The 144,179-nt window shown below is 35.9% G+C and overlaps 3 protein-coding genes across 3 annotated transcripts; all 3 read left to right on the top strand.

Moving 5' to 3' along the window:
- The first annotated feature begins 44,691 nt into the window (after positions 1-44,691).
- Positions 44,692-54,858, top strand: LOC124991283 (hyaluronidase-1-like). Its single transcript, XM_047562106.1, has 3 exons — positions 44,692-45,612; positions 47,648-47,737; positions 54,403-54,858. Exons 1-3 carry the CDS (start codon positions 44,692-44,694, stop codon positions 54,856-54,858), a joined length of 1,467 nt encoding a protein of 488 aa, XP_047418062.1.
- A 17,247-nt stretch (positions 54,859-72,105) lies between these two features.
- Positions 72,106-80,015, top strand: Hyal4 (hyaluronidase 4). The gene is made up of 3 exons (XM_047559936.1): positions 72,106-73,059; positions 77,959-78,048; positions 79,614-80,015. The coding sequence occupies exons 1-3, from the start codon at positions 72,106-72,108 to the stop codon at positions 80,013-80,015; spliced, it is 1,446 nt and encodes a 481-aa protein (XP_047415892.1).
- Positions 80,016-133,518: 53,503 nt separating this feature from the next.
- Positions 133,519-139,800, top strand: Spam1 (sperm adhesion molecule 1). Its single transcript, XM_047562105.1, is given in 5 exon segments — positions 133,519-134,472; positions 134,934-135,023; positions 139,168-139,548; positions 139,550-139,594; positions 139,681-139,800. Coding segments are annotated over 5 exon segments (1,590 nt in total).
- The last annotated feature ends 4,379 nt before the right edge of the window (positions 139,801-144,179 follow it).

The raw sequence follows: 144,179 nt of genomic DNA, 5'->3' as shown, positions 1-144,179 counted from the left end.
TCCCCTCTTATGTTTCCCCTGGTTTGTCTGTGAGGCAAGCTTCTTTGCAGCTTTGAAGCTTTCCTTCAATAATTAGGTCAAGTATTTACCACTTTTTGACACTTCCTCTGAATTTCCCAGAGGAGGTCACCCTATTTTCCTCTGTGCCCCCTTTTGCAACTTGCATGTGCTTCCATAACAGCTTCAAGTCCATTAAACTTATTCGTGTTGAATTGCTTCCTCATTTTACTGTAAGGAGATGGATACTGTGTGTGTACTTTTGATGAATAGGATCTGCCACTGCCTAGCACAGATTCTCAATAAGAATTTTGACTAATGATTAAAGAAACATAGTAGGAAAGAAGAGAGGGGACAAAGGAAAGATGCTCAGAATTCCAAGAAACTACTCTGATTCTTTGTGGCTTTCTATCTCTTCTGCTAAATAATCTTGAGTCTCCCAATTTTAAATCTTCAAATCATGGCTGAGGCTTCTGTTCTCACCTATTTGGATATAAATATCAGTTATTTTCTGCAGTCAGGTAAGTCCCTTCAAAATTCTCTTCCTGGAAGTTCTTTTGGAAGCTACCATCTTTCTCTACAATCTTGTTGCCTTTTCACTGACTCTCCTGATACGTAATAACGTCATAAGCAAAGAAAACAATATTTTCTTTTGAAAATGTCAATGACTCTTAATGATGGAAATATATTCTATAGTGATGCCATATTGTCCAGGAACAGTAGATATATTTCAATATTCTGTCTAAATATATTTCCATTGCAAAAATGCAATATTAAATACGTAGAAGCTTTTTATTTTGAATATTGTAATCAGTGTTCAAAAAAATGACCAATTTCTTAAGGAAAGATAAATATTTCTGGAGGTTTTCGTATTTTAATTCTTTTGAATTAGCAAAGCTATAAGTGATAAATAAAGAAAATAAATTGTTACTCTGAAGGTGAAGAAAGTAACTGAGAGTAACTTTCTTGTTTTCTAAGCAATTAGAGGCAGGGTAGGTAAGAGGGTTCATGGCAGTGCAAATAAGGAGAAAAATTGACAGTATACAATTAACTGTGTCATAGGGACTTCTGCAAGTGTTTAAAGCATAACTACTCATAAGGTGGAGAATTCACTGTTTTGGGTAGTATTGGATATCTATTGATTCTATTGGAAATGTGGTAGAAAGGGACTTATGATCTGTTATTCTAAGAATTTGCCCTTACTTCCCTTAGTTTTCATGAATTTCTCAGAAATAATCTCTGCTAATGAAGTGGGTTGTCTTTTAAAAATCAACCCTGTAGAAGGCAAATATTTATTTGATAAAAGAAAAAGTAACCTTCAAATATTTCACTTATCAAAAACAATGAGTCAAAGAACAACTGCTTTTGCAATCTACCTTTCATGGTGAGAATTTCTTCAACCAATTCATTCCAGGGCAGGTCTTTATCTTAGTCTTCACATTTATTTAAACCAAGGCTATGACTGAAACTACTTTATACCTAAAAATAGCAAACAATATACTCTTCCTGCTTCCTTAGGAAGGCAAAACATTGTCCCAAGGACATTTATTCTCTACATGTGTTTACTCTCTGAAAATGTTCTATCACTCTCTCCTGCCGTGTAAGCTTCATTTGTTATCGTTTTACTCTTTCTTAAGCGATTTTAGTTTCCTTCCCAGGATTTGCCTTACAAGGCAGACTCCTGATTTTTCTCTCCTTTGCCTCTTCTTCTTCCTTATATTACTTATTATTTTGGTAGAGGCTAGATTCTTATTTTCCCTGTCTTTAATTTTTGTTTCTTTAATTCCAAATTGAAAAAACCAACTGCACTTGGATTTCTAACAACTTATATTCTGGGGATATTGTGTTGATATGGTACCTAATATGAAAAGTTTCTAATTGTTGTTGCTAGAAAACTCTTTGAATTACAATAAAAGCCTTTCCTTTTTGTCATCAATAATGGTTTATTCTTTTGATTTTCAAAGCATCTGAATCTGCCCTCATTTATCAATATAGAACACCAGTATTCTAAGTTCTCTGCAGGCAGCATAAACCCTAATTGTTTTCTATTCAGTTACTTTCAAAACCCAGTAAGAGATGAAGGATTTACAAGCATTTTCAATGAAACACTCTAGATTGAAACCCCTAAGTTATTTTTTATTAAATTAGGTCCCTGAAAAGCTGCATGGTTGTTCTGTATTAAGTCTCTGAAAGGACCAAATACACGAAGGTATATTTTTAAAACTCTTGACTTTAACAGAAGATTGCTACAAGATTTAAAAAAATAAGGAATTCGCTTTCATACCGATTGTTTGATCCGATTATAAAACTATTACTAAGGGTATTTTTCTTAAGCAATGTAAGTTACTAATCTCTCTATAAAATGAGATATTGCTTTTGGAATTTAGTTGCAGAAAATGAGAGGCTTTCCAGAAGCATTGGCATGATCTTTTTTCCCTGATGATAGTTAAAAAGTGCTGTATTTTTCCCTCATTACTTGCCCCACCCTTGGCTGCTAGGATACTCAAAGCAAAATCTGATGCACAATCACATCAATTATGTCAATGCTTTCAAAATGTTGGACATTTTTATATTAACTTCAGAATGCTTACTGTATCTTCATACTTCCAGAAGAAAAATTTATATTCTACTTTTAATCAGATTACTTTTTTCCTTTAACATCTTTTACAAAGATTACTTGGATTTGATGTGCCAGTGTCATTTAAAACTTACATTAAAACAATAAACTATTAAAATAAAAATTGTTATTTGTGTACTATTTATAATGTTTCATATACTTTCAGTGGACCATATAGAACATATGTTAGAAAATATTAAGTTACATTAACCTTCAGGATGAATTTGTTCTATCCCTTTATATTTCGTTTCATTTTTTTATTTGAAAATTCTTTGTGTATGCCTTTTGTTGCCTGAAGGGACTTGTAACTGTAGTTGGCAGAAATCTAAGTGCGACTAGTTTATGTTTAAAAAAAGTAAATTGAAAGTATTGGTTTGCATGTTTGAAAAGTACAAGGAACACCTCTTCAGGATTAGCCAGCTCCAAGCTCAATGACTTCAGAAGGTCTCAACTATTTATTCCTCACCTTTCAGTTTTATCCTATGTAACTGGGATTCTTGGGAAGACTCTCTTCATGTGCTGGCTTCCTGTAGCTCCAGGGTTTATCACCAACTGCTTGGCAATACTTTCATTATGAACAAAGAAAAAACAAAACAAAACTAAACAAAAAAAACTTGCTCTTTTCCCTAATTAGAGCAAAGGGCTTAAGTCTGGCTCTCATTGCCCTGAACAAGGTCACATGACCATTACTGATGCAATCATTGTGGCACGGTATGGGCAATGTTCTGATTGGTAGTGTCTGGGTCACACACCTTGGGAAAATGGGTTAGTTCCACCCACATCATATATATTAATAGTAGGGTGAATAGTTTTCTAAAGAAAAAAGTGGTTGTGGTTACCAGAAGTAGGAAAAATGAGTGCCAGGTAATAAAATTACCAGGTGTATATCACAAAGTCACACTGCCAGATTTAGGGAAAAATAAATAATTAAAGCAGGGCACCCAGATATGATTAAATTTCAAATAAACAATTAGTGATTTTTACTAGAAGTATGTTTTATACACTATTTGGTACAGTTTATATTAAAAATTATTTATTACTTATCTGAAATTCAACTGGATATTCTATAGTTTATCTGATAACCCTACCACAATCATATATAAATAAATTCAATTAAAAAGAATAAAACTTACAAAATTGACTTTAATGTAAGAGGAAAATAAGTAATCTCATATTAGCCACTTAATCCATTCAGAATCATAGGTGATATAAATATCACTACAGTAAAAATAAATAGCATGTTTATGACCAAATTTCCATTAACAACAACAATTTAATCTCAATTAATTCAAGCAACTTGTCTTTATTTTGTTTTCATAAGTTTGGTTGATATGATTATCTATATCTTACACTTTTTGGTTTGTTCATCTGATAAAGACCTAACTTGTTAAGATATTTCCACTGGTTTAGCATTCCTGAATATGTAAAACTAGATTAGGACATTTAGTTACATTTATTGGGCCATGGCTGCCACAGTATTTCCTTGTCTCAGGATGTTTTATACTTACATCACCCGATAGACTCGTGTAAGGCTGGCAGATTCATCACCATGTACTGTGTATCTACACCACCCTCATTTTAATAATAGCACTTCAGTTGACATTTGAGGACTGTCAGTCCAGGAATCTGCCCTCTTTGAACATGTAGGCATGTGACACAGCTCAGGCCAAGCAAACAATTCCTCCCTGAAATTTGAGTTTGAAGAGGAGTTGCTTTGGAAACAAAAAAGGAATTGATTCATTCTGATGTTGACTACCTGAGAAGACTGTCCATGAACTCATTTTGGCAAGATCCTAGGCAAACAAGACAGTCCTCGTATTTATTCTAAGATTTATATAAGCCTCTCTATCCTTTTACTAATTTCCTTTTTACATGCTGCAGTCTGTTTTTGTTCTTAGAAACCCACAAACCTTTCTAGGTAGATGTCATATCATTTTGACATTTTAAATTGTATTTCTCATGTCAACTTAAGCAAATACCAATACTGTAGTAGAATTTCTAGGATAAAGTTACAGTGAGAGAAACACAAATAATGACTTTATTGTCTATATCTATTTAGTCCTTGTTTTCCCCTTTCCTAAGAAGAACAATGCATTCAAGTAAGAGGGTCTTCCTTACTTAACCTCTTTTACATCCTCAGTTATCTATTACGTTCACATACAGTATAAGGCTCTTGGAAGGATATAAGGTTAAGAACATAGTTTGGGATTTTTGAGAGTCAATAAAGCAGGCTGGGTTCCATAGCAAGTCAGCTCTGTGATGGACTTAAGTGGTCAGGCTTTGTACAGGAGCGTTTAGGGAATCTATACCTATGAAAGAGAGGGAAAGGAAGCAGGAAGGAGAAAGAAAAAGGAAAAGTTGAATTGTGGAGCAGACCCAGCAATAGTTTTGGGCCACCCTGGAGAGCCTGGTGCTAAGAGGGTCTTTCACAAGGTGGGGTCAATTGGCCATTGATGAGAGTTGCCAAGACCTTCACCGAGATGGATCTCTACAGAGGGAGCAATCCTGATGGCACCGGAAGTTGAAGGCTGTCTGCCAAACAGTCCTTCAATCAGCTGGGATAACAAGTTCTGCCAGGAGTCAGGTGATGCATCACAACATCCACTACAGTTAACCATCCAGTGCAAAAGATTATGAGATGCAAACATCTGTCTTTATAATTTATACAGTCCATTTACAGATGATCTCATAGAGAAATAATAGCTGTCTCAAACCCACAAGGGAAATAGATTGAAAAAACAAATAAGCAAAAAACCCAGCCACCTGCCTGTATAAGGTAAACTGTGAAATGAAGACTAGGTGTTTAGAAAAAAAAAGAAAACACAGTTATTAAAGAGACAGGGTCTTACAATACTAAAAGTTAGGCAGAACATAATATCAGAACAAAGGATAACTGTTTAAACTGAATAAATATAACTAAAAACAATTCATTGCATTGTTCTTATTTATCTCATTTCATCATGAACAAGAGAAAAGTTTGTCACCAAGAGTTTGTGTCCTAGCATTTGGAAATCATTGCTCTAAGTGGAATGTTAAAAAAAAATAAGATAAAAAGCCACAGTGGATATTCCAGGGACGACTTTGTACAAAGCGTGACATTGAAGCTGGACAGTTCTGGGAGGACAGGTAGCAGCATGAGTCAGGGAGGAGATTTCTGGTTGAATAGAGACCTTGGACAAAGGCATAGAGATTGGGATGAGTGGGGTGTGATCACATGCTGAAGCAGAGTACTTCTGCTCAGGAGGGACTTAGTCATGCATAGGAGAATAATGACTAATTGAGAATTGGAACTAGATACTCTGACATCTAGAGGTGTCAAATCCGAAGACTGAATACTTGTAACGTGAAGGCTGAAGTTTTTATATGTACACCCTTCACACACACAACCATACACCTTCATCTCATCTTAGTGGTGGGAATGAGTAAGCGGAATGTGACTTGCGGAATGGTAAATAAAACAAGTGGTAGGTAAGGTATCCTTGGGACAGATTTATAGAAACTTGGAGTAAAGCCAAGCTCTGCCTAATGAAAGTCGTTTGGTGTTTTCTGCCTCCAGTGAGAAGGAAGTCCAGTAGGGTGGGCAGATCAAGGACACGGAGGGCTGCTTGCCAAGCAAAGGGCAACCAAACTGATAGCTGATGTTGCAGTGAAGGAACTGGATCTGATGGCAGACTAAAGCACACCTGTGACAAAGAACTGTTGGTACCAACTATTGATGACACATCACGAAGTCTCCGAAGACTCACCATAGTCTTGTTTTGGCTGTCTTTATTTCCGATGCCACTGAAACGTGTATTCCCTAAGTAGAATAGTTTTATGATGGTTCAAGTCTATTCTTGCTTAGGAAGCTACTGGCAGTCTTTAAATTTCTTTCCTGATTCCTGATCAGATTTTTTACTCACTTCTTTTCATTTTACTCTCGGTTGAGATGCTTGCTGTTAATGCAAGAAATTGTCCATGTGCCCTTCTTACTTGAGTACCTGTTTGGGCTGGATATATAGCTCATTTGGCAGAGTGCTTCCTAGCAAGCACAAGTCCCTGGGTTCAATCCCCCGCACCATAAAAAAAAAAAAAAAAAAAAAAGAATAAGAAAAACTGATTTATCTGATCTGAGCCTATTTTTTTAGAAATTAGACATTTACTATTTCAGTTAATTCCTATTTACGAATAATAAGTTTGCTCCACTATTCTCTTTAATTCTTTGCCTCTTTTCGATGGAAGAGTAAAACAAGTATATATTGATCACTACTTAAAATCCCATTGTTTTAAAATTTTGTATAAATTTTTACTAATTAAATTTTATACTAGTTGTAGAGAGAACAACTACAATGTACTTAGATACTTTGGGGATAAATATCCCATAGAATGTTTTTATGTAAAGTGCATTTCTTACATAGTATTAGCTTTCAATAATTCAGTTTCACCTTGAGGGGTGTGTGTGTGTGTGTGTGTGTGTGTGTGTGTGTGTGTGTTTTGCATTTGTGGTATGTGTGTGGAATGTGTGTGTGTGGCATGTATGTGTGATGTGTGTGTATCTGCTGTGGTGGAGTGTGTGTGGTATGTGTGGGGGTAATGTTGCATGTGGGATGTGCATGTATGGTATGTGTGATATGTGTGAGTGGTGTGTATGTGTGATATGTGTGGTGTGTATGTAGTGTGTGTATGTGGGATGTGTGGGGTGTGTGTGAGTGGCCTGTATATGTGGTGTGTGTGATGTCCGTGTATGTGTATGTGGTGTGTATGTGTGGTGTGTGTGGTGTGTGGTGTCTCTATGTGTGTGATGTGTATGAGTGGTGTGTGTGTGTGATGTGTGGTGTGTGTGTGGTGCTTTTGTATAATGTGGTGTGTGTGGTGTGTGGAGTGTATGTGTGGTGTGTGTGTATGATGTGGTGTGTGTGTGGTGTGTATGTATGATGTGTGTGTGATGTGTGGTGTGTGTGTGCAATGTGTATGTATGATGTGACTTGTGGTGTCTGTGGAGTGTGTGTGTGGTGTGTATATATGATGTGGTGTGTGTGTGTGTAGTGTGTGTGTGTGTGTGTGTGTGTGTGTTGTGGGTCGGGGGCGTGCATTTTCTTTATAGCAATCAACTCTTCCTTTAAGTCATAGCTTTACTCTTTGCTTTATTGAAATCCCTCAAATTCATGATTCAGAACTCAAAGAATTCTCAACTTAGATGGAATTTTTGGCAGTGTTCATGCTGTTTTATTCTCTCCCCTCAAGTTCCCTACTTCTTTTGAGATAGGGTCTCACCATGTTGCTGAGGCTGTCTCAAACTCATGGGCTTGAGTGATTCTCCCGCCTCTACCTTCCAAATGGTGGGGACTACAGATGTGTGTCACAGTGCTGCCTGCTTTCTGATGAATAGATTCATTCAGTCCAGCAGTTGGTCGGTCAGTCAGTAAATCCATATTCATCCATTCACTCACCAACCATTTGTCTTGCATTCCGCTGTGCCTGGCCATCTCCAAGGCAGGGGGAATCAAGAGTGAATGAGGCTGTCTCACACACCCAGTCTTTGCCCCTGTGTTTCGCTCAGGTGCTTCCATGCCTCCACCTCTCACCAAATCCTGTTAATTTCACCTCTTCTTCCTGCTAAATCTTTCCCTTGCTGCTGTCATCAGTCTTCATTACCATCATTCTAAATCAGATGCCTAACTGGGATAACTACGAATGCTAATTAATGAATCTCTCTTCTTCCTCTGATTCACATTTGAAGCTGCAGTCGAAGGATCTTCCTGAAATGCAAATTGGATTTTGTACAAGCTACAAGTCGCATCTTCCATTCCCCTCTTGATGTGCTCCGGAACACTAACATTCCTCAAGGACCTTCCTGATCTGTTCATACAGATGTAACTTGCCTCATCTCCTGGTACTTCCTCCCTACAATTCTTCAGTTCCTGGAACATGTGCACCCTCTCACCACGGGGTCTTCCGACACCCTTTCCCTCTGACTCTTCACTTCAACATTCTTTATCTCCCACCTCCTTCATCACTTTTCCCCCTAGTTAATTCCAACTCATACTTTATGTCTACCTTAGGTCTCACCTCTTCAGGAGACATTCTCTGGGTTAGGTTTCTCTTCTGGGTATGCCTTTACTGTAGACAGTATTGAAATGAACTCTCCTATTGTTTCTGGGTCTCTCCAGAAGCAAGAAGGAGAGGGCAGGGAAAATGTCTTTTCTGCTCTGTATTCCTATAACCTAGTTTACTGCTTGTTACATTGAAGGTCCTAAATGAGCACTTGAATGAATGAATGATTAAACAAGAGAACAGTTGTTTTAGTTAGATTTTCATTGCTGTGACCAAAATACCTGACAAGAGCAATTTGGAGGAGGAAAAGTTTATTTTGACCCATAGTTTCAGAGGTTCAGTTCATGCTCAGCTGACTCCATAGCTCTGGGAATGAGGTGAGGCAGAACATTACCTTGGAAGGGTGTGGTGGAAGAAAGCAGCTCAGGACATGGCAACCAGGAAGGAGAGAGAGAGAGAGAGAGAGAGAGAGAGAGAGAGAGAGAGAAAGAGAGAGAGAGAGAGAGCGAGAAAGCGCTCCACCAGGGTCAAAATATAAACCCCAAAGTCATGCCCTCAGTGACCTGCTTCCCCAAGTCACACCCTACCTGCCTATAGTTATCAGCCAGTTAATTCATTATCAGTGGACTAATCCATTGATTAGGTTATACTTCCCGTAATTTAATCAATCACCTCCAAAAAATTCTAGCATTGTTTCACATATGAGTTTTTGGAGGGATACCTCATATCTTAAACCATAACAACAATTCATCAATTATTTTAAGAAAATACTTAATAAGTCACTTAAAATGCCACAAGAGTTCAAATTCCGTATCACATACCAAAGCTATACATAAAAAAATGACCGATGATTTTGTTGTTAGTCTTTAACCACATCTAGAATAAGACAAAAATATTGTAAATTAGGTGTTCTCATCATGAATAAAGTGCGGAGTGCAGCTAATTTGTGGCAGGGACTTATTTAACCTCTTTGATTTTTATCTCTGAATTTTGCTTTGTCCTTTTTTACTTTCCCCCCCCCCCTCCTCATTAGATAAATTGCCAAAATAGCCCCCCTACCTTTGGTTCATCATTGTCCTGATGAATCTAAAATAGCAAACTTTCCTAGGCAACTAGTGAAATGGTACATACAGTGAACCAGAAATGGGAAGACCTGCAGTTATATGGAAAAATAGAGACCACATATATCTTAAGTTTGTAGGCTTGTACTGGTCAGGTCATTTTGTTCGTATGGAATTGAGCCTGAAGTGTTCTCCCAGACACAATATTTAGCTGTCTGTAATCTTTTTTAAATAGGATTTAATTTGCAAATTTCCAATTTGTATAAAGTTTCAAGAAAATATCTGTACTACATAAAGTAAGTTATATCTCCATATATCTCTGAGTTATCTTCACTTGTATGTAATTCTTATATGTTGGAGCTCTCTGTTTCAAACTGGACAAGGTCCACTGTCAGGACACAGGCATTATTGTGCATCTTTTAGAAACTGGTGGGACAAGCCTAAGGAGATTCTGATTTCCATGAGTTGATTAGCAGGCAGAGCTTCCTTTTGGGCTACAAGAAGTCTACAGAAGTGTTGTGTGTGAGAGTCTATGAGCTAGAAACAAGTTTTAATCCTTAAGCTGCACATTTGAGATGTCCTGGGAGACATGGTCTCTGTCAGTAATGATGCATTCCTTCAAGTGGTTTCTCAGTCAAAGTTGGTGGAAGGATTGGTTGTGGCCACATAGGCAAGAGGCCCCTGGAGACTGAAAAAATGTTTGTAGTGGATGGATATTGTACAACATGGTATTACCCCATGAAGTACAAAGGAGGATTTAAGCTTGTCAAATTTGAGTAGTTAAGAAGCAAAAGTTCATTTGTATCCCCAAGATGATGAGACAAGGAGAAACTGGGATTAAACTTATAAAAGGACTGTATGAGTTTCTAAGTCAGACACCGTCATTGTGTTATTTTTATGAGAGAAGTTCTCCCACCGTAGTTTATACTTGCTCTGTGCAAATAGTAGTCATTGGCCACATGTGTGTTGAATACTTGAATTGAGATGTGCTTTAAGAGTAAAATGTATGCCAGATTTCTGAGACTTAGAAAAAAAAAGGAAAGTTTTAATAATTTCTAAACTGATTAAACTTTGAAATAATATTTTGAATACATTGGGTTAAATACAACATATTACTAAAATTAACTATACATTTTACTATGTTTCATGTGGCTATTAGAAAATTAAAATTTATACATGTAACATGTACTCTACTTTTTTGTACAGGACTGACTGATACTTAACATTTGGGCATTAAGTCATATGCCACTTGTTTTCCTTTTTAATTTGTGCTTACAAAATTTTTAGTTTAGTTTGATAAAATTATGACCTACTCATGAATAGGTTCTGTGTTTCTATTTTTTATTTTTTCAGGTGCTTAAAGCACTGTTAGTGCTTAATAAATTTCACTGTATACTTGTTGACTTGAATTTATTAAAGAAGTTTTATTTCCATAAAACTCTGAGTCAATTTTAGATTGTGTCCTAGATAAGTGTTTTGACTATAAACAGAACTTTATATTGTTATAAAAAGTATTCAGTTCAGAAAATGTGCTAATGAGTAACAGAATTATATTAATTCTATCATGAGCTCATATTTCTATCTCTTGATTTTACATGTTTAAAATGGGAAATTTTAAGGTATCAGAGAAATTTCTTCATTAATGTTATTGCTATTTCTATAAGTTTTAGTTAATTTTTGTAACTAGGAGAAATATTAGTAGAATTTCCAAACTTTCAAATTATTAGTTTTTATTTTGAACTACTTATTTTGAAATAATTGTTCTAGAGAAGACTGATAAGAACAGCATAAAAACCTCTGTGTACTTTTCAGGGAAATTCATCACCTGTTCTATTATGACCACATTTACTTTATTAATCCATATCTATCAATCTGTGTATCTATCTTCCTATCTACTTATATATCTTCATATTGCTAATTTTTTCATAAAGTACTTAAAAGGTAGTTGCAGACAGTAGACTTCTATGTCCCAAAATATATTAGTGTTTCTTAAGAATGAGGATATTCTCTTACGAAATTATAATGCAATGTTCAAAGTTTATGGCAGAAGAACCTGCTCACTCATGGCAGCAAAGAGAGAGACAGGAAAGAGCTGGCGTCTCAATCTCTGCTTTAAGGGCCCTCTCCTCCTGCATTGACCTAACTTCCACTAGGTTACAACTCCTAAAAGATCCACCTCCTCCCAATAGTGCCATTGACTGGCTATTAAACCTTTAGCATATGGGCCTGTGGGTGACATTTAAGATCCAAACCATAGCAATTTTTTACATTGATTATATGTTGAAATAATAATATTAAGAACATTTTGAATTAGGATATTATTAAAATTTATTCCACTTGCTATTTTAAAAAAAATTTAAGTTGGCTTCTAGACCAAGTTAAATTACATTATGGTTCTCCACTGTGTTTCTATGGACAGAACTAGTTCTAGAACTTTGGTTATTTTATAAGTGGTTATTTCTTTATGAAGCTTCCCCCCAGGCTTGCCTCCAAGCCTGAGATAATTGATGCCTTTCCACAGTTCAAATCACTTACAATGTGGTCAGCAACCATAATATAAAACAAAGAAGAGATTGTCAATCTATGCAGTCTTAGCATTTTGGCTAGAGTGGCTTTCAGGCAAGAAGATAACATTCTTTAACTTTCATCCTAATTGCTAAGTAAGAATTCCATTGTGTATTTTTCTTTCTCAGTGGTATAAACTTATTATTCAAATTATATAGTTTCAGGAAAAGAGCTGCAGAAATGGTGAGGACCCTTGAGTTAGAAAAACAAAAATATGTCATTATGTTTAACAGTTTTGCAATCTTTCTGTTGCTATTATCAACATAAATACTAATATTAAATGTGGAGTAACAAAATAGTTTTATCCCTTGATAATATTAATGCAGTTTTTTTTTTTCTGTCTGTTTCAAAGAAAACTAGTCCCATAAGAGTATGGTTACTTTACCCCTTGTGTGTCTGGCACAATTCCAGTTTATCCCTGACACCCTGGCATAATTATTAACAGGTCTCCCTTTCATTTCCCTAAGTGACACACTTTGGGCCATAAATTACATGGCCACCCTTTCTAAGACACTGCAGGATGACAGAATGCCTTGGTTAAATAAGTTTGGGAAATTAATCATATTCCATTACTCACCTAGAAATTTATAACATATATTAGCATCAAAAATGTCATATAATAGATATATTTAATTTAGTTTAAGTCAATGTTTCCTAAATTTATTTCATGGTGAAACAATTTTTTCCCTTGTAGTACATATCAACACCCCAAAGAACATAGTAGTTAATCTATACACAAAAATTTTCGAGATCAAATTTCTGGCTAATAGGTTTCTACCTTAGGAAGAGGAGGTACAATTATTTTTTTTCCTTCTCATTATATAAGTAAATGTATAACCATTGCTTATTAAACTTGCTAGAGTGTAGTAGTGATGTGAACAGACACCTGATTAAGGAAATGTTTTTCTTTAATTCATGATCAGGAAATCTGAGTTTTTGCTCTGAAATTAAGATTTAATTCAATTAGCATCAATAAATATTCATTCTATGTCTCCTATGCATCACCCCGGAGCTAGTACTGATGATGCAAAAGTCGATTAGATATGATCTTTATCCTCGAGTTGCACATAAATTGGTTTGCCTCCTCTGTGTAGGGATTTTGTTCCTATTTTTGGTTGATTAGTTGTTGTTCATAATTGCGTTCCCAATTCTTGCCACATTACTGACTATCTATAAATGGCAGTGAGTTAATCTATTGGTAGAGGACACCTGACTAGAATAGATATAAACCAACTGCAGTTAAGACTCAAGGCTCAAGAAGCCTTTCCACCTGTGGTGGTGGGAATGCTCAGACTTCAGAAGAGTCTGGCCTTGGGATCTCTGGGTGGCCAGAGGAAAGTTTGCCTGGAGGGCAGGCAGGTGACTTAGGGCAGCTCAAGCGCAGGGCCAATGCCCAGGCTGCAGAAGGTACCCAGTTTGAAGGTGCGGGCTATGCACAGGCCACTCAAGACACTGTGCATCCAAGATCCATTACTTGTGTATCACAGCCCAAACCTAGTTGGAGAGAATCCTGTTAAAAAACAGACGAATTCTGCTGGAAAATAACAACAAGCTGAAGGCAGAAGCAAGAAGTTCCCGGCTGATCAGGCGAGGCCAGCAGGTCTAAGACTCAGGCCAGCGATAAGAACCCGGCCACAACTGCACGACTGTCCAAGGAGAAAGAGATCAAGAAGGAAAGCTCCCCTGTTGGGCCTGTACCTAGTGGTCTCAGTGATTATGTGGGCCAATCAATGAAATACAACAGGCCTTTATCTGCCAAACCAAACCAAGCCAAGACAACAACAGAACACAGAGAGCAGATTGCTGGATTCTCCCCAGGGTCACTGAAAAAGATTTCCCCGAGGAGGTGCTAGATGAGTGGAGCCTTGAAGGAAACGGAAATGCTTGCACAAGGAAGAGATAGCAGACAAGTCCAAGTCAGCCCCTGTTCCGTGCCGCTGGGGGCAGTGAAGTGACAGAGGCAAACAGAAGTTTAAAGGCAATTGGGAATCACATATAAAGGTCCCTTAAATGTTATTTAAGAAGATTGGTAAAATGAGCTATGATTTTAAATACCATGACTTTGTGACCAGGGTCACATGTCATACATTCTTTTCAGTACTGAACAGCTAACTCATTAAGAGCCTAAAGAGAAACTTCCATAGGTGTGTTATACCTGTACCAAAGAAATAAAGCATGCTGAATCACCACACTGCACAATAGCTTTTGGACACTCCCTTTCAATAAAATGATTGTCAGAAACTATTTGAGCAAGAACTTCCGTCAGAAAGTACTCAGCCTCTGTGTGTGTGTGTGTGTGTGTGTGTGTGTGTGTTCAATAGCAACAGAATCTTTTTGTAAATGGGAATTTAATTCTGTGCTACAAATATTCTTTGTTTTAGTATACTAAATAATTTCCCGGGTATTTTAAAGTATGTCCAGTTTTTTTTTTAAACATTTAGATTTCAGGCTATTTATGAAAATAAAATATATGAATGAGTTCGAACTGTTTCTAATTTGCAGAACAGTCAAATTTAGTATGGGCCGGGTGTACAACATAACAGCAACATCATAAACAGTTTTTAAAATTCTTGGAATGCAGATAATCTACATTTTTGCATTTTTCATCAGTGAGAAGCTGCTCAGTTCAACTAGAAAATGTGACATAAACCACAAACTGACCTCACTTAGTGACTAGCCAAAGGAAAACAGAAGCTTAGAGGCTTCACAGCTGCTGACAGAGAGTCCTTGGAAAGAATTATTTTGGAATATTCTTACTGTTGCTAAAGATGGGAATTAGAGAGGTCAGAAATAGGAAACCCAGAAGAAAACAAGCCTGTCAGCATTCAAAACTGATTACTAGGAAACTACTTTGTGGTTAAAAATCCACAGGATTTCAACAACTTTATTTAGTAATGTTTATCTGAAAGGACTTTCATTGTGTGTATTTTGCTACAAATAAATTTGCTTACCTTAAGTCTATAATGAACTTTACAAACCACATGTGCTTCGATTTGCATTTGCCACTTTTCATGATGGCTACTAACTCCATTGAAAGCAAGAAGCCTTCCAGGATGTGGGAAGTCTTGGCAGTCCCATGGTTAGAATATGTACTTTTTGCTCTTGTGAATGTACATATCTTAGAATAAATCAGATACTGAGCTGTGACCTCACCGATTAGCAAATAGAAGCCTGTTAATTGTGCTGAGTTCCAAATATTGAGTATAGCAAAGGAGAAGAGGTATTTTAATATCCTAAACCAATTGGGTAATTTATTTTCATTTGCTTTAGTACTTGCACCATAAACATTTATTGAAAAATTAAATGTTGATTTATTTCAACAAACCAGAAAACTCTCACTGGGATTAGATAACAACTGTACCTGCTATGTGGAATAGAAGGTATATGAGTTGAGATTCAGAGGACATATCCTCACATTTTTACTTATTTATTCCCTAATCAACCTTGTTTAAGGCAGGTTAATTTCTGCAGTCTCAGTTTCATGATCTTTAAATTGGGAATGATGATACCTGTGTTGCAATTGTGTGAGGATCAAGAGAGATTGTACTTGCCAAAGTATTCATTGAAACAGTAATGTACTGTACTGCTTCCTTTCTCATCCCTTCCACAACATCTTTATTTCCCCTTTGCTTCTTGAAGCTCCTTGAATTCAGAGCTGGATGAAGGTGTGGGACACATGGACAGCCTCAGCTGGATTCTAGTCTATGAAAGTGCTACACAGCCCTGGATGCATTGAATATATGTTGCCAGCTAATTCAGACTTTGATCTACTATCCATGGCAAAGTATAAATTTTCAGTTCCATTCCTGTCAAAAGGGGCAAGCCCTTGAGCAAAAATGAAAATATAAAACAATACCCTCTTTGCTAAAATCACCTTTTTGAGCTTTCTTGTGCACAAGCATACAAAAACTTAAGGTCCAACAAAATACAGGCCATAACACTACTGAATGGGAACACGATTCATCTTTATATTTAAAACTTTAATCTCCAAATATGTTTTCAGGGAAGTGGTCACATTTTCTTATTTTCAGAGAACTGACTATGCTTTGGCCCATAGAAATCAATCAGTAATTTGTTCCTATGCAAAATTTTTTATTAATACAATTTTTCATATTCTCTAAGAAAATGCTCAACACATAATTTTGGTTCAGAGAGGTGTGGGATTGTTTGCTTTCCAGTGATGATCAGGTTTTCTTGCACTCGCTGATTTTTCATGCATTTTGTCCTCCACACCATTCTTACTCTACTTTGTCCTTACTCTTCCTTCTGTCCTTACTCTACTTTGTTTAATCTTCATCTTTTGAATCAATTAAAAAAAGCAATTCTTTATCATATCATCTTTTCTCCTTATTTCCAAACAGGGAGTTATACTCTTTTAAGATATCAACTTTTTTTTTTTAAAGCAAAGTAAAACAAATAGAATATTTAAAGTATATATCAGTTTTAAGACAGGTTCCCACTGAAAGACCCTAAGTGACTAATAAATTTTAAAATCAAGAAACTGTGTTGTGGCTGTCTTCTATGTAAAACTCCAGCACAAAGCATCTTCTCTGGTTTAGTATTTATTTTACTAGGTCTTTATTTATGGATTGATACCTATTTGAACTATAAGGGGTTATGAATTTGGTGTATTAGACTTTCATGAGGCAAAAGTTGTATTACTGTATTTTGAAAACTCAGAATATGTCTTGCTCTGAACTCCCTTGTCAACGTGTCTGGTGTTAATTACTAGAGAGCTGATTATTACTTGTTTGGCTTTGTTCAAATTTCCCAGGGGCAATATATAGCTGATACTGTATCATCATGGAGGAAGGGATTATTGATTTTGAGTTTGTTCTAGTTGCCTCATTGTCATACCAGTTGCTCAAGTCCAGGTGACCTATTTGAAGGTAGGCTGTTCCTTGCTTGTGCAGTACTCTTATGCATGCTCAATGCAGCCTGGCATTCTCCAGGACTCACAATGCCAAAACAATAGGGACCAAGTCACTGGCCCCTTAATGCATTTCTGGAGGTCCTGACATCTGTTGGTTTTTTTTTTTTTTTTTTTTTGCAGTGCTAGGGATTGAACCCAGGGCCTTGTGCATGCAAGGCAAGCACTCTACCAACTGAGTTATATCCCCAGCCCACTTGTTGGGTTTTTGAATGAGAATGAGACCTCTGAGTCCCTAACCACCTCAAGAAATCACCAGACCTTCAGCAAGCAGCTATAGTGGGCTCTGGTAAAAACTATGATTTATCACGCCAGTAATCCCAGCAATTTGGTAGGCTAAGGTAGGAGAATCACAAGTTCAAGGCCAGCCTCAGCAGCTTAGTGAGGCCCTAAGCAACTCAGTGAGAACCTGTCTCAAAAATAAAAAAAATTAAAAAAGAGCCATGGATGTGGGTAAGCACCTGTGGGTTCAATCCCTGGTACCAAGAAAAAAAAAATTAAATCTCCTCTAGGACCCTTAGGACCGAGTTACTTCCCTCCTCAATTCCAAATAATAATCTCCATCCACTCTCCTTCTGAGATGAGAAAATATAATCTTCCTCAATGGGCCCAAACCTGAAACAGTCGAGCCTTCTTTTTCTGAAGAGTTTTGTGTTTATTGAGTTGAAGAGGGGTAATTACCTATAAAGAGAGAATAAACTTTACCCTTTCAGGTGCAAGACAGGAAAATAGATCATATATTTTACCACAGTGAGTCAACAGCAGGGCAAACCAAAATAGCATTGACTAACCATCAGGACTTACCAGCTAGCTGGTTTGGTGTGTCTGGCCACTTCCTCCCAATAGACACTGCTCTTCTTGAGAAAGAAGCTATTTCTTTGTAGCTGAGTACCCAGCAGTCAACACAGTATGTCATTTGCCAAAAAATATTAGCTGAATGTACGGAATGTATTGTGGGTTCTTTTTCTTTTTTGTCTTATATAATTATTCTCATCATAGGAACTTGTAGATGAATGAAACTGTAAAACTAGTTGATCTGAACTCAAGAACACCTCTGTTCTCCAACCGTGAGTGACATGTCTATCCATTTTCCCCCAGATGTACAAGAAATATAGGCTATCAAACATACCAAATTGGAATTTTTAAATTCTGGGATGTAAAATTGATCTTGGTTATGCTTTGTACCCCTGAGAAGTTGTTCTGTCTTTTTTTTTTTTTTTTTTGTCAGTATAGCGCTGTGTCTATTCACATATTGTGAAGTTAGTAAACTGTTCTGAATTTAGATGAAGAGTACACACTGTTCATTGAGTGCACAGAAATAACTTTGAAAGTGAAATGTTTGATGGGTACACAGATCCTTGTACTTTGCTTTTGTTACATGTTTAACAGTTGGTTTATATCACTGATAAATATCAAGAACATTTCATGTGAGTACCAGGAAGTTCCTGGGTTACTGTGAAGTTACCAGTGTACATTTCAAAGCCCGTGCTGTTTTATTACCTCTGTTCATAAAATTTCCTCAGTTAAAATATCATTTTAAGCCAATGCTCAACTCGATTTTTGGTTAGCTAAAGCCCTATACTGCTATTTTAATCCCTTTGGTACCTAATCAATATTCACCAGACTACTACCACACAATAGATTATACTCACTCTGATAGAAATTACTTATAGAACTTCTTAAATCACCAATTAAGGTAAAGACCATAAACTTTGGAGACTGAAATGACCCATGAAGTTTATTCATTCAGCACATATTTATCAAGACCTTCAGCAAGCAGCTATAGTGGGCTCTGGTAAAAACTATGATTTATCAGTAAATGCTACCCTCCAAGGGATTATTATTTCTAGAGGTAGAAACAGCACAAAACACAAATAACTATAATTCAGAACAGGAGATGAGGAGCAGCATGAGAGGTGCAGAGCTCAGAAGAGGTAGTGACCAAGTTCAGCCAGAGGAATTGGGCATCGTAGCTTAGAGGGTCCTTGAGCCGTGCCTTAGAGAATGGGTTCTAGCCTTCTTGGACAAAGGATGGTTGGGAGAGCAGGTTTTGTGATACAAGGAACAGCTTGAGTGTAGACCCACACTCAGACCACTACAGGCAAGTCGGCCACCCCAGACAGCAGTGAAGAGCCTTATGTCATCAGATTTCCTACTTAGGTATAGTATTAAATGTGCAAACTTCATTGTAATAATAGAAGGCATTATAATGAAGCACATGTTCTATTATTTGCTACTTCATAAATATTTGAAGATTGACCAACAGAAAATATATTGAGAGTAAAATAATACATTTTGAAGTCCTTTTGATTGTTTTCCACATTTTTCTTATTAATCGAAGTTCTTACTTCAGGACAACTGTTGTACTAGTGTTCTCAGAAGAAATGAATCAAATATATACACATATACACATATGTATATACTCTGTGTGTATGTGTGTGTGTGTGTGTGGTGTGTGTGTGGTGTGTGGTGTGTGTGTGTGTGTTATTGGTCAGAGAGAGAATGAGGAAGAACCAGAGTAAGAGAGGGAGAAGGATTGAAAGACTTTAAGGAACTGGATCCCGTGATTGTGGGGGCTGGTAAATCTGGAATTTGGAGGACTGGTGAGTAGGCTAGAGATTCTGGTAAGGGTTCTGCATCACAGTCTTGATTCTGAAGCAGTCTGGAGACAGAATTCCTTCTTCGGAGGGGAACTCAGTCTTTTTTCTTAGACCTTTGGCTGATTGGATGAAGAGGCATCTACTTTACTCAAAGTCTACTGATTTAAATGTAAATATTATCTAAAAAAACCCTCTCACAACAGCATGTAGACTGATGTTTGACAGAGAGCTGGGAAAAATATTCTAGTTCAATGGACACATGAAATTAATCCTCACAGCTATTATGAATTGTAAAGACATGATACTAATAAAGAGGAGGAAACACTAAAATTTTTCATTTATTCATAGCTCCTTATGTTTTGTAAGCATACATGCATATGCAACATTAAAGAAAGGAGCATATTACTACCACAGGTTTTATTTTATTTTTATTAAATTTTATCAATAGGCTTTAAATGGCATATCAGAGGCACAGAGAAATTAACAGTCTTGAAGTTTTGGAGTCTGAAGGGGGCACAGCTGTTATCAGAATTAAAACTGATATGTTCTGACATGTTATCTCAGGATCTTTTCATTGATCCACCCAAAATTCTGAGAGTATTTATTATTTGCAATTCTGGAAACTTAGTGCAAGGTACCTTTATTTATATATGTTCTATCTATCCAACTAATTTGAATACATACCTGTTTATGAATAGCTGTATTATGTCACACTTTTAATTGAATATCAATGAGTTTTTTTAAAGAGGGAATTTTGTTAGACATCCTGTTTATGCTGGGTAATAATTTGCTTATGTAGCTTGTGGTGACAAACAGTTTGAATAGTTTTCAAGGTACATGAATGAGCTGTGTTGCAGAACTTTTCATGAAGCTGAAAAGTTTGAAGGCCTGAATTATTCATATTTAGAAAAGCTTATGAGCTGTGTGAACATGGACAAGTTGCTCAATTAGGGTCTGAGTTCTTTATCTGTAAAAGGAGAATGATAATAAAACTTGAGTAATGTGTTATGTGAGTAGCAACTGAGTTATCGTCTGTAGAAAGGTATGACTAGCTCCTTGACATTCAAAATGCAACAGATGTCATGTTGCTTTTTCTAAATGAAACTATCTATAAGTTGCAATGCACCAAGGTCAACGATAAATTCCATAGGAGCTGAGGTTATCCTCTTTGAAGCTTACAAAATTCCTGGGTCTTATATACTCCTAAGAAAATGGGAGGGAGCCTGGTTCTTAGTCCATAGGAGTGGCCTTTTCCCTCTTGGCTCCATTTGATGTTATATACCAGGTCACTTTATACACAACCTTCATAAAGGTGAATGGCAGCTCAGTTTTCTAAATGCTTATTAGTAGTTGGTCGCTGCTCCTTTGAAAGACTCCTTGGGAGAAAGGAGAAAGTCTCCTTTGGAGGGCTAACATGATAATCCCTCAAAATGTACCTCTCTGATGACTGCTTAGTCACAAATGTCTTCCACAAAATACCCAAGACACAGCGTTTTATGGCCGGTTAACTCTCACTTGCTCCTAAGCATTTGTTCTCCTATGAGGACTTTCTATCTCCAGAATGTTGCGTCCAAGAACTTGAAGAAATTCAGAATGTCCCCATGTTTCTATCAGTAGAACCAACTCCAGGATTGGACACAGTCCCAGAACCTCCATTTTTATCCTTTTGGGGGAGTTCAGTTTATTTATTCATTGCCTGATGGCTTTGAAATGAGTCTTATTAACTCTCACTGTGGATGAGGGAAATCCAGACATCCAGGGCTTAAAACCCTGGCATTGTTCTCTCACCGAAGAAAGCACAATAGGAAAAAAAAAAATCAAAATACTAACAAATTTCTGAGTAAATCATACTATTGCACAAGGAAATCACAAAGCATATAGCAACTGCTCTATTTACATGCTTTTTATCACTATTATTTGCAACATTTTAAAGGTGTCTTGGTTATACTCTGTGAAATCTTCTATATCTTGAGAAGTTTTAAGGTATGTAAGAAAGATCCTGGCTATTGGCGTCAGATAGATCAGGTTTTGATTCTTGGTAGTGCCTCTTATTATCTCTGTGCACGTAAGTAAATTACCAAAGGTTTTACTCTTTAAAATTAAATGTGAAGATTAATTGTAAATAATCTCTCTAGCCCTAAGACATATAAATATTTCACAAATGTAATAACAGCATAAATCTTAAAACTTTGAGCCCAAATATGCTTGGTTAGTAAAAATTAAGTCCTTTGGTAGAAGTCCCTCTCATTAATTTATTGTGTCTTGGAGGTTCTAAGGGTGAGGTTTAGCCATAGTACTTGTATTCTCACGTGGTATTTAAACCCTGGACTGCTGGTCTCTTGTTTAACTCTCTCTGGCCAGTTAGAAAACTTCTTGAGACTCTCATGGTCAGAGACAATTCTCACTAAAGAACAGTTAGGTCCCTAGAAACATGTCTGTCACTTATATCCTAGCCTTCTCCTTCCATTGCACATAGGTGCTTAGGAAAAAGGGACCTAAATCAGGGAAGGTCAAGTTCAGTCTCCTGCTACCACAATCCACTGTTCCATCTATTATTCAGTCAAGCTTTTCAGCTCAGGCCTACTCTTCCAGATCTTTTCTCATAGTCTCTGAGATCTCTTTCTCCAGACCAGCCTCCTTCAGGGGATCCCACTCTTCAGGAATGGTTTGTGGATGCTTGATAACGACAGGTGGAACGGGTTTGAATTCTCCGCTACTTATATGCTAGGATCCTGCAAACCAAAGTGTGTGTCTGGGTATGTCTTGGTGCTTCAGAACATTCTGTGATGATCCTGAAGCCTGTGGAACAGTCTACTACAGGAAGTTGTGCAACTCAGGACACATAGGACTGTATCCAAACTAGACCCGGTTCAAAATATTCCTTAAAGCAATGCAGCCTGCCACACAGTGAACTCTTAGTAAATGTAATTCCTTTTTGTCTTTTTTGCTTAAGAACATTTCAATGTATTTGCTAACCAGTTGACTCTAAACATGCTTTGTTTTTATATCAACCCAAGTATTTCTATAGTAAGAAAATTTGAGACCCAAAGTCATCTGGGTCATGATGTTACACATAGTATCTCAGAACTTGGGGACTCACTAGCAATGAGTCCTACACAGCTGTAAGTATGATCAGTTAATCAGAATAATTATTAGAGGGATGTTTAATTTATCCAGGAAGAGTCGTGGTAATACATCGTGATGAGAGCCACACAGCTTGAACACAATGAACAAGTGATTCTTACCAAAAATGGATCAGAATGAAACTGGTGCCTCAAGGACTGTGTGAGAGAGACATAACATAGGACACTTAGATTAAAAGTATAAAGCCAAGAAAACAGGTAAGAACCTTCCTCAGGGGTTATGAGAAAGCAGGAAGACAACTATTTACAAATCATATCACGCGGAAACGAAGCCTCTACAACACTTATATTTAGGTGAACTTTGAACTTCTGACAATGCAAAGATAAGGACTATTTATAAATGCCTGTCAGGCCCTCTAGGCAAGAAGCAGTTGAACTACGGGTGAGAGGGGCTCAACATCACTGAAGAACAGAAAACGCTTCGGAGCTGGAAGAGCACAGGAGTGTTGTCCAGACCTGACCAAATCTGAGAGGATTCCTTTTATGCCTCCGGTTTCAGGATTCTTGCAAAATCTTTCAGGAAAAGAATTCAGTAGTTGCTGTCGTTGTTGTTATGTGTGGTGTTTTTTTGTTTGTTTGTTTGTTTGTTGTTAACAAACATTTATATGGTATTTAGAATTATAAAATGAGTTTTCTAAATAATAACTTATTTAACCTTTTTTACAGTCATATGGGATGCTGTTGGTATCATTTTAGATAAAGAAACTTGAGGCATAATTTGACCAAGCATATAGAACAAGGAGCAATAGAACCGGGATTGAAAATTAGGTAGTCTGATGCTGGAGTTTGGTTCTTGAATGTCCCCCAAAGATCAATGTTAAAAACTCGGGGCACAACTGGGAGGTAGAGGAACCTTTAGGAGGTGGGGCCTAGTAGAAGGACACAAGGTCACTGGGGGCGTGCCTCGGGAGGGGATACTGGGACCATGACCCCTTCCTCTCTCCCTTTTCTTCCTGGCTGCCACGGGGTAAACAGCCCTCCTCTGCCACACACGCCTGCCATGATGTGTTATGCCACAAGAGCACCGAGTCACCATCAACTGAAAACTCTCAAATGCAAACCAAAATAAACCTTTCTTCTTTTAAGTTAACTTATCTCAGGTATTTTTCAGAAAGTGGAAAGTTCCCTAACACATAACATCTAGTTACTGTATGACTGAATAATTCTACTCATAGGTTCAACAGAAATGAAAACATCCATGCAAAAACTTGTGTATCAATGTTCATAGTGGCATTATTGATAATGAGACTGGAGTTTCTCAGCTTCTGCTGGCAGCAGGGTTTGCGTAAGCTTAGGTCTCTGCAGCTGAGAAAGCTCGTTTTAGTGTTAGCAGTTCATCGAGGTGGGGAATACCTGCCAGCATTGGCTCTGAGGGTGGCAGCTGGCAAAGCTGGATTCTTCTCCACTACAATGAGTGGCATATTGAGACTCTTACTGGTGGGCTACGCACGTCAGTGTCACAGCAGATTCCAGCAGCTCACTTTCTTCTTTCCAGGTTCTTGTCTAGCAAATTCAAATAATAAAATTCACAAAGAAGGAGAGATGAGTGTAAAAAAGTAGGACTCATTTAAGTGGGAAGAAAAGAGACAGAGTTGCCAAAGGGTGAGAGGGAGCTGGAAGAGCACAGGAGAGTTGGGATGGGATGGGGGCTGTCCCTTGAGTGTGCTAGTCTAAGGGTTTATATAATTTTTGAATAAATGCTATTGGTTCAAATTCATGCTAATCCACATTTTAATAATGTACCAATGCTCTTGGTCCCAACTTATGCTGATCATTTCTTGGAAAGTATCTTTGATATTGGTTAGCCATTGAGTAACTTTTCTGTAATCCCAAGTCTACCCCCACTTCTATTTTCTCAGTGCTCATCTGGTCCAGGCAAGACCCCCAAGGGAGTGACAGGTCAGTTTGCCTTGGCTCCCCTCGGCCGGCTTAGCTGCATCTCAGGCATGTGCTGGCCTGGTGGGCTCCACGCAGTCATGGCCTGTGCTGGCCACCATGCTCCAGACTGTCTGCACTGCTGCTCTGGGACAAGGGCTTGGTTTCAATAATAACCCAAAGTAGTAATAACCCAAATATTCATCCAGATATGAATGGATAAACAAACATAGCATAGATACACACAATGGAATACTATTCAGTCATCAACAGGAATGGAGTACTGATAAGTATGACAACATAGATGAAACTGAAAGACATTATGTTAAATGAAAGCCACCTGTCAAAAAAGACCACAGATTGTATGATTTTATTCATGCAAAATGTCCCACATAGGCAAATCCAAAGATACCAGTAGATTAGTGGTTGCTCAGAGTGGGCGGGATGGCACATGAGATGTGTATGTGATAGCTAAGACAGTAACAAGATCTCAAAACTAAATGAATATGGAAATAATATCAGGAAGTCTGATTCAAGACTCTGGGCTCTCCAGCTCTGGGCCATGCCATCTTTCTTGAGCTCCCAGACCTACTAACTAGAACTTATTGTTTGGATACTATTAGACACACATGGTTTTGGTATTCATGTGGAACAAAGTCAAAAGTACCTTTCAAAGTAAAATGGTAAAAATAAGCCTGCTGAATGAAGTTCAGTGATAAAACAGTGGATAGCACATTATAGGAGGCTCCAGCCTTTACTTGCTGTACCCTTCCCTGCCTGTGGAAAAAGGCCTGTATTCTCTCTTCACTGTTGAACAGCACAGGAGAAGATCAGAGAAGGTGTCAGGGAGAGATTCCAGGGTGGGTCCATTATGTTGCTGCTCTGTTAACCTTTCAGAAATGGCTACATAAAACTCCAAACTTAATTTCTTAAGGAAGTAATGCTAAAATTCTGATAAAAATATCAGTTAAGTGAATAGAACACAGATACGTTAAAAACTGAAAAGTCAAAAAAACTCATTTTTCTTGCCTTTGTTGAAAATCCTTGCCTCTGGTTTCTTTTTTACATCAGTGCCTATGAACTCCATGGGATAGCGGGTTGCACTGTGGCACATTTGCACGTGCATGTAACATTTTGATCATTTCCACCTTTCCATCACTCACCTTTCCCCTCCCTCCCTGTTCTCCGATCCCCTTCTTCTTCCCTAATAGTCTCACTTATACAGTCATGTCATCTTCCCCACCCCCCAGATTCTTCATATGAGAGAAAACATGTGATACTTGTCTTTTTGAACCTAGTTTATTTCAGTTAACGTGATGATCTCTATTTTCATCCATTTTCCTGAAAATGTCATGATTTCAGTATTTTTTTATGATGGAATAATACTCCATTGTGTATATGTACCACATTTTCTTTATTCATTCATCTGTTGATGGGCATCTAGGGTTACTCCATAAATTGGTTATTGAGAATCATTATGTGGTAAATATGGATATACAGGTATCTGTGTAGTTTGCTGACTTTAATTCTTTTGTATAAATACTAAGAGGTATTATAACTGGATCATATAGTCGTTCTATTTGTAGCTTTCTGAGGAACCTCCATACTGATTTCCATAATGGCTGTACTAATTTACATTCCCACCAAAAGTGTATAAAAATTCCTTTTCCCCACATCCTCCCTGGCACTTAGTGTTATTTGTATTCTTAATGACTATTATTCCAAATGGATGAGATGGAAGTTCATTGTATTTTTTTAAGTTTATTTTTTATTATTGATGCATTATAATTATACGAAGTCATGGGATTCATTGTGATATATTTGTGTATGCCCATAACTAATTTGGTCAATTTCCTTGCCTAGTACTTCCCCTTTCTCTCCCTTCCTCCCTACCCCATTCTCATCCTCTATTCTACTGGTCTCTTATTTTTGTGAAAATCCCCCTCTCTTTTTTCTCTCTAACTTCCACATGAGAGAAAACATAGGACTTTTGACTTTCTGAGACTGGCTAATTTCACTTAATATGCTATCCTCCAGTTCCATCCATTTACCTGAAAATGACAATTTCATTCTTTTTAATGGCCATATAAAATTCCATTATATATATATATATATATATGTACATATATATGATATTTTCTTTATTCACCCATTGATGTGTACCTAGTCTGCTTCCACAACTTGGTCGGTTATTGTAAATCACACTGCTATAAACATGGGCATGCATATATTGCTGTAGTATGTTAACTTTAGTTCTTTTGGATAAATGCCCAGGTGTGATATATCTGGCTTATATAGTAGTTCCATTTCTGGTCTTTTGAGGAACCTACCTACTGACCATAGTGGTTGTACTAACAACACTACCAACAGTGTATGCGTTCTTTTATCCCTACATCCTTGCCAGCATTTATTATTTGTATTCTTGATTGCCATTCTATCTGGAGTAAGATTAAATCTCAGTTTTGTTTTGAAATACAAAAGGCCAACAGATATATGAAAAAATTTTCATATTCTTAGCAATCAGAGAAATGCAAATCAAAAGTACATATCCTTGATGTCTTGCTATTTTTGAACTCTGGGCAACAAATAGATGTGAAGGGCCCAAAGTGCTAAGGGCTTTGGTGTAGCATACATAACTTCCTAAAAGTATCAAGGCACTTGTCTCTTTGATGTAAATAGTCTCAGGTTGTAAATCATCATCTCACCATTAATAGAACCTGCTACAGTTTATCTGGGTTTCATCTTTATGGCTATCAATCAGAAGTGGTACTTTGAAAAATGATGCACCTTCATTTATCCTTGTTTTTGAGAAAATGGTTTAATCTCTCAGATTTCAATTCCAACGCTCTCGAAAATCTTTTATTTGGAAACTTAAACTTCATCAATGATAATAACACTAATTTTAAGGAATGCCTAAAATTGCAGTTTCCTCAATCAGCAATTCCTTAAATTCTTCCTTTTTAACCACCAGATGGTGCTACTTCCTTTCATTTCCTAAAGACAGCACTTATTCTTGAAGGGAATTTTTAGAGTGAGTTTTAAGTAACCTTAGTTAATATTCAAAGTCCCAAGATTCTGCTATTCAAGACTCTGTGATGCAATAGGAATTTTGAAATTGGAAACTCGTTACTGGTAGTTGGAGAGCTAGTTGTGACACAGTCAGATGTTTCAGTTCCTTTTGTATATTTAAACAAGAAGTAAGTCCAGGCAATTATAGGCAGGCTGTGGTTATAGAAACTACAATCAACAGATCCTCCAACCTTCTATTGCTTGGTGCCCTATTCTTAAAAGGTGTAGAGGTAGGTATATTTCCTCATCCCATAAATACTGCTTCATTTAAAAAAATAACCCACAAAGATCTTAGAGCCATAATTTGGTCTTTAATAAAGATTTTGCAATATTCTTTTCCAACCATGAAGTGTAAAGAATAATAATATTTATGTTGAACCTAAAAGCAACCTTGGAAAAGAAAGCTGAAATTAGGTGCATGGGTATGTGAATCATATTCATGGGGCTATGACAGAGGAAGGTCAAATCTTCCATTTACTCTCCTACATTCTTGGTCCCTTTGAAATCAGATAGGTCCACACAACAAATTTTGATCAACGAAATACTAGTGCATGTAAGGGTACCATTTTCAGGTTGAAGTAGTGAGAAACTCAGGCAAAATTCTCAAGTTTGATTCTCTGTGCAGAATACTGAGGAGGCTGGATACTCAGGATGGTGCCATGACAAGATGGCAGCTCCATTGGCCTGGGTCTCTGAGAGGCTGCATGGAGCAGAAGGTTCTGTTGATTCTGTGGGAGATGTAATGTGAACAAAAATAAACTTCTGACTTCTACTGTAGTAAGCTACTAACATTTTAGGATTAATGGATAAAGTCAGCTTTCTCTCTGCAAGATTTTGCTGCTCTCTCATGCCATTCCCAATGGATACATTACTTGATTCAGATTATTTGCCTTTGGAGCTTCTGGTAGCATGCAGATTTTAAACCACTCTATATTTATTTGCATCATGCATTGGTTTTAAATCCTTGAGTTTTATTTTCCACTCTTTATAAGGATTAATTGCAAACATTTTAAGAAAAGACATTTTAGCAGGAGTTTTCTAGACAGAGCTGGCAGGAGTCCCAGTAATGTCATTTTATAACATTATATAAATTATATAAGCATCACTTTCCTCATCTCTAAAATGGGAGTGATATTAAATTTGACATGAGGGTTGATTTCATCAGATAATAAATATATTTTGAGTAATATTTGGAAAATTAATAATATCATTTTTGCTGCCTTCCTGAGCTCATGATTTTTATGTTGGTTTTAAGAAGGCTTCTATTTGTACAGGATGAATTTAAAATTTGTTATATGCAGAATGCAAACAGAAAGAATAAATACAATTTCTGCACATATAAATGTGAGTCTATATGTCAAGACAGTAACTCTGTCAGCTTGTAGACATCAGTTCTCCACTGATGGAAGGATGTCACCCCTTCTGCCTGTGACTGTCAGAGCCTTTCTGGGTGGGGCAAAACCTGTTCCTCTTTGCACTAAGGTGAGCTATGGAAACCAGAGGAGAGTGAGAGAGAATGAGGGAAGCAGATCTTTCCCTGCGCAGTTTTCCCTCTCTGTTTTTTTGACTCTGCCAGTGCTGGACATTCTTCAATTAAATGAGAGAATACAGGGAGTGATGAGGTACAATTTTACTCTCTCACTCAATCTTTGAGACTCTGGAAGGAAGCAAATATGCTGACTGAAGTGTGCCAATTTGGAGCACAGTCACATAAAAATGAACTATGTTTGGGCAGAAGAAGGCCTGGAGATTTAGTTTTCCTGGCCTGTGGTATAGACTGACCCCAGGTTACTGAGCACCTAGCTGGAGAGTTTGCTGAAGGGAGTCCCCACAGTGTTGTAGAAGAGATTGGTATTTTAGAAGAAAGTTACCCTACACTGGAGGCACAACTAGACTTAGGACACTTAGCTGGACCAGCAGGAGGTAGTACAAGACCTGAATAACCTGAATACCAGGCCATCACTGAGGTTGGAAAAATAAAATTGCAGTCATACCAGACTTAAATTCAGTCTTAAATATCACCCAGGTAAGTAACAGCATCCAAGTGGCTAAAGGACATTGCATTAAAACCCTAGTCTGAGGACGTGACACTCAAGACCACTTACTTTTTCCTGTTGCCAGAAGGTTTGATCAGCTCCCCCACCTTTCCCCACACTAAAGGACACCATCCTCAGAAATAAGAGATAGAAGAATGGAGGAGACTGTTTTTCTATGAGATTGAGCATTTTTATTATAGAAAAAAGAATGTCATTTTCAAATGTTAGATTGGATTAAATTTAAACATAATTGGACATTTAATTTATTTATTTTTCCTACTCAGTTATGGGGAATTCAAACTGAAGACTGGAGTAGTTGTAAATAAAGTAAAGAAATGACATTTTATATATTCCAGTATGAGTTAGCTTTATAGTTCTGCTACACATACAAAAGAACATAAATGCTTAATAAATGACTTTCACATAAGTTCTTAATAAATATAAATATCAACTTAAAACTTCCAAAATACCAGACATCTCCTTTAGAATATTTAGGAAACATATCAAATTCGTTATGTTCAATAAAGAACTCTTGATTACCCATAATTCCTATTTATTTCTTCACCATATCTTATATTTCAAAAAATGTCCTCACCATTTTGCTGGTTTTATTGGTCTTTAACTCTTCCCTTTTCTTTTATCTCTATTATCTAATGCAGCAGGAAATCGGCTGTATCTCTTACCAAATATGTGTTGAGTGTTCTGTTTTCTGCCTCTCCATTATTTAAATTTAATAAAAAACCAAATGCATTTCTGCAGTTAGCATCCTGTCTCCTGTGTGTTCTATTTTTTTCACCAAGAAGCCAATATGGTCTTTTAAAAGCATAAAATAAATCTTTTCAGTATCCTGCTTAAAACTCTTTAATGACTTTCTATTGTTCTTAAAAACCTAAATCCATTACTTTCCTTCACCAAGCCCTGTGTGGTTTAATCTCTGATTGTCTAACTCCACCTCCCACCACTTTCTTCCCTTCTCCACAGCTGTAGGCAACAGGCCCTCTTGATATTTCCGTTATGCCAGGACTTTTGCATGTGTTCTGTGTCTGAAATTCTCTTCCTCTAGATCTCAGCAAGACTTGCTCCTTTACAGTCTTCAGATCTCAACTCAGACTTCACTATAGAAAGGCTTTCCTGACTATTTTTCTTATTCTTATCAAATACTTGTCTCCCTGATAACATTTATCAAATTCTATTACTTGATTTTTTAAAAATTGTTACCTTTTGTTTACAGGGTTTCCTGGTGGACTGTAAGTTCTGTGGGAGCAGGAATCTTGTCTATTCACTCTTGTATTTCCATTACCTAGAATCTTTAGAGTTCCATAGAAAAAGTCAATAAATGTTTGCTAAAAGAAAAAAGAAAAACAGAAGAAAGGAAGGGAAGGGGTAAGGAATGAGTGAAAGTTGTCAAGCGTAGACCATTAATGAGGTTCATTATGAGAATGTGACAAATCTTAACCATTTTTCCTGTATAAGTCAAGCATTCATAATGAATTAGCATTTATTTACTTTTTTCATAATCACTATTCTGAATTACTTTTCACAAGGAATTTATAAAACTATGTTAAAAATTGTATTACCAAATTTGAAACACAACTGCAGCATGTAGTAGAGCTATTAATCAAGTTTTTGTAACTTTTTGCCTTCAGATAAGATAAGATTATATTTGGGGGTGTCTTTTTTGGTTGTGTGGGGCCATATGGACAAGTTCTAACTAATGAACTGGTGTATTTCTTTCAAGGTGTAATATATAATTACTGGTACAAAACCTTCCGAAGTATTTTTCTTCAGATAAAGTTATCATCATATTGCTTTTTTACCATTATATATATATATATATATACATATTAATATGTATAAATATAAACATATAAATATGAAATACATACCTATGTAAACACTTAAGCATTTTCCCCAATTATTTATTACATAGTGTTAATGTATGTATTGCTTGTTTTATTTTGTAAAGTCATTGCTTCAACATGTTTTGGAAATTTTTAACAACTCTTTTTCATCAACTCTTCCTCATTCACTTGTCCCACAGTGCTGTATATTAGGTACTCTCCCATGTGCTTGGGATACATCAGTGAGCAAGACAGACAATTTACCCTTTGAAACTTGCATTTCCTATCATAATTATAATTGTATAGCCTGTTGGGAGGTAATAAATGTCGCGGAAAAGAGAAAAAGTAGAGCAAGGTGAGGGAGAGTCAAAGTCTGGGATTTGAAGAACTCCCAGGGAGATGCTTTGACTTCATATCTCTTTCTTTCTTCCTTTTCTTTTCTTTCTTTCTTTCTTTCTTTTTTTTTTTTTTAAAAAAAAAGGATAAAGAGGTGTTATTTCTTTGCTAGCAGAGGAGAATACACAGTGTACACCAGACTTACAGGCAGTGATTCTGACCACCTGTGGGAACAGTGTGGTTTGAAAGAGGGAATGCAAAGACTACTTTCCAAGTGCACTTTATCAGTAGTCATAATTCATTTGTGGCCTTGAGAGAGAGAGTCATTTCTCTGACCTGCTGGTGCCAGTCCCAAAGTCTGGATTCCTTCATTTCTGGGGTCCATGAACCAAAGGACAAATAACTCAACCTGTTGCTGTCACTTCTCTCTTCTGGATCTTTTGTCAAAAGGGATGAAGAGGTGATTCCAATCTTGGTGGTGACCTGTTTTTCCAAGATTATGACATATCCAGCTATCTGCTTGTCCATGAAGTTGCTCCCATTAGTAAAGAAGTCTCAGTCCAGATTCATGTTGGATCAGAGAAGTCCGACCTGTTTTTTAGTACACCTCTAGCAGAGCAGGCTTACTTTCCTTTCCTTGTTGGTAAATGAAAGGTTTCAGATGTTCAGTCATTGGTTGGCCAATTACATAGTTCTGGGCCTGATGCGAGGCAGAACATCATGGCAGAAGAGCATGTTGGAGGGAAGCAGCTTGGCGTATGACAAGTAGGAAACAGAGAGCCAGATTTTTCAATTTCATTATGATGGAGCAAAAGTGACATGCACTTAGTAGAAGCCATACTTAGAATTTTGAACTTTGGTCTTTCCCCAGGCTAGCAGTATGCCATTTGAGTCTTTCTTGCCATATTGGGCAGGGCCAACTAGCTTTTGTGCCTGGTCAGTCATGCTGGCACAAGAGTCAGCAACAGACACTCTATAAGTGCTTTGGGATGCTAACCTATGATGTTCTGTAGGTTAGATCCATGCAAATGTAGTTGATGCATTTTCAAATTGGGATATTTCCAATCTACCATGGGTTCACAAGGATGTAACACCATGGTAAGTCAAGGAACACCTGTGCAAGCCAATCTTCAAGAAAGTGTGAAAATAGTCCAACAGACACCTGAGGGCAGAGCCCTCTGAGCTGAGTGAACTTGCTAGAGCAGTGATTCTCAATATTTTGGTCTTAGGACTCTTTTACACTCTTGTAATACAAGAATACAAATAATTCAATCAACAAATGGGCTAAGGAAATGAGCAGACACTTCACAGAAGAAGATGTACAAGCAATCAACAGATATATGAAAAAATGTTCAACATCTCTAGTAATAAGAGAAATGCAAATCAAAACCACCCTAAGATTCCATCTCGCCCCAATTAGAATGGCAATTATCAAGAATACAAGCAACAATAGGTATTGGCGAGGATGTGGAGAAAAAGGTACACTCATGCATTGCTGGTGGGGTTGCAAATTAGTGCAGCTACTCTGGAAAGCAATGTGGAGATTCCTTAGAAAACCTGGAATGGAACCATTTGACCCAGGTATCCCACTCCTTGGCCTATACCCAAAGGACTTAAAATCAGCATACTACAGTGATGCAATCACATCAATGTTCATAGCTGCTCAATTCACAATAGCCAGATTGTGGAACCAATCTAGATGCCCTTCAATTGATGAATGGATAAAGAAACTGTGATATGTATATATATATACACACACACACACAATGGAATATTACTCAGCCATAAAGAATGATAAAATTATGGCATTTGCAGGTAAATAGATGAAATTGGAGAATATCATGCTGAGATAAGCCAAATCTCAAAAAACCAAAGGACAAATGATCTTGCTGATAAGTGGATGATGACAAATAATGAGGGGTGGGAGGGGGCCAAGAATGGAGGAAGGAGGGACTGTATAGAGAGAAAAGAGGGGTGGGAGGGGTGGGAGGGAAAGAAAAAAACCAGAATGAATCAAGCAGCATTACTCTATATAAATGTAGGATTACACAAATGGTATGCCTCTACTTCATGTACAACCAGAGAAACAAGTTGTACCCCATTTGTTTATAGACAAAACAAAACAAACAAAACAAAACAAAAAAACCTTACTGATCTCCTAAAGGGTCCTGGGCCACCTTTGAGAATCTCTGAGCTGGAGCCAAGACTCTGTGGGAGACACATGCTTGGTCATTTGTAGGGACATTAAAGGGAGGGAGATAGGAAGGACATCAGAAAGGTAACCATGTCCTATCATGTGAAACCTTGAGAGAAATGGGAAGCCATATAAGAGCTTTGAGCAGAGAACTTCCATTTTCTGGCTTAAGTTTTCAAGAAGACACAGTGCTAGAAACTAGACTGGAGGGAGCAAGAACACAAACAGGGAGAACTGTAAAAGGCTATACAATAACTCAGGGAAAGACTCCAGACATCAGTGTTAGCCCTAGATATATCAGTAGACTGTTACAGAGTCTGTTAGGGTTAAAGTAATGCTTCTTCCCTTTGACTAAGTTCCATTCAATATACTTTCCTCTTTCTTTTCCTCATTGCTTTACATGAAGACACCATTATTTCTTCATTTAATTTCCTTTTAGTTTTCTCGTTAAATGCAGTCTGTAAAAATTTAAAAGCTAAATAAAAATAATTTTAAAAAAGGCAATACAGAAAAATATTATTTTCATAGATCCCTTTTAGCCAACATTTTCAATTCCCTATCCTTAGTATCCTTTTGATAGAGTTTTAAAAAATATAGTAACTTGAAAGACAACCAAAAATCTTTTTGCTAACATTTTTGTTAATAGTTTTTCATTTAATCATTTCGGCTCCACGTTATTTTTGTTATTTTTGTTCTTTTTATCAGATAATTTTTCTACCAAAGGTATGTCTTGTATTTTAATGTAGGTCTGTCTTTAACTTCTATACCAAGGCAGCTTTGTTTATTCTGAATACATTTTTTTTTGGTACACAAATTCATTATAAAATAAAAATAGAACTTTCCTTTCTTTTGGTACTGGAAAAATCAAATATGCACATCATCTGCTATGATTTAATTAGAATGCAATCACTCTCTTTCTCTGCATGTTTAAAGTTCCTTCTGGCATCAGACCCATTTGAAATCTCAATTTTGTTTTGAAATAAAATGTTTTGTGCAACATCATCCTTTAAGTCTGTTTCATCCAAAGGCCTATAAATTCCTTACAGAGTAGAGTTCATGAATCTGCCTTTACCAACACCCATCTCCTTGTCCCTCCTTGACCCATGAGAATATGATTCATTTAAGCATTTCTATGTTATTTCTCATCTATTTGGTTTCCTTGTTGAAGCATCTAAAGAAATCTTGTTAAATATACTAAAAATGTAAAAAAAAAAAACTATTTTTTGAAACTTTAAGTGGAAAATTTTGGGAGTGAGGGTGGCATTAGGAATTATTAATCCTGAAAAGTATTTTGGTCTATTTGGTATCCGTGTACCTTACTATTCTCTCAAAATGACATTAAATATTTCAGTGTACTCATTAGCTTGAATCAAAGGTTATCTGAAGCTTTTGCTTGCATGAAGAGAAGGAATGGAAAGGGACACATTGGTTTATTGAAGATGATTAACAATTTCACAGTTAAATTTATAATGGGAAAAACCTATTCTTGTTTCTAAGTGGTTCAAACTCTCAGAAAAGACAAATGAAGTTAGTAAATCAATGTATCCTATTTGATGTCACCACTTTTATTCGATGTTTGATTTTGTAATCTTTTTCCCCCTTGGATATCTTATTTCTCTATTTTGTAAGCGAAGTAGAAAGTATTAAGATACTTGTAGTTTTGATATCATACTTCTCCTGAGTCTACACAGGACCATTGCTACATATGTAGGATGCCCATATAATTTATTGCCTAAATTGGGACAGATTTGAGGGTTTCAAGATGCACAATGAATCATCACACTAGAACAACAAATGCAAGTTGTAACTGTCCCTGGTAAAACAGAATGTCTGGCCACTCTGTGGATAGGTGTGAGGGGAAGACATTTTTTATTTTGTGGTTTCTGTATCCTAGAGGGGAGGGAAGAAACACTTTCATCCACTTTTTATCTCTTCTCTGATTCTTTCTCAGGGGAGGAGAAGTGACTTTGTTGATCAATGACTCTGAGAGAAGAAACTGAGCATATAATCTCCAAGTTTATCTCCTGTCAAAGCAACCAGTGCCATGCCCGATGCTTCTGAAAAGAAAGCTTTCTCCAGATGCTTGTTGTAAAAATTTCTGATATTGTACAAAAAATACCTTTTGTTGACTTCAGAATTCTAATTTTATATGTCCACATAGACTTTTAGAAAATTAAATTTAAACAAATCCCTTTCCTCACCACATCCTCCTCTATTGTAAACCTTGTAATAATCTTGGGATAGAATGTTCCTTTTAAAAGATAGCTTTCTTCTCATTTTCATATATGAAAGAATACCTTCTTTGTTCCTGAGAATCTTCTGTTTACTTGTTAATAAGTAATCAGATTTAAATTTAACTCATGACTTTTGGAATGCTTTAACAATGCATTTATTAGAAAATAAATCAAGTTCCACCTACTTTATTTTGTATATTTTTTACTTATGTTTATTATCAATATAAAATTTAAAAACCCAACCCAAATAGGAAATCTTAGTTGGGAGATATTTTTTAAAATAATCCTTTTAAAGACTTCCCTACAAAAGATTACAATGTGAGTTTACGTTACTTTTTAACACCTTCGAATTATTGAATTTTCACTTTAGGGCAGAAACAAAATACACTAAAGGCAAAACCAAATATTAAAAAATATCTACTTTCAATTTCTTGAAAATAATAAGATAGCTTAATAAATAACTGTAAGAGATGCAGCACAATTCCAAATAAGATACGCCTTTTCGATGATGAAACATATGTGATTGCATATCACTGTGTTATTCAGGGTTACTTTATGTCTGGAATCGGTCATAACTGACCTTGCTGGTATTTCCAGCCCCAGGCACCTGGTTATTTACTACGACTAAATCTGGTGTCCCTCTGTCCTGTCATGTCAGTCCTTCAGGGTAAATTCAATTGAGCACCTGAAGTTGAGAGGCCTGTGCCATCCGGGCCTCCATTCTTGGGAAGGAACCCTCCGTCTGCTTCTGCTGCAGGATCTCCGGGGAGAGGGATGGAGAGGCTACAGGGCTGCTCTTGAGTGTGAGGGAGAACGCTGTCCTGGCTGGTGGACTAGCACTACCTTCCATCTTTGCTGTAACCCTACCGAGCTGGAGGTCTTCCTTCTACATCTGCTCCCCTTGGCTAAGTTGCCTCTTCTTGGTCCTCATCTCCACAGTTCACCTTTCTTAAATGCCCCTTATCTTTAGGTTCACTGCGCTGTCCTTCATTTTTTTTGTACTGTTAAGTATTTTCCCTGTTTCTTGAACAAAATGTAGGTGAAACTCAAAATCCTATCGACTGGTCATCTCTTCTCTCCAGATGTCTTCCTTGGGACAACCCTCACCTCAACCCAGAAGATGCTCAACTCTACATTTTAGAAAAATTCCTGACCGTCTGTTCCACATGTCTATCTGAAGATACATCCACCTCAGAAATCAATGTCTGTTACCACTGGTACACGCACTTGTCTTTCTTTTTCTGCATCTTGCCTTTTGTCATTCCCTCCATCTGAAGTACCTTTGAACTGTCAACCTGTTGTGATTTCTGCTTATGTATTGAGCCTTAGGTACCACCTCTGGCTTAAAGTTAGTCTAGATCTTCTTAACCACATCTGACGTCTTCATGTTTTGAACTCATGCAGCATCTTAGGGAACTGATTTTACTCCATAGAACATGTAGGCTATTTCTACGATTGCCTTATCCTTGTACTGCAGCCTGAAGTTGCTTACCACTCTACCATATATATATATATATATATATATATATATATATATATATATATATATATATATACACAAAGAAAATGTCGTTTGTTTTCCCTGCACAATCAAGCTGATTATTCTCACAAACCACCACCCACCTGATGTGAATAAACTTAGTAGCAAATGGCCTTTTACAGTGTGACAACGTTTTTATGCAAAGAAATGTATGCTAAGTGGTTATACACATGTGTTCCTGACTTACTCACCATATAGGATAAATGATTCGCATCTGTAGCAATACTACCAATCCCAGTGTCCATAGGCTTAATCTTTTGCCCTGGTTACCTCTCCAAGTTTTAGCTAGAGGAGTATAAAAGGAAGGGAGAAGAAAGGTTCTCATTTAATTAGCACCTTTGCATCCCTTATGCCCACTCTTTTTACTTTATGACCTATGATCGTAGTTTGCCAAATGATTTTGTCCCATCCCTTTTCTGTGTGACTGCTAACCTACTCCATCCCATGAATATTGATCCCCTTCTCTCTCTCCAGGTAGCTGGAAAACTTGCTGTTTTTCACAATTCCATGGGGGAATTGTTGGCTCTCTTACCCGAGTGCTCAGGCTCTTGAAAGGAGGAGGCAGGGAGTGTCAGGAGATGATCAAACTCAGCCTCTCACTCTACCCGTACCAGTTCCTTCTGATCTTTGAACACTGGAACTCAATCGACTTCTTCTTTTGCGTGGACTGCATACCATTTGTATTACCCTCCTCTACTCTTCAGAAGTCTGAATTTCATGTAACAGATTCTACATACTTGGAAGCCTATCCACAGGCCAGATTCAGTTTTTCTCTCATCATTCTGGTCTCCATACAGATCAGAAGATGCATCTGGACTTCTGTGTTAGTGCTCTGAACATTCTCTGATGTTAAGGGGTTGCTTCTCTGGGAGCTCACAGAAAGCCTGCGTGTCTGGACTGATGGACACTATGCTCTAGAGACTCTGCTGTAACCCAGGAGAATAAGGACTTGCATGCAGAGGAGGGCCTGGAAGGGTGCCCAGGAAAATATTATCTTTTGAGTAATGAAAATATCTTTAATCTTAATTTTGTCCTTTTATTTTCTCTACTTAGTGCAATGATCATATAATATACCAGCTTGTTTTTTTGTTTTTGTTTTTTATTTGAGGGGGGTAGTGGGGATTGAACTCAGGGGCACTCAACCACTGAGCCACATCCCCAGCCCTATTTTGTATTTTATTTAGAGTTGCTTAGTGCCTTGCTTTTGCTGAGGTTGGTTTCAAACTCAAGATCCTTCTTCCTCAGCTTCCCAAGCCACTGCAATTACAGGCATGCACCACTGCACCCAGCTACCAACTAGTTTTTGAAAAGAAAAAACTCACCGCTCATCTCATTCTCCCAGATATCTTAAACACAAAGTGTATTTCCCCTGACTCCCTGTCCCTGTCTCATGCACATGCATGCACCCAATGTGCATATACATTCCCACATCCTCCTCACATATCAGACTGAATTTCTTAGAGGTAAATGGTTTTGTGTCCATCTTTAGCACTAAACAGTGTCATCAATATGGTAAAATCTCAATGTTCACCAAGTTCAATCCAAGTGTCAGGATCTCTAAAAATCTTGGTTACGAATGAGAAATTATGGATCTCTCTCTCTCTCTCTCTCTCTCTCTCTTTTTAATCAGTGAACTCTTACTGGGAATTTAAACTATTTTGTCTTAAACACAACCATTCTACAGTTTTTAATCATAATTGCTTCTCACTTTGCATGGTGGAGGTAGGGTCTCCTAAGTAAGATCTCAGACAAGCTGCTCCTAATCTCCAACCTCCTTTCCTTAAGTGTTTAGGAAATGTGGGAACCTCTTAGGTCAATGCAGGCAGTACAGCTTGGTAATGGCAAGGGTGGAGAAGCAGAAGTCCATCTATTGTGGTCTCCCAAAACATATCCTGATACATATTCATAACTGTCCTCCACAGAGGTCTTGTCCATATTTTGAATCTTCTCATTCTTTGTTCCTCTTTAATCATGTCAGCGACTAGAAACATATCTGACTTTTATACATAATTGCATATCTAGCTCCCAGTTAAACTTGCCTACTATTTCAAATTATTTGTGAATTCTTGAGTTTAATATGTAAGTCGATTTGAGTTTTCTATATAAGTAATAATGCTGTTCAAAAGCTGGGCACAGCAGCAGCATATCTGTAATCCCAGCTATTTGGGAGGCTAAGACAGGAGGATAACCAGTTCAAGGCCAGTCTCAGCAATTTAGCAAAACCCTCGGCAACTAAGCAAGACTCTGTCTCAAATAAATAAATAAATAAATAAATAAATAAATAAATAAAAGTAATAAAACTAATAATGTTTCCAAATCACTGGGGAAATACTAAGGACTATGACTGGTGGATCCAGTGGTAAGAGTATATTCAGTTTTGTAAGAAACTGCCAAATTGTCTTGCCATTTTGTATTCCCATCAGCAATGAATTAGTTTCTGTTGCTCAATTTCCTTGTCAGCATTTGGAGTTGGAGTTGTTTTAAAATTTGGCTATTCTATGGTTATTATCAAGAACACAAGCAACGAATTGGAGTTGCAAATTGGTGCAACCACTCTGGAAAGCAGTATGGAGATTCCTCAGAAAACTTGGAATAGAACCACCATTTGACCCAGCTATCCCACTCCTCAGTTTATACCCAGAGGACTTAAAATCAGTATACTACAGTGACACAGTCACATCAATGTTTATAACAGCTCAAGTCACACTAGCTAAATTGTGGCACCAACCTTGATGCCCTTCAATTGATGAATGGATAGAGAAAATGTGGTATATATACACAATGGAATACTACTCAGCCATAAAGAAGGATAAAATTATGGCATTTGCAGGTAAATGGATGGAGTTGGAGAATATCACACTGAGATAAGTCAACCCCAAAACACCAAGGTCAAATGTTTTCTCTGATAAGTGGATGCTGATACATAATGAGGGGTGTTGGTGGGTAAGGGAAGAATGGAGGAAATTTGGATTGTGTATAGGGAAATGGGGAGTGAGGGGTGGGGGAGGAAAGATAGTGGACCGAGACAGACATTATTACCCTATGTACATGTATGATTACATGAATGGTGTGAATCTCCATTGTGTACAACCATAGAAATGAAAAGTTGTACCCCATTTGTGCATAATGAATCAAAATGCAGTCTGTAAAAATCAATCAATCAATCAATCAATAAATAAATTTGGCTATTCTAATAGGTACATAGTGGTATTTCATTGTTTTTTCTTTTTAGCTTACAGTTCCCTAATGGCATATGATGTTGAACATCTTTTCATATGCTTATCTATTATCAGTATATTCTTTGGAGAGTTGTCTGTTCAAGTCTTCTGCATATTTTAAAATCTTGTTCTTCATTTTCTTATTGTTGACTTTTAAGAATTCCTTTTACATTTTTGATAAAAACTCTGTTGGATGTGCCTTTTGCAAGTATTTTTTCTCCGTCTGTGGCTTGTCTTCTCACACTTTTAAAAACAGACATTTTAAATTTAATTTTAATGAAGTCCAGTTTATCAACTGTTTCTGTCGTGAATCCTCCCTTTGGTATTATAACTGAAGTCACTGCCACGCCAAACATAATTTTAGATTTCTCTTCTATTTTAACTTACAGTAGTTTTATAATTTTGTGTTTTACAATCTATAATGTTTTCAATGTATAGAATCATGTCAGTTTTACTATGGCATTCCTTTACCTGGGTCACTGCCTGAAACATACCAGATAATCAGTAAATTCAAGTGTATGAGTATACATATGTGTTATAAATTGGATAACTTAGATTAGTTTTATACTTTGAATAGCAGAGATGGCTATAAAAAGAATGAAATCTCATTAAACATAATGTGGAAAGAATTCATTATATTGAAAAACTCATAAAATTCATAATTCACAATTTTATTACTGTAATAGAAGTTTGTTATAAAATGCATAATGGGGACCAAGATAGTACTAAAATAATAAGTTTTCCATAAACTAGTGACAAAGACAGATTGTGCATCATTTATTTATTTATTTTTATTATTTGTTCTATTTTGTTTTGTTTGACAGCAGAATGATTTCTATTCATTGCATACAAATGGAGCACAACTTTTCATTTCTCTTGCTGTTCATGATGTAGAGTCACACCATTTGTGCAATCATACATGTATATAGGGTAATGATGTTTGTCTTATTCCATCATCTTTCCCATTCCCTGCCCTCCTCCCCTTCCCTCATTTCTTTCTATACAATCCAAAGTTTCTCCATTCTTCCCTTACCCACCAACACCCCTCATTATGTATCAGCATCCACTTATCAGAGAAAACATTTGACCTTGGTGTTTTGAGGTTGACTTATCTCAGTGTGATACTCTCCAACTCCATCCATTTACCTGCAAATGCCATAATTTAATTCTTCTTTAAGACTGAGTAATATTCCATTGTGTATATATACCACATTTTCTCTATCCATTCATCAATTGAAGGGCATCAAGGTTGGTTCCACAATTTAGCTAGTGTGACTTGAGCTGCTATAAACATTGATGTGGCTGTATCACTGTAAGTATGCTGCTTTTAAGTCCTTTGGGTATAGGTCAAAGACTGGGATAGCTGGGTCAAATGGTGGTTCTATTCCAAGTTTTTTAAGGAATCTCCATACTGTTTTCCAGAGTGGTTGCACCAATCTGCAACCCCACAAACAATGTATGAGTGTACCTTTTCCCCCACATCCTCACCAACATTTAATGTTGCTTATATTCTTGATAATTTATGCATCATTTGTATATACAGAAAACATGATTAAAATCTAGAAAGGAAACTTGAAAATGGATTTTATTAAAGCACATACATTGAACTTTTAGTTACTTTGTCACTGAAAAGTTCAACGTGATATGACATTTAACAAAATTTTCTTTCCAAGGTGTCACAGTATATTAGGTGTCTATAGCCAACATGTGTTCATGAGAAAAGGGGAGTAAAGAGTAGTATACATGGAGAGTAGGCACTGTTCCATTCCCCTGAACAACAAAGATAAAGACGAATGTCTACTCTTTTTTGTGGGGTGGGGGGGTAGTCACACTTAGGTCCCATGTTTGGAGAAGAATGCTGTAAAGACATATCGGGTGAGAGATTAATTTGGTGCCATTATACAAATTCCACACAAAGTCATTGTCTCAGTAAAATCCAACCAATTTAAGAGTAAATTATCAGTCTCATATGTTGATTTAAAAAGTCAATGTATAGCTGGGAACAGTAGCTGTAATACCAGTGACTCAGGAGGCTGAGGCAGGAGGATCACAAGTTCAAAGCCACTTAGTGAAGCCCTAAGCAACTCGGAGAGACTCTTTCTCAAAATAAAAAAATAAAAAGTACTGGGGATGTGGCTCAGTGATTAAGATTCTCTGGGTTAAATTCCCAGTAACTAACTAAATAAATAAATAAAATAAAAAGTCAGTATTCACTCAGATTTCTTTACAAACTTGGAGAGCTAGGTTTTGCAGTTTTGATTGGCATCTTTTCCTGCACTTGATACATCAAATAAAGACAGTAAGAGCTACATGAGAAGTAACATTAGCCTCCTAAAGACAATGATTTTTAGTTATATCAGAAACAAATCTGTGATTCCTGTATTTAAAGACTGTATAGTTCATGATAAAATAAATTGGAAACATAACCTCAGCCACATTGCCTTCCAGGTGAGATCCTATTGATTGGAATGCATCAACTATTAGACAGTCCTTATATTCTGGGAAGATTCTTTGGCAGTTTTTGTCCCAACTGACTTGTTACAGGGGACTAAAGAGCCAAGTTTCATTTGGAATTTAGCTGCTGAAAATAGTCCAATTTCTTCATGGAAAAACAATGAAGTTAAAGAACTAACAGGTTTTTAGACTTATTTATGTCAGAGAAGATGCTGGCACCAAAATCCATAATCAACAACAGACAACTAGCCTCACTGTTTTCTGTTTTGCCTGGCCTGGTTCTAAGGGGTAACTGCTCTCTGTCTTAAAAACAATTGAACGATCCTTTGAGGTCAGTGCATTTCAAATTGCATAAAAGGTATTCTTTGCTTACTGTTTAGTATGGTTTGTTATATGAATCAAAATGCAGTCTGTAAAAAATAAAAAATAAATAAATAATTAAAAAATAATCTGCTAAAATGTAATAGTTGTTAATTATTAATTATTTATTAATAATTATTAGTAAAATGTAATAGTTGTTAATAACTGGGCATGTCTTTGAAGTCACTTTTCCAGACATTCATAAGGTGATGTGGCAATCCATCCAAACTTTCTTTTTCGGTTCCCTAAGAGCAAAAAGCTTGTCAGTACAGGATGGTTTGGGTTAAATACTCAGTGAAAGGAAGTTCAATTCAGAACAAAAAGCAGGTCAAATTTCCTTAGTTGAGGGTTTTAGAAGTCTTTTGGCATTTTTATTCACTGGATCATTCCCCCTCACATTTCAAGACAAAAAAAAAAAATGTTTTCTTTTCCTTCCTTTATTCAAATGAAAGTATAAATGAGGCCCACATTATTACTAAACCTCCTCTTTTAAAATATTCAGTTTATTGTATGCCATCTGACTCCATCATGTATAATTTTCTTCTTCTCATTTTTAAGGGACTTCTGTGATGCTGGGAATGCCAAGCCATGCGTAACGCGTGGGTGGCCAGCTCAGGGGTGATGCTGCTTTGTGTCACGGTCACTCTATCAGCCCTCAAACCAGCACTACCTCCCGTGATCAAAGACCAGCCTTTCAACATCTTCTGGGCAGCCTCCACCATTTATTGTAAGGAATTCTTCAAGGTGAATATGAATCTTCAATTGTTTAACATTATATCAAATCCTTTAGAGACTCACAGTGGATCAACGATTGCCATATTCTATCCAAATGAATTGGGATATTACCCTTATTTCTCCCAAGATGGAAAATCCTTTAATGGAGGAATACCACAGAATATGAGCCTTCCTAAACACGTTAAGAAAACGGCCGAAGATATTGCTGAAACTGTCTCTTGGTGGCAATCCGAAGGACTTGTTATCATTGACTGGGAAGGTTGGAAGCCCCAGTGGGAGAGGAACTGGGGCAGCAGAATAATATATAAAAACCACTCCATAGCCTTCACGAGACAACACCACCCTGAGTGGCCAGAAGCCAAAGTGAACACAGTTGCCCAACAGGAATTCGAAAAGGCTGGAAGGAGTTTTATGAATGTCACTCTCACACTGGCTTCAGAAATGAGACCAAAACATTTATGGGGCTTTTATCTCTATCCAGATTGCTACAATTATGACTACAGGATAAACCCAGAGTTCTACACAGGTAATTGCCCAGCTGATGAGATTGTCCGCAACGACCAGCTCCTTTGGCTGTGGAACAAAAGCACAGCACTCTTTCCTTCCATATATTTGGATAAAATACTCAAGTCAAGTTCAAATGCATTGAAGTTCGTTCATTATCGAATTAGAGAAGCCATGAGAATTGCTGAAAGGGCTAGACAAGATTATGCTTTGCCAGTTTTTATTTTTTCCAGACCATTTTATTTGAAAAGTATTGAAGTTCTGTCAGAGGTAAGAAAAAGTAAGTTTACTCACATAAAAAATTATGAATTTAGTAGAATGATTCAAAGTCTAGAAAGAAATGTTTCAGGATATTTTCCCCTTGATAAAGGAATGCTATTCTATTATTAGAGAAAGATATTTCTTCAAATGTCAACCCACTGAGACAGAATGATAGCAACTAGATGTGTGCTTGGAGATTTTGGATAATGATTCTTATCAGCTTAGAATTCACAATGCTTTCTTGCAGAACAGTTTTAAACCTGGAGTTAAATAATGTAACAGATTAATATAAATCAGGGATACATTTTGGAATCAGCTTCTTAGTATGAGAGCATACACAGCAGTTTTCCAAATCAGATACAAACTAAATGGAGCTCTGGGTAAATTCTGAACCAGTTACATTTTTCATTGCATTACATTTTTTCTCTTTTAATTTATTAGGTTAATTGAAAAACTAGCATGGATTTTGCTGATTATTTCTTTAAGAATGTACAATGTGAGCTAATAGTGTCACGGGGTTAAAAGTAGATTTTGTCTTTAGGCTTACACCAAAGCAGGAAGCACAGACATCAGGGAATGATCTTGTTTGAAAGATAATGAGTTTGTAGACACTGCAAATGTTCAAGTGTTAACTGGATCGTCACTTAGAACATTATTGTAAGGATGCAATCATTAGATAGGTAGTTACATAAAAAAAAAACTATTAAATCTCCATCCATACCTGAGAGTCAAGAGCTCTGTAATTTTAGAACCCTACGTAGAACTGTTGGAGATAATACACAGCTCTTAGACCACTTATATTTCAAAACAGTAGTAAATCTTCCTAAGAAAAACTCAGACTCAAATCTATTGACCTGAATATTATTGACTAGACATTTTATCATTGCAGGACTACTAACTGTCACACAAAAGGGGTGGGGGTTGATTCAATACATTTAGGAGAGAAAGAATTTTAGCATCATGGAGGTATCGTATCTAAGTTACCTCCTACCTCACACACAGAATCCCTTCTTTCCTGGCCTCTGCCTTTGTACTTTTTGGTGGGATGATTCCTGTATCAGAAGGAAAACTGCTTTTCAGGGACAATATTACTTCCTAGAAAGTTCTTGAGTATGTTGAATTTACTTTGCCTCTGGCTAAGTTCAGATGACTAGTTCTAATTCTACCTTCTGCTCTAGCATAGAAAAAATCAAATCCTTCTTTCAAAAGTCAGTTCTCTGGATATTTTAAGATATTTTATTAGGCTTACCAAAGTCTTTTTGCTAAGGTATTACTTAAGTGACAGATTTCTCAAATCATGCCACTTTTTCAAATCCCGTTGGGAAAAAGACTACATTATATTTATTCGTTTAAAATTATTTATTGAGTGTCTATAATATGTCAAGAATAATGTTATTAACAAGAACAGTAGAATATAACAATACTCCATGAAGCCTGATTTGTGTTTGGATCTTGCTTATATATCAGGATTCATATGCTTCACTTCTCCCCAAACCCATGTGGTTGACCACAAGGAGTTACTGGCAGTTCTCTCAGTGGATCATGCTCTTGCTTGCATATGAGCCTCTACCCTTGGTCTTCCTTCTGGGCATGAAACTCCCTCTTTTCTGCCGTGTGAATTCATTCTTGTTCTCAAAGACCTGCTTGAAAATTTACCTGTTCAAGGAAGCCTTTCCAGACGCTTCCATACAGAATCAAGCATTTCTTCTTCTCATTCATCTATGCTTTGTGGGAGCTATTAATATAGATATTAATTTATTATATTGCAACTACTTGTGTATATGTCTGTCTCAAACATCACTCTAAAGAATTCACTCAATAGTGGGAACTGGAATCTAGTTTGCTGCTATGTCCAGTGTCTCTAGTGGTGTTGCAAGGCAGAATCACGTTTTCCAGTTTTGCTGTAGTGTTTTGCTTTAGAAACAAAAATGACATTATTAATGTGTTCTTTACCACAGTGGATGGGTTGGCTCTTATTATTATTCAGTTACCAATGACTAAATGTGATTTGACAAAAAATGCTCCTGATACTTCTCTTTTCTAGGAGGACTTAGTGCACACCATTGGTGAAAGTGCTGCATTGGGTGCAGCAGGAATAATATTGTGGGGAGGAAATGAATATTCAACTTCAAAGGTAAACAGTTATTTCTGTCTGCATCTTTAATATACTCTAGAGAGTGGCTTAAAAATATTTCACATCAGGTCAATTGGTGACTGGCTGATTGTCTGCTCACCTGACTGAAATGAAATTCAAAGAGTACAGGGATTAACATTGTTTGAGCACCTACTTTATACTAACCACCATAGTTAGCAGATGTAGAAAGAGCACACTCCTCATCAGGCTACCCAAAGTGAGAAATTGATTATTTCATTCTGCAGGTGTAATTTGGGGGCACGTTAATTAACCTTTCTGAGTCTTGGCTTCTCCATCTAAAATCAGTACTAGAATTAAGCCTAATATGCAGGAATTTTAGTAAATTAAGTGGCATTATATACTATAATATATTATATATCACATATAATGTCATTATATATAGCATATGACAAGGAAAATGATATTTATACATATGACAATGAAAATGGTGTACTGTTTAAATAATAAATAATTATTTCATCTACATTGAGGATGGATGCTCCATAAATGATTCTTTATTTTTCTGATTACTTTGATAAAAATATGCATGGGAAATAAATTATTTTTATGTAAAGGTTTATGGACAATCTTCTCTTTTCATTTTGCGGAAAGAACACTTAACATGAGATCTAGCTTAACAAATTTTGAAGTGAAAATACAGTCTTGTTAACTGTAGATATTGTGTCATACAGCACATCTCTAGCACTCATTTAACTAGTCTGAGTGAATCTTTGAATAACAACTCTCCATTTTTCTCTCCTTCAGACCTTGACCACTGCTATTGTATTCTCTGCTTCCATGAGTTTGAATATTTAGATTCCTCATAAAAATGAAATCATGCAGTATTTGTCCTCCTCTGATTGCCTTATTTAAGTTAGCATGATGTTTTTCGGAGTCATTCTTGTGTTGTCTTATTTTATCTTGTTTTGTACCGGGGATTGAACCCAGAGGCACTTAATCACTGAGCCACATTCCCAGGCCTTTCTTGTATTTTATTTAGAGACAGGTTCTCACTAAATTTCTTAGGACCTCACTGAGTTGCTGAGACTGGCTTTGAACTTGCCATCCTCTTGCCTCAGCCTGCTGAGCTGCTGGGATTACAGGCATGTGCCACCATGCCCAGCAAGATTTCTTTCTTTTTAAGGCTGGTAACATTCCATTATACATATATGTCACAGTATCTTTCTCCACTCATTTGTTGATGGACACTTGGATTGTTTTCATACTTTGACTATCATGAAGAGTTCTGCAGTGAACACGGGCATGTAGATCTCTTCAAAATCATGAATGGATCAGGATTGGATATGTACCCATAAGTAGGTATGCATGTATGTATGAATCATATCGTAGTTCTATTTCTAATCTTTTGAGGGACTCCCATACCTTTCCCCATGGTTCCTCACCATTTTACATTCCTACCAATGGTATGAAAGTGTTCTATTTTCTCTACAACCTCACGAACACTTGTTATTATTATTTTTTTTTATTTTAAGCTACCCAAACAGGTGTGAGCTGTTATCCGACTGTAATTTTGATTTACATTTCCCTAATAATTAATGATGCTAACATATTTTTATATGTCTGTTGGCTATTTGTATGTCTTATTTGGGAAAATGTTTGTTAAAGTTCTTTGCCTAGTTTTTAAACTGGGTTATTTGCATGTGTGTGTGTGTTTTGTTAGCTATTGAGTCACTGTAGGAGTCCCTTATATGTTTTGAAAATTAACACCTCATCAGAGATATGGTCTGCTCATATTTTCTACCATTCCATAGGCTCTTTTCATCCTGCTAGGTGCTTCTCTGTCCCTTTGCAGAGGCATTTTAGGCATCAATGTTGTCCCACTTGTACATTTCTGCTTTACTTGCCTGCGCTCGTGCTATCCAAGAACTAATTGCCAAGATGGATACCAAGGAGTTGTTATCCTATGTTTTCTTCTGGGAGTTTTACTGTTTCAGGTCTTTTATGTCCAAGTCTTTAATCCATTTTGAACTTATTTGTGTGTATGGTGTGATGTAGAAGTCCAGCTTCATTTAGACCAGTTTTCCCAACTCTATTTGTGACTAAATTGTCCTTTACCTATTGCATGTTTTTGGCACCCTTTTCAAAGATCAGTTTTTCATATATGTGTGGACTTACCTCTGGACACTATACTGTTCTTTTACTCTAATTTCTTTTATAGAATTCCAGTACTATGGTGTTTTAATTACAGTAGCGTTTTAATATATTTTGAATACAAAGTGTGAGGCATCCAACTTTGTTCTTTGTGAAGAGCATTTTGGCTTTTCTGAGTCTTTTTGATTCTAAAAAGATTTTAGAAAATTTTTTCTAAATCTGAAAAAAAAATACCATTGAGATTTTGATGGAAATAGCATTGAATCTATAAATCACTTTGAGTAGTATGGGCATTTTAACAATATTTTATCTTCCAATTAATGAACACAGGATGTCTATTTATTTTTGTGTCCTTTAATTTCTTTAATTAATGTATTGTGGTTTTCAGTGTAAAAATCTTTAACCTCCTTGGGTAAGTTTATTCCTAAGTATTTTGTTCTTTTTGAAGCTATTTTATTTTTTAATAAATAGTGTAATGGTTCTTCTTAGTCATACATGACAGTAAACACCATTTTGATAAAATTATACAAGCATGGGATATATCTTATTCTAACTAGAACCCCATTCTTGTGGGTGGGCATGATGTTGGGCTTCACGTAGGTGTACATGTTGTGGGGCACATCTTAAGAACAGACCAATCACCACTGAGAAGTCCAAATTCGAGAGTCTTTTATTAGTCAGGCAGCTGACTGTGTCACACAATGTCCCAAAATAGTTATTAGAAGGACAGCCTTGAGTGTAGAGTTGCAGGGGTTTTTGTACCCCAAGTCAGTACATCAATCATAAGTGTCTGTTGCTATGATTCAAAATTATACACTAACTTCATGATATCTAAAATCATAAACAGAAGGGGAAGTGGGTCAAAATGACCTTAGTTGTTACAAGTTAAAGAATGGTTACTAACATCTATACAATCATTCTCTTACAAGAAAAATAGGAACCAAAAAAAGAACAATTTTACATTACATAAGAATTGCCATTTTGTGTTGCCAAACATGCTATGCTAAGCAACTGTTGATGGTACAGAGATGGGATTTTCCCACAGGAGAAGCATTTCCTACATGACAGGGAGTCTCAGGGTAAAATGGAGTCTGTTTGGCCATTGCCCAAATAGCTTAGGCCCATAATATACATAGGAAATTATGTTAGATTTATTCTACTGTTTTTCCTATTCTTATTCCCCCTAAGTGGGATTGTTTTCTTAATTTCCTCTTTAGATGATTCATTATTAGCATATAGAAATTGAACTGATTTTTGTATGTTGATTTTATAGGCTACAACTTTACTGAATTTGTTTATTTCTATCACTATGTTTGCGTGTGTGCAAGTGTGTGTGTGTGTGTGTGGTCTTTAGGGTTTTATACATATAGGATGTTGTTCATCTACAAATAGGGATAATTTTACTTATTTGTTTCCAATTTGGACTCATTTTTACTTTTCTTGCCTAATTATTTTATTTATGACTTCCCATACTATGTTGTCAGTGTGAACATAGTTGTCCTGCTCCTTACTTTAGAAGAAAATTCTTCAAACTTTCACTGCTGATGACTTTAATAATGGAATAGTCATATGTGGACTTTATTATGTTGAGACTTATTTTTTCCTAGAGTTTTTTATATTTTTTTTCCTAGCTCGTTGAAAGTTTTAAAATCATGAAAGAAAGTTGAATAAATGTAAACAGATGAATAAGTCAACATATTTCTTTAAGGATTTAAAATTAGAATTTAAAAGCAGATACACTGAAGGTCAGCCGTGTTTGACATAATGGTGAAATTCCACTTGTTGCGTCCTAGGAAATTGGTGACCAGCTACTGTGATGAGATGGAGATAGGAAATCTACTCATCTGATGAAACAAGTAGCAACAACAGTGGAGTTTCCAAGAATAGAAAAGTGACTGAGGGTGCAGAGAACGGGAGGAGTAGGATCCCGGAGGAGAACATAGGTAGGAAGGGCACCCCTTAGGGCCCCATCAACTAGCTATCCCTTCACATGGCTGCACAGCTGAGTGGTTCAAGTGAAAGGCCGAGCCACAATGCCTTGTTTCCTGTTGGATGACTGAATTGCCTCTTTGACGAAAGCATTTATGATTAGGCTTATAATGCAGAAAATTACTTTGGTCGTATCAGTAAGTTTTAAAATGTAGTGTTACAACTGCTATTTTATAATTTGTTCGGAATTATATTTCAAACTTTTTTCTTTGCCCAAATTATTACTTGGGAGAGCATTTTTAATCTATCCAAATCTAGGAATTTTCATTTACCTCGTTTATTATTAAGTTGCATATACTGTGTTTTGAATGTATTGTGAGTGATGAGTTAGAAAGCTATTGCAATGTTCCAGGTGAGATTTGGTAGTGACCTGAACCAGGGTGGTAGAAACTGTTGAATTCTGGATATGTTTTGAAGGTATACTGAAAAGGATTTGCAGATGGACTAAATGTGGAAGGAAAAGCAGTAAAGAAGGACTCCAAGGTTTTGTTCCTGAGCCATTGGAAAGAAGAAGTTGGTATATGCAGAGACGAATAAGGCTGCCAGAGTTGCAGGCTGGGAAGAGTGTTAGTAGATTGGATTGAAGTACATTGAGTTTGAAATGCTTGTGAGACATCCAAATAGAGATGTCAAGTAAGTAGTTGAGTAAACAGTCAGTTCAGGGAAAAGGTCAGGGAGATTTGGGAATTACACTCAAAGCAATGAGATAGATGGGATGAGTTTATCCAGAGAAAGGGCACAGTTTCAGAAGACAAAATGTTCAAGAATTGAGCAGAGGACATTTCACAATTTAAACATAGAAAAGATGAGCAGAAGCTGGTAGAGAAGACTGAGAAGAAGCTGTTAGTGTGGTTGGTAAAAGAAAAACAGGAGAATGTCATATTCTGGAAGTTAAGTGAACATGGTGTCTCCAGGTATGGGACAGAGAAAGAACAGGGAACGCCCAACTTGAATTTGGTTGTATTTGTTTGTGTTTTATGCTTTCTTAATTATAGTCCCCTCAACTCCTTCTTTCTTTCCCCTACCTCCCTTCTTTCTTTCTTTACTCTTTCTCTATTTCTCCTCCTCCTCCTCTGTCTTTAGTTCAGGGTTTTCTTGTTTTATTTTATTCCATCTTAGAAGCCTCTTCAGATGACTCAGAAAGGAAATCTTGTCCTAATTAAAAATAGCATTTGTCCCTAAATAAAGTGTAAGACTGGCTCAGATCGATTGTGTTTGAAACAAATAATATCACTCACAGGATTTTCAGAACTTGCTATTGCCCCAAATGTTATCTTGTTTTCAACCAACTGTCATTAAGAACTTTATTCTGTTTTATGATTCTTCATTAGAATTCCCAAGTCCTTTATAGATGGATTCACAGTTCTGAGACCTCCTTTCATTGGGGAAATTCCCCACTATTCTAAATTAATTGGCCTTTAATTATGCATTAGTGTTAATATTGATAGAATGACTTCAATGCTAATGAAACATTCAACTTATGTTATTAATGAATCTTCTAAGTTTTCCCCATATTCTTTTTATACATATCAAGGCAGGTTTTATCAAGATTCTAGAGAGACTCTCTGGGTTAGCTGATGATATCATTTCAAATAGGCTTGCCAATCCAAGCAGCATAGAGATCATCAGTATGTAGAAATGTGCCTTAGTGCTAGAATCTGATGTGACTATATTAATGAAACACCCAATGGCAGAATTTTGGAATGATCGACTTACTATCTTTGAACCCTGTATCCTAGTACAAGTAACTTAAGCATTTTTTTGGGGGGGGAGGTGCTGGGGATCGAACCCAGGGCCTTAGTGCTTACAAGGCAAGCACTCTACCGACTAAGCTATCTCCCCAGCCCCAAGCATTTGGTTTTAAATAATGATCTTTAATATTCTACTGCCTACAGATTGATACAAAAGTGTGATGTTTATATTATGAAATACTGAATAGCAGCTGCAATGAAAGAAAAATCAGAGTTAAATACATCAACACTAAAATTTTTTCTTGATTGTTATATTTAAAAAGTTGCAGAAAATATACACCACATAATCTAAATGTTTAAAAAGCAAAAAGCTACCAATTATCCATAATTATACATATAGGTATACATAAAAGTTGTAAAACATGGATGTAAAGACCACCGACCAACTTCAGAGAAATTATTATCTCTGCAGAAAACAGAATAATTTGGTCTTCTTAGAAAAATCCAACCTAATGTAAATATATTGTGTACCAGCACTGAAAATGTTTTACAATTAAAGTTAAAATTATGAATGATTATTTAAAGAGTCACTGCACATATCTGTTTACCTTAGGGAATTGTCTCTAGATAATCTAAATGTGGAATCATCTCCTAGAAATGATATGAAATTTTGGGGGTTATAATCTTCCTAATCAAAGGCAAGGCTCATCATTTCTGCGAACTTAAAAAACTTATTCTCATTTAAATGGTTAATCAACTGAAACACTCTTTCTCTTTCGCCTTACCAATTGAAAACTTCAGGCATTAATTCTGCCTGGATGACAGAACCACATTTTGAGAGTGCTTTAAGCAGATTTCTATTTTTTCCTACAGGACACCTGCTTATCTGTGCAACAGTCTATTCAAGGGCCACTGGGTCACTATGCTGTTAATGTGACAACTGCAGCCAAGCTCTGCAGTCAAAGTCTATGCAACAGTCATGGAAGGTGTGTTCGAAAAACACCTGAATCTTCCTCTTACCTGCATATGCCTGAAAGCAGCAGAAAGAAATACGTCCCCCAGAAGAGCTTCAGATTTGACATTTCTGAGAGGAGTAAACTGCAGACAGTAATGAACATGAAGAATGGATTTGTGTGTCACTGCTATTATAGCTGGGGTGGAGAGTCTTGCCACCTTCCCTCCTCAGATCTCTTGAGTTGGAAGAACAAGGCTCCTGTCGCTAACTTTAATTTCCCAGTTTTTCTTGGCATAACCTTATCTGTGATTCTGATGAAATTCTTTATTCCTTACTACATTGTCATACTTTTTTCTTGTAATACTAGAGAGTAGTAAATGTTGACTTTCTTCAACTCAGACCTCTTCTAAAATATTTATTGACTTTAAAATAAAAAAATATACAAAGGCATCATTGACTCTATTTATTGATGTAACAGGCACTTCTGGGAAGCTTTCTTTGTTCATGATAGGTGAAGGGTTAAGGAAATGAATATACCTGTATTTGGGGAGCTTAAATTCCTGTGAGAAAATAAATAATAATGAAAAAACCATGAATACATTAACACACATATATCTGGTGGTCGTAAGTGCTGTGAAAAATTGTAAAGAAATTAGGGAACGTGAGAAAGCACTGGGAATTTACACAGGGTAGTGAAAAAAAAGACTCTAAGATAATGTTCAGAAGGCAGGAGGAATAGGTCAAGAATATATCTGGGAAAGCTTTCATGGGGTAAGTAACAGCAAATCAAAAGAAAACAGCTGTTTGCACTCCAGGGATTGTGAATTCTGAAGCAATACAAGTGACCCCAGGATACCAAGTTATAGGGATAAGAAAGACTCTATAAATGAATGCCACAGTATCTAACTTTATCTAAAGTATCTTAGATATTCATTGGGCAATCATCAATATCAGAAGATAAGTCCTATGAGATTGATGTGGAAAATTCTTTCATTTGATACTTGGTCTACTAAAGTCTACTGTTCCTTACCAATTCATCAATTCTCAATGGATGGAAATTCAATTCATTTGAAAAAGTCACATGGTCACTTGATTTGATCAAATCATAGTCTAAATATTTTCTCTCTCAAAGACTCAAAAGAGATGATAATATTCCAAGAGTTAGATCCCACTTTCGGTTAGGAAGGATATATTTCTGTCTGGCACTTTCCAAAAATCACACTTTGATATGTGCTCCATGCAGACAAACACATAGAACTTTGACAGGCAAATCACATTTGAATTCCTATTTCATTAGTTCATGTACTCATTAGTTATTCTTTCACTCATTTTAGGGAGAAGTAAAAGCTAAAGAGGCAGTGAAATACAGTAAGCTAAATTTGAGGCTATTTGATAAATTCCTGTATCTTGTGGATATCTTATTGCACCAAGACTGCATTTCTAAGAAGTAGATTCCTATATCCAAGCACGACATGTTTTTATAATTATTTAAGTTGGTGCTAAGCCATTATAAGTAAAAATAAATGGTCTTTCTATCCTTCCAGTGATAATAAGTTCTTCAACAATTATTAGACCAGGGTTTTGATAGTAAACATATTCCAATGAAGTAGGAGAAGGCAAATATTATTAAATATTATCGCTATTTTGAAGATGAAACATATGATATCTTCCACTCATGTTTCATGTGAATGGAATAGTCAATTTTTTCCAATATTCATAGCATACATCAAAGGTAGAATACACATCAGTCCATTTTTAAACTTAACAGTGCAGCCACAATAATTAGGGTATAAGAAGGGTCGAGGTAGAAGAAGGAAAAAGGGAAATAATAAAAACATAAAAGAAAACAGGAAATATCCCAATTCTATCACCTACAGATGATCATTTAAGTTTGTCTAAGAAAATATTGTTAGATTTATTCTACTCAGATGAATAGGCAGCAAAAGAAATCAAACTGGAAGGAAGCACCACATTTCTAATAATGAATTCTTCAAATTTAGGTGTGTGGAAATACAATCTGCTTGAGTTAAAAATAGATTAAAAAATGAAAAATTTTTGTTGTAATTTATTTTGACTTGCATAAGTTTAGTAAATGAAGCATCTCCTCTAATATGTTACGTAAAACCTGTTAGAAACCTGAAGGGTGCTTGTCTTGGTCCTGAAGTACCTAAGGACAATTTGTTTATGTCCACGGCAGCATTTTTTTTTTTAACCTCCCATTAGTTGTTAAAACATCACAGCACACTTTGTTCAAACACAAACTTTTTGATCAGACACCCATTTTTCCCAGTTGTGAAAATGTGATTGGTCCACATAAGTCATTGCTTTAAACCGAAGGAATATTTGTCTTCATCTCACAGGTAGAATGTTATAATCAGACACTTTGGTTCTTTTTCCAATTTGTGTCAGGTTTATTTTTATATTGAAGACATTCTTTACAAAACTTTTGGGTGTTATAATTTAAATTCTCATCCTTAACTGAGGATAATTTTCTTTCAATATTTTTTCAGAAGACTTTTTTCTTCAATTTCTCTGTTCATTTATGTAATTACTGGTGGATGGATCTTGGTCCTTCTACATGAGTTCTTTGTGTTGCTTTCCAATCAACTATTCTAAGTCTTTGTCTGTTTTTGTTTTTTATTATGGATTTGCTAACTTTTTTTTTCAAAATACTAGTCCTGTCTCCACCATATTTTGATATTCATTATTAATTCCAAGGAACTCTTTTTTTCAGGGAGTACTGGAATTACTCTTTTCTCATAGTAGCCTTGTTTGGGTTTGCAGATTGAACAGCTTCTTAAATTTCTTTGAACATATAAATTAGATTTTTTTTTATTGTTGCTGTCATACATTTTATACTGTTCCATTTTATCTGGAATCAGTTGTTTCTTTGTTAATTTATTTTCTTTCACATTGTTGGGCAGTATTAAATGTCTGGGAATCTTTGATCATTATTTGTATTTATTGAAGGACTAGAGAGATTGACAAATACACTGGAGGGATTACCCCCTTCCCGCCTTTGTTTGAGAATAGTTACTTATCAGAGTTCTTGTGTGGCATGGCGGATGCCCTCTGAGAAAGGGGTTTGGGCACACTGAAGAGTAAGATCTCATCTGGAGCTTGTAAGTGGAAAATAGGCAGGTTGGTAGGACCCCCATAATTATCAAAGCAAAGAGAAAATTATCATGGGACAGGAGTATAATTCCCTTATGAGTTGAACCGCCTTTTTCATTTGTATCTCTTCTGTGCCCAGCAGGGAGACCCAGCTATATCCATTGTAGCTCTGTTTTTGGATTTGGTCTAATATATGAACTGAACGATATATAGGAAGGGATATCTAAATATCCTGAGGTCAAATGTCTTTGCAACTTGCCATTATGTGTACTCCTGGGAAGTTGATGCTCTGACTTGTTTTGCTATATTGGAAACAAAATTTTAATTGATTGCTCCAATAACTATCTTTCCATCCACTTTCATTATTGGTGTCTTAGGATTTCTCTTTCAGTGGAAGAACAGCTTGTACCATTAAAACAATCTTCTACTATGGTCTTTTTTCCTCTCAACTTTAAAAAATTTTCTGGTTTTTTTCAACTTCACCAGTTTCAGTGTTTGATTCATGTCACCCCTTCTTGTTTTCAGCTTTTTATTGAATTTTGTCTAATGACATGTGCTGAAAATAACTCAGTAAATAAACGTATGTGCTCAGCTCACCATCTTAAGCCATTAGATCTAATAAATTCACCTTGTATTTTCTCAGAATGACAATGCCCCACTAAGTCAACTCTTCTGTTATCATTAAGACTAGTATATTAGGATCTATTAAAATAACACATGTTGTAGTACATAAAACACTTGACCCCCTTTTTCTCTTAAATCTGGAAATCTTCAATATATGGTTTTCTTTGCTTCCCTATCATCCAACTAAAGTTTCAATCAGTATTTTCTTTTCTTCCTTCTTATGTCAGTGAATTTAAATTGGGTATTTTCAGAAAGCAATGGTCACTTATACCAAGATGCTTTTAAGAGAGTCTGACTTCAGTTATAAAGAGATTTAATGCAAGCCTCCAGTTTAACTTGGAGGACTGAGTCACCCCTGTAATGACATGTTTCTTTGAACCGGCTGGGCATCCTTTGCCACTCAACCTCTGCTTTGCCCCAGGTGACTAGAGGAACAGCAGCAAACAAAAGCAAAGGTAAAACATACTTTTCATTTTTTTTTTTGAAAAACTTTAAAGATTGTTTCAGAAATATTTGTCCTAAAGCAGTTAGAAAAAAACAAGTTTTATTTTCTTGGACTTATTCCTATTTCTTGTTAAGCTTAACTTTATTTACTGTTCAAATGTAGTACCTTTCAAAATGTGAGTTTGCTTTTATGAACCTAGAACCCTCAAAAAACACATTTGTCACTAACAGGCTTAAGTTAAATTTTAGTTAATTTTGAAATTTACTATAAATTTATATTTGCAAATGTTTTCACTTTAATGACTGTTGAAGGCTTGCTTTCTCTTCTACAAGTGCTGTCTACCTGAAAAACAGATTTTTGTAGTATGTTGGGTTGTCCTAGCCTGATACTTAACTGGTGATCATTGAAAAATGTATTATGCACAGCGGGTTAATAAACTAACTGCAAAGAAGTCACAGGGACATGTGTCTTTATGAGAAAGCCACACTTGAATATTTTTATTATGACTGTCATCAGTAAAGAATTACTTAAGCTAATGTTATAGACACAATTGTGTTCCATCAGAGTGCATTTATTTGATAATGATTTTATATTTTTAATACAATTTTTAATGAAGTATGGTTTTCACAACTCATTCCATAGTTCTTATACTTACTGCGATGGTGAAATGCTAGAACAAATATTGCAGTTTTAAGGGAACATGCAACATTTAAAAGGGTTCAGAAAATGGGTATTTTTTGGTCAGAAAAATCAGTTTAAAATTTTCTTTCCAAATACTAATAAAGTAACTCAATATTTAGAGATGATAGTCAATAGCACTTTTCAAAAGAAAAATCTCTGTAATTGGTAAGAGGTTAAATGCATGTACATACATACAAATAGATAGGTTTTTCCAGAAAAGAAGAAATCAGTACTGAAACAGTATGAGAAAGATAAATCTTAAATCATTTAATCTGCTGGAGAGAGAAAAATCTTAGAGTCAAGAACTTTCCTAATGATGGGGGAAAAAAGCTGTTTACTTCAATGGTTACATATATACAAAATAAAGATTTGAAAAAGATAGTTTCAACAATAAAACTTGGTATCTCTCACTCTTTCATTCCCAGATTGTTAGTAACTCATCTGCAGACTTTCCTTTCCCCAAACACCTCCCATTAAAACAAAACAAAGTAGAAACCTTATAAGACAAAACTTTTGTGTTGGCAGAGGCTTATGTTGATTTGAATTACCTTGCAGTCATTTTTATTCTCCATTTCTCCCTTACACAAAACCTTCATTTCTATATCTCTCCTGGGTTTTCTCTTCCTTAGGAGTCTTCAACTAACTGGATTACATGTCAATCAGGTAGCAGAGTGACAGTGGGTTGATCTGTTTGTCTCATGGCTTTGGAATTCCTCCATTAGATGTGACATGTGTTAGAGTCATTGTTCCTTAAGAAAGTTGTTGATGAATATGGTGCTGTTGAAATCTTAGCCACATGATTTATTTCTGTCTCGTTTGTAAATTAGAATTCAGCTGGAGGATGGGAAGATTTCTCATTGACATACTCAGATTCTTTTTTTTTTTAAATTTGTTCTTTCTATAAATACATGACAGTAGAGTATATTTTGACATATTATACATACATAAAGTATAACTTGTTCCAATTAGGATCCCATTATTGTGGTTGTATTTTATGTGGAGTTACATTGGTTGTGTATTCATATGTAAGTATAGGAAAGTTGTCCAATTTATTCTACTGTCTTTTCTCTTCCCATCCTCCCTCCCTTCCCTTTATTACCCTTTGTCTAGTCCAATGAAATTCTAATCTTCCCCTCCCTTGTTGTGGGTTAGCATCCTCATTTCAGAGAGAGCATTCTGCCCTTGTTTTTTTTTAAATTTTGTTATTATTTTTTATTTAGCTTTTAATTTTTTATAGACTGCATTTTAATTCATTGTACACAAATGGGGTACATCATTTCTATAGTTGTATACAATGTAGATTTATACCATTCATGTAATCATACATGTACATAGGGTAATGATGTCTGTCTCATTCCACAGTTTTTCATATCCCCCTCCCTCTTATTTCCTTCTACATATTCTAAAGTTCCCCCATTCTTTTCTCACTCCCCACTCCCCACCCCCGTTATATATCATTCTCCTCATATCAGGGAAAACATTCGGTCTTTGGTTTTTTGGGCTTGGCTTATTTCACTTAGCATGACTGACTTTTTCACTTAGCATAGCATGGTAGTCTCTAGTTCCATCCATTTACCTGCAAATGTCATAATTTCATTTTTTCTTTATGACTGAGTAATATTCCATTGTGTATATTTATATGCCACATTTTCTCTATCCTTTCATCTGTTGTAGGGCACCTATCTTGGTTCCATTCCTTGGCTTTTGTGAATTGAGCTGCTGTAAACATGGATGTGGCTGCATCACTGTAATATGCTGATTTTAAGTCCTTTGGGTTAGACTAAGGAGTGGGATAACTGGGTCAAATGGTGGTTCCATTCCAAGTTTTCTAAGGAATCGTCATACTGCTTTCTACAGTGGTTGCATCAATTTGAATTCCCACCAGCAAAGTGGTGGGAAACTTTCCCCCCACCTCCTTGCCAACATTAATTGTTACTTGTATTCTTAATAATTGGGGTGAGATGGAATCTCAGTGTAGTTTTGATTTGTGTTTCTCTAATAGCTAGAGATGTTGAATGTTTTTTCATATATTTTTTGGTTATTCATATTTCTTCTTCTGTGAAGTGCCTGTTCAGTTCCCTAGGCCAATTTATTGATTGGGTTATATTTGGTTTTTGTTTTGGTTTTGGCGTTAAGATTTTTGAGTTCTTTATATATCCTGGAGATTAGTGCTCTATTTGAGGTTGCAGCTGGTAAAGATTTTCGCCCATTCTGTAGGTTCTCTGTTCACATTCTTAGTTGTTTCCTTTGCAGTGAAAAAGCTTTTTAGTTCAATAACATCCCATTTATTGGTTCTCGATTTTGCTTCTAGTGCTTTAGGCATCTTATTGAGGAAGCTGGTTCCTAAGTCAACAAGGTGGAGAGTTGGGCCCACTTTTTCTTCTAGTAGGTGCACGGTCTCTCATACTCATATTCTTCTTTTTTTGCTTTTTCATTTTTATCAGTTTTTAAAAATTTTTTACAGACTGCATTTTGATTGATTGTACACAAATTTTTATGGTTGTGCACGATGTAGATTCATACCATTCATGTATGAATGGTAAGTAGAGTCATGAGAAAAGAGCTAAGAGGTTGAGACATGGAGAAATTTAAAAACATAAGTTATAAAAATCATGTACAGGCATTCTGGGTTCATTCTTTACGGTTTTTTGAATCATAATATATAGCATTTTCTTAATAAATTATATGAGCATGTCTTTTCTCAGGGAAAACTTTAACAAATTCAGTAAAGTTATATTTATACTTATATCATCATCTATGGTTACTCTGTTGAAGTCTTAGTCTACTTAGTTTATCACATTTCTTGAGTTTTTCTACATTTAATGGAATTGCAGATGCTGTGAATTTCCAGCAGGAACCACCTCTAGTTGTCTTTTTCACAGAATAAAGCTTCTTCAAGCACTAAGTACAGGTCTAATGTTCATGATAGATCCAAAGGAATGCATCCATGTTCCCTCTTACCGTATATACTTGAAAAAAGAAACCACATCCAATTCTGCAACAAGCAGTATTTCTTTAACACAATATATTGGGTGTTCACGAACTGGCTGTTATTCTAAGCCGAAACTGCTTCCTCCTTTGACATAGGCATTTCAAAGAGCAAACTTATTCCATTTTTAATCCAACTCAGAATTTGTAATTTGAACATCTTTTGAATTTCCTAACTGTATTAGGAGGCTCTCTCAAGATTACAATTAGAAATTAAAATCTATTTTTAAGTGTTTTCCAGTGTTTTATAGAGATTTAGTAATTAGACTGCATATAATTAGCCCAGTGTTGGACAAATAAAATTATTTCTTAAAGATTAGAAATCATTTTTATGAAAAAAAGTATTTTTGCTTTATATTTATGGTTAGTACTTGCCGCTGTGCAGAAGTCCAACTTTCTTTACTAATATCTAAGTGCAGACCTCAAATGGTGTGAGTGGGCAAAGTGGAGACCAATTTCTCTACAAATGCATACAACTCACTGCCTTCTTAACTACTATATATGACATTTTCACAAAGTTTATAGTTTTATAGAAACAAAGCATAATTCACTTGATTATAATATAAACTATTTGTTCCTAAAACTTTGTGATAACCTGGCTGGACCAGCACCTTCAATTGCAACATAAAGAACATCATTCATGCAGACGGTACACCTGAAGTGAAAGCCCAGGGCCTGTGAAATATCTGTGTAACTAATCATACAAGATAAAACCAAAAAAGTGGAGAACAATACAGTGTTTCATCAGCTTTTCCTTAATGTGCAAAACCTTTTCAGATTGCTTAACTTCAAAGGGCTTGTCAGCTTATAGACAAAGTTCACTAAAGGTTGACAGGGATATTTCAAGTAGGAAACATTAATTACAATGTCAAAGGGCTTTGCAGACTCAGGCCTTCATCAAATACAGGAGTTCAGAGAATGGTGGTAAAAAGTACGTTCTGGGTTAGAAAATCAGTCCAGTGTGAGAGTGTCAACCAAAGAGGGCTAACAGAGTTTCAGGAGCACAGAGGGAAGGGTAGTAGGCAGACCATCCCATATTCACAATTGAAGAAATTAAAATTTACGTTCAAGTTCATAAGGATCATTTTTAAAAGGTGAGATTTCATTTGATAAGCAGGGAATAGATGTGAACACTGTGTTTGGATGTATAAAAAACGATCATTTTTTATAATTGTAACCTAGCTTTCCCTTCAAAAACCCAGTATTCTGATAGTCTGAAAAGGTAATTTAAAAGAGTAGAAAAACTTGAATAGATAAGACAATGAAACTTTTTCTAGTGTGTTGATAAAGGCAACTGGATCTGGTGTACAAAATGTTAAACTCTACTCTCTGCTGTCTTCTGTATATTGCAGAGATTTTTCTCATTTTGCGTGGCAAACATACTGGCATAGTTGGACAGAATTCAAAAAGAGCAATGAGATCTGAGACAGAAGTTATAAGAGGAAAGTGTGAGAAAGAATAAAAATTAAAAAAATAATGACATGAACATTAAAAAATAAAAAATGAGGTCAGAAGCTAAACTTCATCAAAAAGCATAATTAGACGATATAATGGAATTGAGGTACTTTAGGAAATGTAAGAAAAATGATCTGAAATTGAATAGGTGGTAATATAGATCCTCAAGTTATTTAAAATTATATTAAATAAATCACTGAAAGTCTTATACAACCTGGGAAATGAGAACAAAGTAGGAAAGCCTTTTTTCCATGTTTAGTTTCTCCAATTACTTTTTTTTGTTAGCTAGTTTTGCATGTTTACAATCAATCCTCTCCAGCATATTTTTCTATTGTAATAAATAATATTCTGGTATTGTACCCTACATTTTCCAATGCCCATCATAAATATTCCTAGTGAATACCCACTAACCCATTACTGCTAGCTTTCCTGTACCACAGATGCCATCAAAAAATAGTGGTGTCCCTCTATCTGACCAAATTTTTAGAACTACTATGCTATCTTTTTTCCCTATATTTTTATTGGTGTATTATAATTATACATAATAATGGGATTGATTGTCAAATAATCATACATGCATAGGATATAACACCATAACTGGATCAATGTTGTTTCTAGTATTTCCGCTTTTTTTTTCCTCCACTCCCTTCCTCCCTCCACTTTCATCTATCCTACAGGTCTCTCTTTTATATTCATGAGATATTTCTTCCATATTTTCTTTCCCCTTTTTCCTCCCTAGATTCCAGATATGAGAGAAAATACATGATCCTTGACTTTGGCATATTTCAATGAACATAGTGCTCTCTACTTCCTTCCATTTTCCTGCAAATGACATAATTTCATTCTTCTTTATGACCGAATAAAACTTCATTGTGCAAATAGACCACATTTCTTTTATTCATTCATATGTTGATGGACACCTAGGCTGGTTCGATAATTTGACTATTGTGAATTGTGTTGCTACAAACATGGGTATGCATATATTGCTATAGTAAGCTGACTTTAACTCTTTAGGATTAATACCTAGGAATGGTATAGCTGAGTCATATGCTTCCCTTCCTAGGCCTTTGCGGAAACTCCATACTGATTTCCATAGTAGCTGTATGAATTTACAGTACTATCAACAGTGTAAATATATTCCCTTTTCTTCTGAATTCTTTCCAACATTTATTATTGCTTATATTTTTGGCGGCTGCCATTCTAGCTGAATTGAGATGAAATCCCCATTCCCTGATTGCTGAAATGTTGAAAATTTTTTCATATGTTTATTGGCCATTTGTATTTATTCTTTTGAGAAGTGTCTGTTTAGTTCATTTATTGATTGGAATATTTGTGGGTTTTTTTGGTGGTCTGATTTTTTTTTTTTTTTATGGATATTAATCCTCTGTCAAAAGAGTAGCTACAAAGATTTTCTTCCATTCTGTAGGTTCTTTCTTTATGTTCTTATTTCCTGTGTGGTGCAGAAGCTTTTTAATTTCATGCCATCCAACGTATTAATTTTTGGTTTTATTTCCTGAGGTTTAGGTGTCCTAGTCAGGAAGTTATTGCCTGCACCTGTATGCTGGAGTGTTGACCCTGTATTTTCTTCTAGTGTTTGCAATGTTTCTGATCTAATGTACAGGTCTTTGACCCATTTTGAGTTGACTTTCATGCAGGTTGAGAGATAGGGATGTAGTTTCAATCTCAGCACATTGATAACCAGTTTTCCCAGCACACTTTGTTTAAAAAAGCTGTTTATTCTCCAATATGTGTTTTTGGCACTTTTGTCAATTATCAGATAGCTGGAAACATAGGTATTTGTCTCTGTATCTTCTATTCTATTGTACTGGTGTATGTGTCTGTTTTTAAAACAGTACCATGAAGTTTTTGTTACTATAATTCTGTTGTAGAATTTGAAGTTGTGTATTGTGGTGCTTCTGGCATTGTGGATTTTTTGTTGTTGTTTGTTTATTTTTTGCTTACTGTGAATTTTTCATTAGTTGGTATGAATTTTAAGACTTTTTCTCTAGCTCTGTGAAGAATGTCACTGGTATTTTGATGGGTATTACATTGAATCTGTATATTGCTTTTGGCAATATGGCCCTTTGAACAATATTAATCCTGCCTTTCCATGAACATGGGAGGTCTTTCCATCTTCTAGTGACTTCTTCAATTTCTTTCTTTTGTATTCTATAATTTTCATTGTAGAGGTATTTCACCTCCTTGATTAGATTTACTCCTAGCCCTTTTCTTTTTTCTTTTTAAAGTTATTGTGAATGGGATTGCTTCCTGAGGTTTTATTCAGCAAATTCATTATTGGTATACATAAAAGTTATAGTATCATTATGCTATTTTAATTGTACAAAATTGCCTCCTTTTCTGTCTTAAAATAAGCTTAAGTTTTGAAAATATATAAAAATGACTATTTTAGTGACATTTGTGCTAACAGTAAATTCATGCTTAAATTTAATGTGAAAGGCCACATTTTTTCCTGAAGCAAGAACATTTTACATTTTAAAGAAATGAAATCTGAAAGAGAATAAAATTGCTTTGTATAAAATTATATACTTAGTCATTGTCAAAAAAGTATTTCTTTTACTTTAGGGCTTGGAATTTCTTGCAGCCAAGATCAACAGCTTTCTTGGAAAAACACACAAAGTCTTAGGACCACATTTTGAATAAAATGTTCCCTCTGTCAACCTGTTTTTAACTAAGCTCCTTAAAATAACATTAAGTTGATTTAAATCTTCAGCTTTCTAATTAAAGCTTTTGAACTCAAAAACAATCTAGTGGTCTGTGAAATGTTACTCAAGTAAGTTCTTTGATAATGACATGAAATAGAGGAATAATAAAATTCGTTGCCTAATGGGAATTATGGGTCTTTAGAGAGATACCATCATAAAGTAGATTATATCATAAACTGATAGGTACTGAGATTTTTAAGGAAAAAAATACAGAAAAAATTAAGATCTCTCTACCATTGAAATATTTAGTTTGTTGTTGAATACTTAGAGGCAGCTTATAGAATATTGACATTGTAAAAGAGAAAAAAAATCCATCAGCAAAAAAAAAAAAAAAAATGGGTGTCTATTTTGGCTGTTGTTTTAATGAGCTTTTATGAGAAACCAGGTTAACAGTTCTGCAGTACTGAGGATACAGCTTTTAACTCAGTGACTGTTGTGCTTTCCATTCTGATAAATATTTATGAGTATATTTTTTATTATTGGCAATAAAATATCACTTTAGTCAGTACTTTCTTTGAAGATTTGGAAATAAAGGATTGCATTTATTGAATTCCTTAGGGACGATGACTTTTGGTATATCTCTTTAAACCCTTATGGATTTAGATGCCTTCAACTTGATATCATATCGATTTTAGAAACAGAATCCCAATATCATGAAAAGAGAGGAAATGTAGATGTGGAAAATCAATTTTTTTCTGCTAATATGTTGACATTAGGTGTGTGTGGGGCCTATGCTTTTAAAAGCTTTTCCAGAGTTTGGCTTTAAAGATCAGTGCCCATGCTTTAAGAATGTAAAACATTACACTGTGTGCATGGGAATTTTAGGGTTGTGGTCAAAATTAAAACAAAATTAGCAGGATAGATTTATCGATTTATGATATAATTTTTCTATGTAGTGATTTTTAAAAATATTACAAGATCTTCTAAGTAACTCATCTGAGTTGTTCTTATTTCTGTCTTAGGTTATTCCTTACAGTCTTCCTGTGGCTTCTCTCTTGTGCCTTTTTCTTTCAGCATGGCCTAACACAGCCACCCCAGGAATCCAGTTAAGCCTAAGAGAGATCACACTCCTTTCAAGTCCCCCAAATCTTTCCCATCTCACTGAAAGCCAGAGTCCCTCCAAGTCCCAACAGGATTCTTTCTCTTACCTATCTGGCTTCTTTTAGTTGCTAATCTCTTTTAAATTCCCAAACCCTGGTAGGGATGTTCCTACCCCAGGGCCTTTATACAGTTGTTCCTCATGTTTCCAGCCTCATATCTCTTATCCTTTGTTTTCCTTTGCTATCCCCATCCAGTGTACTGCATATTTTATTTATTTATCTTGTTTATTATCCCTCTTCTCCACAAGAATTTAAGCTCTGTGAGGCCAGTAGCTTTTGTCTGTTGTGTTCACTATGGTGTTTCCAGTGGGTAGAATGTAAGCTTGGTACACAGAACCAGACTCATTTTAGCTCATTAAAAATTCTATTACTGGGTGCAGTAGCGCATGCCTGCAATTCCAGCTGCTCAGGAGGCCAAATCAGGAAGATTGCAAGTTCGAGGCCAGCCTTGGTAATTTAGCAAGACTCCATCTCAAAATGAAATTTTGAAAAAGGACTGTGGGTTTAGCTCAGTGATATATTGTTTGCCTAGCATGTCTAAGGCCCTGAATTTAATCCCTGGTACTGGAAATGAAATCTAAACTCACATATGAATGAATAGAAAGTGCCTTTGCTTCCACTCAGTGTCCCAGAGACCACCAGGAGCATGCCTGTGCTAAATTAGTGGGTTCATCACTTGTTGCATCAAGGGAGAATGCACTTGTACCTCTAGGAACCATGGGTGTCTCCACGAGAGGGTGTTGGAAAGAACCCATGACAGGATTTAGGCTTTGGTTCAGTGATAATGGGCAGGGTTGAGGAGGACTGGATGCTGTCAGAAGGCAGAGGCATTTGGATGTCTGGGTGCAGGATAGCAGTCATTCATTTTGATTCATTTTCATTTGAGAGGGATATTTGGTACTTTGTGAGTTTCATAGTGACCTTTTTAATTTTTTTTTATTATCTGTGCTTAGAATTTAAAAGTGGCCTTTTAATCTGCCCAAGTTTGTATTCTGTGAGGTTACCCATGTCTGATAAGGAGCCACACAACTTGAATGTGAACAATTGAACACCACCAGCTCTTGAATGCCAAGGCTGCTCATTTTTAAAATTTACCATAAGTAATAAGCATTTATAGGAAAGAGGTGAGAGAAGAAAGAGGAATGAGTAGGAGAGAGAGGCTTCTTTGCAGACTCTTCAGTTTGTACATGAACCCCTTGCTCACCTTGTTCCCGTTCCTTCATTGTAGGAAGAGGAGACAGTAATGAGACCAGGTCCCACTTTGCTGTTCCTTTGTCCCATCTCCCTCTCAGTGGGGCAAGATCTGAGCTGGGAAGCAGAAGTCGGTGCTCCAGCAGCTAAGCATTCCCACATGGCTGGCTCCTCTCTCAGGGTCTGGAGAAAGCTACTTCTCTTCGCCCAGTGACTTTCATCCATGTTGATTTCACTGGCAATAATCATTTGTCCAGGGGACTTCAAAGGGTCATCACAGAAGATGCCCTATTGAAGGAAGGGAACAGATTCTTCATGCATGTTCCTCGACAAAACTTCCTCCTATAAAGATAAATATGAGTGATGAAATTTAGGGGACAAGTGGGATTACACGCCCCACTCATCCCTACTCTCGGTATCTTGCCAGCCCTTCCTCACGTCTACCAATTAGAGATTTGTTTAAAGAAGCAAAGCTTCCTGGGACGATTTGAGGGGGAAGTGAGAAACAAAGGCAGGTTGCTCCGTAACTCACGGTTCAGTGTGGGCAATGAGGCAGGCTGCCAAGCTATACCGGCTGGACCAGATATGCCTGCACCCAGCACTGGGGCTGTGTTGGTGTGGGTGGAGTGCAGGGAAGGGGTCTTGAGGAATTCTGAAGCAAAGGAAACCTTGGAAGGGTGGGCATGGGGAGGTTCCTTGGTGAAGGAAGGAGGCAGAGCCGCAGAGAGCTAGAGGGCTGGTGGAGACAGGGGCTGAAGTAAGTGTCTGGGAGGTACCATAGAAGGGACCATGTCTCAGCAAGCTCTGCTTTATTAGGAGGGTAACAGGATGCACCGGAATCCCGAGACAGTACAAACAGAAGAGCTCACTTATATAATTTGCCTGTATTCACTTTATCAGGAACTATGTTCACTATTGATCATGAAATACGCACCTCTGTTGAAAAGGAATAAGGAGAATAATAATATTCCAGAATATGAAAAGAGAATCTGTTATAATTTTGTAATAAAAGCTTACAGATGTTCTGTGGCAAAGATGAGAGGGAAAAAGAATCAGTGGAAAGCTTTGTTTTAATGAATCTGAAAGCAGAAGACAGAAGAAAAAGCTGTTTTTGATAGAATAGATCTTTGTTTACACCTATGTAATCTTCTCAAACAGAACCAAATTTGAAGTTTAAAGAAAAGTTCCTCTTCCTCTAATGAAACCATATGCTGATCTCTCTCTCTCTCTTTAATGCTGATGTAGAATATAATAATAATAATAACAATAATAATAATAAAAAACCCCAAGAGAGTAGGTAGTTTTGAATACCACAGTTATTTTTATACTCATAAAATTACATTCTCTTCAAAACAGGGTTCTCTTCAAACCACAATTTAGACCATTGAAATAATATATTTCACATCAGTAAGTTAGGTAATTTTACTGATCTTTGTGTTGTAGAAAACATGGATATCTATTCTATGAATAAAAATTTTTACCTCTGAAGTCTTTAAAACTGATATTTTGTATATATAAGTTTACCTATAACTTCTTAAATGTCTTCAAATAGTGTCATAAACTATAATTTTAGTTGTGTCCTAGACCTGAGAAATACTATAAGGTTTGGCTGCTGACCCCTGGTGGTTAGAAATGATAATTACATACAACACCGGCACAGATGAAGGGTTTGCTGGAGGAAATAGAAGCCACAGCTTCAAGGGTTCAATCAGAGTTCCTGGTTGTAAGCAATTAAAACAAAACCTAGCTGCTTCAATAGTAAATTGCTGTCCCAAGACGACAATGCTTTCACTTAACATTAACACTATGGACATCAGATTTTGAATGCCCCAAGGCTAGCTGATTCTAGACACTGGAATTTCTCTCACCACTAGCAACATCACCTCTTTGAATTCCAAGATTTCAATCTAAACTCTAGAGAAGTATGCATCTAATTGGCCAGACCAACGTTCACCCCAGCCCTCAAACTAAAAGGAAAGTTGGCAAAGCTTTTGGAAATTTTGACTTATGTAGTGAAATCTGGCTTCCACCACTCACCAAGACACATGCGGTGCAGAATTCACTAAAGAGGAAGGGACTCTATGTCTTTAGCATTTAGTTAAAGGACACATATCTACTATGGACCCTAATATCTGTGTGCTAGGCATACCCACAATTCATTTTAATTTTTTTGTAGAAAAATGCAAAGTTTTGTTGTCAAATCCTTTGATGAGTTCATTAAAAAAGAATCTTTATGTAGTTCTTTTACAAACAGATGACTAAGAAGGAAACTTGAGAAGATAGTTGCTATCCTTTCCCTCTCTTAGTATCCAAGGTTCACCTTCTCATCTCCATTCACAATGAGTTTCACATCTTCTCTGGGGCATTTCTTGTCTCTCAACCACCTGCTCCCTATCCCCAGGGTGAAGTAATTGCTCTAATAAATTAACGTGTATTACTTGTTTGATTATTATAATTTTACAATTGCCTTATTTTTTATGCAATGTGATATCAGTCAAGCGTTTTCATCTCCCCAGGTCTCCATTTCTTCACTTGTAACATGCAAATGCAATTATAAACCTTACATAGTTGTTATAAGATTAACTGAGATACTATTCAAGAAGCACGTAAGCCCAGTGCCTGAGATTTGGTGTAAAATATTCTTTTACATTTTTTTGATCATGACCTCCTTGAAGGCAAACGATATATCTCATCCATTTTTATTATGGATATGAGGTCTGCTGTTCCATAAATGTTTGTTGAATGGCATTGCTTGTTGCTGAATAGAAACCTGGTCACTGTACTAGCTTCTACATTTGAATTTATTCATGGGTCTCTTCAAGACTTTTATACTGGGAAATTATATTGGCCAAATTATATTGTTATGTTGTATACATGTATAAATATGTATACAACCACATACATTATATACAATCCTACCATTATATATAATGCATTAAAAATAAATAAAAGGAGGGAGGCAAGAATGGAGGAAGGATGGATTGTACAGAGGAAAAAGGGGGGGAACTAACAGAATGAGACAAACATCATTACCCTATGCACATGTATGATTACACAAATGGTACAACTCTACTTCATGTACAACTAGAGAAACAATAGTTGTACCCCATTTGTGTACAATGAATCAAAATAAATAAAATAAAATAAATAAAAGTTCAAATAAAAATGCACTTTTAAAAATATAAGTATGCATTCAATATTTGAGTCTTTTTTCTCAAACTAATCACTACAGAAAATTAAATCTCTTCACAGACCTTCCAGAGTGCATTAAAGCAGAAGATCACAAGTTTCTATCTTAACATGAAACTATTATCTGAAGGACAATTAAGGTTTTGTGTTATTCAGCCAATACATCTTACATCATGGGTGCTACTATTTTTTATTCTGAAGTCTATCTCTTCTCTAAAACCTGCCAGACTCCCAATTTATCAAAGGAAACCCTTTATAGCTGCTTGGAATGCTCCAACAGATCAGTGTTTGATAAAGTATAATTTAAGACTGAATTTGAAAATGTTTCCGGTGATTGGAAGCCCACTGGCCAAGGCCAGGGGGCAAAATGTCACCATATTTTATGTCAACAGATTGGGATATTATCCATGGTATACATCACAGGGAGTCCCCATTAATGGGGGTCTCCCCCAAAACATAAGCTTACAAGTGCATCTGGAAAAAGCTGACCAAGACATTAATTATTACATCCCTGCTGAAGACTTCAGTGGACTTGCTGTTATAGACTGGGAATATTGGCGACCACAGTGGGCCCGGAACTGGAACACAAAAGATGTCTACAGACAGAAGTCAAGAAAGCTTATTTCTGATACACAAGGGAATGTATCAGCTACTGACATTGAATATCTAGCCAAAGTGACCTTTGAGGAAAGTGCAAAAGCTTTCATGAAGGAAACCATCAAATTGGGAATTAAGAGCCGACCCAATGGCCTTTGGGGTTATTATTTATATCCCGATTGCCACAATTACAATGTATATGCCCCAAACTATACTGGGTCATGCCCAGAAGAGGAAGTTCTGAGGAACAATGAACTCTCCTGGCTTTGGAATAGCAGTGCTGCTTTGTACCCTTCCATTGGTGTCAGGAAATCCTTTGGAGACAGTGAAAATATTTTGCGCTTCTCACAATTTCGAGTGCATGAATCCATGAGGGTCTCCACCATGACATCCCATGATTATGCTCTGCCTGTATTCGTCTACACAAGACTCGGGTACAGAGATGAGCCTTTGTTTTTTCTTTCTAAGGTAAGAGGTTCCTTGCCCAATGATAGGGAATTTTCTCCTTATCTCTAAAAGAAACATTTCTTTGCTAATTACGAGAACACCTCACTGATGGGTTGTTAGATCATTATTCCTCCTGGTCTGTTGATCCACTTAGACTTTTCAATTGTGCAGGCTGAGTTTGGATGATCTTATCTATTATTACTCATTTAGTGGATGCAGTATGGCAGGACGGAGTTATGTAGTATGGCAGGAATCTGCTATGCTTCCTGAGACCTGGCTTTGATACGCCCTTATGACTAGCCCTTGTGGAAGTTGCTGGCAAGGAAGTCAGAAACCCAGAGAGGGTGTTTTAAAGTGGAGGAGTTTGCTCATGCATGTACAAGTGGATGAAAGACATTTCTGCTTCTATCCTTGTCATTGCAAATATCAAGAGAAGAAAAATGCATTTTCTTTTAAAGGCATAATACTAGCTTTAATAAAAGGTATAAGGGAAGCACAACAATGTTAATGTAGTCAATGCTTCTGAATTGTACACTTTAAATGACTAAGATAGGAAATTTCATTTTATGCATTTTTATCACAATTTAATTTCTTTTTTAATTTTAAAAAGGTATGAGGAATTGCAGATCTACTAAATGTGAGTCTATGGATTTAGACATCTGGGTTACTGTTGCCTTTTTAACCACAACTCATAGAAAGTTAGTAGAGTGTGTGGGTTTCTAAATTCAGCATTTAAAACACTAATAGATAGTTCTGTAACTTAGGCTAAAACTTACAGATAAAAGTTTATTCTTTCTGTTTCCCACACATACCTTGAGAGTAATGTTCAAAAGAGGTAGACTTTTGTCCAGACTTTCTCTCCCTTTACTACTCCAGTTATTTAAACAATAATGTCTAGGAAAAGCAGTGGAAGTTCTGACCTTTGGATTTGGACAATTATGTGCAAACTTCCCACATTAAGAAGACCTGGGACTCTTTTAGGTCGTCCAATTTGTGATGCAGTGGTGTTTAAAGCTATTACTGGATAACAGGAGTTTGATATATTTTACCAGAGGCATTTCTTTTTTCTCAGTATTACAAATCTCGGCTTATTAGCCTGTGTTAAAATACAAACACCTCCTCAGTGTTAGGCATGCTAAGGAGGAGTCTCAGGAAACACCTGGTGTGGGCTTGACCCTGACCTATGGGTATCTGTGGAGCCTATAGGGGGACACTGTGTTCACCATAGGGAGAAATGTTGCACATGTGTGAAATATGAACAATGCTATGTCTCTGGCACTTTCAATGCAAACTAATATTCAAGCTGTAATGTAATATAAAGCTGCTCCCCTGCCCCCATGCTGCATTCATTTCCCCGCCTCCCAACTACTGTCAGTCTGTGAACATCCTAGCTAGCTATTGGTTCATCATTCAGTTGGCAAGTATCCTTCTCCATTATTGGTCCCCTGTTAGCCCAAGGGAATTCAACTGCTTAAGGGTAGCTTCCCCGCCATCTTGCTCTCTCTCTCTCCTACTCACTTTCTTTCTCTCTCCTCACTTTTCCAATCTCTCTAGTGTGTGCCCTTTCTCTTTTCCTCTCATTTTCTCTCTTACCCTGCAGGGAGACACTCTGTTTGCTTAATAAATTCCCTTATGTGATTTCCCGTGTTCAGTGTGGTTTTCGTGGGTTTCTTACACAAGCTACCTGTAAAAATCAGCCACAAAAATAATTGAATAAGAACAAGAGGCCAGGTGAGTTGGCACACACCTCTAATCCCAGAGGTTCAGGAGGCTGAGTCAGGAGGATCATGAGTTCAAAGCCAGGCTCAGCAAAAGCAAGGGTCTCAGCGAGACCCTGTCTCTAAATCAAATACAAAATAGGGCTAGAGATGTGGCTCAGTAGTAACGCAGGAAAGAACCCTGGGTTCCATCCCTGATACCAAAAAAGAAAAAAAAAAGAAAAAGAAAAAGATATGAAATAGGTACTGTTTGAAAGGTTTAAAAAAGCTATCTCAATTTTTAGAAAGTAATCTTGACTCTGGCATTGAAAGCTCAATAGAACCTTCTGTGAAACTTCTATATTTTGCTCAAGCAAGTTTCCTTTCTTTAGTGATAATAAATTTACTTTTGCAAGAAACAATAAACATTAAAGTACAAAGTGTTCATTTCAAAAACATAGTTTAGACTACTGGTACATTCTGCACATTCTGCCAGCCTTAGGTAAGCTTCTTTCTTTAGTAGCAATAACTTTAGAAATGCTGCTGCTTTCTTTCACAGGAAAGAAGAAACAGCGGTTTGGGTCTCCTCTCATTCCACACCCTTTTCCTTTCTGAAAGGCCGGCTATTTGCCAAGTGTTTTAAGCCATAAGCATACCCACCTTTGTTCTCTAGCCACCATAAAAATCTGATATTGATTTGTATCAAACTATTAAGTGCTCCCATTTATCCCATGTCTGCCTTTTAGAAAGCGCACACACACACACATACAGGTAAGGTTAGAAACAAGATTTACCAGTAAGTAGCAAATCTCTTCATCTCCCTGGACCTCAGTGACTCAGTGTCTTAATGTAAAAAAATGGGAAAATATCACCCACCCTGCCTGCCTAGCAGAAGTATAATGAAAATTGAGTGCAGAAAAAGTATATGAGAAATGGAAGCACTATAGAAATACATGTCACTTTTTAACAAGCATCAAAACCTTAAACTTAACCACGGTGTTTCAGAGGGAATGGCTTGAGGGAATAACAGGAAGGCAGTAACACCTTGTTTCACACAGAAGGTTGTCTGCTCTACCTACAGACAAATGCAAGGCAACTTTTATATTACCTGATGGTGGAGTTAGAAAAAGAGTGACAGGAATTTCCTTGGCTGTAGGTGTAGAGATGATTATCCCCGTAATTAATTAGAGTTCTCTTGTTAATGGGAGCTCATTAGTAAGGCTCCAGCTCCTCAGGGTAGGTACTTACATGCACTCTCCTAAACTTCAGGGACTGAAACTCTCTTGAGAACTCTGGGTGTCCCTCCCTTACCTTTCTGAAGCCTTGATTTGAACTCAAGAATCTAAGGAAGGGCAAAAGCAGCCCTATGCCACACTGGGCCCCAGGAAAACTCATTTTTACTACCTTGGTTTTGTTCCTTTACTTCCCCTTTCACATGACACCTTAGTGTGGCTCTTGCTCTCGGGTGGTCCCTCCGAAGCCACCTTTTCTGTGTCTTTCCTAGCAGAGTAGTGCTCTTGCTTTACTGACTTCAAAGCACAGCTGCTCTGTGATTCACTTAGCATCCTGCACTCTGCCAGGTGACACTGAGAAAATTTGGTGAGAAATTTTCGATAATATCTGCTCTTATCTTCTTATCTCGGTCAACGTGTGCTCAAACACTTGCCTTTTTTAATTGGTCTCAATAAACTGTCTCTGATAATAACCCCCCCTGAAGGACACATTGAGAAGAAGAAACCAACATCAACACTGGATGGTGTGGCTGTCACCAGACAGTCGTCATTTCTATACTTCCAGAATGTGGATCAATAAACCTATAAATACAAAATGTTTGACAACAGTGCCTTAACCTAGAGGAAGGCTGTGGGGACTTCTGCCCCTGTAATCATGCCATGTGACTATCACCCTGCTGTGCTCAGACTAGGGCCCTGCCGAGTCTATGTTCTGGGTGCTGCATGGCTGGCTCTTCCTCTGCTCCTCTTCATCATATGACTGACAGTCTTCAAAATCCTTGCTTTTGCAGGACTTCATTTGAGCTTGAGCCCACCTCCTCCCTTTCCTTTCATGCTGGCCCTGATCTGTTTAGCTAAGATGATGGTCTGAGGAATGGAAACCGATGTGAACTCAAAAGGAAAATTAGTTTAAAGCAAAATTTCTTCCCTTTTGAAAATTATCAGAACACTTTCCAGAAAAAATAAAACAGTTTAAAGACTGACATTGGAAAACTTCATCTGAGTGGTGGGCTATGAGGTGTCAGGGAGTGTTGATATCATAATAGAGTGACCAAGGCAAAATAAAATTTAAAATTTTTGTTTTTGTTTCCACAAAAATCACCATTTTCTATCATTTAATTGGTGGAAATTCATCTTTGGAGTAAAAGATCACTATTTGGTATTCTAGGGAGTGGAAGAATGTATTATAATTTTAAAAAGTAGGAGAACTACTGTATACGTTCAATTCTTATTCTCTCCCTCCTCAAATGCCCTAGATCCACTTAAACAATAATCTTTCAAGATTACAAAATTAACATTTCTTTTGCTAAAATTTTGTTTTTATCTTTCTTAACCATATTGGGGAAAGTCCTGGTGGCTTTGCCATTGCTACATGAGTCATAAATCAAGCTCTTAAGTACATTTTAAAATTAAACATAGATAATTTCAGGGCCCAGATGCAAAGGATGGACAAAATCAAAATCCAGGAGCCTTAACACTGTCCCCTTCTCTGTTTTTAGAAGTGAAATTGAAATCCATCTGAGTCACTGTGGAGGTAAAGTTCCACAGGGGCAAAATGAAGAACAGAACTTGCTAAGAGAATTATATTTGGAGAAGGAAAATTTTGGATTCTGTCCCTGGATTATGTACATATAGCTACTTTGTGGGTATATGACCCCAATCAACTTCAAATTAACAACTTTTGATGACTACTTACAGGCTAAATGTCCACAAAATGCCCTGCTACAAAATGTAAGGTTTTTTTAAAAAAATGTTTATATGCTGTTTCATAAGATTATAGAGTAAGATTTTGAGCAGGTGTGATCAGAGAGTGTGATTTTGAAATTCGGTTCATTGCACATTTGTGTTACTTAGCAAAAGTGAAGAATACTTTCTATAGTGTTTATGAACTCAGTCCCAGTCCTGTTATGTTGAACACAGCCTCTAATCCTAATCCCTGGAGGGTTGTTTCACATTCAAATTAATAATGAACTCTACTCTCTTCAATTTAGCAAGATCTAATTAGTACCATAGGAGAAAGTGCTGCCTTGGGAGCCGCAGGCATTGTGATTTGGGGAGACATGAATTTAACTTCATCTGAGGTAAGTAAGTACCTTAGACCTAGCCCCTTTCTGATCTGAGGTGCCTTGTGGGTGTGCATTAAGTTAAGTATTTGTTCTGTTTTCCTGAAGAGCTCATTCTGACCAAAACTCTTATAACTCCCATGATAAACCTGTTTTAGAATAAAAGTCAAATCAGTGTCTGGTACATAATTAGGGCTCAGTAAATATCATTAGCTTTTGTGAAGATAACACTGACGTTTGTTGAATATTTGCTATGTTCTAAGAGTGCAGCTAAGAGATTTGCGTTTAATGTGGCTTTGGATTTGTTCACTTACTAGTCATCTGAGGTACGGTGAATCATCTTCCTTTATAGATGAGAAGATGAGAGGAGACTTCACCAGATAACAGCTAGTTACACTAGTTATGGTGGAGCTGACATTAACTACAGTTGGTTTGATTCTAGAGCCTTTGCTTTTAACCACTACATGAAACATATTCTATTTTGGGATGTTGAAACAGATGGTAAGTTTTTAATCTTCATATTGAAGTTATTTTTTCTCTATAGTGAAATCAACTGAAAATTAATAGCACTTAAAATAAGATATAAATGTCTCCTCAAATTTCTCCCAGCTGAGATATTATTTACTCCAAGAAATCTTCCTAGTTTCCTCAATTCCTATTAATCACAATCTCTTCTGTATTTCCAGATGTCATTTGCTTATATCTCTATAGAATAACACATGTTGTCTAGAATTATACTAATTAAATTTTGTTTTATTTTTTGCAATTCCATGATGATCTGATATCATTCTTGGAATTTTATCTGCTAAATTGGTTGCTACTGAGACATGTATGTGAAACTATTTATAACTACGTCCACCTATGAGAGTTAGATACAAACCAAATGCTCAACTCCTGACTTCCCTGGTTTGATATTTCCACTCAAGCCCCTATGTGGCTTGTGAGAAGGGCTTCATCAGGAAATTGTGTGCACTACTCAGGTGACCTCTGTTTAGAACACATAACAGTAACCTCAGGCACACAAATTACCTAGTCAGTCTTATAGGCTTTCCTGTGACTGAATTATATGTAGAAGTATAGAACCCAGAACAATTGATGTTTAAGCATAATTAACAGGAGAATCCAGAATGCTATAAGTGGATGTTTTGCAATAATTCAGTGGAGCTATAATGATTGAGTTTAGAATCTGAATCACATAGAAAGGGACCACATACCTGAGGACAGCAGCTTGGTATGATTTCTAAATTGGGTTTGTTCCTTTTCTTTTTTTGCAGTCATTAACTTGGGAGCTAGAAGGAGAGAAAAAGGGTTTAAATGGGTGGAAGGCCAGGCCACCTTTTACTCGGGGGTCCGTTTGCAAGTTCAGTTGCTTTGTCCAACAACAGCATATTCTTCATATCCTGTCCCTTAGACCTAGCCCCTTTCTGATCTGAGCCCCCTGTGTTTTAGTGCCCAGGGGCCTAGGAGTTCACCAGGAACGAGGCCACCAGGTCAAGTTCAGAGAGGTGCCTTGTGGGTCTGGAAGCTCTAACTCTCACACTACAGGGAGACACACTGAAATCCATTTGTTTCTACATTCCCAGGGCAACTGTACAAAGGTGAAGCGGTTTGTGAGTTCTGATTTAGGGAGCTATATAGTCAACGTGACCAGAGCGGCCGAAGTGTGCAGCCTTCACCTCTGCAGGAGTAACGGGAGGTGTATAAGAAAGATGTGGAAAGCTCCGGATTACCTCCACTTGAACCCTGAGAGTTACTCCATCGAGGCCTCCGAGGATGGCGAATTTACTGTGAAGGGAAAAGCATCTGATGCAGACCTCTCAGTGCTGGCAGAGAAATTTTCCTGTCATTGTTATCAGGGATACAAAGGCGCTGATTGCAGAGAAATGAAGGAGGCTGATGGCTGTCCTGGGGCTTCCCCCTTTCCTGGCTCACTAATAGCACTGTGTTTACTCCTTTTAGCAGGTTATCAAAGCACTCACTTGTGAAGTAATTGAGCTTAAAGGGAATTGTGTGACCTCTAGAGTAAACCCTTAGGGAAGAAATGAAATCCATGACAATTTTTTCTTTCATAATTTCCTTTAAGAGTTATTTTGGAGCAGACGTTACGTATGTCACTTAACAAAAATAGAAACATATTACTTTATTTGTGACCAACCTAGTTAGAAGCCAGATCTGAGAGTGCAAATAAGTGCCCTCCTCTCCCTTACTGGAATATTCAAATAATATTTAAATTAAAGTTAATATATTCTAGTCTTTTCAAGAATGTGTGTACATGAAAGTGTACATATAAATATTAAATTATTGATTTCAAAGACTGTTTTTCTAACTAGCAATCTATTTAAGGATAGATCACTAAGTAATCATGTGATTCACATGAAGGTCACCACCTCAAGGCATGACCTGGTCAACTGATCCATCAAAGAAGACCAAATGAAGAATTTCCATTCCAGCCTCCAGTCTACCCTAGGCTTCTGCTTTCCACCTAGACTTTCCGAGTACAGAATCATTCTTTTTTTTTTTTTTTGTCTTGACATGGATTCTCATGAGGAGGTGGGAACTGAGGCAAGGGGAGCTGTTCTCAGCTCATTGGAAAGGTTATCTATTCAGTATGGTATCTCTGTCTCTCATAGGAGTCCTTTCTTCACAGATCCTACAGTCAGATTACTGTTAAAGACTTCAGGAAAATACTCCTGCTTGCCTAGACTGGTGAGGATGTAGACTCAAAAACTGAAACTGTGTGAATAAGAATGCATTTGGTGACTTTTGCAAACAAAAATCATTATTGAAAAGAGATTTAATAAATGACATTTAAGGGACCCAGAAGTACTGTTGAAATGAAGGCATATAAAACTATTAAAATATTTTTGCCTGGCCTCCTTTCTTTTCCCAATATCTATGAGTTTGAAGTTGGGGATTTAGAGTCACTTTGAATCTAATTTGAATCATGGCTTCACTACCTATCTGGTTATATGACTTTGGGCAAATTATTTAGCTTCCCAATTTGTCACCTGAAAATTTGGTAATAGGATTCTTGCCTCAGTAAGTTTTTCTGAGGAGTGAATGTGATAATACATCACTTGCATGCTTGGACTTTTAACTGTTAGCACATGTTGCTGATCCACAAGGATCTCTTGATCAATAAAGTAATGGAAAAGCTCAGGATAAAACAAAGTCTTAAACAATTTCCTGTCTCTGGTACTGTGTTCTGATTACAATCACTTGTGATGTGTGTTGTGCTTGTGAGAGACACCTTCAATGGATGGGATTTCCTTCCCTGAAGACAATCTAATTGGAAGATAAGCTTGAGATTTCACTAGTCATCAGAAAAAAAAACTTTTCAGGTCACTACTAATTCATGTATTTATTCATCGACCAATTCCTTCATTAATCAATTTATTGAGCAGAGCCATTGTCTAGGCTTTGGAATACTTCCTTGAAAAAAACAGACAAAGGGTACTGCGTTCTTTTAACTGACATTCTAGCTGAGACAGACAGACATTAATTACACAGATAAGAGATTTACATCATATGTTAGAAGGGGTAAGACCTATGAGAAAGAAAATACAGCAGAGAGCAGGGTGGCGACGGGTGGAATTCCCACGTGTTGGGCCTTATCAAGGAGAAAGTTAGCACAGAGGATACTTGGAGGAAGTGTGTTCCAGGCAGATGAGACAGCTGGTGCAAACTTGGTGATGGGCCTGGTGTATTCAAGGAAGATCACCGAGGCCCCTGGGACTGGAGTGTTTTCCTTCACCATCAATTTCCTTTGCTTATTCTTTGATCCATGGCACTACTGCCATCTGACACAGAGTATATTATGTATTTGTTAATTTTCTGTTTTTGTTCACAAGAATGTAAACTAGGAAAATGAGCTTTTTTGTGTTCATTACTAGAACACTATTTGTTAGTGCCTGGCACATAGTCGATGTTTAGGAAGTATTGATAAGTGGAGGAATCAATGAATTTGGAGAAACCTGAATCAGTGGAATCTATAAATGTTCAATGATTTTAAAAGAATTCTTTACTCTGCATATTAATAGTGAGTTATTGCAGTCATTCTCAAGCATTACTGTTTTGCTCCTATTCTAGAGCATTAATTATGAAATCACAGTCTAGCCTGTGAAGAGTTCAGGCCCAAAGAGAATAAGTCACATGACAAACTCAATCAACCAGTACACAGCCCAATCTAGAATCCTGATTGCTAAGTTTTCTTTCCATTATAACTTTGTACTCCTTGCCTTGTAATTAAATCCAGAACATTTGTTTGGTTTCAGCTATGAATTTAATGCATTTTAATTTTTCTTAATTTGGGCCACTCTTACTGGTTATGTTTAATCCATTTCTGGATCTTTCAGCTGTAGATTCTCTGTGGATTTTATTTGGCTCACTGCTCCTGGATAGGAAATCCACCTTCTAAGGTGCTTCATGACCTTTGCTTCTTAGGAGAATTCTAACTTCCCTTTATGGAAACAATAAGATATTTACTCAGTCTCTCCACTTTTTTTTTTTAATAAAAGATAATAATGGTATCTTTTGTTCCTTTATAAGGATTTAACGACATAAACTAGGAAACAGTATAAAAACCAGCACATAAAAAACCCTATAGAAAACGTTAACTATTATCAAGTGCTTTGAATATCGGTCCTCATCAAAGCTCTGGTAGGCAATATCATATTTATTTGGAAGGAGAAGAAATTATGTATGACTCAAGAGCAGTGCAATGATCTTCATAATATCACACAGGAGTACCCAGTCCTTGAATCTTTTCTTTTGAATCTTAAGCGAGTTATCTTTCAATCACATCTCAGCATAAAATGCAAAAGATGTATTTGTATTCATTTAATCCTTTAACCAAATTATGTAGAAATGTGAACCACAAATACACTGTATTATCAGGCATTCAGGGTGTTTTTTTACCCCCTTGGAAGAAAATCTTTTAAATTAACCAATCTACTAACAATGCATTCATTTGATATACTCTAAATTTTATTTACTGATAATACTAACCAGGGCATCTTAGCAAGATGTCCAGTTCAAGGCCTAGTACTGGAAATATACCTGATGAGTTGAAATATATATTTTTATAATATAAAGCAAGACCACAACAGTGATCAGAAGGATTATATGAAAAGTACTCAAGAATCAACTTAAAGAGTCTCCTACTGCCAAAGATGAGAAAATTTGAAGATGGCAAAAGAAATAACTGCACTAGAATGAAATGGTTCTATATTTAGGAGATCAAAAATGCTCCAGCAAAAGACTTTTAGAGGTGATACACAAATTCAGTAAAGTGTAAGGATACAAAAGCAACATAAAAAAAACACTAGTTTTTCTATACATTAATAACAAATCCACTGAAAAAGAAATCAGGAGAACAATTCCATTCACAAGGACCTTTGAAAAATGAGAAATAAAGCAACCCAGAAATAAATCTAACCAAAGAGGTGAAAGACGGCTAAAATAAAAATTACTAAATAATGATAACAAAAATAGAAAAAGACACTAGAAGATGGAAAGACTTCCTATGCTCATGAATAGGCAGAATTAGTATCATTAAAATGAAAATATTACCCAAAGTGAAAATGCTATTAGTATTTTGGTGACCTCCACCAAATTACCAATGACATTTTTTTTTACAGAACTAGAAAAAAAAAAAAGTCCTAAAATTTATGCAGAAGAATAAAAGACTCGGAATATCCAAAGCAATTCTAAACAAAAAATTAATAACAATGGAGTTATCAGAGGACTCAATTTCAATTTATACTACAGAGTTACAGTAACAAAAACTGCATGGCACTGGCATAATAGATACATAGACCAATGGGACAGAATAGAAGACACAGAGACAAACCCACACAGATACAGTTATCTGACATCTGACAAAAGCATCAAAAACACATGTTGGAGAAAAGACAATCTTTTTAAAACAAATGGTGCTGGGAAAACTGGATATTTGTATGTAGAAGAATGAAATTAGATCCTTATCTCTCACCCTATGAAAGTCAAATCAAAAGGAATCGAAGGCCTAGGAATCAGATCAGAAACTTTGTAGTTGTTATATAGAGGTTCCAACATATACATGTAAGCAATGGCTTTCTCAACAGGATTCCTAAGGCTTAGGAAATAATACCAGGACTTAATACATTGGATGGTATCAATTTTAACACTTCTTCATAGGAAAGGAAGTAATTAATAGCAAGAAGAGAACCTGCAGAGAGAAAATTTGCCAGCTTCTCTTCTGACAGAGGATTAATATCTGGACTATATGAAAAACTTAAAAACAAACAAACAAACAAACAAAACTCCCAAACAATCAAACAAACAAACAAAAAATCCCAAAAACCTTAACACAAAAAAATCAGTAAATCGACCAAAGAACTAAATAGACATTTCTCAAAGGAAGGAATTCAAAAGGTCAACATCAGGGAAATGCAAATTAAAACTAAACTGAGATGTTTTCTCACTCCAGTTAGGATGTCAATCATCAATAACAAAAATGATAACAAATGCTGGCATGGATGTGGAGATAAAGGAACACTTATACATTGTTGTGGAATTGTAAATTAGTTCAACTACAATGAAAATCAGTATATAGATTCCTCAAAAGACTAGGAATGGAATCACCATGTGACCAAGGTATACTACTTCTCAGTCTTTATACAAAAGAATTAAAATCAGCATACTATAGCTATATATGCATGCTCATTTATAGCAATGCAATTCATAATAGCTAGATTATGGAACCAGTTTATGTGTCCATCAACAGATGGAAAGATAAAGAAAATGTGGTATAAATACACTGTTTTAGTCAGCTTTGCATCACTGAGACCAAAGACCTGACAAGAACAACTTAGAGGGGGAAAAGTTTATTTATTTATTTTTTATGGTCACTGACTCAATGGCTCTGCACCCAAGATGAGGCAGAACATCACGATGGAAAGGCATGGACAAGGCAAGCAGCTCAGGATGTGACAGCCAGAGAGCAGGGAAAGATCTGCTAACCAGAGACAAAATATAAACCTCAAAGTTATATCCTCAATAAACTTACCTCCTCCAACCATATCCCACCAGCCTATCGTTACCATCCAGTTAATTGATATCAGTGGATCAATCCACTGATAACATCTCTCAATCCAATCATTTCACCTCTGAATATTCTTGCATTATCTCACACATGAGCTTTTGAGGGATACATCAAATCCAAACCCTAGCATACACAATAAAGTTTTGTTCATAAATTAGAACAAAATTTCATAATTTGCAGGAAAACATATGAAACTAGAAAGCATCATATTAAGTGAAATAAGCCAGACTTAGAAAGTTGAGGGTTGTATATTTTCCCTCACATGTGAAAACTAAAGAGGAAAAAGTAAAAATAGGAACCTCATAAAAATAAAAGGGAGACTAGAAGAGTAGAGGAACAGGATCTGGGTGAGGTAGGAGGAGAGGAAAAGAAGAGGTACTGGGGCAAGATATTGATAAAATTATGTTGTGTGTATGTAAAAATATGTCACAGTGACTCACACTATTATGTATAATCATAATGCACCAAAAAAAAATGAAAGAGAAGGATAAAGGAAGAAAGGAAGGAAGGAAGGAAGGAAGGAACAACTATAGAGTTGAAATACCTCAGGTATACTTAAATTCATGAGGTCAAAATTATACTATTAAAAAAAACCCTTTCTTGTCCACTCTTAAAAGTGTACCAGCTTACATTAAGGGACCAACTCATTACTCTGAAAACTAGTAATAGAGGGAAAGAATCACTGTTTATTTTGTATTTCTATCTGAACTTTACCCAATAATAACCACGTGGTGGAGGAAAGTATATTATTTTTGCTTAAACCAATAAATTAAGAAGGTATGATAAATTAAAATATAAATATTTTGCAATGACTGATGAATTAATGAATAAAACATGAATCCTCAATGGCTGCTAACATCACAAGAAGAGCTTCAGTGAATGCCAGCAAGCCAAGTATGAAACATCCACCCAGAACAGTCCCTCCAGAAATCAAATTTGATCTTAAAAATCTAACTTTCATTTAATCTGTCTGCTAATCTAGTGATGAACCAAGTAAACGGTAATGCCATGAAGGAAATGGTAATGCCATGAAGGAAAAAGGACCAAGAGAAACCATCATTGAGGCCATAAACCCTGAATAAAAAGTAAGATACGGTGTTGTTAGCTGTTTTAGATTTTGCTTATTCTAATTATTTTTATTTGTAAGTATAAATATATGCATACACACCTGAATGGTTCCAAGTGCAATACTCTAAATACACTAAGAAATATTTTAAATGATTGCTTCTTCACACAAAAAGTCTATGCTCCACTTTGATAAACTTAAGCATTAATTACATTGCCTTATAGTGAATAAGTCTGAAAATCATAGTATCTTCAGCGTATCCCTATCAACAACTAATATTTTATTAATCTTCATTTCTATATTTTATGTAATCAAATAATTTTTATGAATTCCAAATATAAGATGTATGTTTATTGTTATTTTATTCTCTGAGTATTATGGTATGCTCAGAGTTTGGGTGGCTATTTTTTACCCATCTAGTAGATAGGTTAAATGCCTAAGTATGTCAACAACAACAGGAGAATAAATGAATTCCGTAAAAGTAAGATCATTTGAGAGGTCAGTGGAATCTAAAGATAAGATCAATACAGGTAAAATTAGACCTGAATGAGATAATAAATTGATTAACCATTTGGTAACTTTTTTTTCTTTTGATTCATTGTACACAAATGGGGTACAACTATTGTATCTCTGGTTGTACATGAAGTACAGTCTCACCATTTGCGTAATCATACATGTATATAGGGTAATGATATTTTCTCATTCTATTATTTTTCCTTTCCCCCATCCACTCCCCACCTCTCATTTTCCTCTATACAATCCATCCTTCCTCCATTCCTGCCTCTTTTCCACCCCAGTTATGTATCACCATCCACCTATCAGAGAAATCATTTGGCCTTTGGTTTTTTTGGGATTGGCTTATCTCACTTATTGATCTTAAAAATCTAACTGTCATTTAACACCATCCATTTACTTGCAAATGCCATAATTTTATTCTTCTTTATGGCTGAATAATATTCCATTGTGTATATATACCACAGTTTCTTTATCCATTCATCAACTGAAGGGCATCTAGGTTGGTTCCACATCTAGCTATTATGAATTGAGCTGCTATAAACATTGATGTAGCAACAATAGGTGTTGGTGAGGATGTGTGGAAAAATTTACTCTCATAATTGCTGGTGAGGTTGCAAATTGGTGCAGCCACTCTGGAAAGCACCATGGAGATTCCTTAGAAAACTTAGAATGGAACCAGCATTTGACCCAGCTATACCCAAAGGACTTAAAATCAGCATACTACAGTGATACAGCTACATCAATGATTATTCTAATTCTTGAACAACATGACAATTGTTACAGTATGACAATTTGAATTATAGGATATAGATTTAATAATTAGAAAAATAAATCATGCACCAAACTGAATTTAGTATATTTTTTTCATTTCTACCAGAGAAATAAATGCATAAGGACATTGCTATTTTTGTCTTTAACACTGATCTTCAAACCTTGAAAAAACTGAAAGTTATTGAAAATTCAAATGTGAACTGGGCACACTGTTCCCTTTTGAGGGTCCAGGTGCATCATCGTTTTTCTTCTAGCATCACTTTGTGCAAACTTAAAATGGGGCATTTTACCTCTGTGACTGGAAAGTAAAAGCTCTTTGGTTGTCATTGGGACTACTTATTGCCTTCTGCCCCACTAAAATGCCTTGTATCAAGATTCCTTTGATGAATCAACTTGACTGAGCCACAGGATGCATAGATAATGGGTAAATATATTTTGGTAAATCATTCTGGATGCATCTGCAAGGGTATTTCTGGATGAGATTGATGTTGGAATCAGTAGATTAGGTAAAGCAGATCATCCTTCCTAATATGGATAGGCCTCATCCAATCTTGAAGGCCTGAGTATAACAAAAGGGCAGAGTAAGGGACAGATCAATTCTTTGTCCTAGGACATTGATCTCCTGCCTTCAGATTTGAACTCAGACTAGAACTATACCACTAGATCTCCTGGTTCTTAGACCTTTAGATTCAGATTGGAATGATCACCATCAGCTCTCCTGGGTCTCTACCTTGCTACCTGAGGCTCTTAGGACTTCTCAGTCTCAAAACTAAACACTTAATTGTAATAAGTCAATCTCAGTCTGTCTTACATATGTGTGTCCGTCCCCTGTGGGCTTCATTTCTTTATAGAATATAGAATAATATATTGAGAAAAGCAATTTTTTTTTGCTCTCAAATATATTGCTATTCAGAAAAGATAAGCGTTGGCAAGGATGCAGAGAAACTGGAACATTTACTCACTGTTGATGGAAATAAGAAATGGTGCAACTGCTATAAAAACAGCATGGAAGTTTCTTAAAAATTAAAATTAGAATTACCTTACTACCCAGAAATCTAACTTTGGGATATTTATCCAAAAGAGTTTAAATCAGAGGGCTGCCACATGGCTCAGTTGTATGGCACTTGCTTAGTAAGCTCAAAGTCCTGGGTTTGATTTCTAGTAACACACACACACACACACACACACACACACACACACACACACCAGAATTGAAATCAAAATCTTAAAGAGATATTAGCCCTCCCATGTTTAGTGAAACACTATTTACAATAGACAATATGTTGAAATAACAAAAAGATCAATCAGCAGATAAATGGACAAAGTATAGGATGAAAATTATGCTTCTAATTATGCTGCATCTGTACACTAAGTACAATAGGATTTAGGCCCCCTCCACTAAAGAACATTTTCTGATTTTAATTTGTGTGTATTCTTACCATTTATATAGTTAAGAAATCTATCTTCATTTTCTTTTCCACTTCAAAAGGGAACAAGATAGAAAAAAATGATCTCTCTCTGCCACCCCTGAATCCTGCATAAAGGGCACATTCTCATTTCTGTTTTGTCTCCCCAATAAACTTCTTCAAGGGTGGAGACTGTCTTATTCACCCCTGTCCTCCAAGGCCAACCTCAGACTAGGTGCACAGAAGGTGTTTTAAAAATGTTTGTTGAATAAAACAGAAAATAATATTCGTAGTACAAGTAAGAATCACTTGGAGAATGATCACAAACAAATATTTCTGGGCCTACCACCTACAGTGGAATCAGTCTCAAGGAGATTGGTCTTCAATTCACTATAACATGAATTTCTACAAAAATATGCACATTAAAATAAATAAAAAGAAAAGAGAAAGTAATGTGAGGAGCAGTAATTAGAGTTCAGGTTCACATGTAAGCAGTAGCAGTAGAAATAACTAGGATGTCTTCAGGAGTCATGAGAATCATAACAAGATGTTAATCTTTCTTTCCTCCCTCTTTTTCCTTCTTTCTCTATCTTTCCTTCATTATTTCTCCACTCCTTCCAGTTAAATTGCATTTCTGTCTCATATTTTAGTTCCTTTATTTTTTGAGCCTCCCAAATTAAACACAATGTGTATTTAATGCATGAAATCTGTTTAGATTTACAAGCATAAATCTTTTGCTTTTTATCTCCTCAGTCTACCTTTTTATTTTTATATATCAAAATGTCTTTCTAGCTTATTTTTCCCATTTTTTTTTCTATTACTGGGGATTGAATCCAGGGGTCCTTTGCCACTGAACTGCATCCCCATTCTTTTTCATTTTTTATTTTGAGGTAGGGTCTTGCTAAGTTGTTGAGGCTGGCCTGAAACTTGTGAAACTCCTGCCTCAGCCTGCTGGGTTTCTGAGATTACAAGCATGCATCATTGCTTCTGACACTTTCCTTCTTACTGAAGGTCATCTTTTAAGTTCCATTATGACAATAAATTTTAGAACATTTTCATCAACCCCTAAAAAATCCCTTGGGCCCATTAGTGGTCACTACCCATTTTCTCACATCCCTCAACAATCTTATGGAAATACTAAGCTACTTCTGTCTCTGCAGATTTGCCTGTTCTTGATATTTCATACAAGTAAAATCAGAAAATATGTGACTTTCTGTAACTGGCTTCTTTCACTTAGCATAATGTCTTCAAATTTCACCATTTTGTATCATGTATTAGTACTTAATTTCTTTTTATTGGGCTATTTTTAGTTTTTTGCTATGATTTTTGTTTCATTTTTGGGATGGGATCCCAATATGTTGCTCAGATTGGTCTCAAAGACCTAGACGCAAATGATCCTTTGGGCTCAGCCTCCTTAGTAACTGGGACTACAGGTACACAGGTATCTGGCTTATCTTTTATTAACAATGCTACAAGCATTTTTGCATGTGTGCATGCGTGTTTGTATGTGTGTTATATTATATACTTAGAAGTAGAATTGCTAGGTCAAATGTAACTTTAACTGTTTTCCAGGACAGTGTTACCATTTTGCATTCCTCTGTGTATGAAAGTCTGAATTTCTCCTCATTCTCACCAACAGTAGTTATTATGCACTAGTTATTTCATTATAGGTATCTTGGTATGAAACAGCACCTAATTTGGCTTTGATTGGCATTTCCTTAACCACTATTAATGTTGAGCATCTTTTCATGTGTTTTATGGATGGAATTATCCGCCCTCATTCACATATTGTGTCCTAACCCCAGCACCTCAGAATGTGACTGTTTCTGGAGGTGAGTTCTCTAAAAAGGTAGTTATAGTTAAATGATGTCATTTACTTGGCCCTAATTCAATATGACTGGTTTCCATATAAGAAGAGAAGATTAAGACACAGACACAGTGGGAAGGCCATGTGAATATAGAAGGAGAAGATGGGCATCTATAAGATAAGGAGATATTTGCTCAGCATAAACCATCTCTGTCATCATCTTGGACTTCTAGCCCCCACAATGGTGAGGAAATAAACTTTCAATGTTTGATCCACCTAATGTCATAGTTTGTTATAGTAACTCTAGGAAACTAATCAATGAGGTTTCCTTTACATTGGCATATATCTTCTTTTGAAAACTATTAACATTTTTTTCTCATTTAAAAAGTTTCTTTTTAAACTATTGAGTTGTAAGCCTTTTTATATATTCTAAATAAAAGTCCCTTGTCAAATAAATGATTTACAAAAATTTTCTCCCATTCTGTGAGTTTTCTTTTTGCTTTCTTGATGATAGCCTTTGAAGCACAAAAGTTTTAAATTTTGATAATCAACTTTCAACTTGCCTAATTTCCTTAATTTAATTTACTATTTTTTCTTTCCTTTTTCCTTTTTCTTTTCTTTTCCTTTTTTTTTTTTTTTTTTTCTTCTTATGCTTTTGGTGATGTCCTGAGAGGATCTGCATTCATTTCATCTGTGAGTCATAGGTGCTGCTAGAGGAGCCACTTTGGTTCCATTTGAGAGTCCCAAGTTTTATGAGAATTATGAGGATTGGATGGGAAAGTGGTAAAGGTCTCAGTTCCCCTGTAACAACATCTGATAGGTTAAGACTTGATCTCTTGAAGGCATCAGTGATATTACTATGTGCCCTCAAGAAATCCTGTCAAGAATATTTGTTTGCTGTTTGAGCTCACACTTCCTAGTTCAGTCTGAGTTATTCTTCTGGGGCAAAAGATTATAGATTTTCCCATCTTTCCTGTAAAACTAATATTGCATTAGAGCATGTTTTATCTAAAATCTAATAGTTTGTAGCACAAGGGTCTTTTAGAATATCAAGTCATCACCATTTTATCAGAAGGCAAAGCCAGAAAGCAAAATATCTTTCTTACAGTTAACCTGAACCAGTGTTTCCTGAATGCTAAACGTTGTTTGTTGCAATACTCATGCAGTGTTATGAGAGGCACCACAGAGTCTTGCAAAACTACAAATCGACTATAGAAATTTAACCATCCTTCTGTTAACATGTCTATGATTTTGAATGTTCAACTCCAATCAAAGGTGATATAAGTAGTTCTTTGTATGTTCAAGATAAAAAGATTTCTTGGGTTATAAAAGAAGTTCTTCCTTAATCAAGTTACTGTGGTAGGTCAAGTGCACAAGTTCTTTTTTTTTTTTTTTTTTTTTTTTCAAAAAAAAGATGAGCAAGAAAAGGATAGTCCTGAAACTTTTCTTCAGGCCCAGAATTTCACAAAATAGTTCTGACTGAATGTTAGTATACATACAGATATTTCAATGTATTTTTTCTCTATTTCATTTTGAGTATGTTTTACTCTTAGCAATATGTTAGCTCTTAGTTATCTAGGTCTTTACTTAATATGTCAAGTAAGCACAGGTATAAAATATTAAATGTGTCCTGGCAAATGTTGCTTAAATAATTCTTGAGAACTCTCATCTTCCTTGCTGTGACTTTTGTTCTAGTCTTTCAGTAGCTTAATTGATTATAATTCTGAAAGCTCCTACACTTAATGGCAATAACTAACATCTCCTTATGGATTTAATGTAAAGTAGAGCCTTCAGTCATCTATGAAGAACGACCATGCATAAACACAAAATACTAAAAATCTAAAGTCAAGAAATTCCTTAGAAACATTCTTTTTTAAGAAGAGATAAGTGAAACAAAAAGGATTAAGGGATTTCTCTTTTCAAGTTCACAAATACAGTTATTATTGAACCTAAGACTCTAGTTCTGATCTCTTGGTTACTGGTCCAGTGCTTTACCCAATGTCTCTAAGTCTGCAAAGCAAGCAGGTGATGTACAAATGCAAAAGAAAAAAAAACACTAAATGAAATTAATTAGAATGAATTTAAGGTAGTAAAATTGGGGTAAAATAATCTCAGGCCAAATTTTGGAAAAGACTCATTATGAGTCATTTAAAAATTATTATAAATTGAAAATGTATAGTTATACATATTTATGGTGTACAAAGTGATGTTTTAACTTTATGAATACAATGTGGAATAATTAAATCAAACTAACATAGCCATCATTTAAAATACTTTCTGTGGTGAGACCATTTGAAATTTACACTCAATGATTTTGAAATTTAAAATACATTATTATTCACTACATTTATTAGCTGTTCAATAGAACAAGAAGAGCTAATTACTCTTGAATGAGACTTTGTGTCCTTTGATCACCAGTTCCCTATATTCTTCACCCCCTTTGGTCTCTGTAACCACCCCTCTATTCTTTGCTTCTGTGAATTTGTTATTGATCACCAGTGTAAGTAAGAACATGAGTTATTAGTCTTTCTGTTCCTGGCATATTTCACTTGGCATAATGTTTTCTGATTCCACCCATAGTGTCACAAATGACAGCATTCTACTCTTTTTTAAGGCTGAATAGTTTTCCATTGGGCAAACAGATCATATTTTCTTTATCCACTCACCTGTTGGTGGATACTAAGGTTAGCTCCAAAACCTTACTGTTGTGAACAGTGCTTCAATGAACATAGGAGTGCAGACATTTCTCCAACAAAATGATTTCAAATCATTTGGGCAAATAACCAGAAGTGGAATTGTTGGATCATATGGTAATTTTATTTTAAGTTTTTAAAGGACTCACCATAAAGTTTTCCATAATGAATGTACTAATGTACTAATTTACATTCTCAACAGTATATAAAATTTTTCTTTCCTCCACATTCTTGTCAAAACTTGTTGTCTTTAATAATACCCATTCTGATAAGTGAGAGGTGATGTTTCAGTATGGTTTTAATTTGAATGTTCTTAAGAATGAGCTACATTGAACAATTTTTATGTATTTTTCTTTTTTAGAAATCTCTATTCAAGTTGGGTGCAGTGTTGCACACCTTTAATCCCAGGGACTTGGGAGTCTGATGCAGGAGAATTGTAAGTTGGAGGCCAGCTTGGGCAACTTAGCAGGAGTCTGTCTTGAAATTAAAAATAAAAGGAGTTTAGGTTGTAGCTCACTAGTAGAGTGCCCCTGGACTCAATCCTCTATACCAAGAAAGAAAGGAAAAAAAGAAAGAGAGATAGAAATGTCTATTGAGGTTCCCTGTTAATTAGTTATTGGGTTGTTTTCTTGCTATTATGCTGTTTGAATTTTCCTTCTATATTTTGGTATTAATCCTTTTCAAAGTTATAACTTGCAAATATTTTCTCCCAGTCTTCACATTGTCTCCTTAAACTCTTGTTTCCTTTGTAGCACAGAAGCTTTTTAGTTGGGTATTATACCATTTGTCTCTTTTCTTTTTATTGCCCATGCTTTGGGAGTCATATTAAAACAGCCATTGCCCAAAATGATATTGTATAGTTTTCCCCTAGCAGTTTTACAGTTTCACATCTTAAGTTTAAGTCTTCAGTTGACTTTGAGTTGAATGGTGTACATTGTACGAGATCAGAGTATAATTTTATTCTTCTGCATGTGAATATCCTGTTTACCCAACACCATTTATTGAATATTTTTTCTCATTGTGTATTCTTTGTACCTTTGCCAAAGCTCAACTCACCACACGGGAGTAGGCTCATTTCTAGGCTGTTTTTAAGCTAATTAACCCTTTAGTTAATATGTTCATTTTTTATGCCAGTGATTTTTTTTAATAACTATAGCTTTGTAGGATACTTTGAAATCAGTATGATACCTCTAATTTTGTTCTTTTTGTTAAGTGGGCTACTTTGTGTTCCCCTACAAATTAAATTTTTTTCTATTTCTATGAAAAACAACAGTGAGATTTCAATAGAGATCGCATTGAGTAGGTAGATAACTTTGGGTAGTATGGAAAGCTTAATATTAATTCTTCTAGCCCATGACATGAAATGTCTTTCCACCTATTTGTATCTTTTTCAGTTTATTTCATTAGAATTTTATTGTTTTTAGTGTACAGGTCTTTCACTTCCTTAGTTAAATATATTCCTTAGTATTTTTTTATAGCTATTATAAATGGGATTGTTTAGTTGATTTCTTTTTCCAGAAAGAAAACAAAGACTTTCTTAGCCTTTCTTAGACTTTCTTAGTGTTTGGAAAACTGATTGATTTTTGCATGTTAATTTCATATTCTGCACATTTACAATATTTATTTCTATAGTTTTTTAATGGAGTCTTCAGAATGCTGTATACATAAGATAATGTTGTCAGTAGACAGTGACAATTATACTTAATCTTTTTCTATGTGGATGCCTTTTATTTATTTATCTAATTGCTTTGGCACAGACTTCTAATACTTACTGAATAGAAATGATCATAGTAGGCCTTGTCATATTCCAGATCTTAGGAAAGGTTTTTAACTTTTCACCGTTAAATATAATGTTAGCTGTGGGCTTTTCATATGAGCTATACTATGTGGGCTTACATTTGTACTATTACTAATTTGGTGAAAACTTTTTATGATGAAAGGATGCTGAATTTGGTCAAATGCTTTTTAATTTTTTTTGCATCTAATGAGATAATCTTATGGTTCTGTCCATTTTGTTTATGTCAAACATCACATATATGAACTTGCGCATATTGAACCATCCTTGCATACCTGGGTGAAGCCCAATTAATTATGGTGAATTTTTTTTTTTTTTTGCGGTACTGAGGATTGAACTCAGGGCCTTGTACTTGTGAGGCAAGCACTCTACCAGCTGAGTTATCTCCCCAGCCCTATATTTTTAATGTATTGTGGAATTCAGTTTGCTAATATTTTCTTGAGAATTTTTGCATACACATTTATCAGGAATATTGGCCTATAATTTCCTTTTTTATAATGTATTTGTCTAGCTTAGGTGTCATGATAATTCTGGCTTCCTAGAATGAATTTGAAAGTATTCCTTCTTCTTTGATTTTTTTGAAGAGTTTAGTAAAGATTGGTATTAATTCTTCTTTAAAAGTTTTCTTGAAGTTGACAGTGTAGCCATTAGGTTCTGGAGGTTTTCTTTGATGGGATACTTTTTGCTACTTATCCAATCTCTAATTTTTCATGTTTCAGTCTTGGTAGATTGCACGTATCTGAGGAATTACCCATTTCTTCTAGGTTTTCCAATTTGTTAGTCCTAACTAGAATGAATGAAAAAGTACAATATAGACTCATAAAATAGAAAACTTCACAAGATGAAATCATTTCTGTTTCTGCTGTAGGTGACTGAACAGGGACTCCTATAGACTTCCCAGAACCCATACAAAATTTGAAGAGGTGCCTGGAGGTCATTACCACAGAGTAGGAGCCCATATTGGTATTACCCCCCACCCCATTTACTTGTGTCTTAAGATGCTGCAGCTCAACAAAATCTTGAAACCAGACCCATTGGTAAAGTATATTCCAATCTGAGCTACTAGTCAATACATATCTCTGTTCTGACATCATTTCACTATACTCACATGGGTGACTATAGCACCACAGTCCTAACTGCTCACGACACAGACACAGGACAAAAGCTGAGTCTCCTGCTTCCAAACCTACCCAGCTCCAAGGAAGAGCCTGACTCACACAGAAGGGATCTAACACATAGATGACAACCTGCACTTCCTGGGCTTGGCAGTGCAGTCAGTTAAGTATTGGCTCTGTAGCCCTAGGGAGTCTACCACACAACGGGCCAGCCAACAATGTCCATGTACACCTGACTGCAGCCTGATAGCCAGGCAGAAAGCAGCCCACAGTGAGTCTATCAGAAGTGTGGGAGGCCCACAGTGCCTGTGTGCATGTGAATCTAACCTGGTATACTTTTAGGTAGGGGCCTCAACCCCTAATGAGCCCATCGCACAGCTGACTGGCCCATCATGCAACTATGTACCTGTGACCAGCCCAAAAGTCCATGAGAGGGTGGTGCCAGCAACCTAGGCCTCTGATGGAATTGGAGCAGAAGAAACTGAATAGTGAGTGACAACACTACTGAATCTACCTACAATCAAAACTAACACATCCCTCAAACCTCCTTCACACTCATTTGCAGGCAGAAAACCACTTCCTCTGAGGGAAAAACTCCATAAAATTGGAAAAGGTCACTGTTAACACTAGATGCACAGTTATCAATATAGAAACACAAGAAACATGAAAACAAAACCAGAGTTTGAGATGAAACTTGATTCTTCACTTCTGTTGGTGGGTAGAGTCTGTGTAAAGTACCAACCTCTGTAGTCAAGAAAGCCTGTTTTAGGGGATACCTACCTGAACCACCTGAGGGTCATAGTTGGCAAAGCCTGATTCTTCTCCACTCTCCAGCTCTAAATGACAGACTATGCCCTTCATGTTGCAATAGACCTTGTCAACTCACTTCCAACTTTTTTCCAAGTTTTTTTTTTTGCAGGGGCGGGGATGAACTGGGGATTGAACTTAGGAGCACTCAACCACTGAGCCACATCCCCAGCCCTTTGTTGTATTTTATTTAGAGACAGTGTCTCACTGAATTGCTTAGCACCTTGATTTTGTTGTGGCTGGCTTTGAACTCGTGATCCTCCTGCCTCATCCTCCTGAGCTGCTCCAGGTTCTCGTCTCACAAATCTGAAGAACGAAATTCACTGGACAATGGAAGGCAAGAATGAAAGAAGTAGGATTTAGAAACAGAACTCTTTCAGGGCAAAAGGGGATCAAATAGGGGTTACTGCCTGAGTATACTAGTCTAGGGGTTTAAATAGCATGTGGGTTAATCCTATAGTTCTAAATATATGCTAATCAGGGCTTGGGAAAGTACTAATGCTACTGGATATCAATTGTTTGAGTCTGAACTTCCATTCAGGTCTGCCCTACTTCCAATTTCATGCAGTTGATTGAGAACTGGGAGGTTGAGGTCTTCCAATCATGGATGCTCAAGGGTTCTGGTTCTGGTGCTGTGTGCAGCAGGCCTCCTCACTGGGCCCAAGCTAGGATGCCCCAGTGTGACAGGTTGGTGTTCCCTGGCTTCCATCATCCTTGGCTTGCTGTGCCTGAGGCTCCATGTTGCTGGGTCCTGTGCTCACTGCCCATGCTACGGTCTGCAAAGGCCAACACTCCAGGAACAGGGCTTGACTTTGAAAAGGTGACAACAAGTAGAGGTGAAGAGATGTGGGTGAGCACTGGAAAATGACAACAGAGAAAATAAAACCCGGAGAAATCTAGAGATTCAGCAGAATAACAAAGCAAGTGCAATACCCCAACACTTTGCACCTGGTACTTGATGCATGGGAGGGAGACTCCACCCTGGGGTGGGGGTAAAAATTAAAGACAAAGAGTCACAGTATGTTGTGGAATATTGCACCCTACAGACAGACAGCCGAATAAGTAACAAGCTAACTTTAGAGAAAAAAATCACTGCATCTCTCAGCAAACTCTGAGGGCTAAAGCCAAGAGCCAGCTTGAGAAGGGTCCTATTTTCTGAGTCTACACTGCACCAGGGGACAAGAAACACAGCATAATCACAGTTCAGTGTTCCTGTGGACACCACATTGCATTGTCTGGGCAGGCGGCCACCGCATGAGACAGGTTTGGCTTGGGGAGTGTCTCTGACACAAATCCTCAGAGTTTCATGCTGTGGGGAGCATGGGCTGTGTCAGGGAAGGGAAGGGAGGAAAATAAATTGTAAAATTAACATTTCTGTGAAGCTGACTTCAATGTCTTGTAGTGTAACCAATCTCATTAGGTTTGCTGTAGGTGCTATGGGTAGGAGATCACTTGGATTCTGCAACCCCACTTTCAACACAGAACTTGGTGGTTCACTTGCTCCCTTGGCCCTCCAAGGCATCTGACCCTGAGTTATGTAGACTAAAAATTTCTAGAGCAAATATACATGTGGAGCAGCTTGCATTTCACACAAATTTGGTCAGGGAAAAGTTCTTGCTGGGTTTTAACCTTTGCCATCCTCATCCCCCAGGTGCACAGACCTAAAAATTTCTGGAGAGACTATACCCATGGCATGGCCAGCATTCCACCTTAACTCATTCAGTGAGAAATACCTGACACAGTATGCATTCTTTCCTAACTCATTTGGCAGGAGCTAAGAGAAATTTCAATGAGCAGCACCCTGGACCATTGCTTCCCTTCCCAGCCATACCTGGCAGATTTCAATCTTAGAAGATCTGGAGAGAAGAGTAGGTTGACAGAGCCTGATATCATCTACCCTTGCTTGTGTTTCTTGGCTTGGAGTAATATTTGACTCTTTTTTTTTCCTCCGCCTATTCTACCCACCTCCTGCTTTTGTCTTATGTTTTCTATTTCACTTTTATTATTTTCATCCCTCTTTTCTCTCTTCTCTCTCTCCTATCTCTCCCTCCCTCTCCCTATCTCTCTCTCTCTCTCTCTCTCTCTCTCTCTCTCTTTCTCTCTCTCCCTCCTCCTCCCCAAGTGTTGTAGTTGGGCTCGGGACCTTGAATATATTGGGAAGATGCTCTGTCTCTCAGGTATAGACCCAAATCAGCTGAGAGGAATTAAGCCCAGTTCTGGACAAACCTCCATCTTTCTCATGATGATGGTGAACACTTCTACTTAAATAAAAGTGGAGACATAAGCTCCCGAATGTGAACCTATTACCAGGAGTGCACAACTAGAAGGAGTGCAAGGTTCTTCTCTTTTGCAGATACCCCACAGAAACTGCAGAAAGTAAAAAACACAATGCTTGCTGCTAGTGCATCTTGGGTCCTCTATACTGATCACAGCTGTACTTGGTAATATTGTGTAGGGCTGATAAGAATGAAGGTGAGTCTCACAGAGGGGGATCTGTCATTCAAGCTCAACTCCTCCCCATGATACCACCTAGATCTTCAGTTTCCAAAGGACAAGAGCTTCACACAACTGAAGCAGCCAGCATGACAGTCACTTTCAAGTATGAGAGCTACTATAAACAGTGCCTGTGGAAATCCCCAACTCTTGGCTACCACACTTATAGTAGGAGTAACCACAGAGGGCACATTCCATGTGCTCTGATGTCTAGGTCACATCTACCTGAAGTACCAGTGTCTCCATTCTTACAATACTTTAAAAAACATTAGGTATCTCCAGCTCTGTTATGATGCACTCTGTGCCCCAAACCATGAATCATAACCAGAGAAGCCACAAGGAGGTACTTTGGAGTCCAGTTGGAATAAACTCAACATTACACAACAAATTGATACCCTAAGCAGAAGAAAGCTGCATACTTAGAAGGCCATCACATAAAAGCACAAGAGATATATACCCCATCAGATGCACAAGCCCTAAAATAGAAACACAAGAAATATGAAAAAACACCTTAATATGTCACCTACTAAAGTTCATAACTTTGTGACTGCAATTCCCAAATATATAAAAGTAGAAATGCTGGACAAAAAATTCAAAAAACAATTTTTGAAAAGCTCAGTGAGGTCCAAGAGAATGCAAATAAACATTTGGATGAATTAAGGAAGAAAATGCAGAATATGAATGAGCATGAGTAATTTGCAAAGAGATGGAGGTTTTGAAAAAGAATCAAACATAATTCTTGGAAATGAAAAACTAATTCAGATTTTTCTAAAACTCAGCTGAAAGTCTCAACAACAGACTAGATCAAGCACAATAAATATTAGAACTTACAGACAAGTGTGTCAAATTATTGCATTCAAACAGAAATAAAAAGAATAACAAAGAATAAAAAGAACATGCAACATCTTTGGGACACCACTAAAAGACTAAACATCTACATAATTGGAAGACTGAAGGGAGAAATGCTAAGGACACTGAAAACTTATTCAGTGAAATAGTAGCAGAAATTTCCCAAATCTTGATAACCATAAGGGCATCTAGATAGAGGAGGCATTTAGAACCCTAAATTGACATGACATAAAACATTCCACAACATATTATAGCTAAATTTTTTTTAAAAAAAGAACAAAGAAAGAATATTAAAAACTGCAGGGAGAAGTGCCAAGTCATATTTAAAAGTGATCCTATTAACCAGATTCAGTGGCACATGTCTATAATCCCAATGACTTGAGAGACTGAGGCAGGAGTATTATAAGTTCAAGGCCAGCCTCAGTTAACTTAACAGGGCCCCTTATCAACTTAGTGAGACCCTGTCTCAAAATAAAATATAAAAAGAACTGTATCTCAGTGGTAAAGTGCCTCTGGGTTCAATCCCAAGTACCTGCCCTTCAAAGTGAACCTACTAGATTAACAGCAAATTTCTCAGCATAAACTCCAAAGACCAGGAGGTCATGAAATGATATATTTGAATCCTGAAAGAAAAACCTGCCTACCAAGTCTACTACACCCAGAAAGTCTTTTATTGGTGTCCCAGAAATCTTGCATATCCTCTTTATTCTTTGTTACATTTTTGCTTCATTTCTGTCTGAATGTAATATTTTGGCAGAATTGTCTTCAAGCTCTGATATTTGTTCTTCTGCTTGGTCTATTCAGTTGTTGAGAATTTCAATTGAGTTATTCTTCAGAATTGAATAAGAAATAAAATTACTTCCAAAATAAGTATAAGCTTAAGAAATTCATGACTGCTAGACCAGAATTCCAGAATATGATTTAGGAAATCCTATACGATAACCACAACCATGAGAACATGTGACAGAATACATTCCATTAGAAGAGTAGATACATAAATAAAAAATAGAAAAGAATCACTCATTATCAATAGAGCAGAAAAGAATCAAACATTATCAATCCAGTAGCCCTGAAACCCAAGATGAATAAGAAATGGAAAAATGAACATAGAATATTCAAAAACCACTGAAAGAAAATCAACGAAATGGCAGAATCAAGTGAATGCCTTTCAATAATAATGCTACATAAAAATGGTCTTAATTTTCTAATTAAAAGATATAAATTAGCTGAATGGATTATAAAACAAGACCCAAAAATATGTGCATAAAAGAAACTCACCTAACCTGCAAAATCATGCACAGATTGAAAGTGAAAGCATAAAGGTATTCCAAGCAAATAGAATCAGAAGGCAAGCAAGATTAGCTATACTTATGTCAGACAGAACATACTTTAAAATGAAATAAGAAGACACAAAGAGGTTCACTATATATTGAGTGAAGCAACAATAATTAATAAAACATAACAACCATAAATACATATGTGCCAAATATCAGAACACCCAATTTGGTAACACAAATAGTATTAAACATAAAGTGATAGGCCCCAATAAAATATTCTCACCTATAGATACATGATTCAGACAAAAATCAAAGTCAAATTACACTGTAAGTCATATGGATTTAAGAGATATCTATAGAATATTACATCTGACAGTTGCAGAATACACATTTTCTTTTTTAAAATTTTTAAATTTATTTTTTGATTTTTTTATAGACTGCACTTTGATTCATTGTATGCAAATGGGATACATCATTTCATTTCCATGGTTGTGCATCAGGTAGATTCATACCATTTGTGTAATCATACATGTACATAGGATAATGATGTCTGTCTCATTTCACCATTTTCTATACCCCCCCCTTATTGCCTCCTACATAATCTAAAGTTCTTCATTCTTCTCTCACTCCCCACCCACCTCCCCCATTATATATCATCATCCACTTATTAGGGAAAACATTTGGTCTTTGATTTTTTTGAGATTGGCTTATTTCACTCAGCATGATATTCTCCAATTCCATCCATTTATCTGCAAATGCCATAATATTATTATTCTTTGTGACTGAATAATACTCCAATGTGTATATATACCACAGTTTCTTTATCCATTCATCTGTTGAAGGGCACCTAGTTTGGTTCCATGATCTAGCTATTGTGAATTGAGCTGTTATAAACATACACAGTTATTTTCATGAGCATATCAACATCATTATATGAGGCTACAAAGCAAGTCTTAAAAAATTCAAAAAAATCGAATATTTGAAATGATTTTTTGTATCTTATCTGATCACAGTGGAATAAAACTAGAAATCAACAGCAAGATAAACTGCAAAAGTGATATAAACACATGGAAATTACACATACTATTGAATGAACAGTGGGCCTTTGAAAAAGTCAGAGGAGAAATTTAAAAATTATTTAAATCAAATGAAAATGGAAAGAAAAATTACCAAAATCTATGGAATAAAATAAAAGCAGTACTATGAAGGATGTTTGTGGCAATGATGGCTATATAAAAAATAGACAGAAGTCTATCTATGCTCCTAGTGGAGCATCTGAAGGTCTTAGAAAAACAAGAACAAACAAAAATCAAATTCAGTAGAAGGAAGGAAGGGAATAATAAAGCTCAGAGAAGAGGTAAATGAAACAGAAACTAAAAGAACAATGCAAAAGATCAATGAAATTAAGAATGGGTTCTTTGATGAAATAAAAAAATTGACAAATATTTAGCTAATCTAACCAAAAGAAAGAGGGAATATCCCATTGAATAAAATTAAAGATGAAAAAGGAGGCATTCCAACTTATACCATTGAAATTCAAAGTATAATTAAGAAATATTTTGAAAAAACTATACGGCAAAAAATTGAAAAATCTAGAAGAAATGAGCAAATTTCTGGACACATATGACATTCCAAAATTTAACCAAGAGGATATAAAAATCTTAAATAAGTTGACAAGAAATAAACTAAAGCAGTAATAAAAATTCTCCCAACGAAGTAAAGCCCAGGACCAGAAAGTGTCACTGTTGAATTTAACTAGACTTTTTTTTTTTCACCAGGGATTGAACCCAGAGACACTTAAGTGCTGAAACACATCCCAGCCATTTTATGTATTTTATTGCTGAATTGTCTAGGGTCCCATTAAGTTCTTGAGCCTGGATTTGAACTCTGGATTTTCCTGCTTCAGCCTCTGGAGCTCTGGGATTATAGGTGTGCACCACTGAATGGGGCTGAATTCTACCAGACTTTTAGAGAACTAAGGCCAATTCTTCTCAAACTAATTCATAAAGTAGGAAGATGTCCAAACCCATCCTATGAAGATAGTATTACTGTACTACCAAAACCTGACAAGAACACAATAAAAAACTGTAGACCAACATCCATAATGGAAACAGATGCAAAATCCTCAATAAAAGACTTGTGAATAAAATTCAACAGTACATTAAAAAGATTGTACACCATGATCAGTTTATTTTCATTCCAGGGATGCAAGGGTGATTCAACATATGCAAATCAAGAAATGTAATATTGCATATAAATAGAATCAAGGAACGTAATCACGTGATTGTCTCAATAGATGCAGAAAAAGACTTTGATAAAATTCAACTGGCATTCATGATAAAAGCTCTGAATTAATTAGGCATAGCTGGATCATACCTCAACATAACGAAAACTTTATAGATGACAACCCTATAGCCAACATCATATTGAATGGGGAAAAACTGAAAGCATTTCCTTTAGGGTCAGGAATAAGACAAGGGTGTCCATTATCACCACTATTATTCAACATAGTGCTAGAAATTCTAGTCAGAGCAATCAGGCAAATAAAAGGCACAAAACCAGGAAAGGAGGAAGTCAAATTATTAGTTTGCAGATGATATGTTTCTATACATAGTCTATGGTTCTAACTAAAGATTTTGCCAAAAGAGTAAACAAATTTAGAAAAATAGCCAGATAAAAAATCAAACTAGAAAAATCAGTATTTTTCTACACACCTATCATGAATCTCACTGAGCAAGAAATCAAGAAAGTAATTCCATTCACAGCACACACACGCACACACACACACACCCCAACCACCCTAGGAATAAACATAACCAAGGATGTGAAAGACCTCTAAAATGAAAATTATAGAACACTGTAGAAAGAAAATGAAGAAGCCATGTTTATAGATTGGAAGAACAAATATTGTTTAAATAACCATATTACCCAAAGTGATCTACAGATTCAATCCAATCCCCATAAAAACATCAGTGAAATCTTCCCAGAGCCAGAAAAAACTATGAGCCCTAGAACTTATAAAAAAGCAGAAAAGACTTCAAATGGCCAAAGCAATTTAAAAAAGTGAAACAATTCTGGATATCTGATTTCAAAACATACTACAGAGCTATCTTAATAAAAGCAGCACGGTATTACATAATAACAGACCCATACACCAATGAAAAACATGAATATAAATCCATGCATCTTTGTTCAACGGATTTTTAGCAAAGTTCCAAAAATCATATATTGAAGAAAAGTCAACCTCTTCCACAAATGGTGCTGGGGAAACTGGATATTCACATGCAAAAGATTCAAACTAGAATCTTCCCTCTCACCTTGTACAAAAATCAACTCAAAATGGATTAAAGAACTGAATGTAAGACTTGAAACTTTGAAACTACTAAAGGAGAACATAAGAAAAACATGTCAAAATGTTGGCATAAGTACTGATTTCCTAGATAGGATTGACAATTCAATGAAATCAGGAAAATAATTAATGATCTGTTGAGAAATTCAACAAAGATGTAGATAACATAAAAATGAATCAAACAAATCTTGCAGCTGAAACCTCAGTGAATGAAATAAAAACAATTGAGAGCCACAATAACAAACTGGATAAAGCAAAGGGAAAGTTTCTGATCTTGAGGACAGATTTTTTTTTTAATTAATACTCTCAGAGGGGAAAAAAGAAAAGAAAAAAATGTAAATAATGAAAAATAATGAAAAGAGCTTCCATGACCAATGACAAATGTGTAGAAAAATACTGATTTTTCTAGTTTGATTTTTTATCTGGCTATTTTTCTAAATTTGTTTACTCTTTTGGCAAAATCTTTAGTTAGAACCATAGACTATGTACAGAAACATATCATCTGCAAACTAATAATTTGACTTCCTCCTTTCCTGGTTTTGAAATAGAAAATTGCATACTGAGAATTCCAGAGGAGAGATTAAGGAAGGCATAGAAAGTATGGTTAATGAAATAATATTAGAAAATTCCTAAGTCTTGGGAGAGACACACAGATCCGTGAAGTTCAAAGAATCTCAATTAGGTGCAACACAAAGAACTTCTCTTTAAGTTATATTACAGTCAATAGAATTAGTATAGTCAAAAGTCAGAGATCTAAAGGCAGCAAGAGAAAATGTCACGATATATTTAAGGGAATCCCCACTAGACTTAACAGCAATTTCTCATCAGAAAATTTATAGGACAGGAAAGAATGGAGTGATATATCTATAATGCTTAAAAGAAATACTGCTAGCAAAGACTAATATACCAAGAAAAGATATCCCTCAGAAATGAAGGAGAAATAAGTTTGTCCTAGTATAAGCAAAAACTTAGGAAATTCATCACCACTTGATCAGCCTTGAGTATATACTTAAGGAAGTCCTACATCTAGAACCGAAAGGACACTAACTACCACTGTGAAAATATGCAAAAATAAAAATCTCAACAGTGTGAAAATATGCAAAAATAAAAATCTCAACAGTGGAGTAAATGCACGAATGAGAAACACAAAGGAATCAGACTTTATCACTACAGGAAACCACCAAACCACAAATATAAATGATAACAAGGAAAGAAAATAGCAAAGGACATATAAAACAACCAAGAAACAATAAAATGACAAGAGTAAATTCTTACCTATCAATAATAACTTTGAATGTAAATGGATTAAACTACCCAACTAAAAGGTATGGACTGGCCTAAAAATACTGTCAATACAGTACTGTCAATTAAAAATACTGTCAATACATATATAATTAGTATAATCATTGTGGAAAACAATAAGGAGAGTCTTCAATGAAACAGAGAATTCATCAGTGCCACTACTGGCTATCTATCCTAAGGAAATAAAATCAGTATGCCAGAGATACATCTGCAATCCCAAGTTTTTTGCAGACTAGTCACAATAGTCAAGATATAGAGTCAAACAAGGTGTCCATGAATAAATAATACAAATATGGTGTATAAATTCATATGTGTGCATATATGTGTATACATGTACATATAAATATACACATATGTATATACACACATACACTCATATATACCCATTTTTTCTAGTTATTTGAGGAAGATACTAAAATTTATGATTTGAGATCTTCTTTTTTGATATAGGTATTTATTGTTACAAACTTTCCTTTTAGAACTGCTTTTGATGTATCCCAAAAGTTTTGTTATGTTGTATTTCTATTTTAGTGTGTTTAATATTCCTTAATTTCTTCACTGATTCATTGGTAGTTTAGGAACATTTTGCTTAATTTCCATGTATTTGTGCATTTTCTAAAATTCATCCTTTTATTGATTTCTGGTTTTGTATCATTTTGTTCTGTAAAGGTACTTACTATGATTTCAATCCTAACATAGGATCTATCCTGAAAAATGTTCCATGTGCATTTGAGAAGAATGTGTATTCTGTTTTCTGTGGGATGGAGTGTTCTAGATATACTTCTGTTAGGTCATTTGATCCAACCTGATGTTCCTTAGTAATATTTTTGTCTAGATGATAATTATTGAAAGTGTTATATTGAAGTCTTCTGTAATATTATAATACAACCTACATTTTCCTTTGGATCCTTTAGTATTTGTTCATATATTTAGGTGCCCTAATTTTGGCTGTGAACGTATTTACAACTGCTTTATCCTCTTGATACATTGATCCCCTTATCATCATGTAATGTCTTTGTCTCTTTTCACAATTTTTTGTGTAAAGTCGTGTTTTGTCTAATATAAGTATAGTTCTCTTTTGGTTCTTATTTTTGTGGAAAATACCTTCACTTTCCATCCAGGTGTGTCCTTTAAAGTCAAGTTAGTCTCATGTAGGCAGCATATAGTGAGTCAGGTCTTGTTTCATTTATCTATTCAGTTATTCTATATTCTCTTTATTAGAAAATTCAAAAAAATTATGAACAGATAAGGATTTTAGCTATAATTTTGCAGTTGTTTCCTGTTTTTTTTGTAGTTACTGTTTCTTTCATCTCCTCTTGCTGTCTTCCTGTGTGGTTTGGTGGTTTTCTGTAGTAGCGTATTTGATTGCTTTCTATTTTTATTTTGTGCTTTTACTAGAGATTTTTGCTCTGCAGTTACCATGAGGCTTGCACACAACATATTACACTGAGTGTTGTTTATTTCAAGCTGATAATTTAACTTAAATTTCACCCATCTCTACACTTTTACTCCCCTTATACTTCATATGATTTCATTGTTGAAATTTGCATCATTTTATAATAGACGTCGATTTATTTTAGTTATGGTTGTTATTAATATATTTGTCTTTTAACCTTTATAAGGATATTTAACCTTTATAATTGTTTTACACCTAATAATTACAGTACTAGAGCATTCTGAACATGACTGTATTACTTGTACCATTGGTTTTTGTGTCTTCATATGTATTATGTTATTAACTAGTGGCCTCCATTTCAACTTAAGGAACTACCTTTAGTAGTCAGGTGGGCTCAGTAGTGTGAAGTTCCCATTCTTTTCTTTCTTTTTTCTGGGGGAAAAGGTCTGGGAAAGTTTTAAATTTTACTTTCATTTCTGGAAAATAATTTTGTGAAGTGAAGTATTCTTGATTGGCAGGTTTTTTTCCTCCAGCACTCTGAACACATTATGCCACTGTCCCCTTCAGAGTTTCTGCTGAGATGTACATTGATATTTGTGTTGACATTCCTTTGCAGGTGATACATTTCTTACTTCTTGTACCTCTCAAAATTTTTGACTTTCATTTATTTGTGTTGAATTTAATTGGAGACCTCTGTACTTTCTGCCTGGAATAGAGATCTATTCCTAAATTTAAAAAGTTTTCAATACCATGCTGTTTTTTTTACTATTGCTTTGTAGTATAGTTGAAGGTCTGGTGTTGCGATACCCCCTGCTTCACTCTTCCTGCTAAGGATTGCTTTATCTATTCTGGGTTTCTTATTCTTCCAGATGAATTTTATGATTGCTTGCTCTATGCCATAAAAAATAATAAAATTATGGCATTTGCAGGCACATGGATGAAATTGGAGAATATCATGCTAAGTGAGATAAGCCAATCTCAAAAACCAAAGGACGAAAGATCTTGCTGATAAGCAGATGATGACACATAGTGGGAGGACTGGGAGGGGGGCAAGAATGGAAGAAGGAGGGAAAAGAGGGGTGGGAGGGGTGGGGAGGAAGGGAAAAATTAACAGAATGAATCAAAAACTATTACCCTATGTACATGTATGATTACACAAATGGTATGCCTCTACTTCATGTACAAACAGAGAAACAAGATGTACCCCATTTGTTAACAATACAAAAAAATTTTAAAAAAATAAAAAAAGTTTTCAGTCTTTATTTATAAAAATATGCTTTCTTTTTTTCTTCTTTCAGAACTCCTTTTATGCTGGGTATAGTGGTGCATGTTTACAATCCCAGCATCTTGGGAGACTAAGCCAAGGGGAGTCAAGTTCAAAACCAGCCTCAGCAACTTAGGGTGGCCCTCAGCAAATCAATGAGACCCTGTCTCAAAATAAAAAATAAAGACAGGTGATGTAACTCAGTTGAAAAATGTCACTGGGTTCAATCCCTAGTACTGAAAAAAAAAAGGAATAAAATATAAAATTAGTATCTTTATGGTACCCTATAATTATTTTAGAATGTATTCATTATTTTTTTATTCTTTTTGTCTTTTTCCTCCACTAATTGGATTATTTCAAATGTTCTGTCTTCAAGCTCTCTGATTTTCTTCTCTGATTGAATGAGTATGCTGATGAAAATTTTTATTTTTTTAATTTTTACTTTGTATTCTTCATGTCTGCTATTTCTATTTGCTTTTCTTTTATATTTTTATTGCTTTGTAAACATTCTTGTGTTACTTGTGTATTTCTTTTCAAAATTTCATTTAACTTTCATCTGAATGTCTTCCACTTAGCTGGTCTTTTATGGGAAAAATATTCTCAATTCTTTGTTGCTCATTTCATGTTTTCATTTTTTTCTTTAGTATTTATTATTGAAGCTATTGTCTTCATTTAGAAGTGCCATGATTCCATTATTGGTTGTAATCCTTGTGTCATTGCATTGTTATCTGTGCATTTGAGGAGATAGTCACCTTATAAATGTTGCAGATTTCTTTGGCAAGGATAGACCATTATGCAAATCTTAGGAGGATCCACTTTCTGCTGTTGTACTAACTTGAAGAGGAGGCAGCATAGTAAAAGCGAGACAATTTTTCCTACCCTTCTAATCTGGTTTTCATTCATTTCCATGGTTTTAATTCAGTTCTGTAGACTATGTAGATGCATTAGAGTTTTCCAAATAATGCTCTAATCTGTGGATACCTACTAAATTTTCTATGCGGGAGATGGAAGCTGAGACTATCTACTCTGGCATTTCTCTGATGTCACTCATAATTCACGTTTTTTGCGGGGGGAGGGTACCAGAGATTGAACTCAGGAGCACTAAACCACTGAGACACACCCACAGCCCTATTTTGTATTATATTTAGAGACGGGGTCTCATTGAATTGCTTAGCAACTCACTGTTGCTGTGGCTGGCTTTGAACTCACGATCCTCCTGCCTCAGCTTCCCAAACTATTGGGACCATGACTTACTTTTAGGTAATAAAAAAGATTGGTAAAGAAGAGTCTTTTCTTCCCTTTGGAGTACCAATTTTCTGTGTGACAGGCTTGTTATGTATAGAGAGTTTAGAAAATCTTATTTCCAAGTCTGTGCTCACATAGACTTACAATTGAGTCATGTGGTTATTGTATGAGTGTATATGTCTGTGAGTGAACATATGTATACATGGACAGGCCTAATAGTGGAAGGGAAGAGAGGGCAGCCTTAAATCAGGCAATATCCTGTAAAAACTGTCATTAAAAGAATTATATTTTTCTCAAATTTTCTTTTTCCCTTTTCTTGAAAGGCAGATTTAATCTACCACTGACCACATCATCAATTTTCTGATTTTACTTAAAATAACCTTGAATAACAAAATGAGAACTTCATCAGACTCAGAATATGTACTTTACAAAATGATAAATCTGACATTCATTATTGAACTATGCTTAAAGGTTAAAAAAACTGGATAATTGAATTAGTTAAATGATCACATTTACATTGTTCATTTTTGTGACAGTTCTGGTCCTTGTGATTTGTTATTCTTTTTTAAATATGAAACTTTATCTAGTGTCATGACATCAGCAGAGGCCTATTTTTTTCCTAAATGAAGTTATATATGCTAACCCACATTTCCATCTAACGTATATTAATATATCACTGATACAAACAGAAAAATCAGATTCATTTATTATTAAAAATATTGAAATATGTGGACCAAAAAGTTCTTACTTTATTGCTTTCAATACTCAAGATCAAAGTGTTAGTTTATTTTGAGGTTTTCTTTGTGGTATCAAAAGGATTATTTATCTTTTATAATGGTTTCATTTTCAAAAACTGTTGCACGTTTGAGTGAAAATAAGATTTTACTGCCTCTAAGGAATTAGGTAAGAAAAAATGGAAAAATGACACATTTAGAACCACAAAGAGGTCATCAGGAACACTTTGGATTTTTTAAAACTTTTACAGTGTTAACAACATGCACCTGGATGTTAAAGAGATTATTTTAAAGAGTTACCGTGGATTAGGTCCCTGATTCTCACTAACCTGTTTTGTAAATGCTTTCTCAATAGTAGTGGTCTTTTACTCTGGATGCATATTGTAGTTAACTTGAAGCATTTGTAAAATCCAATGCCTAAGTTTCACTATTGGCATAACAGTGTAAGGAGCTCCATAGACCTATTTCCGTGAAAATTATAAAGAAAAAAAAAATAATTTACATCCCTGGTAATGGCATTTGAAGTATACAGAAAAAGAAGAACCATTTATCCAAGAAATTCTACCAAGATACATAAGAAAATCTTGGTAATACTTGGTTGCAGCTTAGGAAGTGTTGTTCGGTAGGACAGAAGCTCCATTCCTGACTGGTGCAGCCAAGAACATAGGACTCCCTCTTCATGCAGCTCCCAGTGGAGGGATTTATTCTTATGAAGAACACAATGTCACCTTTCTCATCCTAATCCCAGCCATCTGTTGCTGACGCTAAGTTCTAAGTAATTATAGTCAGTAAATGTAGAATACCATCTTCTTCCCAGCTCTCACTCTTAGGTTGAAAATGCAATCTTGGGAGCAGCACCAATGAAACTGCTAGGACCCCATCACTTTTGCCCTGTCTCATCAGGTGGCCCTGAAAGAGATATGCCATGAGGAGCTGAGGTTACTCTTATCTCCACTGAGTGCTCAGGTCCTAAAGCAGGGGCTATGTCACTCAAGAATAAGAAAACCATTTTCCCCACTGAAGTTTCAGAGTTTAGGCCCAGGGATGATCTGCAGGCAAAACCTAGGCTACAGAAAAGTCAGTTCCAAATGCTTTTCCAAAGAAATTGATTTAATTTGTAATGGAGTATTGGAGAAGTCCGAGCCCAAAGGTGCTCTAAACACAGTAGAGGTTATGATGAAAGTCACTTGGGAGAAGACTGGTTAAATCATGAAAGATATAAATTCAGCTGTAGGTTGGCATGTTTTCTGGAGAGAATCTGAGAATAACACAACTTGAAGACCTTAGAAAAAATTAAAACACTGGCCTTAGGAACTGCTTCTTCAAAGTAGATGGAATTTATTTAGATAAATCTATGGAGAAATTTATTCCTCAGAGAATTCCTCTGTTGTTGAAATCAACAGAGTAATCAATATTCTATTGATAGAGCTAAACAATTGGGTGTGCCAGGGAAAGAAGCAAAGAGAGCCCTGACAGGACCATGTTCAACTAGGGTGACTAAGGCATATAAAAGGCTATGATTCTAAGGAACAGCAGCAGGGACTTTACATTGCTGGAGAAATAAATATCACTATTAGAATAATCCAGTCAGTTGCTAAACTAGTAAATAAACAAATAGTAGCAAGCCCTGGGGTAGTTATAGGGGAACAAGTACCCAAAGTTGCTACAACATACTATCTAAAATAGCCCAACAAAAATTTATGGGACATGCAAAGAAATAGGAAAAACCTGTACATACATTGTGAAAAAAAGAAGAAACAAACAAAAAATCTTTCTGTGTTATCTGGTCCTATAGGTGATCAATTGTCATAATTCAAAGTAGCCATTACAAATATTCAAAGAGCCGAAGTCATGCTTAAAAAAGTAACGGAAGGTATGGTGACCATGTATCTCAACAAATAGAGAATAGCAGTAGACATAGAAATTATTTAAAAAAGCAATAAACAGAGATTCCAGAGTTGAAAATGTAATCACTGAAATAAAAAAGTCATTAGAAAGGTTCACTGGTAGAGGGAAATTAGCAGGAGAAATGTAAGCAAATTTAATAATAATCAACAGATTTAAGCAATATTAAGAAACAAAGAAAAAAAATGAAGGAAAATTAGCAGAGCCTCAGAGAAATGTTGAACTATTATGTGAATCAGTATGTAACAGCAAAAATAAGAGACCCAGAATAGCCAAAGCACTCCTTAGTGTGAAAAGCCATGCAGGAGGCATCACAATGCCAGACCTTAAATTATACTACAGAGCTATAGTAACAAAAACAGCATGGTATTGGCACCAAAACAGACATGAAGACAAATGGAACAGAATAGAAGACACAGAGACACACCCACATAAATACAGTTATCTCATTTTACAAAGGCGCCATAAATGTACATTGGAGAAAAAATAGCCTCTTCAACAAATGGTGTTGGGAGAAATGGAAATCTATATGAAATAGAATGAACTTGAACCCCTATATCTTGCCCTGAACAACACTCAAGTGTAAGTAGACCAAAGACCTAGTCATTAGAACAGAGACCTGAACTTAAAAGAAGAAAAAGTAGGCCCAACTCTCCAATGTGTAGGCTTGGGAACTGAATTCCTCAACAAGACTCCTAAACCAGAAGAAGTAAAATAAAAAATCAATAAATGGGATGGTATCAAACAAAAGCTTCTTCACAGCAAAGAAAACAATCAAGAATGTATACAGAGATCCTACAAATTAGGAGAAAATCTTTTTACCACTAGTACATCAGATAGGGCATTAATGTCCAGGATAAACAAAGAACTCAAAAAGTTTAACACCAGAAAAATAAATAACCCAATTAATAAATGGGCAAAGAAACTGAACAAGCACTTCACAGATGAAATATGATTGGTCAACAAATATATGAAAAATATTCAACATCTCTAGCAATTAGAGAAATGCAAATTAAAACTACACTGAGATTCTATCTCACTCTAGTCAAAATGGCAGTTATAAAGAATACAAGTAACAATAAATGTTGGTGAGGATGTGGGGAGAAAGGTACTCTCATACCTTATTGGGCAGACTGCAAATTGGTGCAACCACTAAGAAAAGCAATATAGAAATTTCTTAGAAAACTTGGAATGGAACCACCATTTGACCCAGCTATCCCACTACTCAGTCTATACCCAAAGGATTTAAGATCAGCATACTAAAGTGATGTAGCCACATCCATGTTTTTAGCAGCTCAATTCACAATAGCCAAGATGTGGGAACAACCTAGGTGTCCTTTAATGGATATATATATATGTAGTACATACACACAATGGAATATAACTCAGCTATATAGAAGAATGAAATTATGGCATTTGCCAGTAAATGGATGGGACCGGAGAATATCATGCTAAATGAAATAAACAAATCCCCAAAAACCAAAGGCCAAATGTTCTCTCTGATTTGTGGATGCTAACCCAAAATAAGGGAGATAGGGGAGGGGAATAATGAAATAGATTGAACTAGACAAAGGTAGGGAAGGGAAAAGAGTAGGTAGGAAAGATAGTTGAATTAATTGGTTATAAATTTCCTAGCCTTATATTCATATACACGACCTGGGTAATTCCACAGCATGTACGACCACAAGAGTGGGAACCTAATAGAACATGTCACACTTTATGTATGTATATTCTACAAAAATATATTCTACTGTCATGTATGACTAAGAAAAGTAACAGCAATCATAACTTCTTTATTTTGTTTTATGTTGCCCTATTTTATTTTTAAAATTATTTATTTATTTATTTTTATTTTTTACAGACTGCATTTTGATTCATTGTACACAAATGGGGTACATCATTTCGTTTCTATGGTTGTACACAATGTAGATTCACACCATTTGTGTAATCATACATGTACAAAGGGTAATGATATCTGTCTCATTCCACCATTTTTCATACCCCCCTTCTCATTTCCCTCTACATAATCCAAAGTTCCTCCATTGCCCTATTTTAAATAAACTTACTATTCAAAGTTGCCCTTTGTAAAATTATTGTTTTTTTTCCTTTCTCCAACATTTTAACTTTTAAAAGAAAAAAAAAAAAACTTTAAATGACTGAAATAATAACTGCCAGAGTACACTATTCAGGAAAAGAGGGCAAGGAGGAAAAACACTTGTCGCCAACCTTAGGGTATCACCATTTCAATGTGACCGCACTATCTGAGAAAACACCTTTGACATTTACTAAGTTGTTTCTGAAACCTTTTCCATGAGGAGCCCTGGTAAAAATCACATGAACACATATAAGCTTCGGTTTAGAAAAGCAACAACCAAAAAGTGCTTGGCAGGCTACCTTTAGATCTCATGATGTGAAAAGCTAGTGAATATGAACCCAGCACTTCCATTTTCTTGATCAAAACTGAGCAAACTAAGTCCAAACATGAAACATAACATAATTGCTATGGTTAAGATTTCTAATCATTTGGGGCTAAATGAACAACAAAAATCCCTGGGCAAAAATTAAGAAAAGAGACAATTACTTTGTAACTACTTTTAAAAAAGTTATCTAAATTGAAAACAGGCAGATGTTTTAAAGGAAAGTGCTCTGTACTGGGGTCTAAATAAATGTATGCCTTTGAAGATATTTAGACTGAACTTTAATTCCTTTTTGTTTTTCAAGTGAAGTTGGTTCTACTAGCAAAGTGCAATAGTTAATTATACAGCAGAAAGATTTCCATCATCCATATACTGTATAGGACAATTAAAATATTCAGTCTCCCTTCTCTTGGGAATATTCTGTTTATTATTTTCATCTCCGTAATGACAGTGACTCATCTACTAGGTGTAGCTAGAATTGGGTTTTCTAGCTTTGGATTGGGGGCAGGTTATTGATTTTTATTCTAACGTTTATTCTTATCCCAGAGTTTTAGTGCAATATTTAAATGTAATAAGTCAATGTTTCCTATACTGCAACTTAGCTTCATAATCAAATGTTGATTGTCAGATTTTAAAGATTTTATAGAAATTGCTTTCTTGTTAACAATGTCTCAAAGGAAATTTAATGAAAGAATTGCTGTATTTATTTTAACATTTAAAATTATAGCAGATAGCATGATTAAAATAGTTTAGGGCTTCAGTTAATGTTGCATATAGCTTGCATTTTTAAAACTATAGCTATCACATGTTAAGAATTAAAAGCAAATAAACAAGCCACTCACTATGAATAACAAGAATATATGTTTTTTGTCAACCATAAACATCTATTAAGTAGCTAACGTACTAATTAGATGCAACTTTGGGATACTCACTGCCCTGTAATTATATTTACAATTGAGCATGTGCCTTTTGAAGTTTCTTCTTAACCCTTTGAAGTTATCTTGCCATCTGTCCATTCTGGGGTGTTTTGAGATCTCCATTCCCCAACTTCATACTTGGTCCAAACTCTTCAAAAATTCCAAAGCAGGATGGCCCCCAGTCCTAATAATATTCCTGCATATTTTCACAGCTGATTTCCCAGATCCTCTCTGAGTTCCTTCCTTTTCTGTGCCTTCTCCCAGTTGGTGAGTTTCAGGGACACTCCCTTCCTGTCATTAAGGAGGCAGGCTCTTAGCCTCCTGTTGCTCTAGCACTGAGATCCTGTTTCTCTTGTCTCAGGTGAGAATCATAGGGAGCTCCTGTCATCCTCTGTTATTGGTGAGGAGACAAATGCAATTGCCTGCTCTTCTCACTTCCTGTGGGTAAATGTCTGCACATTGTTATGGAGTAGTGCAGAGGGGCAGCGAGAACTGTGAATACTAATGTATCTTTAGACTGGCATATAAGGTTGAGTTGTAGTTATTTTTTGTCATACATTTCTACTGTATACTATCTGCTAAATGTATTTCTTATTTTAATAAACAGCAACAATAATGGTTATTGATGATTACTCATAGATGTAAAAAACATGCGAATATCGAAAGTAAGTTGAATTTAATAATGAGAAATAATATTAACTTTTGCTTCTTTGATTTTTTGATAGCTGCTCTGCCTCCTCTTGTGAACCAGAAGCACAACTGGCCTGTTTGGTCATACTATTATACAACCACCAAACACTCTTAAAAAAATCTGAATTCTTTATCAAAAATGTGCTCTGCCTCAATTTGCTTTAAATGTCACCTTACTTAAATGTTGTTGATTTCACAAAACCAATTTAAAAGACTAAAAACTTTCCAGTTGAGTTGCAGTTTACATGTCAGAAAAATAATGCAACTGGGCTGAGGAAAGGCAGTTTGAAGTCTGAGCTGAGAGAGAATGTTTTCTTAGTTGGACTCCTTCTCAAAGGTGGAAAGAGACAGTCAAATTAGTGCAATTCACAAAGAGGCCTGAGTCAGTCTTTCTGCTCATAGATTCATGATCCTTGATGACCTTCCCCTGCAGGTTGCCTCTTAGGAACTCACGGTGTGCCGAAGCTCCTACAGGGTTGTGGTCAGATCTGGTTCCACTGCAGAATGAATTTGCCGAGTGTTTCATTTCTACCATAGCAATTCCTTAAGGACTCACATATTGAGATTAAGTTTTCCAAAAAAACTTTCCTAGGAAAGCCTTTGTGCTAGCAGTTCTATGAATCGATAAATGGTCTTGGACTTTGTGTTAATTTTTGCAATTATGTTACTATTTTACATACAGAAGAGGGTGGGGGCAGGGATAATAATATTAATAAAGATAACAACAAAAATGACTTAGACTTATTGGGTACTTTCTATGTGCCTGTTGTAAGGAAGGAAAACAATTTCCCTATACTCTTAAAATTTATGGCTAGGGTCTGTGAATTGAATTGACAAAGTTCAGATTAACCAGAGAAAAGCATATGAATTTAATTTAGCATTTTTTATATATGTGAAAGCCTTCATAGGAATAATGAAGACCCAAGGAAACAATGTTGAGAGTTTGTGTACATTTTTAACAAAAAAATAATAAATTACATAGAAGTAACAGAAGAAAAGTGATTTAAGCTTCTAGGGGAAGTTATTTATTGGAATGTGCTTAGGAGATATTTAGGGGAAACTAATGAAAGATAAGAGTTATGATCCACTAGAAGGAAAATAATTCACAAAAGAATAAATCAAAGAATATTTCCCTATATCCTGTTTTCCCTATATCTCCCAACTCTGGGAATGGGTCAGCTTGATAAAATGACTGGATCTCATTTGTTTGATGGATGGTGTTAATCTTTTTTGTTCAAAGGTAAAAATTAGTCACATTGTCTTATACGATTCACATAGAAGCAGCATTTTTCACCAGTGCTTACATAAACTTCTTGTTGGGCAGTCAGGTATCTAGGATGCAAAAATTTTGGAGTTCAACAGAGGCTAAACTATTAAATTCTGACTGATGTGCTTCTGGCATTTTCATAGTGGTACTGAATTGTCAAATTCCAACAACTGCAACACTGACAATAACTTGGAGAAGCAACATGCAAGTAAGTTTCTATGCAGTCTTGTCTGATGTGTATGTTCCATGACTTTATGAATGAAAGAACCTGAGCGGAGTATCTGATGACAGAGGAGCTAGGTGTCTGAGCCCCCATTTCCCTGAGCATTTAGGACTGAACACTTCATATAGCATGTTGCCACTTGGTAAAAAGATCAGAGTTACTCCTGGACAGGGTGAGAGAGGAACCTGCAGTTTCCCAGGTCCAGTCTCATAAACTTTGCCATTGTCATGGTAGCATCTTCACTCCTGCATTTTCCATGTGCCCCTGTCCTTCAGTAAGAGCAGCACCTGTTGTGAAATATTTGGCACCAGAGGCCTGAATTCTGATCTTGACAACTGTAAGACTTGGTTTTGTCACCTGATCAAGTTAGTCCAGATTTTTGTTGTACCAATGTCAAAGTTTTAAATTCTGTAGCCTAATCAGGGGAGCAGCAGAGCCTCCCCATGTCATGCAAGAGTGGCCTGTGAACCAGGCAAAACGTTTGGAGATTTGATGAAAGTTTTTGCCATCAAAAGTAGTGCTGGAAGCACTTATGACCTCTGTGAATGATTTGAGGTGCAGTCATAGCATTTGATTGCAATATTGCCTTGGTTTATTAATTAGGAAGAACCTAGTATCATATGTGTGTTCAATACAAAGGACAGAATTCCCTTCCAATGTCTTCACCTGACTAAGGTGTAGTCTTTGAACTTTCATAAAAGTCTTTCTTGGCCTGATGATCTCTCCAGTAAACAGGCAGAGTGATGTTTTTCTGGTCACGGATACCCTACCTTTTCAAGTGTTCATCTTCCACAGTGGGTCCACCGCACGTTGTCATTGGCAGAAATGAAAATTTGTTCAGATTAGGCCACTCTAATCAGATGTTGACCTCACCAGCAATCAGATTGATTAGGTAACAAGGCCATGATTTGTAAAACTGGTGTAAGTGTTGGGGGTGTCAGGTTTGTGCTTGACTTGCTAAGAAAATAGTAAGGCTGATAGGAGGCAGACAAGTTTGAGAGAGAGCCCATAGTGGAGGATCAGAAGGAGAGTGGTTTAGATTCAGACAAGCAGTCAACTTTTCAATAAGTGGGGAAAAGTGAAAGGTTTTGTTTAAAAAGTGTTTTTTTTTTCTTTTTTTCAGGGAATAAAAGAGACTTAAAAAGGGGGAAAAAATGGAAGCAAAATTTCTTGATCTGTGATCTTGGGAAAAACTGTCTACCTTGTGATGTCATCTGATTCCAGAGTCTTGGAATTGACTTGGAAATCTGTACTGTGAGGTCGCAGTAGAGATGGTCTTCTAGTTGTCCTCTGAGGGATGATCTGGGTCTAGCTTGGTGTGGATCACATAAGTTCATAAGGATTTTTCTTTTATTTTGATGGCAGTATAGGTGGTTAGCGGTACTTCATAAGCTTCTTCCTAGCAAGGTAATGGTATATGCTTTCCTCTAAAAATCTTGGTAGACACTTACCCTCTTGGTTGAAAGAGATGGCAAGGTTTGATTTAATGATAGACTCCAAGTATAAAAGTTAGTTCTCATGTACAGCAAATCATCACATCACATCACTCACTCAAGTCCCCATAAAGTTCACTTTACACAGGAATGAGAGGGTTAGAGATGCTGGTTGATACAGGATCACCAAAATCTATTTCAAAAGAGTTAATTTATGTCTCCTAATTGGAGAAGTTCGGATTTTTATAAGGGCCAAATGTAATGCTCTGAACCACTTAAGTCTTCTTTTTTTTTTTAATTTTTATTATTTTTATTTAGCTTTTAATTTTTTACAGACTGCATTTTGATTCATTGTACACAAATGGGGCATATAATTTCGTTTCTATGGTTGTACACAATGTAGATTCATACCATTCGTGTAATCATACATGTACATAGGGTAATGATGTCTGTCTCATTCCACCATTTTATCTTATTTCTTGACAGATACTTTCCCCTAAACCCTTTTTGTTCAGATTTTTACATGATGTTTGTTTACATGTTTACATGTCTACATGATGATGAATGACATACGTATGAAATTTTAAAGTGTGCCATAGAATTTTTGTGAGCAAGTGGCTTAGTTTTGCTGAAAAAATGAGTTTCTTAGTCTGCTCCAATCTGTAAAGGAATGAGAAACTGAGAAATAATCTCAGTTGTTAATTTCTTTGCCACTGTCATGGTGTCAACATCTAGTTGGAGAGCATTCAGTTCATCTGCCAAACATGAGGGCACTCATCCAACAGTGGGGACAGCCTAAGGCTTGAGGTAAAGCCAGAAAATCCACATAGAGTGTCATAAGGGAAGTATGGACCATGGAGGATTCCTGCTGGTATGTTAATCACTTCTAGAAGTTTGGAAAAATTTATAAACAGTGCATCTGGAAATAATTTGGTCAAAGTTCTGTGAAAAATAGGGCAGAACCAATTGTCTTTTAGTCCCTAACTCTCCCAGAATCACGTGTATGTCTCATCTGATGGCAGATAAGTGCAAGCTAAAAGATCGCAAGAAAGTAGATTACAGGAAGTCTGTTTGACCCACCACATACACCTTCTGGTCATTATTTGGCAGTCTTATGTGTTCAGTTTTTTCAGATTTGCAAAATGGTCAATAATATCAGTCAGGAATAAAAGAACTCTACAAACTGGGTGGAGAAAGAAAGGGAAGGGGTCCATTTCCCACTACATATTTCTACCTTGTCAGCCCTTTTTTTCACAAGAGACATATTATCAGTGTCCTTGGTGTGAGCTAGTCAGTCAGCAAATAGAAATTTTAGTTGGGAAATGATCAGTTTGTAAAAGTGTAGCCATTACATGCCCAATGGCAAAGGAGTCTCCAAAGATTCAGAAGATTTCAGGAGATTTTTCTGATGATGTCATTGGCATGACAGAATCTGAAAGCATATCTGGAGAAGTATTAGGAGGAGAAGTTTTCCTTTTGGTCAGTGTGTACACTCCAATGAGAGCATAGGTTCACTAGATCCTTCAGGCAGGGAGAGATCTGGGAAGTTGATGCAAGAATTTCACCATTTGTAGTCTCTTGTCAGATATCCCTGATATTTCAGCTGCAGCCTCTGGAGTGAGCAGGGTGTCCCAGCCAGTAATGCCTCATTCTTACGTCCAGAACTGAAGTAAAAAAAAGATTAACCTTCCTCCACTCTCTGAAGTTCTGTAGCTGTAGCCTATGAACTGAACTGACAAAAGATAGATTAGCAGAAAGAAACCAAACAAATCTTATTTGGTATTTTTACATGTACCAGGAGCCTTCATAAGGAAAACACAACAAACAAAGGTCCAGAAAAGCTTTTAGGACCAATAGCTTGTATACTTATTTAAACAAAGAATAATAAATTGTGGAGAAGAAAAAAAAAAAAAAAAGGAAACAGAGGTTTAATCTTTTAGAGGGAGCAATTTGTTCAAAAGTGACTAGGAGATAAGTGGGGGAAAACAAACAGAAAATAAGAGCTATTTTAGCAGGTTTGTGTGTACCAATCCATTTTAGCATCCACTCCCAATGTCCAGTGATAAGAATGTTCTCTTTGTAGTACAGGGAGGGTACTCTCTACATGAGAAATGTCTTGGGGAAGATAATCTATAGCTAAAAAGCAGATAAGCAAAAAAAGAAAAAATTGCACAAACAAAAACCTCAAAACAAAACATAAAGTACAGCAAAGTAGTCAAATTAAACAGTTTAGGTAAGGTAAGTTTGCGATTAACCCAGATTCTATGCCTGTTGGTCCTAATCTAGAAAATCAAATTGTCTAGTGCAGTAGTTTATACATTTACAGACATTACTTAAGGAATCCTCAGGCAGGTAAGAATTCTCTTCTGATTGTCGAAAGATTAAAGAGATGAAGTAACAAACCTCAACCCAGTGAACTAAACCCAGTGCCAAAGTTTTTGTGTAGCAAAATGATTTGATTCATTCTACAGTAAAATTTATACATTTTACACTGTCACTCACTACTCATATAGGATTATATAACTTTGGAATTATATGTAAATTTTAGTTTTCTTCCACAGTTCATGGCTTATAATTCCCTGCCCAAGACAGGCCATGGAAACTAGAATTTTTCTTCCTAAGGCAGGTCATAGAAATGATAATCAGAGACTGAACTTCTGTCTTTGTGCTGGCTATACCTTCTCAGACCTACCCAAGTCCAATAGTAGGTCATAAGTCCCTACTCTTTCCAGGGCTGTCCTGTCCCATAGTATGGAGGAAGACTGTACAGAGAGAACAGAAGAGAGGAAGAAGACTGAAGCAGCAGGCCCTGCTTAGTTCCCTCACCCAGTGTGTTGGCATTAGATCATACTCTTTTTGTCCAATCACATTTTGACACTCTTTAATCATGTCTATGCAATGAAGTCTCTGTAAAAACCCCAAAGGACAGGGTTGGAGAGCTTCTAGCTGAATACACAGAAGTTCCTGGAGGAAGGCATACCTGGGAGGGTGGAGGAGCTCCACACCCCTTCTCCCATACCTCACCCTATGCATCTTTTCATCTGTGTCCTTTGTAAGATCTAGTAAATAAATGTTTCCTTAGTTCTGTTAGTTGCTCAAACAAAATAATTAAATAAATAAACCAAGGAGGAGTTTGTAGGAACCACAATCAATAGCGCGGGTAAAACAACCTGTAACATATGACTACAATCTGAGTGTAGGGGTTGTCTTGGGGACAAAGCCCCCAATCTGTGAGATCTGATGCTATCTCCAAGTAGATGGTTTCAGAATTGAATTGGATTAGAAGATATTCACCTGGTATCCACTGCAGTATTAATTGCTTGCTTGCAGACAGAGAGAAGTCTGTACACCTTTTGAGGTCACAAACTTACTGTGTATTAGTAGTTGTTGAGATCTGGAAGGAAAGTAGATACTTTTCTGTCCCAATACACAATAACTGAGAGAGCAGATTCATAGGATAATACCCTCGTTAAATACCATGGCACCTGTTGGTGCTTCCTATCCTATTCCACTCTACTATTTTCTATTTTACTTAATTTTTTTAAACAAACTCATTACAGTCAACTAAAGTGATTTTGTGGCTTATAGTTGATTAATACGTTGTGACCTTCAATTTGAGTAAAATGCTAGGTGTAGACTTCTAATCACTTTCTTGTATCACCTTGCAGTTAGCCTCTGTTGTGCGTAAAATGCATAGGACTAATGCAGCGATGTTTGGGGTATGCTCTGAAGTGCTCTTTCTAATTAGGCTTTGGCCAGAGATGATCTGAAATGTGGAAGGGCTGACTGAGCCCTCTTGTGGAAGGGTTTATTTTACTATCCTATTTTCCCTTCAGAACAGGCTTGTGATATGTTCCAAAATGTTCCACAATTGTCTGAAACCCTGGATAGTACCCAATTAAAAGTATACCAAGTTTTTACATATATATATATATATATATAAAAATATATATATATATGTGTGTGTGTGATAAAGCTTAATTATAAACTAATCATAGTAAGATGTGAACAACTAATAATAGAACAGTATAGCAATATACTGTAATAATAGAAGTCATTTGCAACTTATACATTGTTTTTTTATTTAATTATCCATTTAATATTTTTGGACCATGGGTAACGAAAACTATGGAAAGTTAAATCACAAGTACGAGGGGACTATTGTATAATTTCTACTGAGTTTCTACAAGATGAGATTAATTGCGCTAGCTATGACTCTTCTCCCATCCCTCCTGTTTTGGTTGTTGACCCACATTCTTTGAAGGAGACTTGGATTATTGTTATTATCACAAAACATCTCTGCATTGCCTAATCAGTGTGTAGTTCTGGGATTAGGAATTCATCTAGAGATACTCCTAACCTGATTATATACATTGGTTTTTATTGTTCCCAAAAGGTCAACAAGATTTGTCCCTACACCTATTGCAGCTGCCTTGCTTATAACTTGGCATAAATGCAAATGAGCCATGATAAAAAAGCAAGATTTAACAGTATTGGTAGTCCAAGGGAAATAACATGGCACTTTAGAGTTACATATTTTTTATAGAAAATACTTCACAGGTATCATTTTACACATTATCACAGCATTCCTAGGAGTTGGATAGATATATCTAAAGAATTAAGTGATACTTAGAGTTTGAATAATTTGGGTCCTCCAGCTATTGCATAATAGAGTTAAAAATGGAAATAAAACTCAGTCTACTTACAGGTCTGGTCTCCTCAATACCTATAGGTATGTGTGTCACCAGCCTCCGGGTTCTCCTGGGCAGATGGAAGACTCAGTTAAGAAATAAGGGAAAAGGTAAAAAGTAAATGTGAGAAGAGGGAATAAAAGACATTGTGAAGAAAGCACTGGTAAATGTTTCTAGAGCTGGGTTGTGGTACAAGTTCTGAGGCGTGTACTAGATGGCACCATTAGCCAAGGAGAATGATGGAAACTGGGGAGAATAGGATCATATTATGTAAAAAAAAGATCTTTAAAAACTCTTCTAACTGTAACCTCTAAAATGCATCTTCAAGTCGGGCATGGTGGTGCATGCCTGTGACTCCAGTGACTTGTAAGGCAGCAGGATCACAAGTCGGAGGCCAGTCTGGGCATGTTAGTGAGACCCTGCCTGGAAATGAAAAAGAAAAATACTGATGGACTGGGGCTTTACTCCACAGCTCAGTGGTAGAGAGATCCTGGGTTTTATTCCCAGTTACAAACAAAACAAAATAACAAAACAATAAACAACCAACAGAACAAAAACAAACACACATCTTCCATCTTCTTATCCATATAATAATAGAAAGTTAAAAGTAGCTATTATTAGTTCAGGATGACAGTTGTCACTTTTTCAACTCTAAATCTTGTTAATGTTTAAAATATTGCTCTTCCAAAATTCGTATGTTGAAGCTTAATCCCCAATGTGGTAATATCAAGAGGTGGGGCTTTTTGGAAGTGATTAAGTCATGAGGTCAGAGAGTTCCTGAATAGGATTAGTGCCTTGTCTAAAAGAGGTGGGAGGGAACTTGTTCCTCCCTTCCATCATGTGAGGTTGCTATGAAAGTTCTATGAAGAAGAGGGGTCTCCCCAGACATCAATCAAATCAGGTGGCACCTTGATCCTGCAATCCAATACCAACCTCTAGAACTGTAGGAAATAAGTATCTGTTATGTATGAGCTACCTGGTCCATGACACATTATTATGGTAGCCCAAATGAACTAAACCAAACACTATAAACTCCATTTCATTCAATAGATAAACTTGTACTTTGATAGTAATTAAAAAACAATTTTGCAAAACTGGAGAAAGAGGAAAGTCACTTGGTCAATGTTTTCATAGATGGATACTTTCACTTACTGGAACACCTACTATGTACCAGGCACTTTACTGGGAATTGGGACATGATAGGGAGCTTACAGTCTATTGTGAGTGGTGTTAAGAAAATAGGTACAATTTTTGTGAGACCTTTGATAAATTAAAAGTAGCTTTAGTGATAACCACTAAAGGTTCCAATAGATTTGTTTGGAAAATCCTCGGGTAGGAGCAATCCTTGAAAGATATATCTTTAGGCTTAGAATAAAGACTAAAAAAGAAAAAAAAATATAGGTCAAAGAAATTTACCCAAGAAGTACAAAGCAGGATAATGGTGGCAGAGACACTCATTCATTTTATCCAAAAAGAATCTATAGCCACCAAATCTTCCTTTCTCTGAGAACAGGAACTTTCATATTAATAACGAAAATATGAATTTTTATTTTCCTGTAGATTCTGATCAAAAAGTTGACTTAGACTCAGTTCCCACACATTCCTTTGAAGTGGACAAAAAGATGAATATGCTGGGAAGACATTTGGTCTAAAGATTTTAGCCATTTTTCTTTTAAAGAGTGCATTCTTCAGGAAGATGATCTAGCGTGACTTTTTAAAGAAGTTAAACTAGTTAAAACTCTGACAAAGATTTTCGAATCAGTCCTCCTTCCTAAGAAAAAATATTAGTGTTCCATTTACAGGGTAGAATGGTCTCCAGGTACTTTATTTAAGAAGAAAATTACCTATTGTATTATCTTTAGAAGGGCAAGTTCATATATTTTTCTTATTTGTGTTCGGCATTGCTTAATGTATTCAATGACATTTGATGAGATTGGGTCCCTGTTGCCTTTGGGCAAAGGTTTATGAGATAAGTTCTTGCTGTTTGTGTTTGACTATAGTTGCCATTTATATCTTTAACGTAATCTGAATTGTGAAAGCTTTAGTAACCACAGCTTTGGCTCTTCTGAGAATAAAAGCTAGACGTGATATAAATGGTCAAGGGAAGGGAAACAGGGGTTACTATTAATAGAGTTGTTAACTCAATGCTTGTATGCTTCTGTCTTTGTACTTTTGTGAACTTCATCGATGCAATGCACCACTATTAACAAGGGTGTTTGTTATTTTCAGATTTTGATTTGACTTGGTACTAAGCCTTCTTGCCTTTGAGTATTAGGCAGCAGAGCCATTATAATCACTGCATTGGTTTCAGGTTTGTGATGGTAGACGTTGGGTTCACCGACAAAGTCAGGTGTCACCTGGGGTTCAGCAAACCCCATTGCAGAGAGCATAGAAGATCTATTGTGTTTATAATTAATGGTATGAATTTAGAGGCCACTGGAGTCTTTATTCAATTACTTGGACTATCATGTCTGGGTGTGTCAGCCTCATGGTTGGCTGTAGAAGACATTCTTGTCTTCTGAATAATGCTTGAGCTATGACTTCTAGATAATATGCTTTGGTTTTTGTTTGAACCTCTTCCTTTTAAAATGTCATCATGGCTATACTTTTGAGTTTGCTGGAAGGCACAGTTCATCCAGTTTTTTTAGTTCATTAACTTAATGCTTTTACATGCACAAGAGGAAGGACTGACAAAGATTCTTTTTTTGGCAGAACTCGACTCAGGCTCATCTTGCACTCTATGATTAGGTCTCAAACCCAGGACTTCTGTGTCCATCCTTGTACAGTCCAGTTCGAGCAGGAATCCTGCCTTGTCAGTTTAGCAAGAGACCCTGATACTCCAAATCAGATTGCCCTTGGAGGGGTAAAGGTAGTTTCCTCATCCTCCAACATCCCCAGGTGATAGCTTATCACACTTTGTCTTCAGCAAGCCAGAACCCCCACTTATCCCTGATATTTCATTTTAGTAACTCTATCCACTGACCCCCACCCTGCTCTTTGGGTGTGAATTCCCACTTCTCCTGTTGTAACTGGAATTGAACCCAGTTCTCATCTGAGTTTCCATTTTTCCTATTGCAGTAGTTTTTCTTTAATTAAAATCCAGTTCTGTTTCTTTTTGTTGTCGTTGTTTGTTTTTTTGACAGATCTGTGGCTTCTGATTGGTGTACTTTGATTTTTGTTTGAACATCTTCTCTTTACAGTATTACCATTGGCCTTAATTTTGAGTTTACTGAAATTCAAAGTACATTAACTTCTTTCAGCAAGTTAGTTTGTTTAGTATTTGTTGAGTTGCTCTGAAAGTTGAACAGTGACCTAATTCTATAATTAATTGTATCTTATATGCCTTCTTTCATAAATTCTGAGGTCTACAAAGATATTTTGGACATAGAATGTTATTGGCATTCTTTCCAAAAGAATTCCCTTCCAAGAATACAATGAATCACTTTCTTATTTTCCATAAAACACCTTTGGTATTGACTTTACATGCATTTTTAAAAACTAAAGTATGAATATTTTGTAACATATAGATTTAATTTACTTAAAAATTCAATTTTTAGATTCATGTTTAATCAGACTGTGGTTTTCTAGCTTCTAGGTGCAATATTTTCTAATTATATCATAGCACAACAGGGTGAATTTAATGCATAAATTGAACATATGTGAATTATGTTCTGTGTTTCACTACAGTAATTAAACAAAATTTGATGCTGAGAGCTGTTCTTGGGGGATTTTATTATTTATTTGGTGCTTCTTTTTCTCCTTTCTTCTCTCCCTTCCCACCTTAAGGAAAAGAATTCAGAAGACAAGCATTTTCCTATGACAACTACCATGCATGGCTTCCTTTATCATTTTGAAAATATTAATTCTAAAATTTATTAAATTTCTAAGGAGAAATTATTTTTATAGTACATGCTGTCCTTTTTTTTTGAAAACAGTTCATTTTTCACTTGTATTATACTGCAGAAATCTGTCATTAATAAAATGCTGAGCAATCAAAAAAACTGCAATGGGTGCTTGTTTTACCACTGGTCTCTTAAACTCATTTCAAATACTAATAAAAATTTAAAGCATTCTTATGTTAATTTATCATCCTTGCTAATTTTCTCTGCCATGGGCACTTGAATTTGCTTAGATTAAAACACCAAACACACAGGCACGCACACACACTCACTCCCAAGCACACTCACACAGGTTTCATAAAGTAACATAGTAAAAGATTAAGTCTTTCTGTAATTGACTGGACAAAGGGCCACCTTTTCTCACCCAACAGGTTAAATACTGTATAGATAATAGATTGAAGCAACTTCTGATCTACTGACATTTTAGAGGAAAACTTTGTCATTTTTACTTCATAAGTAAGTGATTCATTTTTCTTTTAACTTCTAGGGAAAATCAGGTGTAGTTTTGTGGAAAAGGATTAGAGTTTCTGTAATACGCCATGATTTTCTTCAGGCAATCTCCTTTATTTTTTGAGTAGCATTTCTGGTATTTCATTGTGTCTGGTAGTGATTAGAAAGATTAAGGATTAATAATTTCTCTAGTTTTGAGACTCTCCAGCCATTCAAAACATGTCTGGGGGACACTCAGAACATTAAGACAAAGGTAGAAAAAAGCAAGTGAAGAGGAATAATAATAATAATAATAATAATGGATAATGGGGAAGAAAAAGGAGTTGATAGAAAGTTGCATCCAATGGCACTAATTTCTCTTGTTGAATTAAGTTTATGATATTTATTTCTGGCCAAATTATTTAAAAAATAAATATAAAATTTCCTAGAAAAGTCTTGCTGAAAATGTCCTTTTGTTCCTGAAAACACATGTAAATTCTTAAGAGCAAAAAGTTGCACATTTCCTTCTTTTGCTTTTATGCTGATCTCAAGTTCATTCAATGCTTAGCTTGGATTCTCCGCAACTTGCAACTGGAGGTGATGTTAGCCTCCTTGTTGAAATTATGAACCAAGTACTTTGTACCAAATGTAATTAGTTTATAAGGATAATAAATGTGGGGCCTACTGCTTTCATGGGATTTTGTGTTTATATTTCATTTTAAAACATGATTTCCACAATATTTATGAAGTCATTTACATTAAAGCTACCTTCAGTATCCTGAGGCATCCAAAAGCTGGGAGCTATTTGTTCAGTATTGTAACTATGTTCAGTTGTTCTGGGAATGTAGGGTAATGGAGACTGAGGAGGTTCCTGTGAGTAACTTAGACCTTGGGACTCTCTCCTTTGCCCCTTGCTCCCTTTGGTAATGCTGTGCTTTGTTTTCACCAGTTTTAATCTTGTCTTAATTAACATTTTCCCATATTCCTGGAATTTTCCCTTTATGTACATAATTATATTAAAAGTCTATGATAGTATTAATGGCAGGAAGCGTCTGAATTAAGTTCTTAAGTCCATTGAGATAATAGATACATAGACTGGAAAATACCAAAAGGATAAGTGAAAAGACAATGACCTGAATGACTTCTATATCTGTTAGTTATGATTCTCGTCGTTTGTTGTGGAAAAGAAAAGCAAAGAATTAAGCCAAGAAATTTGGTTTCCTTTTTTCCCCTCTGTTAAAAATAAAAAATCTGTACTGTTGCATAACATCATATTGTATACCCTAAATAAATGCAATAAAATTAAATTGGAAAAAAATCCCAATCATCAGCTCCTCTTTCAAAAAACAAACAAATTAAATAACTAACTCAATCTCCTTGTACAAGCATTCTGATGAAGACTAGGAAAATTTATGGTCATTATTCTTTTCCTAAAGAAAGCAAAGAGTTTATCCTTGCAAACCAATTTTTAGCATTAAATTTTGTTTTGTTTCCACTTCTTATCTGAAAAAGTGTATGTCAATTAGATGAAAGAAGATTAGATCAAAAATATATAATGGATTCTCAGGAAGTATGACTATTATTTCACATATCTGAATCTTCTTCAGCTCCTTAAGCATGTGCTTACATGTTTTTCTATGCATCAATTTAGAGTGCGCATTATTTTTTACTTTAATTCACACAGTATTTTAGGAAAATACCTTTGCATGTTGCTTCACTAGCTTTATGACTGGTTGATAGCTGCACAAATTCCCTCAGTCTAAAGTATGGTATTTAAGCATTTGTTACCTTTGAGTATTGATATTACTTTTTATATTTTCTCATTTTATAGATTTACAATACAAAAAGATGAATGTTACCGATGTAAGTATATACAAGTGGCTATATAATTTTTATTACAAACTGCTTTTGGATTTCCTCAGACAAGGCATTCCTGGTTCAAATAATTCAACTAACATGAGTTCCAGAGATAAAATTTCTTTGTAAGAAGAGTTTAATCTTAAATAGAGTTGCAAATGTATTCAGTTCTTAAGTTTCTAAATGTATTTTGAAAAATAATGTATTTTAAGGGGGTGCAATCAACTTGTCAATGTTCTTAGAAGACATTTCAAGGCCACTTCTTGTTTTGAAACTGCAAGACAGGTGCAGTGGCTGGCTGGATGTAGAAAGCAGCCTTTTGGACCAGTGCCACTGTTGGGGTCTGGTGGATATCAGGACTTAGCTGGAGCACTTTAGAAACAACTACCAAAAAAATGGGCAAGGAGGACACTTAGGAGGCAACTTTAATAGATATAAATTGAGTATAGATCTTAGGATCTTGGTACAGAAATGTATGAGAAAAGAGGGATACAAGATTCCATTTATATGGAACATATAGATTCAGATTCCATATATATATATATACACACATACATAATAGATATATATGAAAAAAATATATCCTTAGGGATTAAATCCAAGGCCTCACACATGCTAGGCAATTGCTCTATCAATGAGTACATTCCAGGTTGCAATTTTTAAATAGCTTTGTGCATGGACCAAGTTTCATGGTTTGAAATTTTTCACTTGTGACTTGATATTGGTGCTCAAAAAATTTAGAATTTTGGAACAGTTTGAATTTGGGATGCTTAACCTGTGCTAGTGGATAGATAAGGTCAGATGTTATCTGGGGTTAAATCAGTGCCAAGGAGATAAACTTTTCTAGCAGATACTTTATATAAAAAGAATATACTATTGTACATCTAAACTTCTAAATCTGTCCCCAGTTCTGTGCCCCGAAACTTTGTTGGACGATTTATACTAGACAGTTCATCCTGTTGATTTTTGAAGAAGAGAAGTGTCAATCCATTTTTAAAGATTTCTGTGGGTAGATGTCTTATCAGTAAGTTCATTCTGCCCTAAAAGTACATTTTTTTTAAATACCAGATGATTGTATCGAGTTGAGGTTTGAATTTTAATATCCTAAGATTGACATTTACTCCTTCCCTGAGACAAAGGAAAGTTAATCCTGTATTTCATTTCCTTTTCCCACTTCCTGCCATTTAGCTGTTGATGTAGGTAGTTAGTAACTGAAAGGAACTTTTTTTTTTTTTGTAATATTACTGTAAAATGTTCTGAGTCTTTGTCTTGAATAGGAAGTTTATAAAGGTTTGAACTATGAAGATCTTTAGCTACTATATCATTCTAAACCTGAGGGGAAAATTATAATCTGTAAAACACAACACTAACAATAGTTTTAAGATTATGACTATGGTGTTATTTTTAGAATATTTTTATGAATGGTTAAGTGATTTGCTATGTATAGACAATACTCTTGGCAACATAATTCTAATCGTTTCTTCACATAGTAATATATCACTAACCTCATTAAAGAGATACCCTAGTTTCCTCCTCAAACTAAATTTTTTTTAAAAAAACAAAACATTTAAATATGTCTTCTTGGGTTGCGGGTAAGGCTCAGTGGTGGAGACCCTGCCTAGCATATGCAAGGCCCTGGATTCAATCTCCAGCACTACAAAAAATGAATAAAAAAATAAAATTTTTAAAAATAAATGAATAAAAATAACTATGTCTTCTTGTAGGTGTTTTTTGCAAATATCAAGGGATGAATAATATATGATTTCTTGTCCTTGCCTCAGACTATTTTATTCACCACAAAATTTGTCTATAGCACTTCACTTTGTGTCAATCAGAATGACCACATGATCTTGCTTATCAAACACTATTAAAAAGTCAATATTCATATCTTGTTTTTATTAAAGTAAGCTAAAACCAATTCTTTTAGTAGAAGATATAAATTAGTAAAATGTTTTATTAACCTAAACATAAGAGAGTACATTACTGAAAGATTTTGATCCATCATTGTTCAAAGGGCACTTTGATTTGTGATTTGGTAGGAATTTTTGCTTGATTCAATATTTTTGAACACACTTTTGATTTATGTCTTCTGGTAAAAGTGGATTTTCACTTCTTCTTTTCTGTCCTGCTTTAAAAAAATAAATAAAAAGAAGAAAGAAAAAGAATTAGGAAAATATGAAATTTTATAATTCTATGACAGATTCTTTTAAATATTTGGCAAACCACTATAAAGTGGTCTGTCAAGAAGTAATAAATAAGAATGAGATTCGACTTGGAATCTATATTCATTCAGTGGGCTTTGCTTGATCCAGTGTTCTGCATACCTGGAATGACAAAAGGAAAAATAATTACATTGAACCCTCTGAAGACTCTGTCATGATTTGGGAAGATGACACAAATGTAACTATTATAGAATTTGTATCATACGTAAGTGAAAATCATTTTATTGATTTAAACAAAATAGTTGGTCTTCTATCTTATAAAATGGAATTAAACTGTTTTCACATAAAGTGGAGAACATGGTAAAGCTTACCATCTGGGATACAGTAATGTACCTTAACAGAATATATTTTATTTCTTGATTTTCGTTTCTAGTTGATGCAACTTTCAAAACATTGCTGAAACATGAAACAAGAAGAATACTTAAAAATAACTTAATTATTATACCTCTTTACCCATCAAAGTGGCCTCATTCCACTATATTTCTTCTGTGCTTATATCTTGCATCAAATATTGGATAAACCCAAGTGTCAAAGAAGAAATTGGTGTTTTTCATAGTCATTATTCTGCAATGGGAGTGCTAACTTGGAACCATCTATTTGTTGGGAGCTTTGTGGAGGCCAATGGAGCATCCCGTACAGTGTTCATCTCCCTTCTGATTCCATGTTGCCTGACTCTGGATTTCAGTGCCCCACCTCTTATCCCAAATATGCCTTTCCTCTGGGCCTGGAATGCTCCAACTGAAGCTTGTACTGGAAAGTTTGATGAGCCGCTAGATATGAGCCTCTTCTCTTTAATAGGAAGTCCCAAGAAAGGTATCACAGGGCAAGGTGTTACAATATTTTATACGGACAGACTTGGCTACTATCCACACATAGATAAGACAGACACAAGTGTGCATGGAGGAATCCCCCAGCTGGGGTCCTTACAAAAGCATTTGGAAAAAGCTAGGAAAGACATTTTGTTTTACATACCAGTAGACAACATGGGCTTGGCTGTCATTGACTGGGAAGACTGGAGGCCCACCTGGGAAAGAAACTGGTCACCTAAGACTATCTATAGGAAAAAGTCCATTGAGCTGGTTCAGCAACAAAATTTACGACTTAATAACACAGAAGCCACTAAGATCGCCAAAAAAGAGTTTGAAACGGCAGGAAAGAAATTCATGGAAGAGACTTTAAAACTGGCAAAGTCGATTCGGCCAAATCATTTCTGGGGTTTTTATCTTTTCCCTGATTGTTACAACCATAATTACAAAAAATCCCATTACACTGGAGCTTGCCCTGACATAGAAAAGAAAAGGAATGATGATCTGCACTGGTTGTGGAAGGAAAGCACTGCCCTTTACCCATCCATTTATTTGAACAGCAACTTGCAGTCATCCTCGCTAGCTGCACTCTTTGCCCGTCATCGTGTGCAAGAAGCCATTAGGGTTTCTAAAATGATTAATGCTAAAAACCCACTTCCGGTTTTTGTATATACCCGCCTGGTTTTTACTGATCTTACTTTGCAATTCCTTTCTCAGGTAAGTAAATCAAAGAGCATAACTATGAAACTGTCCATAAGTGGGGTGTAATGAGATTTAATAGCATTTTTGAGGGCAGTGAAATTTAGTTTCTAATGTCATTAAGTAATGTGCACAAGAGTAGTTCTAGGTCATTATATGAAGACAGAATGAGAATATTTTCCATCTTTAATGTCATCAAGTACTCTGTTAGCAACCATGGAGCATTAGGTAATATATACAATACAGAAGCTCCATCTCTTTTTTATGTGTCTGCTCTCTTGTCAATAGAAGTAATTAAGACAAGAAGTCTTTATTCTTTTTTTTTAACAATAGGGAAGTGGATGGTAAGAGAGATACATAGCAAAGAAATATTTAAATTACTGTTGTGGAAGCAGCATGCTCAGCTTTGGAGTTTTTGTCCTGTGCATAACACTTTCATTTTGTTCCTCTCTGCTACCTCTTTTTGTCACATTAACCAGGTTGACCTTGTGAATACAGTTGGCGAGACCATTGCTCTGGGAGCCTCTGGAATGGTAATATGGGGAACTCTTAGTTTAGCACGGAGTATGGTAAGTTGAACTGGTAGGAAACAGACGAAAATATTTCAACTTTTAATATTTTGAAGAATCCTTTGTGTTAAGTAAGAAAATCAGTGTTATGCTTGGCATATAGTAGTGGGTACTCAATGAATATATGCTGAATTGAACTATCTTGCATTTGTTTGGTTAGGTTATAAGGCCCAACACACTGTATGTGTTTTCCAGTGAGAAATCAGAAATTCAGTGAGATTAATCGAAATTCTCTTAAGCTACATGACTTGTAAGTAGTAAAAAAAAAAAAAAAAAAAAAAAAAAAAACTACGATCTCAGTTTTCAACATGGAGTATGGTGTTAGAAGATGAGTGTGTAACTTGTTTAATTCTCCATATCAGTTCTTTGTATACCCTGCTTCAATCTTTGTGACTTAATGAAAGAGTAAAGTTATATATGTGCTAAATTGGAGCTGAACTTTTCCTTCTCTGATGGATGTGGAAATACTAGTGATGAATGTCCCATGGAGAATGTCACATGCAGCTCATGGCCTGAGGTCCTATCCTAGGAACTGTAGAGCAAAGACATTACACTCTAAGTCTAGTATCATGTCTGTCTCTTGTCTTTCAGATAGACCAGCAATATTCTTACTGTGTTTAAAAGTAGAGAACATTTGTGAAATTGTTTTAAGGTAGTTTCAGAACTCTTATCTATTTTATATAGTTACATTATCCCTGGTTTGATCTCAAATGATATTTAGGAAAAGATATGTGCCTCTAGGTAATATCTTTTATATGTGTAAAATTATTAAAATTTTAATTCTCCTAAGTATATTCTCAACTCTTATTACTTGTTTTTCCAAATCCATGAACTCCTTTCTCAAGGATACATTCATTCTGTGATGGAATCACTCATTCATACTCCACGTAACTTTCTTAGAAAAAAAACCAGAACTCTACCCTCAGTCTGATAAGTAATGAATCAGACATTTCACAATAAGTAGGATGATGTGACGTACTGCTTAAGTGTCACGCTTGTTTTGTAGTGTCACTTTAATCTTAGATTCATATTCCTTTACTATGCCTCCCAAATCATCTTCAATATTTTTTATTCAGGTGGGGAAAAATGGTATAATTACAGCCACTTGGGGGGATGAGGTAGGATCACAAGTTCCCAGCCAACCTGGGCAATTTATTGAGACCCTGTCTCAAAATAAAAAAGAAAAAGGGCTAGTGATATTGCTTAGTAGTGGATTGTCCCTGGGTTGTATCCTGAGTTTAAAAAGTCCTTCAACTTTGGTATGACTATTTAATTTATTCACTATTTAATGGCACTGCCTCAACAATGTCCCTTATAGACACAGTTCTATACATTTCTGCCACTTTTCCCAGTTCATGATCATTTGGAATGTTAGTACTACCATTACTTCCTCTTTTTTACATGTCATTTAGAATAGTAGACACAGGGATCACTCGTCATGTTTCCTCTGATTCATTGAGAAATTGAGAAACTGCTAATTGTAGATTGACTCGTAGTTGCCAGAGTTGACCTAAAACAAGGATTACATAATCCATTTCCTTCCACTCCTTTTCACTAGATCCACTGGTGTGATGGAGTCAACTCTATTGGTCCCAGCTGGTGACACTTGATTGTCAAATATTCAGAAATTTTGTGAGCCAGTTGTTAAACACTGTCGCTAGTAGAAATTAAATTATACAAACTTCAATAAATTATTTTTTTAAAAAAGGTATTCAAATGTACTGATTAGTAAGTATAACAATACTTACTTTGAGGTTATTTATATCTATTGGAAATATAACTGTATAAATGGAAGTAATATGTAATAATTATTATATAATTGTTATTATAATTGCTACCCCAAAATGCACAGAATACTGTGTATTGGTGGTGTACTTAATTCACAGTTCTGCATTCAGTGGTATCAGATTGGCAACTTGAAATTGACCACTGTAGGCACATCTACACCATGATAAATATTCAAATGTTGTAAACTAGTCCTTATTAATTAAAGAGCCAGTTTTAGGTTTTTCCATAGACTACATCTTATTTGGGCTAATGGGATTCAAATTATTCTCATTATTTTACTCCTCTTTTTACCCAACCCTTATCTTTGTGGATATGAGGAAGCAACTGCAATGTCACCCGAACTTGGTATAAGTTCTTCTATGTCATTGGTACTGGGAATATAATGCTAAAGAATATTAAGAAAGTTCAAGCATGCTTAGAGTTTATGAGTGCTTTAGAAAAATACATCAATACAAATATTTGATATGATAAGTACTATACAGAGAATTAATATAGAGATATGAGTTGACCAGAAAAGCGTCTGAGAAAGGCTCTAATTAATGCATTGTCAGAAGGAGAAGATGGAGTCAACCATTATAAAAATTGGGGCAAAGAGCATTCCAAGCAGAGGGAACGGTAGTGCCATCTGAATTAAAGCTGGCATGCTAGTGAAACAACCACTGTGTTGAAGGAGAGTAGTTGGGGAGGGTTGTACAAGAGGAAGGATGGGTTATATCATGAAAGACTGTATGAAGTCAAGAGAAGTTCTTATTCTAAACTCCATGCAAAGCCATTGGAGAGTTAGAAGACAGACCGTTCATTAGTTTTTTATTGTTTCCATAATAATTACAACTTTAACAGCTTAAACAACAGAAATATATCACCTGTTAGTTTTGTAAGTGAGAAATCCAACAGGGTCTCCGAGGGCTAAAGTTAAGGTGTGGGCAGGCTGCCTTCCTTTCTAGGAGATTCCTCAGTTGCTCATCTGGGTTTTCAGCTGATTCAGTTTCTTGTGTTTGTAGCAATGAGATCTCCATCAGACCGTTGGCTAATGGCCATTCCATCTTCTAGAAACCCCTACATTTTCCAGCTCCTGCTCCTTTTCTTCTGTCTTTAAAGTTAGCAGTGGTAGTTTAAGTTTCTCCTACACTTTGAATCTCTCCTTCTTCCATCTTTTCTTTCCAACCCAGCTAGAATAATTTCTATACTTCAATGACTCATGTCTTTAGATTGAGCTCTTCCAGCTAATTCAGGTTAATTTCCCCTTCCCAAGGTACATTCACTCAATCATATCTACACAGTTTCTTTTGCAATGTACATTAGCATCATTATAAGTTGAGGGGTTAAGGTACAGCCATCTTTGGAAGGCTAATATTATCCTAACAATAGATGGCATCAGCTCAAAGAGAAGGTAATAAGAAATAGGGCAAGTGGGAGTGGTCAGTACTCCTTGACTTGCCTGTCAGTGTGCCTCCACCATGCCCTGTGGTCTGCTGAAAGACGAACACAGCCAGTTTACTCAATGAAACTGTCGAACATCAAAGTGACTATCTTTGATGTCTTTGAAAAAATGATGTCCAGTTTTAAAACATACCATTCTCAAGGTGAATCATTTCAGCTATTCCTCATTCATACTCTGCCAAATTTGTAAAGGAGCTGTCATTATTCACACATAATTTGACTCTATGTAACATTTAATCTTTAATATACTCATCTGAACCTGTTTAGCTATTTCAAACCATTTGGAAACTCTTCAATGATATTTAAACTTGTCTGACAAATGTGATGCTTATTACATTTATTTATAATTTATTGAAGGTTAATTGAAGAGACACTGGACCCTGTATTACAAACTCCTATGCATCTTACCTTTACATTTTCAAAACAACCCTTTGAGATAGGTTCCCAAATGATCTTCTTTTATAGGTGATACAACTGAAGCATAACCAAAATAACTACTAAAGGTCACCAAGAAAGGAAACTAAGACTTAAAAGGCTTGAGAATCCCTAAGTTCCTAAGTTCATAAAGCTGTCATTGATGAAACTGGAACTCCAGTCAGGGCAAAGAACCCCAGGGCAGATATTCTAACAGCTGTACAATTCTATCTCCTGATTAATTTATGAATTATTGAGGAAGATCAAGTTGAGGCTATGCTAATCATCAGCAGATCAATTATTCAGTGGCATGAAATGGCATATGAAATTTACAAATGTTATAAAAAATAGTGGAAATATTCTTGTTTGCTAAAGTAAAAAGATAAAGTATTTCCTGTCTTTTGGTGTGTCTGGTTTGCTTTTTCTTAAAACATGCTTATTAGAGTGAATTAATTCACATGTGAACTAACTTATGCCTTGATATTGTCTTATAATTTTACAGAAGTCTTGCTTGAACCTACAAGATTACATGAAGATTACACTGAATCCTTACTTAATTAATGTAACCCTAGCAGCCAAAATGTGCAGCCAAGTACTCTGCAGGGAGAAAGGAGTGTGTATTAGGAAAAACTGGAATTCAGATGACTATCTTCACCTCAATCCAAGTAACCTTGCTATTCAAATTGGGCAAAATGGAAAGTACATAATACATGGGAAACCTACACTTGAAGATCTACAGCATTTTTCTGAAAAATTTCATTGCAGCTGTTATACCGACTTGAACTGTGAACAGAAATCTGATTTAGATACCATTAAGACTATTAATGTGTGTGCTGTTGAAGACGTTTGTATAGACACCTCGCTAAACCCAGAGCCCAGTAATCAGGCTTCCCCTTTGGAACAGGGCAGTACTTCCAAAAATGAGAAGAGTGAGAGCGGGGAGAGCATGGAGAGTGGTCTGAGCGGGGAGAGCGGGGAGAGTGGGGAGAGCGGGGAGAGTGGGGATAACGGGGAGAGCAGTGAACCCTTCGCCACATCTGCTGCAACAGTGTCTCCATGGGTTCCTAGAAACGATGTCAGTGGAGGACTCTTAATTCTATACATGTATTCACAGCATTTGAAATATTTGGCATAGGCTCGTGGAAACTAAAAAATGCAAGATTGGATGTCATCTTACAGAAAGAGCTCTGCTTTGAGTTCCAAGAGCAAAAGGTTTATTTTTCTATCAAACACTGTTTGTAAATTCTATAACTCCTGAAGGATTAGTTTTCTTAGAGGATGGTGAAGATTTGAATAAAGCCAAGTTACTGTAAATCAATGTCTCAATGAGTAGTTTGTAATTTGTAAAAAACAAAAACCAAAAAAAAAATCAAAATAAAATCAGAAAGTATTAATAATCATAAGAAATAAATAAATAATTAAGTAATCAAAATATTAATAATTAAATAATAAACAAGCAATAAATAATTATTAATAAGGGAATAATAAATAAAAAGTCAAGAAAATGTTAAGGTGTATCTTAAAATGTAGCATTCCACATATACCAATCTATCTCACAGAACTATGGTTTTTAGCTATTTCCTCTTGGAAACATTCCAACTGTATTTTATAGAAAGGTAAACTTTAGAAAATGGTTTTTCTATTTTTGCACCTAACAACATCTTCAGAATTCACATTTAGAAAAATATTCTAATTTTCTTTTCACTCTTGACTGTCATACCTAAAATGCTTTATTTCATCTAGGCATGCATCCATCTGGGCATTCACATCCTCCAAAGAGCATTTATCCAGTGCTCATTCTCTGTCGGGTTTGGCACTAAGCATCACAGATGCAAGATGAAGTGGCATGCTTCTTGTCAGCTGAGTTTCTTTGGTTCAAAGAAGGCAGAAATTGAATGTGGAAAATGATAACATACTGTGTTGTAAATGCTATGATAAGTTTATCATGCTCTGGCAAGCAAATAAGAATTCGGGGGTACCAGAGATTTCTGAGAAGAGATAGTGTGTAAGTTGCCTTAGGGTTAAACAGCTATTAGATAGTCTGAGAGAGAAGGATCTTCAGAATGGAACACTGAGTGTGGTGATGAGTGACCTAAAGCAGATGATGGCCACATGATGAAAGCCTTCATGAACTGTTCTAAGAAGTTAGGATTTTACAATGAAGACAATCTCCATCTTTAGATCTGCCTTATTTTCTCCACTCCTATCACCTGCTCTAGAGTAAAAATTATGAGGACAAGCATTTGTTCTGCTTTGCTTACAACTGTACTTATGTGATGAACAGTACCTGGATCTTAGGGGGTGCTGATAACATAGTTGTTGAAATGAAAGCAAATGGGAAGTCACTAAAAGATCTTAAACTTGAGAATGATCATGACCACTTTTCACAACTTGAGAACTCTTGGTCCAATGCTGACCTCAGAGTTCCTCAGCTGTATCCCACGTTCTCCACTCAATTATGATTCTACTGCTAAAGCGGTGTTTTCATAAGTTAGTTATGAGGGAAAAAAAACTTGATAATGACCCTGGAAAGACACTTAATGATTATCAGAGTAAACACTGATCAGGACTTAGAAATAAAGGAGGAAGCCAGACCAATTGGAGAGGGAATAGATTTTAGAATTGTTTTAGATTTTTTGTCACTGTGACCAAAAGACCTGGCAGAATAATTAGAGGAGGGAAAGTTCATTTGGCTCACTGTTTCAGAGCTCACAGTTCATAGACAGCGACTCCATTACTGTGGGTCCAAGGTGAGGCAAAGCATGGTGGAATGTGTGGCAGAGGAAAGCAACTCAGAACATGGCAACAAGGAAGCACAGAGAGTTCCCCAGAGGCACACCACCAAACACTGGCCCACTTACAGTCACTCCACACCTGCCTACAGTTACTGCCCAGTTAATCCCTATCAGAGGACTAATGCACTGGTTAGGTTAAGGATCTCATAACCCAATCATTTCACCTCTAAGCTTTCTTGCATTATGAGCTTTTGGGGGACACCTCACATCTAAACCATCACAGGAATTGAACAGTTTTAAGGGAAAACTATATTTGTTAGGTATATGACCCTATGAGAGTTAACCTGACTCAGCTTGTGTTTTAATAAAAATACAATAAAATATACCTTTTAGGTTCCTGAGATTGATTAATATGTACATAAAAAGCATTTGGCCTCAAAAATAATTCAACAAACTGTGGAACAAAGGGAATGGACACCTTTCATGACTACATAGTTCCGTGGTGATTTATGCTAACTGCAATGAGCAATATTTTCATTTTAAAATGTGCATTTTAGACTAATTGTCTGATAGGAAAAACTCTTGATGAAATGTTATTTTGGGGAAGTCCTTTTTGAACTACTCTACCTAGTAAATATTGGCTCCATTTGAACTTTATGAATTGCAATTTTGCATGAATTCTCAACCCTGAGTTCATGAACCGTCATATTCTAGGACTCAACAGCTTGCCTATTAGTGTTCTGCAGTCTAGAGAACACGGACTCATATCCTCTGTTTTGGTTATAATACTGCAGGATTGTTTCAACACAATCATTGTGCATGAGGTCCTAACATTTTGATGGAATTAAATTTCAACATGAAGTGGTGAGGTGTTTGAAAGTGAAATACCACCAATAAAGTTCTTCAATAAAATTTAGACAACCTGGATATTTCTCTTTCCTCCTCTGCTTGTGATAGACAGGTCAATTGAATGAAGGAGAGAGGTAAAGAAGAAAACAAAAGAGGGAGCTTTCTCTGCTTCCATTGAGGACACTAATTTGTACTGGTTGAAAGGAACTTCTGATTGGACATCAGAAGTTCTTGTTAAAGCCCAGAGTGGTTGTACTTGATAACTGGTTTGACCTGCACAGATATCACTGAAGCTTTCTCCCTCTCCTTTTGCCTCTGATATCCTTTTAGAAATAAAAAGAGATGAAGCCACAAAGCAGTGCTACAGTTTGGGATGTGCCGAAACTGCCATCTTTTCTGTACCATCTGATTATGGTACAGTCAAAGACACTAAGGTCTTAACTTCTCTGAGGCATTCAATTTCCTGTGAGAAAAAGGGAAATGTTTAACTTGTTACAGGACTGTTTAAGTTTTAATATCTGAGTTGAAAGAGTTGCAAAATCAATTTAAAAATGATTTAGCAGGGCACCAAGGTGCATGCCTGTAATCCCAGAGGCTTGGGTGGCTGTGGCAGGAGGATCTTGAGTTCAAAGCCAGCAAAAGCAAGGTGCTAAGCAACTCAGTGAGACCCTGTCTCTAAATAAAATACAAAATAGGGCTGGGGATGTGACTCAGTGGCTAAGTGCCCCTCAGTTCAATCCCCGGTCCAAAACAATTTTTTAAAAAATTATTATTATATATTTTTAATTCTGACAATTTTTTAACAATTGAAACACTTGTGTAGTCTTTTTTATTATGTTAGTCTGAAATTTTTTTTATTCTTATAAAGTCGTTGTTCAGGATAAACAATACAAAGTAAGAAAACTAATCATCTTCCCCCTCTCTTCTAGTGATAACTCCTGGTTATAGTTCCACACCTAAAATTTCAGGAATTCTAGAAATTCTAGAAATATGAATGCAAATGTGTGTGTGTGTGTGTGTGTGTCCATCTAAGAAAAGGAATATGGTGTCCATAATTTCTATAACTTGCTCTTCCCACAGGACCATATGTTTTGGATGTCCTCATCAGTACATCTTTGTAGTAACTACATCATATTCTACTGTACCACTATATGACAATTCTTATTGATAGATATTTAATTTTCTGGAGAATTTTTTCTGTATTAATAATTTTGTAGTTAAAATATATATCTCTTCACATTTTTGCCAGGATGAAATCAAATTGCTGATGCGAAGGGCACATACATTTCAATTTAGATAGATTGTTATGATTTGGATACGAGGTGTTCTCCCCAAAGCTCATGTGTGAGACAATGCAAGAAAATTCAGAGGTGAAATGATTGGGTTATGAAGAGGTAACCTAATCAACAGATTAATCCACTGATATGAATTAACTGGGTGGTAACTTTAGGCAGGTAGGTTGTGGTTGGAGGAAGTAGGTCATTGGTGGGGGGCATGCCTTTGAGGTTTACATTTTGTCCTAGGTAAGTGGAGCTCTCTCTCTTTCCTGGTTGCCATGTCCTGAGTTGTTTTCCTCTGCCATGCCCTTCCACCATGATGTTCTGCCCCACCTCAGGTCCAGAACTATAGAGTAGGTCCACCATGGACTGAACCTCTGAAACTGTGAGCCAAAACAAATTTTCTTCTTCTACATTGTTCTTGTCATCTCACAAAGACAAAAAAGCTGACTGAAATATTGATATTGCTAAATTATCTTCCAAATATTTTGTTCCAATTAATGATGTAATAGTGAAAAAAAGTTGTTTCCTCACCAATTGGGCTTTATCAAATACTGTAGTCACTGTTCATCTGATAGATGAATGTGACATCTCTTTTGAATTTTATACTTACACAGTAATGTTGACTTTTTTCACAGTTTACAAGGGTATCA

Source organism: Sciurus carolinensis, chromosome 8, assembly GCF_902686445.1.
Source record: "Sciurus carolinensis chromosome 8, mSciCar1.2, whole genome shotgun sequence".
Classification (NCBI taxonomy): Eukaryota; Metazoa; Chordata; class Mammalia; order Rodentia; family Sciuridae; genus Sciurus; species Sciurus carolinensis.
Note: the sequence above shows the minus strand (reverse complement) of the source record. Positions and strands in the feature narration are given on the sequence as shown.

Bases quoted from the DNA above. Each gene is read 5' to 3' on its own strand.
- LOC124991283 (XM_047562106.1), top strand. From the start codon at position 44,692: ATGCGTAACGCGTGGGTGGCCAGCTCAGGGGTGATGCTGCTTTGTGTC. The intron at 45,613-47,647 runs GTAAGAAAAAGT...TCTCTTTTCTAG, and splicing joins GTATTGAAGTTCTGTCAGAG to GAGGACTTAGTGCACACCAT. The intron at 47,738-54,402 runs GTAAACAGTTAT...TTTTTCCTACAG, and splicing joins ATGAATATTCAACTTCAAAG to GACACCTGCTTATCTGTGCA.
- Hyal4 (XM_047559936.1), top strand. From the start codon at position 72,106: ATGAAACTATTATCTGAAGGACAATTAAGGTTTTGTGTTATTCAGCCA. The intron at 73,060-77,958 runs GTAAGAGGTTCC...TCTTCAATTTAG, and splicing joins CTTTGTTTTTTCTTTCTAAG to CAAGATCTAATTAGTACCAT. The intron at 78,049-79,613 runs GTAAGTAAGTAC...CTACATTCCCAG, and splicing joins TGAATTTAACTTCATCTGAG to GGCAACTGTACAAAGGTGAA.